The sequence below is a fragment of the Manis javanica genome, chromosome 17 (genome assembly GCF_040802235.1).
Source record: "Manis javanica isolate MJ-LG chromosome 17, MJ_LKY, whole genome shotgun sequence".
NCBI classification, from domain to species: domain Eukaryota; kingdom Metazoa; phylum Chordata; class Mammalia; order Pholidota; family Manidae; genus Manis; species Manis javanica.
Window position 1 is genome coordinate 4,143,161 of NC_133172.1, and position 112,421 is coordinate 4,255,581.

Here is a 112,421-nt window from a genome sequence, read left to right on the forward strand (position 1 = left end):
TGATTTTGAGGGTTGGTCCCCATGTCTGCACCAATCCCCAACTAATCCCGCTGAGAGGAGCACCCAGCGTCCCATGTGCGCCAAGTCAGGGGAGATGTCCTGGGAGCCTGGGTGAGGGATGCCTCCCCGACTACAGGGCCATGGATGGGCCGGATGCCTGCAGAGGGTGGGCCGAATGCCCAGGGGCCGGGTGCCCCACTCTGGACGTAGCTACGATTTCTAATGGGCCAGGTGAAATGGAGTTAGGGAGGGAAACAGACTGGGGGAAACTGAGGGACTCACCGGAAAATAGTCCACGCAGCGGAGAGCGGGCTGAGGTCCCGGTTTGGGGAAGGAAGGGTCGGGGGCCACCAGTGGCCAGTCGGGGCCCGCGCTCATGCTCCTTCCCAGGATTTCGGCACCAAATGTAAGATAAATTCTAGCCAAAATAAGTGAGGAGAGGCAACAAAGGGCCAGGGAGTTTATTTGAGTGCAATTCCCAGGTGATATTCCCCGTCTGGCTATCACAGGCCGGGGAAGTCACACTCAGCAGGGCAGGCAGCGAGTTTTTAAGGAAGGCAGGGGGAGGCAGAGCTTAGATTTACAGCGGCGCCAGGATCGTGTAGCCTAAGGCACATTTTTTCAGGTTGGGAGGGGGCAGCAGCCGGGGACTTTCGCAGGTCATCAGTGTCTGACGTGCTCCCCCTCCCCTCAGTGCCTTCAACCCTACACCCTCCTCATGTCGGCTCTTTAGCTCATATATTACTAACAGGAGCGTAGAAAGTACATTAATTTTAGAGGATTTTCGGCATTTAATTATAAAATTCAATATTTTGGAAAATGAGCAAAATCTGTCAGCCAAAATATGTCCCTTTGGCATAAGGATTACTTCATGCTGTTTATTTTTATGAAACAGCAGATGTACCCGGGATGAGCTCTGAAAATCAAGCAGGAGTTTCCTTTTTGTAAGAGACAAGGTGTATTTAGAAGGGAAATCTCCAACTGTAAGGGTGTCCCCCTCTGTACCTGGGGTAGGGGTGGGTTTAACCCTCCGGAAACTCTTATGAATGGGGAGTTGAATCTGCGTAAGAACCGCATTCCTGACCCAAGTGCTAATTCTGATAACCGCCCCAAACCGACCCCATCCGCAGCGTCTGTGGCCTTCAGGTAGAGATGGGATTGGAGGGCGGGACTGAGGCCGTTTCAGGGGCCTGGTCAGTGTGCCTGGGTCTTAGGCTGTATCTGTGTTAACAAGATTATGGTTTCCTTTCTCCTGTTAATCTCCCTCTGATGGGAGAAGAGAAGACAGGGAGGGTCCGAGTGGGAGGGGTTCCCAGGACAGGGAACAGCGTGAGGGGTTAGGAATCGGTGAGGGTGTCAACACAGGGAAGCAAAGGAGTCGGAGAGTCCCGCTGAGACCGACACACCTTGGTTGCCTGGGGTTTAACGCCCGGGGAGGCCGTGTCAGCCCCCCTGGGGTCACCGCTACACACCCCTGGCCCCGGACAGCGTCAGTCTCTGACGGACCCGAGCCTCCCCTGCGCCCCACACTTCCTCAAACCTCAGGGGGCGGAGCCCCAGGCCGCTTCCGGGGCCGCGGGTGCGCGAAGAGACGCCGGCCCTGCTGCGCCTGCGCCCTGGCCCCTCAGCGCTGGGAGGGCGGGTCCCGCTCATGCTTCCGGGCGGCGCGGCGGCGGGAGTCGGGTGTTTCGCGGTTGGGGCCGTGCTGCCGTGGAGCCTCTTCCCGGGGCTCCCCTTCCGCGTGTCCGGTGAGCTCGCCTGTCCCCGCGGGCCCCCGCCGGGTGCCGAGCCTGTGCGCAGTCCAGCCCCCTGCGGGGCGGAGCCGGTGCCCGCGGTCCCTGAGCCCCGCGTCCCCGCATCCGTCCTGAGACCCGGGCCCGAAGGGCTGCCTGGGCCCCGTGTCAGGGTGCTGCCCGCGGACGGCGCGGAGCCGGGGGAGGCCCTGCCGCCGCTGTCCGCGCCTCTTCTCCGGGGCCGTGAGCCGTGTCCGCACAGCGCCCGGTGGGGGAGGAGCCCGAGCAGCCCGAGGCCGAGGCGGAGATGGCGGCCGCCCAGGTGAGGGTGCGTCCGGCCGGGGCTGGGCCCGCGTTTCCCCCTGAGCTGCTCTGCGTTTAGAACTGGCGCTCGGTTCCTTCTCTGCTTCCGCCGTCCTGCCTTCCCAGTGTGCTCACCTGCTCTGAAACCTCTTAAAAAATACAGCTCAGGCTTTGCTGTGTGGGGACCGAGGGTCGGCCACCCCACGATGTGCCACTGGGACATGCAGAGAATTTTCAGTTGCAAAACCATCAGGGCACGAAAGACTCAGGAAGAATCTTTGACCTCCCACCCCAGAACTGCGTGAAGAGTTTAGCTGGAGGCGGCACTCCGGGGGTGTGTGTGCACTGTCACCTAAGACGGCTGTACGTAGTGTAATCTGGGAGGGATGCTGGTGAGTCTGATGTTGAACCAGATAATTTGGGTAAAGCCTCATTGCTGGTGTTTATGTTTGGCAAAATAATTTCATAAAAGAAGAGTATATACTTATAGGTAATTTTTGTGGGGTTTTTGGCATAAATTTATGAAAAGCTTTTAGAATGATGTTTAGTAACATGATTGTTTACATTCTTGATGTTGTTTTAAAACCTAAAATTGTCAGAAAACAGTCCTCCAAAGCATCTTAACCTAGATTTCTGTTAGGAGGGCGTTTTCTGTTTTCTTCAGTTCTTGTCCACACCGTAACAAAGAGACACAGTAGTGAAGCAGAGTAAAAGTTTTTTATTAATTTTTAATTTTTTAATTAAGGTGTCACTGATACGCACTGTTATTAAGGTGTCATATGAAAAACATTGTGGTTACTACATTCACCCTCATTATCGGGTCCTCCACCCCCATACCCAATTGCATTCACTGCCCATCAGCGTGTAAGGTGCCAGAGTCACTACTTGCCTTCTCTGTGATATAGTGCCTATCTTGTGGTCCCCCCTACAGCAAGTGTACTAATCACTATACACCTTCACCCTACCTCCCCACCCACTGCCTTTGGTTACTGCTTGGCCCTTCTTGGAGTCTGAGTCGCCTGCTGCTTTGTTCCTTCAGTTTTGCTTCATTGTTACCCTACACAAAGTAGGGAAATAATTTGGTACTTGTCTTTCTACGCCTGGCTTATTTCACTGAGCATAATACCCTCTAGCTCCATCCATGTTGTTGCAAATGGTGGGATTTGTTTTCTTATGGCTGAATAATATTCCATTGTGTATATGTACCACATCTTTATCCATTCGTCTACTGATGGACACTTAGGTTGCTTCCATTTCTTGGCTATTGTAAATAGTGCTGCGATAGGGGTGCATCTGTCTTTTTCAAACTGGGCTGCTGCATTCTTAGGCAGGCTGTCATTTCCCCATTGTATATCCATGGTTCCTTTAGTGTATATTAATTAACCATATATCTGTGGGTGTATATCTGAGCTCTCTGTTCTGTTCCATTTATCTATGGGTCTGTTCTGTGTCAGTACCAAGTTGTCTTGATTACTGTGGCTTTGTAGTAGAGCTTGAAGTCGGGGAGCATTAACCCCCAGCTTTATTCTTCATTCTCAGGATTGCTTTGGCTATTTGGGGTCTTTTGTGGTTCTGTATGAATTTTAGAACTATTTGCTCTAGTTTGTTGAAGAATGATGTTGGTATTTTGATAGGGATCGCATTGAATCTGTAGATTGCTTTAGGCCGGATGGCCGTTTTGACAATATTAGTTCTTCATTTCCATGAGCATGTGATGTATTTCCATTTATTGGTGTTTTCTTTAATTTCTGTCTTGAGTGTCTTGTAGTTTTCAGGGTACAGGTCTTCCATCTCCTTGGTTAGGTTTATATTTCTAGGTTTTTTATTCTTTTTGACGCAATTGTGCATGGAATTGTTTTTCTGATTTCTCTTTCTGCTAGTTAATCATTAGTATATAGGAATGCAACAGATTTCTGTGTATTAATTTCGTATCCTGCAACTTTGCTAAATTCAGCTATTAGTTCTAATAGTTTTGGGGTGGGTTATTTAAGGTATTTTATGTACAATATCATTCATCTGCAAACAGTGACAGTTTAACTTTTTCTTACCTATCTGGATGCCTTTTATTTCTTTGTGTTGTCTATTGCTGTGGTTAGAACCCCCAGAAGTATGTTGAATAAAAGTGGGAAGACTGGGCATCCTTGTCTTCTTCCCGATATTAAAGGGAAAGCTTGCAGCTTATCACTGCTAAGTATAATATTGGCTGTGGGTTTGTCATATACGGCCTTTATTATGTTGAGGTACTTGCCCTCTATACCCATTTTGTTGAGAGTTTTTATCATGAATGGATGTTGAATTTTGTCACATGCTTTTTCAGCATCTATGGAGATAATCATGTAGTTTTTGTCCTTTTTGATGATGTGGTTTATGATGTTGATGAATTTTTAAATATTGTACCATCCTTGCATTCCTGGAATAAATCCTACTTGATCATGATGGATGAACTTTTTGATGTATTTTGGAATTATATTTGCTTATATTTTGTGGAGTATTTTTGCATCTATGTTCATAAGGGATACTGGTCTGTAATTTCCTTTTATTGTTGTGTCTTTGACTGGTTTTGGTAGTAGAGTGATGCTGGCCTCATAGAATGACTTTGGAAGTATTCCCTCTGCTTCTACTTTTTAGAAAACTTTAAGGAGGATGGGTATTATGTCTTCACTAAATGTTTGATAAAATTCAGCAGTGAAGCCATCTGGTCCAGAGGTTTTGTTCTTAGATAGTTTTTTTTATTACCAATATAATTTCATTGCTGGAATTGGTCTGTTCAGATTTTCTGTTTCTTCCTTTGTCAGCCTTGGAAGGTTGTACTTTTCTTGAAAGTTGTCCATTTCTTCTGTGTTATCCAGTTTGTTAGCATATAATTTTTCATAGTATTCTCTAATAATTCTTTGTATTTCTGTGGTGTATGTAGTGATTTTTCCTTTCTCATTTCTGATTCTGTTTATATGTGCAGACTCTTTTATTCTTGATCAGTCTGGCTAGGGGGTTATCTATTTTGTATATTTTCTCAAAGAATCAGCTCTTGCTTACTTTGATTCTTTCTATTGTTTTATTCCTCTCGATTTTATTTATTTCTGCCCTAACCTTTATTATGTCCCTCTTTCTACTGACTTTTGGCCTCATTTGTTCTTGTTTTTCTAGTTTTGTTAATTGTGAGTTTAGACTGTTCATATGGGATTGTTCTTCTTTCCTGAGGTAGGCCTGTGCTGCAATGTACTTCCCTCTTAGCATGGCCCTCTCTGCATTCAACAGATTTTGCAGTGTTGAATTATTGTTGTCATTTGTCTCCATATATTGCTTGATTTCTGTTTTTGTTTGGTCATTGATCCATTGATTATTTAGGAGCATGTTGTTAAACCTCCATGTGTTTGTGTTTTTTTTTGTTTTCTTTGTGTAAATTATTTCTAGTTTCATACCTTTGTGGTCTGAGAAGCTGGTTGGTACAATTTCAATCTTTTTGAATTTACTGAGGCTCTTTTTGTGGCCTAGTATATGATCTGTTCTTGAAAATATTCCATGTGTATCCTGTTGCTTTTGGATAGAGTGTTCTGTAAATGTCTGTTAAGTCCATCTGTTCTGATGTGTTGTTCAGTGCCTCTGTATCCTTACTTAATTTTCTGTCTGGTTGATCTGTCCTTTAGAGTGAGTGGAGTGTTGAAGTGTCCTAAAATGAATGCATTACATTCTATTTCCCTCTTCAATTCTGTTAGTATTTGTTACATATATGTTCGTGCTCCTGTGTTGGTTGCATATATGTTTATAATGGTTATATCCTCTTGTTGGACTGACTTTTCCAACTCCTGCTTTTTCTCCCTGTTAGTTCCATGAAATACCTTTTTCCATCCCTTCACTTTTAGTCTGTGTATGTCTTTGGGTTTAAAGTGAGTCTCTTGTAGGCAGCATATAGATGGGTCTTGTTTTTTTATCCATTCAGTGACTCTGTGTCTTTTGATTGGTGCATTTAGACTATTTACATTTAGGGTAATTATCAATAGATATGTACTTATTGACATTGCTATTGCTGACTTTAGATTTGTGGTTTCCAAAGGTACAAGGTAAGTTCTTTGCTATCTAACAGTGTAACTTAACTCACTTAGTGCACTATTTCAAACACAATTTAAAGGGTTTTATTTTTGGTTCCTTTTTCTTCCTTCTCCATTCTTTATATATTAGCTGTCATATTCTGTACTCTGTCCATCCCTTGACTGACTTTGGGGGTAGTTGATTTAATTTTGCATTTGCTTAGTAATTAATTTGTCTTCTTTCTTTACTGTGGTTTTATTTTCTCTGCTGACAGCTATTTAGTCTCAGGAACACTTCCATCTATAATCAGTCCCTCCAATATACACTGTAGAGATGGTTTCTAGGATGTAAATTCTTTCAGCTTTTGCTCATCTGCAAATGGTTTAGTCCCTGATTCAAATTTAAATGATAATCTTGCCAGGTAGAATATTCCTAGTTTGAGGCCCTTCTGTTTCATTGCATTAAATACATACATCATGCCACTTCCTTCTGGCCTGTAAGGTTTCTGTTTAGAAGTCTGATGATCGCCTGATGAGTTTTCCTTTGTATACAAGTGATCTTTTCTCTCTCTTTAGCTGCTTTTAATACTCTTTCCTTATCCTTGATCTTTACCATTTTAATTATTATATGTGTTGGTATTGTCTTCCTTGGGTCCCTTGTGTTTGGATATCTGTGCACCTCCGTGGCCTGAGAGGCTATCTTCTTCCCCAGATTGGGGAAGTTTTCAGCAATTACCTTCTCAAAGACAGTTTCTGTCCCTTTTTCTCTCTCTTCTGTTACCCTATAATAGAAATATTGTTGCATTTTTATTGGTCCCACAATTCTCTCAATATTCTTTCATTCCTAGAGATACTTTTTTCTCTCTGTGTCTCGGCGTCTTTGTATTCCCGTTCTCTAATTTCTATTTCATTTACCATCTTGTCTACTTCATCTAATCTGCTTTTAAATCCCTCCATTGTATGTTTTATTTGAGATACTGTATTCTTGAATGTTTTTATCTTATTCCTGAATTCCTTCCTGAGGTCTTGATTGTTTTTCTGTAACTCTGGCATGTTTATTATTTTTATTTTGAAATCTCTTTCAGGAAGATTGGTGAGTTCAGTTTCCCCTGGCCCTCTTTCTGGTGTTTGTGGGATTTTGGTTTGAACCAGGTTCCTTTGACGTTTCATATTTATATGTGGCACTCTGTAGTGCCTGCAAGTTCTACTTTCTGGAGCTGCTCAGCCCCTGGAGCTATGGCCGGGGTCACAGGTGAGTGGCAGTGGTGCCTGTCATGAGGAAAGATCTCTTTCTTGCTTCCCGGCTGCAGTGCCTGCCTGCCTCCACTGCCAGGGCCAGTGGGCCAGTCATGCAGGGAGGAGGCTCTATGCTGTTGTAGCTCCCGTAAGCAGGGCCGCCCTGTGGTTGGCATGGCGCAGTTGTGGGGGCAGCCAGCTTGCGAGCCAGTGCCAGCAAGGATGAAGGAGCAGCAGTCTGCATATTGCATTGCGGGTCCTCACAGCTGCATTTCCAGCCAGGGGAGTGGAGTGCCTGAAGCTCCTGAAAGTTCCCAACATGCTGGGCTGTGTGTGCCAGGACAACTTAGTCCACCTGTCCTTTCTCCTGAGCAGCAAGCCCCATGCAATCCTTGCCTCTTTAACAGCCGTCTTGCTGTTGGGAAGTCTCTCAGAGTGCCTGCCTTCCTTTTATTCCAGAGCAGCCAGTTGTGGGTACCTGTTCTCCCCAAGCATCTGGAATCTCAGTCTTTCCAAGTATTCTGCCTGTCTTGGCTTTCCAACCACTCCAGTCTCCAGAGCCGCATGCAGTCCAGGTTTGTGCTCCCAGAGCAGCTCTCCAGGGCTGGGTGTGCAGCAGTCCTAGGCCTCCACCCCCTCCCTGCTGTGTTTCTGTTCCTCCCTCTGGTGAGCTGGGGTGGGGGAGGGGCTTGGGTCCCACTGGATCATGGCTTTGGTACTTCATCCTTTTCCGTGATGTCTAATCTGTTCTCCAGGTGTAGGCAGCCTTCTTTCCTGTTGCTCTTTCAGGGTTAGTATATGCTGTATTTTCACATTATATGTGTTTTGGGGAGGAAATTTCTGTCTCACCTCTCTTGTTGCCATCTTTAAGCCTCATTAAAAGTTTTATTTAAAGTTATGCACTTAGAGAGAAGGTGTAGGTGAACTCAGGAGGTGACTCCTGAAAGGTTTGGGGTTCCCTCTTTTAAGGATTTTTCAGGACTGTGATAAAGGGCTAGGGGTATGAACTTATTAAGTGGTCTCAATGTTTATCTTTGATGAGAGACATTATATCTCTTCTGTTATCAGTCCTCCAGGTAATTCCGCAAAATTAACTTTACACAAATTTACTGATATGGTTCCTCCTCAGGATTGCAGCTGCCCTCTGGGAGCATATCAATCAAGATTGCCTGCCCTGCCTCCAAGGTGGGCTGAATTGTTTTCTGTTTGTTAAAGAATATATTAGGAATCTTCCTACCTCCCTGGGTTTTAAAATGCAATCTTAGCTTTAAGATGGATTCTGTCCTGTTTTTACTGTTCTGTTTATATCTGGGCTTGTTTGGAAAATGAATCATGATGGTTGTCTGCTGTCAAGGTTGCAGATGACTTGATTAGAGGCTGGAGGAGGAGGAAAACACAGCATATAGTTTAAGTTAAAGAATAAGCTGGGCCTTTTAGCTGGCTACAATAAATCTTACAATGCATGATCTAATTCACAGAGTGAAGACATGGGCTGTGCTCAGATAATTTTCTTTCTCTGGGGAATATCTGGACATTCCCAGTTGCTTCTGGCCTTTGGAGCTTCAATTGATTAGCTCATTAACTCTGAGTCTTTTCTGGCATTCTAGTTTTCACTGGTTAACTCTCGGAGGCCCTTTAGTGGTCTTTACTGGCCTTATTCTCTCTATTTTTCACTCATATCTATTTTTCTGCCTAACAGTTCTACATTTTTGTTATTCAAAAATGGACCCATGATCCTGGGCCAGGGCCTTGTTGGAAGTGCAGACTCAGCCCAACCCTGAGCCCCCGAATGAGTGGCTGCATCTTAACAAGATCTCCAATTCCTTGTACTCTAAATTCTGATTCACTTTCGAATGTTAGTAGTACATTTCTAACTCATCAAAACTCTCCATATAAGACATATACACAAGTAAATCTGTAGGCTGTAAACGCAGCACTCAGAACTGTATGTGCCTGTGTCCCTACCTGTAATGCATGATTGATCTTGAGGAAACAGCTTTTTCAGTGGTTCTGTGGGTCATAGGTCATCTTCCCTCAGAATCAGACAACACACTCAGGGCATCTTACTGTGCTGGGGGGGTGGTCTTTGGATAAATCTATAGATTACCCGCAGTTAGAGTCAATTCTACTAACTGTGTTTTCTCACTTTAGGAAAGATTATGACCTCTGCTGAAGGCCAACCTGTAAGTGCTATTTATTTCAGGGACTGCTCACCTTCAGGGTTGTGGCCACAGAATTCTCTCAGTGCCTGGACCCTGCTCAGCAGGAATTGCAACCAGGGCTTATTGCTCAGAATTCAGGAAAAATAATAGATTTGAAGAACTATGGTCATCATTCAGTGCTTATGAATTAAGTTTTACCAGATTCTCTGACAGTTAAACATGGAGCAAAATCTGCCTCTTATGTGACCCTCGTGGTTTTATTTGTGATCTTCCCCCTCTGGATGCTGTTCTGTTCCTACTGCTGGTCATGACTGGGTGTCAGTATTTACTTATGTTTACTTTTCTACAGAATCATCTGTACCTGTTGGCATTGAATTGTGCAGGTGTGTCAAATTTAAGTGAAGCCTGGGTTGTGTAAATCAGTCCAGTGAACTAGTATAAAATTTTGGCAGCATTTTCTTCCTCTTACATGCATCTCTGAAAATCCTGCTCAGGAGATTTAGGTCTTTGCTTGTTAGAGTAGGCAGTTAGTAAGATACAAGCAGCAGAAAGGAAGGGAGAGGTGAAAGCCAGTAGCCATTCTAGGTAGGTTTACACCCTCTCTTTGCCTAAAAAGAAATGAAAGACAGCTGGGAAATACCCAAGGATGACTCCTGCTCAAAGGACACTGAGACTTAGTTTGAGAATGACCTTTCCTCATTCTCAGATCATTAAAATCTGCCCTGCCCCCGACGGTGGGTTTTCCTGTCTGCCTTGTGAGTCGGAGCCTGCACGGAGCCCGAGCAGTGAGCTGATCTGAACCTGCTAACCCCGCCCTCCCACTTCCTATAAAACCGAGCGTTCGGATAAGCAGGGCTGGGCCTGGCCCCCCCCCCCCCTGCGCTCTCTGCACAGCACACTGTCCCCTTGCTCAGTGACTCTCTCTCCTGCCCCTCCTTGCTTTGTGTCCTTGACCGAGGGTGTGGAGGAGGGGGAGAAAGACCCCTCCTGGGACCTTGGGCATAACTTAAATGTAGGAGTAGCTATAAGTCCAGGGAGAGGAAATCCCGGGGCGAAATACCTCTAAAAACCGAAATCAGTCAAAGGGAGAAATAAAGTTTAAAATCGGTTTATTGCTCACAAACTGTAGCCCTGGGCTGTCTTTCTCCTCTGTTTTGGAAGAAGCCAGCAAGCAGGCAAGCCAGCCCCCTCCCCTTAACCTCTCATGTTCAGACACACCCTCGGTTGCCCAGGTGATTACCCACTGACATGGAGATGAACTTCTCTCCACCCTGGAGGATATGTAGGTGTAGTAAAGCCAGGTAAGATATTTTGGAAATGTTACAATTTTACCCACAGCAGCTCAGAAGCCTGAAGGTGAGGAAGCCCCACTTTGCTCGGTCACGTGACTCCTCCTGGAGGTTCTGGGCGGAGCCGTGAGACCCGCCTGCTGCGCTCCCGCCCGTCCGCCCAGCGCTCACTGTGCTGCTCACTTTGTGGCAGGGTTGCCACGACTGTCCTCACACGTGTCACTTTCAGGAGTGTCCGCCTCCAGGGTCATGAAGAAAGTGTCACAAACCTTCCAGAGGGCCCCAGGAGAAGCTCCCTAGAATCTTGTGATGGCTGTTAATTTCTTTGTAATTACCAACCGAAAAAAGCTGTCAGAGGGTGTCCCCCCCAAGCCCGCGCTCCCTTAGCTTCTGTAGGGGAAGGGGCGGTGCAGCCCCCGGGGGGGGGGTGCGGTGAGGTCACAGAATCGCCCAGGCCTGTCTCTGCATTCGCCCTGGGCGCCTGCCCTTCCCAGGAGCTGGGCGTCCCCACAGCAGGGAGGAGGGGCTGTTCTGTATTTCTGCTGGAGAGGCGGGGTCTGTGATGAGAGCAGGGCTGTCAGGAGTCTGGATCAGTGATCCTGTTGGAAAAAAGTGGTGTTTCTAGGAGTGAACACAAATATCATAGCTACGCAGGAAGGAGGAATAATTGCAGAGGTGTGAGCTGAGCGAAGAAAAAAAGGCAGGTGGGGTCCCACACCTCACACCCATTGAGATGGCTCCTAATGTGATTTCATATCACTGATGCTGACAGTTTGGTGTTTAATCAATGTGATAATGAAACCTGATTTTTAAGGGACTCAGAAAGGACTGTAGTTCTGAGATGAATCTGCTTGTCCAGTTACCTTAATAAAACTAAATTTCAGGATTCCTAACTTTGTGCTTACAACCTGTTCATGCTTATGATAAAGAGCAGGATGAATTTGTTTGGACCATATTGTCTGAATAGAATCAGTGCATTTGGGTTATAACTGCCAGACTAGAAAAGTTTTCTCTGATTGGACATGAGATGCAATTAATGAAGACATTTATTGTGGTCATATTGATTACACTTGTGGTCTGTAGATTTTTGTTTGACTTTTCCCTCCTGAATTTAGGGAAACAGCATTTATGGAAAAGGTAACTTTCTGAGTTTTATACAGTAGGTGTCAGGATTGAATGGTTTTGTGATCATCTATTTGATTGAAAAGTAGCTTAATATCAATTCAGAAAAATGTTAATGAAATATACAAGAATTTATGCCTTGGAGATTCAGTTTTGTGCATATGTCACTAATACTTTAATATCTTTCAAGAACCATGCATCATTGCTTATAATTTTATATATATGTGTATTAGGAAGCATGTGGTATACAATCTGAGAATAGTCATAATTTAATTTCTACCCTACACTATTTTATCATGCTATATTCTTTCAGGTCTGTAACTTGGGACATGGCATGAGTTTATTCAATAGTTGCTATGATGGTTTCCAGTTCAAGTTTTTTCCTGGCGTCAATGCAAGTCCATCTTTTTCCCCCCTTCTCAGGTCAAGCCATTCTTCCCTTCATCAAGTTCAACTCAGTCTGGGGCAGGTTCCTGTAGTATTAAACTTTCAAACCATGCATCTGCATTTATTAAGGTTTCTAATTCTTCATCCATCATTTATTTTGATCTATAGAACAAACCTATGCATATACATGGAACCTTGTTAAGATCAAATTGTAAAATTATCACCAATCTAAAACCAAACAACAAAGCTATGACAAAATGTCAACAGTAAATGCACATGTGTATCTGACAAGCTAGTGTAGGGACCAAGGGCAGGCTGCCCCAAGATGTGCCGTTGTGACGTGCAGAGTATTTTGAGTTGAAAACCGTCAAGGCACAAAAGAATCTACAAGATACCTTGACCTCCCTCCCTGTCCCCCAACAACTGCATAAAAAATGAGGTGGAGGAGGTGCCCCAGGAGACGAGCTCACACCATGGACAGCTGCATTAGAATGTGAACTGGGCGGGTGGGCTGGGAAGCGTGTGCCTGAATCTGGTTCTTAAAATTTCTCTCAGTACTCCACTAGTTCTGTGTGGCCTGTCAAGTATTTTGTTTACCAAATCTTTACTCTCTTCATAGTCCTGTGAATTGCTTCCCTTTTCCCTTGATGTCTCAGGCCCCTACCCGCTTCTGGGGTCAGGATGACATACACCCCTCATTCTCCCTGACTGCAGTGGGACCCCTGTCTGTGGCTTCCCCAGACATAGGAAGCTAAACTTTGGCTCTTTTCCCCTGTTAATCTGTCTCAGTTTCATTCCTAGACCAGCTAGAATAACCTCAGGGGTAGAGGAAATTTCTTCCTCCCCAGCAGTGGCTAACAGGCTCCACTGTGTAGCTCACGGTCTCATGCACTGGTTTTGTACCAGCCAGGCATTTTCACATGCCATGTGCTGCCCTAGCCAGCACCGGAATTCAGGCAAATGTTTTAACCCATCTGTGTCTAAGTTCCCTTTATATTTATAATGTGATGGTAGTTTGGGTGTCTAATTTATGAAGAATAAATAAGACACCACACATACAGTCTTCATAGCACTGATCGATACATTGTAAGTTCTCTCTGAAGGCTATGTATTCAACTTTTGAAAGTCTCTTAATAAACACAAAAAATTTAAAAACTGAACAAATGGAGAATATTGGAATTCAGTTGGCACTCTGCATGGAGCCTGTGTCTCTTTTTTCCATGCAGGATCCCTTGGCTTTGAGGACAAATATCAGTCACTGAGAGCTGACGGGATGGCTGTCCTGCCATGGGTGTGGCACTAGGAATGATCTTATTGACCCAGCCTCTACTTGGAATCATGAGGAATTTCTCTCTTTACCAAGATCTCTTCTGGCACCTCACTGGGGGCATGGGCAGATTAAGATGTCATTCTCTCCAAATCTGAATTCTGCAGACAATGCCAGCTTTTACGTTGAGACATTTCCCCAAAGACATTAGATACAGACTTCATTTCTGTGATGATCGTAGTGTGGCCAGGGCTGTGTCCATCGAAAGCACCTGCCTCCTGAGTGTCTCCGAGGCCATCACCCATCAGCCCCGGGACCCCCAGGTGAACAGAGCTGAAGGGGAATGCCCCGGGGTGCATGGGCCCCTCCAGCATCCTGTGCTGGATTCTGTCCGTGCTGATCCACGCCATTTTCCCTGTTGGCGTGACCGGCAAGTGGATCAGCACGAGCATCACCAGGAAACGAGAGTGTGGGCGCTGCTCTGTTGGACTGAAGGGCAAGATCGGAGTCTCCCTGTTTACAGCATTGCTGCCACACTAGACGTTGTGTGTGTGGGGCTCGTGCTCTGGGCCAGAGGCTCCGTTGTTCTCACCCTGTACAGAGGCTGCCACACGTTCACAGGACAAATATCCCCTGCAGATCTTCCCCCGAGTCCAGAGCCACCGGGAGCATCCTTGCTCTGCCGAGGAAATCTGTAGCTTTTTACTCTAATTCTGTCATCGCTCACATACGCTGGGCTCTATTTAGTCATCCCGTCGGGTGATGGTGAACATGTCTGCACTCTTTGCTCTGTTTTTTCCATGTCAGCCCCTTTGTGCTCGTGACCTGCAACTCTGGTGCATCCTGGTTCCGCTTTACCTGAATAAGGAATAAAAAAACACTCTCATCTTATCAGAAACATGAATATTGCATGTGTTTTCACAATATCCAGTTGTTGACTCATTATGAGGCAGGGCTGGGATGTGGGACAAGCATCAGGATTAATTTTTCCTGTGTGTTGATGAAAAATGCTGGGATACAAACAGTATAGTAAGAACAGGAGAGACTCCATCCTAAGGCTAAGATTCCACTTTAAAAACCAAGAAGTTAGGAAGTGAGATTCCTAACACATTTTATGGTCATCAGCCGATAACTGACCTCAGGCAGGGTGGACATTCCTAACTGATCTGTCCCCACTGCTTGAGGGGAGCCACCGTCTTGGGGAAGAACAGGATCAAGAAATCCCTGTGTTAAGTTTATCTTAGAGTATCTAGAGGACAGGCTGTGGCTGGTGACATAAGTCTCTCACTGGAGAGAGACATCGTGAGACCACATGTCAAAAATGTTTAAAATTACATGGAATGAATTTTTAACTTCCTACTTTAACTCTTACATTTTATTGTGTGTCTTGAGAGTCTAATTGAATGTAGTCAAAACAATTGATTTTCACAGGAATGTTCAAGTTTATGTGTGTCTAGAATAACAATAAATATTTGGGATTGGATGTATTAACTCACTGTGTGCTCTTCACAACACTGTTCTATTTCCTCATTTTGTTTTCTGTGTTAAGTTTTTAGATTATTGTTCAATCTATTTTTGGATGTTGTATTTTCTGTACCTCAAAGGTCTTAACCTAGATGCTGCTGCATACTTTGAGAAACTGATCACAGTGTGGAGTTATTTAGTACTTTTCACGATGCCTTGATAATATAAGAGAATAATTACATCTATTCACATCCCTCCAAATATTTTTTTAATTGCTGACGTGTATTTAAAAAATGAATTTTTATGCATCAGTGGTCATCCGTGGAGGACTAGGCAATTCCACAGACCGAACTGCCTCTACACAATTCCTTTTCAAATAATGGGAGAGTGCTGGGCAGACAGCTCCTCCCAGTCACTGTCCTTAGGGTGGCTGATGTTGTGACCCGGAACATCTAAATCTCTTACCCCTTTTCCAGTTCATATAAATGGAATCATAACATGAACCCTGCTATTTTGATTTCTGTCATGTATTGTTTGTGATTTATTGGTGGTGGTGGTGGTGGTTGAATCTCACTGTGAAGTCATGCAGTTGAGTCACGCTGATGAAGCACATGTGAGTGATTTTCTGTTTGGCCCTGTTGGGAGCAGCGCTGGTTTGCAAGTGCTGCAATGTGTGTCGACTTGGTAGCACTTTCCCTTTGATCTATGCCCAGTCGTGGTGATGTTGGTTCTGAGGTTTACATCTGTTCAGCTTTAAGAGACAATTTTCCAAAAATGTGTGTGTTCGTTTCACACCCGGCAGCAGGTGATGATATTCTTGGTTTACTTGCCTCCTCGTCCCCCGGTGATGTTCTCTGTCATTCCTGTTGTAGCATCGGGTGACGGTGCAGGGGTCCCTGGTGGTGGCTTTATTTGCATTTGCTTGATGAGTAAGGAACGTGAGCAGCCTTTCCCATGTCTATTAACCACTGGGTAAACCCTTCTTCTGAAGTGTCTGTTCATTTATTTTACCATTTTTTCCCAGTTGTGCTGCCTGTCTTCCCCTTGTGATTTACAGGAGACACTCACACATGCAGACTGTGAGTCTATTCCTGGTGCCCGTTCCACCGCTCCGCCATCTGTCCAGCTAATACCTGTCTAGGTGCCTTTTGCTGAGCACCAACTCTTAATTCAAATAGGATCAATTTGTCATTTCTTCCTTATGGTTAAGGTGTTTTGTTCTTTTGAAGAAGTCTTTTCCCATGTTAAGGTGACCCCGTGTCCTCGCCTGGCCGGCTCCTGCCGGAGACCCTCAGCCTGCCCGTCAGGGGCCGGAGCAAGAGCCCTCTAAGCTTTCACAGTTCTCTCGGGGTTATTTCCTAAAGTTTTTCAGGGAAGAAAGTGACGATGTTTTCTTCACACCTTTGGTTGAAACTCAAGTGAAAATAGTCTAAACACATAGTAGAAGTGGAGTGATTCTGGTGAGGAAGACAGAAGCCTTGAAGAGGGAATCCGTAATACAGGTTCACAGGTTTGACTTATAATGGAAGTAGTTTTCGATCTACCAAAGAAAAAGGCAGGCATTAATAAAACAAGTAGAGATCATTAGGTTTGTTTGAGCATTGTATGCATAATGATGCATTTGCATTGAAACTAATGTGGGATGGAATCTGTCCACACCAGGGTGGTGGGAGTGGCTTTCCACAAGGTGTGGTCTCCGCAGGGCCTTTTTCCCATTTATTTATATTTCCTTATCTTTTACAAGTACATGATTTAAGGTACATATTTAAAAGTTAAGCATGACTGCGTCCCATGTTCTGACATTTACTTTTTTTCAAGCATCACATCATATTGACTGTAGTCCCTGCATCTTTGTAGGTAATCAACTAATTGCTTTTTCCCCTGATGCTTATATTTCAAATTTTTCCATCTAAGCAATATTTAGAAATGCTTAGATATTCAGAAATCTAAGAGGTTAGATGAGTTTTCTTTTATAAACTCTGTTTTTAATCTGTTCTGTACTTCACATTAGTTTCATATTCACATAAAAGTTTCTGTATCGTTTTATAAATAGCAGTAACTAAGAATGGATTTGAAAATCAGGGACTAGAAATAAAATAACAAAGCCAAGCCCCCTCCCTGACCCCTTACGCTCCGCTCTTCAGGAGACCCCACTCCGGTGCGACGCTCTGAGCTTTGTGTCCTCGTGGGCGTCACTGGAGGTGGCCTGGCGTGGAGGCCGCAGAAGCTCCGGGGGCGGGGGTCCGGGTCGGCGCCCCCGCAGTCCCCTCTCGTGTGGCTTCCGCCACGTGGTTTATCTGTGCGTCTGTTTGTGCATCTGTTCCCCTGTCTGTAAAATGGGTATTGTATTTAGAGTCCCCACCACAGGATCACGGTGTGTTAAATTGTCCTTTTAGGTTTGCTTAACGTAAATATTGTTTCCTGTATCGTTGCGTGTTGCAGGCTAATTTGGAGATGTTTCCACAGGAGGACTTACTGAGCCATCTGTGTGGTACCAGTGTTTAGTACTGTTAAAGTACGGGAATGTACTAAAGTTTCTGGAATTTGCTCCCTAATTTTTGGTCATTAGTACTTTTCATGGTATTTGCGATCCGAACCCACCTGGAGGGAACAGTAGTCAGCTTATGTCTATGCCTGTTAATGTGAGTCTCGATGGAGATGTCCTTCCGTGACTATGCAGTCAAGTCCTGGCTGAAGAGCCTGCTCTGTAAATGAGAAAAATCTGACTGGACAATAAATCCAGTGTGACAGTATGGTTGTAAATATTGATACAAGTGCCTTCTTGGATAAATTCTAGGTTAGGTAAACTGGGTTAAAACCCAGGCTCTACCATTTACTGGATGCTTAACAAAATATTCTCATAAATGAGGGAGATTAATATTTTTTTCATGGATTATTCTTATGTATTATGCATCAGTTCATGAAAAGCTGTTAGAGCGCCATCTAGCATATAGTAAATTCTAAAAAGGTTATGGTTGCCTTTCTTGTTGTGATACTAGAGACTGCATTTGCCATAAAGCTTCTAGTTCAAAGCCCCATGAATATTTTCCCATGCTTTGTAACTCAAAAATGTGGCCCTTAGCATCATTGGTGAGCCTGCTGGAAATGCAGAAACTCAGGACCCAGACCAGAATACCTGACTCATCATCTCAGTTTAAAGATCTCCAGTGCATTGTCGTATTGTATTAAATTTGAGAGGTACACTTTAATGCACCATGACTTTGCCATTGAGAAATAAAACAGGTCAGCTATAAATTTAGTACATAAAAATATATATGCTTGTATTGATTCCTCAATTATATATGTCATCCCCCATATAATCATAGGATCTAATCATAGGATCTACAGTGGTTTTGTGTATTTACATCATCCGTTTTGCTCAGCATTAAGGGAAGATCATATAGATGAGTGCTTGTGTAAGGTGATGCAGGTCACCCCCCCAGGTCCTAATCAGTGCCCTTACCCTTCTCTGTGCACTTTGGGTTAAATTATGAACTCTCTTCATAGCCACTGTGTAAACTTGGTCGTTCTTTTCTTTGTTCTTTACACATCAGGGACTGTTGACCTTCAGGGACGTGGCCGTCAGGTTCTCCCAGGAGGAGTGGGAATGCCTGGACCCCGCCCAGCGGGCCTTGTACCGGGACGTGATGCAGGAGAACTACAGGAACATGGTCTTTGTGGGTGAGGATAAGAGCTGCTTTCCAGAATTCCTAATCTGCTCTCAAAACTTTTATTCCCTTAGTTTGAAGAATGTCTCCTGGAGGCTTCTGCTTTGTAGGACAGTGTGTCAGATCCCTGAGTTAAGGAAAAGATCAGGGGTTTTCTGGTCTAGAAACAATCTTTGTGATGTTGTATTTTGACTTTAACCTCCGCTTTCTGCAGTGATCTGCATCTTTCACCCTAGATTCGTGGTACTTTCAGAAATTCAGTGGCGTCAGATAGTGTTCACCCCATCTTAAATTCTGAAATCCACACTATAGACAGAGAAAGAGCAGGAAAAACTGAAAAAGAAAACAAGGCCTTTATTTGGGGGTCTTAGAATTGCAATTTGGGGACTGCAGAGCAGCCACCAGAAAAAAATGTCTCACCTGTGCAGGGAAGCAAGGACTTTTTATGAGAAAGGAGTGGTGGAGGGCCGTTTCATGACCTGGATGACGTGAAGATGAAGAATTGCACCGGCACTAACAGGCTGAGCCGCCTCAGCAGTGCCTTGTTGATGGCCCACTGGCGCCTCCAGGGGAAACGGCTCATGGTCCCTCATAACTGCCCATCTTTGTTAAGTGTCTTCTGACAGTTTGTTATTTTCATGGTCCCTGTTTGGGTGACAGTTGCCCTGTTAATTTTATGAGCAGTAACTTGTAAAAACTCTGTTTCTGGCCCATTTCAAAGGGTTGTGTTAAACATTTTATGTCCCCAGAAGTTAATTCATATTGTACTTGGGAGTTGGTACAGTTTTCATGTCCCCCTTCCTCCCACCCCCCACCCCCCGCAACCACCTGTCTGCTTTGTGCCTTTGGTTTTTTTTTTTTTAATATTCTACATACAAGTCCAATCATGTAGTATTTGTGTTTCTCTGGCTTATTTCACTTAGCTTAAAGACCTCAGGATTTATCCACTGGTTACAAATGACAGGCCTCCCTCCTTGATGACTAAATAGGATTCCATTGTATGTGTGCATGTGTGTTTAAAGATATAGCGCACATTTCATGCATCCATTGATGGATGCTTGAATTTTTTCCATGTCTTAATAGTTTATGTAAACAACAGTGCAGTGGATACACAGACTGCATACATTGCTTTGCAATCCTGATTTCATCACCTTCAGATACACACCCAGAAGTGGAATTGCTGAATTACATGGTAGTTGTGGTTTTAATTTGTGAAGAGTCCTCATAACTTTTCCAGAGTGACCATAACAGTTGACATTCCTGTGACACTACACAGGATCCTTTTTTTTTTCCTGCACCCTCACCAGCCCTTGTACCTCCCTTTGATAGTAGCCATTCTAACAGGTATGAAGAGAGAGTTTACTGTGGTTTCTGTGGGCATTTCCCTGATGAGCAGCAGTGTTGAACATCTTTTCATGTGTTTGTTGGTCATTCAAAATCTGTCTTGGGAAAAGGACTATTTGGGTCTTCTGCCCATTTTTTAATCAGATTTTTTTTGCTATCATCTTACGTGAAATCGTATATGTTGGATATTAACCCCTTATCAGATCCATGTTCTGCCAGTACTTTCTGACATGCTGTAGGTTGCCTGTTCACTTTATTGGTTGTTTCTTTAGCTATTGGGTAGCTTTTAATTTTTTACCAGTTTGATGTGGTCCTACTTGTCTCTTTTTACTTGCGTAGCTTCTGGTCTTGCTGCCGTATCTGACATTGCCAAGACCAGTGTCAAAGAACTTTTCTCCAGATGTTTACTTCTAGGAGTTTTCTGGTTTCAAGTCTTAAGTTGAAGTCTTCAATACATCTCCAGATAAATTTTTAGTGAGTGGGGTAAAATAGGGCTCCAGTTGCATCTTTTGCATATGAATATCCAGATTTCTCTTTGGCATTTATTGAAGAGGCTGCTTTTCCTTCATTGAGTATTCTGCATCCCTTGTCAAATGTTGGTTGACTGTGCACAGGCGCACCTTAGGGCCTTCGGTCTGGTCCCGTGGATGTGTGCTTCCCAGTTCTCTTGCGCAGTGAGTGACGTGCATCAGCGTATTTGATCCTGATGTACAGGAGGATGGTTTTATGGACATACATTGTGAAATGATCAGCACGTGTTCAGCTAACATCCATATTCAGTAGATAGAGTAAAAAGAAAAGAAAAAGAAGAAAAGGGATTTCTGCCGGTGCTGACGCCTCTCAGGACCGACCCCCTGAGCTCCCCTGCCTCCTTCAGCCGGGTGAGCTGCCCCCCTGTGTTCACGGTTCCTCCCCACCCCCGTTCTCATGTACCTTACGCTGGATGTTTGTACCCTTTGACCGCCTTCCCCAGTTCCCTCTGCGCCTACACCTTGTCTCCATTCACCACGAGTCTGATACCTTTTTCTGTGAGTTTTTTTTTAATTCCACAGGTAAGTGACATCACGAAGTATCTGTGTTTGTCTGACTTCTTCCACTTAGCATGATCTTTTCAAGGTCCATCCACATTATTGCAAATGCTGGGATTTCCTTTTTCTTTTAAATGGCTGAAAAAATACATACATGGCATGAGCAACATTATGGTTACTAGACTCCCTCTGTTATCAAGTCCCCACCACATACCCCATTACAGTCACTGTCCGTCAGCGTAGTGAGATGCTATGGAGTCACTACGTGTCTTCTCTGCTGTACTGCCTTCCCCGTGCCCACCCCCCTACATTATGTGTGCTGATCGTAATGCCCCTTATTCCCCTTTTCCCTCCCTTCCCACCCACCCTCCCCAGTCCCTTTCCCTTTGGTAACTTAGTCCATTCTTGGGTTCGGTGAGTCTGCTGCTGTTTTGTTCCTTCAGTTTTTTCTTTGTTCTTACACTCCACAGATGAGTGAAATCATTTGTCTTTCTCCGCCTGGCTTATTTCACTGAGCACACTACCCTCTAGCTCCATCCATGTTGTTGCAAAGAAGTGGGATTATTGGATCATATCACAATTCTGTTTTTAATTTTCCTGGGCCCTCCATACCATTTTCCATAGTGACTGAACCATTTTGTATCACCACCAATCCTATATAAATGCTTCAGTTTCTGTACATCATCGCAAAACATCGGTCATTTTCTGATTTATAAAAGTGAGTGTAACAGATAAGAGCTAACTCATTTTGGTTTTGACTTGCATTTATCTAATTATTGATACAGTAATTATCTTATTGGTGTATCTTTTCTTGTGCTGGTTTCCTATTCAGATGTTTTCCTTGGCATGTCTGTTCAGTCCTATGCCCATCATTTAAATTGCGGCTTTTAGGTTTTGAGGTTTATCATTACACACACTTGATAGGAACATCTTAACAGGTCTGTGGTTTGAACATATGTCCTCTCTTTCTGTAGGTGTCCTCTTCACTGTCAATTGTTTTCTTTGACGTGCAGGTATTTTTCAGTTGTATGTAGTTCATTCATGTACTTTGGTTTTATTCTCTTTCATTTTGATATTACATGCAAGAAATTGGTGCTAAATGCAGTGTTGTAAACCTTTCCCCCATAATTTCTGCTACTAGGTTTATTTACTGTTACAAGTGTTGCATATTTACTTTTAATCCACAGTGAGTTAGTTGATTTTTGTGTTAGGAAATGATATAAGCAAACTGTCCTACTTCATTCTTTTGCATGTGTATATTCCATTTTCCCTGCACCATTGTTGATTAAAAAAAAGCAGCTCCTTTCCATTATATACACTTGGCACTCTGTCAAAGCTCATTTGATCAGGATGTGGGGGTTTCTTTCTGGCATCTGTTTTGTTCAGATACTCTGTGTGTCTCTGTTTATGCAAGTCCTGGTCTCTGGTTTACTGTCACCTTGTTATGTATTTGGAATCGAGTCGAAGCCTTACTTCCTTCGAAGTTTGTTTTCACTGTGCTTGGTCTCCAGATTTTCATGCACTTTAGGATTTGTTCTGTATTTCTGGGGGAAAAAGTGATTGAGATGATATGGATTGCGTTGCATCCGGTCGCCACTTTTGCTAATATGGGCATCTTTGTATTAATTCATGAATATGGGATGTCTTTCCTTTTATTCTTATCATCTTTAGTTTTAGAAATTTTACTCATTTTCATTAAAACAGATTTTCATATAATTGGTTGAGTTTATTCCTAAGTGACTTACCATTTGGATTCTCTTGTAAATGGAACTGTCTAATTCCCTTTTGGACAAATGATACTTTGTTTATGGATTTTTCATTTCCTTTGCTGAATGTGTTTAAACAGATCTGACAGTGATTGTGTATGTGTGTAAATATTAGAGGTTTCTATATATAATGTCATGTCATCTGCAAACAGATACTTTTATTTCCTGTACATAAACTTGAGTGTATTTTGTTTGTTTTTATTACCCAGTTGTTCTGCTCTGGGCTTCCCGCAGTAAGTTGAGTAGATGAGGTGAAGGTCAGCCCTTGCCTGCCCCCGTGTGGACACGGAAATCTTTGGTTTGGCAGTTGAGCATGTTTGCCTTGGGCTTTACATACAACTTTTACGATGTTGAGGTAGTTTACTTCTGTTCCTTTTTTTTTTTTTGAGGATTTTTATTTTAAAAGAATGTTGAACTTCTTAAAAGCCTTGTCTGTGTTAGTTGAGATAATCATGTATTTTTCTTCTTGTGTTCTTATGTGGTGTAGTGTAGTGGTTGAATTTTTTCCTATGTTGAAACATTCTCAGTGTCAGGAATGACTCCTGCTTCATGTTACATAATCCTGCACTGTTATTGTTTACTTTTATTTCTTGAGGGTTTTACATCCATAGTCTTCAGATGTGTATCTCTGACTTTGAGAGAAATTCTCCCCAAAAGCTCCTTGGGGAATTTAGGGAGTGCTGTTTTTACTCTCCATTCTAGTATGTTCATACTTTCATGTCTTCAAGATTCAATCTTGGTCCATTGTATGTTTTTTGGAATTTACTTATGTGTTCTAAGTATCCAGTATTTTACATCAGTTATATTGTCTCATCTTTAACCTCTGATTTTTGTTTAGTCTTCATTTTATTTTTGTTAATTTATATAAGGTTTCTCAGTATTGATCTTTTCAGGAAACCACTACTAGATTTGGTGGTTCCTTTTTACCTTCCTACTAATTTTCTGTTTTCCATTTCATTTATATCTGCCCCGATTTTATTATTTCCTGGTGGTGAATTTGGACTTAGGTGTTACTATTTTTGTAGTTCCCTGATCTGTAAAATTAGGTGGTTGATTTGAGATGCTTCTCATTTTTTAATAAAAGCACTTACTTGCTATGAATTTCTCTTTTTAATATTGGTTTCTCTGCATCCGATGTGTTTTGGTGTCTGCTTTTTTGTGTCTTTGTTTTCAATGGTCTTGATGTATTTTAAATTTCTTTGCCTATGTCATCTCTGAAAATTGGTGTAAGAGTGTGTAGTTTAATTCCTGCAGTTTTTTGGACTTCACTAATCTTCTTCTGTTATTGTTTCTAGATTCAATCCATTGTGGTAAAAAATGATATTGTGTTTTCTAATTTTAAGTTTGTACTTCTTTATCCCCCTCCAATATTTCACCCATACACCCCATCCCAATGCCCCCACAAAGGATACCAACAGTCCATGGTCTCTGTCTACTTCTGCTTTGTTTCTTATATTCCACATATATTCCACATATAAATCCTGAGGTAATTGTTTTTGTCTGGCTTCCTGCAGTTAGCATAATGCCCTCTAAGTACATCATGTTGTTGCAAATGGCAAGATTTATTTATTTTTCATGGCCAAGTAATATTCCATTATAAATACATACCACATTTTATCCATTTATTGATGGACATAAGTTGCTACAATAGGCTGATTATTGTAAATAATGCTGCAATAAATTGATGGGACATGTATCTTTTCAAATTGGTGATTGGTTCTGTGGAGTCCCAGTAGTGGAATTGATGTTCATTATTTTCTTCAGTTACTAAGAAATCTCAATCCTGCTTTCTGCAGTGGCTCTACCAATTTGCAATTCCACCAGAAGTATATGAGGGTTCCCTTATCTCCGTATCCTCACCAACACTTATTAATTTTTTTATCTTTGATACTAGCCATTCTCACTGGTGTGAGGTGATATCTTTTTGTGGTTTTGGTGTGCTTTTCAATGATTGGTGAGGGTGAGCATCTTTTCATGTGTCTCTGGCTATGTGCATGTCTTCTCTGGAAAAAAGTCTGTTCAGGTCCACTGTTCTTGGTTTTGTATGAGTTCATTATGTATTTTGGATATTAGCTCCATAGGAGATAAATCATTTGCAAATACATAAACCAACTGTCTACATTTTTTTTTCAATTTTGCTCACTTTTTTCCCTTTTGCTCTTCAGATCTTTTAGGAGTCCCACCTTTTTAGTTCTGCTTTCGTTTCCGTTTCCTGGAGAGCACATATAAAAAAAAATTAGTAATGCTTATGTTGAAGACTTTTAACTGCTCTGTTCTCTTCTAGGAGTTTTCTGGTTTTAAGTAATATATTTGAGTCTTCTAATCCACTTTGATTATATTTTTTGTATGACATAAAACAGTGATCTAGGTTTGTTCTTTTTCATGTAGCTGTCCAGCAACTGATTGAAGAGGCTGTCTCTTTCCATTGCATATTCTTCCTTCTGTATATTAACCGGCCAGTTAAGCATCAGTTAGTTACAGGATGGAAGTACAGCATAGGAAATGCAGCCAATAGGTGCTGTATTATCTTGGCTTGGTGACTGATGGGAACCACACTCTCATGGTGAGCAGTTAGTAATCCATATAATTGTCAAATAACTCTGCTGTACATGTGAAACCAGTGTAATATATCAACTGTACTTCAATAAAAAATATCTAAAAAAGGGAAAGTATTTTGTAAGATGTAAATGTTCCTACAATTGCTTAGGCTTGTTTTGTGGGCTGATGTGTCATCTGTCCTCTATCATGTTCCATTTGACCTTGAGAAGATTGTTTTTTTTGCTGTTTGGTGAGTGTTCTGCATATTTGTTATGTCCAGTTGGTGTCTTGTGTGTCCCAAGTTGTCTGCTTCCTTACTGATCTCCCGTTCTGGTATTCTATCCATTATTGAAAATGAGATATTGGATTTTCCTATTATTATTTTGTTCCTATTTGTTTAATTATGTCAGCATTTGTTTTCTTTATGTGCAAGCTCTGATACTGGATGCAGAAATACAGATAACTTGGATATTTTCCTGTGTCTCATTGATCATTACATTGCAACTATCTTCGTGTCCTGTGAGTTTTTCACAAAGTCTATTTTAACTGAAATGGCCTCTCCTACCATGTCATGGTTACCTTTTGTACTGAATATCATTTTCCAACCTTTTCACTGTCTGCTTCTATGTGTTTCTAGAGCTGGAGTTAGTCTCCTGTAGACATCCTGCAGTTGGACTTTATCTTTTTAATCCACTCAGCCACTCTCCTTTTCCATGGGTATTTTAGTCCCTTTACACCTAATTGCTGAAGTGGAAGTTAAGGATTGTCAATTGACTTTCTAAAATCTTTCTCTGTGTGTCTTCTAGGCGTCTTTTCCATGTGTTCATCTGTGCCATCCTTTCTGTTGAGTGATTTTTCTGTGGTCGTGCTTTTTTTTCTTTCTTGTTCCCTTTAAGTGTCTTCCATGTATATTTTCTTTGATATTGTGTAGAATACGTTAAATTTTTAACAATCTGCCTAAAGCTGGGAACAACTTCCTGTAGCAAAACTACTCCTTAATATATGCTGCTCATCACTTAGTGTTATTGGAGGCACATTGTATCTTGTAAATCCATTGATTCATAATTATTTGTATACTTTGCATTTTAAATTCTTGCCAGTATAAAAGTAGTTTCCTCACAATATAACAATATTACAAGCTTCTATATCTGTGTATATATTTACTATTGGCAGTGTCTTTTAAATTGAACTACAGTTGATATACAATGTTATTGTTTTCAGGTATACAACATAGTGATTTGACAACTGATTACTAAATGTTCACCACAATACATGTACAGACTTGTACAGTATTAAGTTTAACATAGGTTTTTAAAGTATACGTACCTGATTCTTGTAGGATAATTTATTCATTTTATGTATTTCAGTGGTGTCTTCTCATTACCAAAAAGACTTGTTACCCCTCAGGAAGACATAAAAGACTCATTCCAAAAACTGTTATTGGGAAGATCTGGGAGCTGTGTCCATGGGGATTTGCACTTAAGGACACACAGGGACAGTGAGGCTGAGCGTGGAGGGCAGGACGGCTGTCACGAAGGAGTGCAGAGCCACGGGAGGAGCCCCCGGGACAAGCCCCTCCCCGTCCGTGGGGACCCGCAGCATAAAGAGTGTTGGAACAAAACCCAGTTTAAGTCAGTTACTGCTGCAGAAAACAGTGTTACTGTGAGTAAATGTCATCATCCAGTTTGGAAACATAACTTTTCTCAGAAATAAAACTTGGAAAATCTTAAAATTGAGGCGGGCCATCGTGCTAATGATAATTTCAATCATTTTAAATATAGCAATGCATAGATATTCAGTCATATAATTCTGAGAACCAAAGCTATAATGGAGAAAAAAATGTGTCAGTATGTTGAAATTGAAATTTTCCTGATGAAAGGTTCATTATTCTTCCATGAGCAGGTGGTAATTCCCACTCATGCTAACACCTACAGTTTTGATAACAGACTCTTTCCACCCAATATTGCTTAATTAATGTCAGTGTATAGACAATGAGGAAGAACCTTGCATGTATAATAAAAGTAAGCAGGCCTTTAGGAAGGGCTCTCTATTCAATAATTTCTAAGGTATTAACATTCAGGAGAGAACATTTCAATCTATGGAACCTGGAATAAATGATAACAGAGAACCACTCCATAGAGAACATCAGAGAGCTCAGAGTCCAGAAAACCATTCCCCACGTAATAAATGAGGACAAGTCTTCAAGGAATGGTCAGCTTAATTATGCATCAGGGTGTCCACATTGGAGAGAAGCCTCCCAAATATAAGGAAAGTGGCAAAATTTTTAAACATTTCTCAGAAGTTATTAATTCACACTGGTGAGACAGCTTGCAAATGTAAAGAATATGGGAAAGTCTTTAGTCAGTCTTCCTATCTAAATAATTATGAGAGAATCTGTACTGGAAAGCAACCATACAAATGTAAAGAATGCAGCATATCCTTTACTTATTCCTCAGGTCTTACTGTGCGCAAGAGAATTCATAAGGAAGAGAAGCCTTACAAGTGTAAAGAATGTGGCAAAGCCTTTAAGTGGGACTCACACTTTACTGAACATCTGAGAATTCATTCTGGAGAGAAACCTTTCAAGTGTGAGGAATGTGGCAAAGCCTTTAAACGGGGCTCACACCTTACTCAACATCAGATAATTCATTCTGGACAGAAACCTTACAGATGTAAACAATGCAGCAGGTCCTTTGCTCGTTCCTCAAGTCTTACTTTGCACCAGAGAATTCATTCGGAAGAGAAGCCTTACAAGTGTAAAGAATGTGACAAAGCCTTTAAGTGGGGCTCACAACTTACTGAACATCTGAGAGTTCATTCTGGGCAGACACCTTACAGATGTAAAGAGTGCAGCAAGCCCTTCACTTCTTCTTCAAGTCTTACTGTGCATGAGAGAATTCATACAGGAGAGAAGCCTTACAAGTGTAAAGAATGTGACAAAGCCTTTAAGTGGGGCTCACAATTTACTCAACATCAGAGAATTCATTCTGGGCAGAAACCTTATAAATGCAAAAAATGTGGCAAATCCTTTAAGCTGTGCTCAAGCCTTGCTGCACACCAGAAAACTCACACTAGAGAGAAACTTGATCTACCCACTGATGTAGGAAAGAGTTTAGTGTGAAGTATAAAATGTAGAGAGCATGAAAGTTTTCAGATGGGAGAAAATTGTACAGATTGAAAGACAAAGTGGCAAAGCTGTCACCCAGCCCTCACATATCATTGAACATAAGAAAATGCATAGTGGATAGAAAACACCAATATGACTAATGTGGAAAGACCATTGCCCATTAAAAACATGAGTCTTCATCATGGAAGGAAACTTTACAGATGCAATAATGTGGGAAAATACTTGAATGAAAAGTTAAACCTCAAAAGAGTCACTCAAGAAAGTACTAAGACACAAAATTTTTTTCAGTGGTTACTATCCAAGTGTTTGTTTAAAATCAGATAATTTGGTAATTTGTATCAGCAATGGGATGGATTTTTAGGTAGTATCCTTAACGCCGAACATATTTTCTGTTTTGACGTTATCTGACACTTTTTGAAAAGCCGATTCATGGGTGTCGATCACTCAGGCCGCCTGGCACTGCGCGTCCTCTGCTAGGTTTATGTAGCCCGCTGCTGCTCTGTCTGGGGCTCCCGGCTGCTCATGCGGGGAGCGCATTTCTGTTGTTTAGAAACTACCCGGCTCTGGTAGTTTGTTTTCGTAGACTAAACAGGCTAAGAGAAAAGTCAGGCTTCAGAAGTTAGAGCGACCCTTTTAGCAAAATAAAGCCCAGAAATGTGGAAGCAGCATTGGAATTCTTTAATGGATGGAGGCCGGGGCGGGGGTCGGAAGTGCATCCTGGAGGAAGCCTGCGCACCGTGAAAAGGAGAGCCAGCCGGGGGCGCCCAGGGGACTAAGGAGAGCTGCCCAGAAGCCCAGTCTTCTTGGAAAGTGCTGGTCCTCATGAGAAGAGTGTTGATAGAAATATAGACATGGAAGGTCATTTTGATGAGGTCTCAGACTGAAATGAGGACCGTGTTTATGGAAACAGTGGGAAATGTGCTCATTGTCATAACGGCAGACGGTTGCCTGAATTGTGCTGCTGTCCTAGTGACGTGGGCAGGCAGACCCTCTGAGCAGTGAAGCCGCGCCCCCAGCTGAGGATATGTCTAAGTAACGTGTCGGTGGAGAGGCCGAATTTCTGTTGAATGTTGCACGTGCCCCTGCGCCAGGCCCCAGGCCCCACGTGGGGAGAAGCTCCTTTGTCTGGGACCATGTCCTGTGCATCTCTTCATCTGGGTGTTAACTTGTAGATTTTACAGTGCCCTCTATTAAACTGGTCGGTATGTTTTCCTGAGCTCTGTGAGCCGTTGTAGCAAATTAATTGAACCTGAGGGGGAGGTCGTGGGAGTTCCCATCTGTGGCCGGTAGGTCGGAGGCACAGGGAGCTGCCTGGGGCGTGTGACTGGCGTCTGTGAGTTGGGGGAGGCCTTCTAGGATGCAGCCCTTCATCTGGGGAATCGGGGGCTGTCTCTGGGCAGACAGCGTCACAATAGAGTTGACACCATAGCAGTCTTCAAGAACTGCTTGTTATCGTGTGTGTGGAAAGACTCCCCCCGCCCACACACACACGCTGGAAAAGGAGTGCTGTTACTGCTTGTACAACAAACTTATTGCTGTTGTGTGTGGAAAAAACATGCAACAGCTAGATAATCAGAAATGCACTTTGCCATGCAGTAACAATGAATAGAATTTTACCTGACTCAGCCACCTCCCTCCCAGTCTGTCACCCCTATTTTACATTATAATAGCTAAGGGTATATAGATCCTTCTGGGAGCACATGATCTAAATTCTTTCATGCAGTTGTGGGGTGGGAGGCCAAAGATTCTTCCTGAGGCTTTTATGCCTTGATGTTTTTGCGACTTAAAACAGCTTGCATGTCACAATGGCACATTTTAGGATGGCCTAACCCTTAGTCCCTATAGACTAGGCTTTAGTTTCTTTCTTCTTTTTTTTAAGTTTTCAAAGCAGGTGAGCACACTTGGAAGGCAGGACATCAGAAGCAGACAAGTAGCCGTGTGCGAGTTCTAAACGCAGAGCAGCGCAGGGGGAAACGCCGGCCCAGCCCTGGCCTGACGCACCCTCACCTGGGCGGCCGCCATCTCCGCCTCGGCCTCGGGCTGCTCGGGCTCCTCCCTCACCGGGCGCTGTGCGGACACGGCTCACGGCCCCGGAGAAGATGCGCGGCCGGCTGGTGGCAGGGCCTCTGCAGCAGGACCTTGAAATGCAGAAAAGGCCACCTTCCAGGCCCTGGATCTCAGGACAGACGCAGGAACAAGCAGCTCAGTTACCACAGCCAATGGCTTCACACGTTAATGAGCATTAACTGCAAAGGCCCGATACCAAGTAAGGGCCGGCTAGGACAAGCTTTCTTACTGGGCACAAGTAATGGGAGCCCTGGAAATAGTTCCCAAAGCAGAGTGTTTCCAAAGGCAGGCATCCCGGCTTCCTGTGCAGCTCTGCCTGGGAAGCAGGATCAGGGCCAGCCCTCCACCCCACTGCCCCAGAGCAGGACCAGCCACGCAGGCGCCCCTGGGCTAGCTGCTTTGTGTGCAGCCACCGTCCAGGAAGCAGCCTGGAGCTCCTCCCGGCAAGATTAGAGGAAGAAGTTTTGCTTTGGACAGCTCGGGTCTCCTTAGAAACTGGCTCTGTGCTCACCCAGCCGTGTGCAAGCACCTGGTGCTCTGCTGTGTCCTGCTGCTCCCCAACACAGGGTTCAGTCTCCTGTCCCAGCACTGGGGCTCTGTGCCTTCCTTTCCTTGCTTCCTGCGCCTGCCCCGACCGCCCTGCACCCCCAGTCTCTGTTTAAGCTCTCTCCCTGCTGCTGCTCAGCAGAACCAGGGCGCTGGGCTTCCCTCTGCTCACATCGGTGTCTCCCGGCTCTCCCTCTAGGATTCCCTCTTCTGCCCCTCACTTCCCTGCCCCGAGCCCCAGAAGGCGCTCTCTGTGTGGGTCCCTAGTGACTGGCAGACACCTGACAAATTACAAACCAGGAACTGATGAGAGAATGGGTATTTCCCCTCCGCCACTCCCCTGGACCAGCACTCCTGTGACTGGCCAGCTGCTCTGTCAGTCCTGCTGCCCGTAGATATGCAGACAAGTTCTTTCAGGTCTACAATGGGGGCAATATTAGAATCATGCAATGCAAGAATCCTGGCCATAATTTCTATTTTCTCTACACCTCACCCCTCCAGGATTCTTGCCTCAGAGTTCACACACCCGTAATCTTACATGATGGTCGCTGTGCAAGAAAGCTGAGACGCTGTAACCAGATTTCACAACAGCAACAGGGATTAACAACATATAAATAACAACAGAACAACAAAACAATGACAGTCCTCAAGCCTGAGGATCCAGCCATATTCACACCAGTCCTATTTAAATGAGTCCGTGACTCACTCAGAGGGAGAACAGCTGAACCAGCCAGCAGCCCCTCGCACACCCAGCCAGCAGCAGCTATTGGTAGGGGGCATGCCTGGTCCACAAACACTAGATTAACCTTACGGGAGGTCAGACTCATGTTTTAATGACACCAACACGGCAAATTCGTCTGTCAGGATGCATGCAAGGAGTGGTCCTGTGCTGGGACCATGGCAGGAAGGGGGTCCCGCCTGGTTCTGTTTACCAGACCTTCACCCCTCTCCCTGTGGGGGTGATTGAGGGTCTGTATGTAGGGCTGTGGGAGGGACATGCAATGATAAGACAGAACTCCGGTAAGATGCTCTCACCTTCTGGCCATTTTGGGTACGCTGATCTTTGGAGACCACTGTGCTGTTACTGCAGGAACACACAGGAGGCCAGCTTCCAGGCCTCGTCCCCAGGGTGCCAGCAGGGCCAGTGTGTGTCAGAATGTCCAGGGCCACATCCACTCAAGTCTCCAGGGTTTAGTACAGTTGGTGCTGGCAGCAAGATGTTATTCTGGTGGCCAAACCCTGCCTTCCACAACTCCTTGGTTTGTACAGGCAGTTTCACAGGGGAGGCAGCAACGTGTGTGAGCGTATCCACAGCGCTTCGCGCCCCCTCCTGGGCTTCTCCTTCACACGCTGCAGCACTGCCCGTAGTGGCCTGACCAGACCCACAGACTATTGGTCTCTGACTCCAGGCCAGATTTTAGCAACCCACTGTGTCTATCATGCCTGCCCTGACAGGGTTATATGGTGTATGAAACTTCAAGCTTACACCTACTTGTTGCACCCGTCCTGTAATCCACGTCCAGTAAAGTGGGAGTGTCACTCCCATTGCTGTGTTTAGCTGCCGTAGGCTGCAGAGACACTCTACACCTCGTTTGGTCATTTGCTGATCTGTGCAACATGTAGGCAAAGCAACCAGAGGTCCAGTACCTGTGTCCACACGAGTCATGGCACACCGATATCCTTCTGATGTGGGCAGAGGCCCAGTATAGTCTATTTGCCACCTGACAAGGGGTATTGGCCCCCTTACTATTGTCCAGTGTTACTGTGGGACTCAGTGTAAGTCCCTCTTAGAGCACACAAGGCACTCCTTCCGGGCTCTGCTGACTTCTTCAAAGGTCAACGGCAAGCCCCACCGACGGGCTGCAGCCCACATTGTCATGCCCTGGGTGCAGCAAACGCTGGTGTAGCCATTGGGCCACATCAGAGGCAGGCTTTCCTTCTAGCCAGCACACCTGGGCCAGTGTGTCTGCTTCATCATTCCCTGGGGATGCCAAAGGCAGGTGGCCTGTCACATGATATACGGTAACTGTCTTGGTCTGACTAGAGGCCCATATATTTTGCCAGAACCCTTACCCTCAGATGGGTCAGGGATCAACCAACCAGTTGGCATGGTACTACGTCGGTAGCCCCAGAGTCAAGCCTTGATCTGGCCCAGTTGTCAGTGCAACTATTTGGAAGGGCTGCTGGTTTACCATAAGCCACACTGCCCACAACTGTGCCCACTGACTGCTCTTCTACTCACCATCTTCCGTCCATACTGTCCCAGTCTTAGGATGGAAAGCCACAGCCCTCCATTTTGGGGGCTGCATGTGGCTGGAGCATTCTCTTTACCATGCATCTTCGGGTATAGGGGCTCTTGTCTCCTGATAAGGGCTCTCTGCTACTAATGACTTCAAGTTCTTCCTGCCTGTCATGGGCCCCAGTAACCATTAGAGTTCTCCACTAAGGGGCAAGTAGGGTGCTGCGCTGCTGCAGGTATGTGCCCTACTTGGCGAGTGTAGGCTTCTGTGTCACACCACTCTGTGGCTTTTGGGTTCAGTCTTGTACCCACACCACGATGGGGTAGGTGGTTATTACCTTTGTTGGGGCTGTTCCGGCAGTGGACTCCGCAGCCAGCAAGGCGTGATACATGGCAGCGAATTCCTTCTCTGTTAAAGTGTACCGAACCTCTGCTCCTTTCTGGAGCTGTGACCAGAATCTAACAGCATGGCAAGTTCATTCAGACCACTGCCAGAATCCCATCCCTAACCATCTTCAGTTACATGAACATCCAGCCCACGGGGCCTTGAGGAGTCCATCACATTCAAGGTCGGCACGACCTTGACTGCCCACTTGGCAGCAGCAAAGGCAGATGCACATTTTTCATCCCAGTCCCACCCGATGCCCTTTCATATCAAACAGTATAAAGTCCTCAGAATTTGTGCCAAGTATGGGATAAACACTCTCCAGTAACCCGAAAGACCCCAAAACTCTTGTAATACTGCCAGTTTCAGGGGAAGGGAAAGCCTGGACCTTGTCTGTGACTGCTTCTGGGATAACTTTAGTCTTACCTGACCAGACAACACCCCCAGGGACATTACTGACAAGCCAGGTCCCTGAACCTGGGTGCTGGTCACAGCCCATCCTTTCTCCTGTAGGAGCTGCAGCAGCCTGGCGCTGCCCCTGCTAAGCATGCAGGGGAATCAGATGTGAGCATCTCATCAGTGTATTGATACAGCCTCACCATTGGTAGTTTCTCACATGCTGACGAGTGCTGGGCTACGAGGCTGACATGGTGGGACTGTGGAGGTGTCCCTGTGGGAGGACAGTGAACGTCCACTGCCAGCCTTCTCACGTGAAGGCAAACTGTTCCTGGCTTTCCTGTGCTATGTCAGTAGAGAAGAAAGCATTCACAAGGTCCATAGCATAATGATACGTCCCTAGTTGGTGACTGAGGGTGTCCATATGGGCTGCTCTAGAGGGGACAGCAGCGTGCAGAGGGGCTGTGATTTTATTCAATTCCCTGTAATCCATGGTCATATGTGAGGAGCTATCCAGCTTTTTCACTGGTCACACCAGGGAATTAAAAGGGTTATGAGTGGGCTTTATAATGCCCACCTTCTCCAGTTCCTGGAGAGTGCCTCCGAATTCTTTTTGGCCCCCAGGCTATTTGTATTTCTTTGTGTTAATCACCCACAGAGGCACAGGCAAAGCAATAGGTGGGTGCTTAACATGTCCCCTGAGAGCTGCCTTTACTGCATGTGTACTCAGTCTGAAGTCTCCTGTGGTGTCTGCAGGATACCATTCCTCAAAATACACTCAGACGGGAGGGAGAGACACAGTATACCCCTTTGGGGGCCTGTGCCCTACTCTCAGGGTTCCCAGGCGTCTTTCTTTGTAGGAGACTTACCCCAGTGCCCATCTGGAATAGCAGGGGTCCCCAGAAGCACTCAGCATTGCCACATATCACAGAACATTCTGCCCCTGGGTCCGCCAGAGCCAGGAAATGTTGTACCGTCACTGGGGGCCAGTGAATTGACAGTTCAGCACGTGGCCTTGTTCCCTCACCTCTGTCCCCCATGGTGGGGCCGTGACCCTCCACTCAGTCAAACACCCACTCATCTTGTGAGGGCCCAAGTGGGGTTGGTTCACGCTCCAACAGGAAGTCTGCAGGCACATGGGCTGGGCTTGTGGCTTTGTCTCCAGCTTCCGTTTATTGGTTGCCAGCAGCTAGAACGACTGCCCTGGCTTTCATTGTTGCCACAGCTCCAGCAGGATCTTACTTGACTTCCCACCAATTTCTTTTCATCTGCCCCTGCTTTTAATCAACTCACCTCTGGCCTTTCATGACCCCCATGCGGCCCTTTAAACCTTCCCACAGACCGCACTGTCTCTCCCAGATCTGCTGAAAGATCTAACCTCATTTATGGGCTGCCCTGAGTGAGGGGCAAGACCAGCCACCAGGGACCCGATGAGGGAGATGTTCGAAGCACCAGATTCCTCATCCCCATTGGGAATAAAACACCTCTTCTGGGCCATGGTCTTTTGGCTTATAAATGACATTTTTCATGCCCAACTCCCATAACACCTGTTGGAGCTCAGCATACATCTGCCATATACTGGACAAAGATGGCCAGTCACCTTGATTAGGCCACACATCACAAAGCACAGCCAGCAGCCAGTCAAGTAAGGAGGGGTTCCCCAGAGTTTTTTACACATCTTGTGATCACTGTTGCAGGGTGGTGTGAGGCATCAGGCAAGCCAGCTTTCCCATTTCTCACCCAGACAGAACAATTCCATCAACTCCTAAATCCCAGACAAGCAGAAGTTCATTGGATATCAGCTCTGAGGGCTTCTGCCGAAACTGAGAGCCCAGCCCCACAAGCTGTGGCTGAGCACCGGAGAACACGGAGCGCCCCGTGACCTGGGGAGGGGGCTGCGTCTCTCCCGGGAACCCGCTGCTGCTGCATCTTTACTCTCCTGACTGCACCCGGTGGAGCTTTCAACTAGCTTCCAGCGGGAGGGACTGGTGCCTCCACCACCGGCAGCAGCACTGCCCTCCCCTCCCCTGGCCCCTCTTCATCCGATGCGCCTTCTACCATTTCCAGTGCTGAAGGCACCCCTACTGCTAGTCCTCACTTCCCCCATGGCGTCTCACAGGCTGCATTCCGCAGCCCTTCCCGTGACACTAGTGCGTCCTTCACCTGCAGTGGCTCTCGGCAAAGCTGTCTCAGTCTTCCGTGACTTTCTGTCGTCCCGATAGAATCCCACACCTTGTGCTCTTGTTCTGCCGCTTCTCACAGAGGCACAGCTCTCTCCCCGGTAGCCCTTTTCAGCACTGAGAAACATCGCACATTTCCTGCTGCCTTCTGGACCCTCAGTTCCCCTGAGGAATCTCCTGTTTTGCAGAGGGTCAGCTCCCCTGCCTTAGGGGTCATGACCTCCCCCCAGTCCTGGGGTGGAGGCCAGTCCTCTAGAGGCAAGCCACCTCAGAGCACACCCCCATTAGGTGACAGACAGGTGTCTCCCTATTCACAGGGGCCACAAATGGAAGTTTCCCTCCCATTTGGTCGGTCCCTTTGACTCAATGAATCCTGCCAACTACACCAATAATGTTGCTCGGGAAGGAGGAAGTTCCCCACCTCTGGAACGTTCATTGTGAATCTGATTAGACCAAATTGGAGGGGGGCTGTTAAAAGTGGTTCATGCCACGTTCATTCTCTCAGCAGCCACCCAGCCACGTACAGGTCACAGAGACAGCCCTGTCTCTCCAGGCTCTGGCCCTGCCCCCTCTGGCCCCCAGCACAGCCTCAATCCTCCCCTAGCACCGGGGCTCCAGGGCTCCCCGTTGCCAGCCCTGGTTCCCTCCTGGTTCTCCGCTCAGGCTCCCTTCCTCCGCTGGCACGGTCCTCCCCAGCCCCCCCCTCTTCCTCCTCCCTCCCCTGCTCCCAGCAGTGGGGGACCTCTCTGGGCGGGCCTGTATGCTGACAAGATGCCTGACAAATTATGTGCCAGGAACTGAGGAGAGGAGAATGGGTGCTTCCCCTGCTGCCCATAGATATGTGGACAGGCTCTCGGTACACAGTGGGCGATATCCTGGTCAGGAATGTCCATTTTCTCTATAGTAGATAAGGAAGGAATTTACATTAAAGAGAGTAGCAGTGAATGGAAGCTGCAGGTAGCAGGAAGCAGGGAGGAACAGAGGAAAATGGAGCTTACCGTGCTTGCATCGGGCAGATGCCCTGCCAACTCCTGAAGCCAGGGCCACCTGGCTTCCAGTGTCTGTTTGGATCTGCAGCATGTGAACAAAGCCCCAACCACGCCAGGACTCGGGGGGAGCTGCAGAGCTCTGGAGGGAGGTGACGTTCTGGTAACTTCCCAGAGGCAAAGCAGATACTCAGACAGGGTATTAAAGAGCACGATCATACAGCTGCCATCCTGTCCAGGTCACCCAGGTGATCCGAATTTGCAAGCCCAGATCAGAGATCTCAGGAGCCCCTCCCTACCTGTCTGAAGTAGGACAGAGAGAGAGAGAGGAGACTTGTGCTTAAGTCGAGAATTGAATGAAATAGCAAACTAACAAAGATGCTAACACTGGAAGACCACAGAGACAAAGCACAGTTGCGCAGTGAGAAGACAGGCAAAAAGTACACACTCGAAGGGGAGTACATGCAGCCTCAGAGAGCAGGCACTCGGAGTCTATCTTCTAAGGCTTTCAGGAATGGGACAGAATGTGGTGGGGGGCGGGGGGCATAGGCTTGACGTGTGGACTCCTGAGGTCTGTCTCCAGTGAGAGGCTGTGTCACCATCCGTAGTCAGCCCTCTAGGGAATTTTGTAAGATAAACTTAACACAAGGAATGTATCGATCCTGTTCTCCAGGACAGAGGTTACCCTCAGGCACTGGGAGCATGCCGGTGAGGTGCGCTTGCCCTGCCTTAAGGCAGGTCGTTGGAATATATGTTAGGAATCTTACCGCCTAACTTACCGGTTTTTAAAATGTTAATTTAGCCTTAAGGTGGAGCCCCTCCTGTTCTTACTATACTGTTTATATCCTGGCATTTTTCATCATAGGCAGGAAAAGATCATCATGCTTGTCCCATGTCCCTGGTCTACCTTGAAGTGGTACAACGATTATAGAAAAGAGGATAGAGGTGGGGTTGCTAATAAAATTGCAAACAGAACACCATATGATCCAGGAAATCCTGCTCCTTGGTACTTAGTCAAGAGAAATTGAATCAGGATCTCAGAAGATGTCTGCAGTCCCATGTTCATGGCAGAATTATTCACAGTAGTCAAGATACAGAAATAACCTAACTGTCCATCTCCAGATAAGTGGATAAAGAAGATGTGGTCCAAATACACAATGGGATATTGTTCAGCTGGGGAAAGAAGATCCAGACACTTGTGCTACCATGGATGAACCTAGAAAGCATTATGCTAAGTGAAATAAGCCAAAGATGAATATTGTATGGAATCACTTATATGTGGAATCTGATTTTTTTTTTTTAGCAAGCTGGTCTCTTAGAAACAGTCGAATGGTGGTGGTGGTGGTTGCAGGGGGACGGGTGTGGGGGTGCTGGGGGGGTGGGTCAGAGGGAACACATTTTCAGTTATAGAATAAAAAAGTTCTGAGGATCTGATGTACAGCTTGGTAACTATAGTTAATACTATCTTATTGTATACTCAGAATTTGCTAATAGATCTTAAGCATTCTGACAAAAAAAGAAAAAGGTAACTGCAGTGATGAATGTGTCAATATATCACTTCACAATGTATATGTCTATCAAATCATCACATTGTATATTTTATATTACAATTTTCTGTTTCTGCTTTATCTCAATAAAACTGGGGAAAATAAAATTACATTCTTCATGGACATGACAGCATTAGAAAGTGACATACATCTGTAGTTGAAAAACATCACAAAAATCCAACTTGCCCAAAATTCAAATGTAATTCAATTAATTTCAGTCTAAATCTTAACAGATTTTTCTTTTTTTTTTTTTTTAAGTGTAGTGTTGTTATTTTATGGAGTTATAATTGACATATAACATTCTATTAGTTCCAGGTATACAATATGATTATCTGATATTTGTATAATTGCAAAATGATAACCACAGTAAGTTAGTTAACATCTGTCACTGTGCATAGTTACAAAACTGTTTTTCTTGTGATGAGAACTTTAAGATCTTTTCTCTTAGCAACTTTCAAATATGCACCACAGTGTTACTAACTGCAGTCATCGTGCTGTACATCATATCCGCTCATGACTTATTTATTTTACAAGCAGAAGTCTGTGCCTTTTGACCCCCATCACCCACCCAAGTGTATACAGTCTGAATAGCAATGATGTCCCCACCAGTTCTTTTGCTGGCTTCTGTGATTGGTGCAGGGCTGGGCACTAGGCCTGTTTTGGAACAGTAAGAGTCTGACCTAGGACTTCTGTTAGGAGAGTTGTGGAGGGAAGAAGCTCTTTCTACTGATTTTACTCTCAGGATAGACTGTATACATGGAACTCTAGGCAGTCATCTTGTTACCACAACATAGGATCCTGTCTGGGAATGGAGGAATGTAAGAAAAGTAGACCTAAAGATGCAAAGAGACAGCTCCCTGAAGACATCGCCTGCACTCCTGGATCCAGCCATGCCTGAAGCCAGTGCCTTTGGATTTTACAATTACATGAGCCCATAAATTCCCCTTTCTACTTAAGACAGTTTGAGTTGGGTTTCCTGCCTATTACAACTAAGATTCCTGACTGATACATCCACCTCTTCTTCAAATGCTAGTCCTCACTGACCCTACTTTCTTCTGCATTCTCATGGCCATTATTGTTTAAACCATGAGACTCAAAAGTCCATATTTACCTGATCATGACCACACATGCCCTCATTAATAGTTACTCTTTATGGAGCACTTGCGATGTACCAGGTACCACATGAAGCACTTTATATCTAATATTTTAATCTACACAACCATGATGTAGGTATTTAACCCCCATTCTACAGATAAGGAAACTAAAACTCAGAGTGGTTAAGCTCTCATAGCCAACAGTGACAGGGCTAGGATTCGAACATAGCTCCGTTGGACCCCAGAGGCCATATTCTGGACTACTGTGCCACCCTGCCTCTCGGGACGCAGCATGTGTGAGCGTGAGGTGGGAGAAGAGGCCGCTGAGATCCGCAGCCTCCTGAGCCCACACTCTCTGTGCTCCGCCTCTTTCAGGGCTCTTGCCATCGCCCTGTGCTGCCCGCAGAGGCAGGAGAAAGGCGGAAACAGCGAGAACCAGAAGAGTTCTAAGGGTCAAGCTGATGGGGTCGCGGAGACCAGAGACAGGCTCCTGAATAGTCACGGAATAAAATGCCTTGATGTGCCCATTAAACTCCCTCGGTGATTCATGCTGTGTTTTCCCTGGTGACTCAGGCTTCTGAGACTCTTGGAAGATACCATCCATGCTCACCCTACCTCCCAACCCTTCTCTCCCACTTACTAGACAGACATTATTTTACATCCTGGGTATTCTTTGTAAAAAAGACACAGCAGGTCTGTGTCCTCATTGTGCTTATAGCCAAATGGGAAAGGCAGACCCCATATTAGTACACAGGTAAATGGAAGACTGGGTTGAGTTCCATAAAGAAAACAACCAGGGAACCGATGGACGATAGTTCCCTTTACCAAGAGACTGAGGGGAGCCAGGGAAAGATGTCACGAGTTCCAGCCACACGTGTCATCCAAAGAGATGATGTTAGCTACCATTGGACAACAGGCAGGGAAGGGAGTCAGGGAGGGCAGGAGAAGGGAGGGGGTAGGATGTGTAAATAGGATGGCTAGGGAAGGCCCTGCCAAGAAGGTGGCACTTAAGCACTTAAGACTTGAAAGAGGGCTATCTCTAAATGAGTCTACATGAGTCTTTGACCCCTTCAGGCAGCCCACGCCTCACCTTCCCTGTATGTCAGAGCCTTGGCCCTGACTGCTTTGGACTGCAGAGTTCCCTGAGGGTCCTTCATAGGCTATGGTCTCCCCAAGTCAGGAATTCTGTTTCATCCTTCCTTGTCTCATGTAACAATAGAAGCTGCCGTTTACTAAGCACATGTATCACACTGGGCCCACCTCTTGGCATGTGGCACACATATTGGGTCACCTAAGCCACACAGCAAGGGCCGCCATCTTGGCTCCGCCCTTAACAGATTTTTCTTAGACTATAAAAAGGCAATTCAAAACAACAAACAACTACACAGGGACAAATAGAGCAATCTTGAACAACCACACTGAGGAGTTCCCCCCCATAAACCATCATTTATGTTAATAAATAGCAGTAAACAAAAGGTGAGAGTGTCATAATAAGAAACCTGGAGTTCCTGCTGGCCCACTTCCCTTTCCCACAGCCCGGGCTCTGCACCCACCTCCTGAGTCACCCTCCCCCTGTGCTCGCACCCTTCCCTGCTGTGTCACATGCCTGTGCACGGTCACGCCCCCAGCACCGTGTTCCTTGTGCCTTACCTGCGGTGATCATGCACCCATCACCTGGTAACTATGGACACTGTAATGTCACCCTCCTGAGTTGGGGCAGAGTTGGGAGGAAACTAGAGGGCAGATGGATAAAAGACATCTGGAAATACAATTCTTTTGTTCATGTACAAACATGGCATCAACATACAAGCATATGTTATATGATTTTGATTTTTTAAGAAAACATGGCTAAGTTTGCACAGATATATGTGACACTGAATGTGTATTGCGGTGACTGTCCTATGTAGTCAAGTCTGTGGGGGAGCTGCTGGTAGTGGAATGTGTGTGTGAGGTACAAACAAAAGGATATGAGGGTATGTGACTGAATATTTGCATGTGCACGCACATGTGTCTGCATCCGTGAGTCACTGTGTGTGTGCCGGGCTGGGTGGGTGCATTTTGGGCCGCCCACCATGTTGGCTTTAATGCCTGAGTTGGAAATTGAGAGAAATTAGATAATTGTCTTGAATCAAATGTAGATTTGTTTGTAGGAAAACAAAAGATTGGATTTGAATTCATGTTGTGTATTTCTTTTTACGAAAGCATTCAGTGTTTGATACTGAAAATGCACCAATAAACAAGTGTAAGGGACGGGGCAGTTCAGAGGGGCGACCTACAGCATCGCGTGCTTCTGTTTGCGCAGCTCTCGCATTTCCATGGTTCATTGTTCTACATAGGCTCCTCCCACTACTGTATGTTCAACATCAGTACAGTATATTTTGTACAAAATTTCCCTATCTAGAGTTCCAAACTAATTATCAATATATCCTTGAGTTCATGTTTTTTCCATGTATTGCATCTCCTTGAAATCTTTCCCAGGTGTTCTGTGTGACTGTTTCTCGGCTCACGCCGTACACCATGCTGTGCCTTAGTGGGTGGAAGGTTATGGGGGGACACGTTCTCGGGGGCAGGATTTCCCAGGGAAGCAGAGCACCCAGTGGGACCCATGCCTCCTGCCCGTCCTTCCCACGTCAAACCTCAGCACGCGGGCTCCTCCACGTGAGCCCTTTCCTGTCCCTGAATTAAGGAGAAGTAAGGGCCTTTCCCACACATTTCAGTGGCTCCCCGGAGATTATAAACTTTTATAGTGGCTAATTATAAACTTTTAATTTGTTTTGGTAATTAGCAACTGGGGAAAGTTTCCCAGAAATGTTCTTAGCTCCCCAGGCCTATACTGTCAGTGCCACTACAGATGACATGATAATTGGGTTTCTATGGGGAGGTGGGGTCACAGAAGCACACGCCTGTTACCTCAGGGTCTGCCCCTGCCCCCTACGGAGTACTGCCCGTCACGGCCTCCACAGGGAGCTCACCGTCCAGACGGATGGAGTCTGGGGAGTATATTCTGTGTCAGTGTGACAGGCAGAGTCTGTCAGGGGAGTCGGTGGACCAGAAGTCTGAGGGGGTGATCACAGTGGAAATGAATTCTTTTGGGTTTGAAACTGATCCAGTGTGAAAACCCTGCAGGGGGCAGAAATCATTCCTGGGGCATTGGCTACACTGGAAAGAGAAGTGGGGGCTCCAGCCCCCCTGAAGCATTCACGGGCTGCAGATGTGACAATGTAATCTTCCCTGAGTGACCGCTGATCTCTAATACAAATGATAATAAAACCTGGTTTGTAATGGGCTGCCGGACTGTGGGAGTCCTTACAGGACCCATACCTGGGGAATGACTAGAGGGACACCTTGTAACACCTCCGTGCTTACAGTAAAGTGTATGCTGAATCCACGTTTCTTATCCAATGAAGAACAGTGGATCTGAACAGAAATTGCTGGAACACAAATGTTTTCAACTCTGGGAGTATGAAGTGCTTAATGGAGGCAATAATTGTATCTCCACTGAAAACATCCCTTGTCTATTGATGTTTGTGAGACTGTTCTCTCTTTGAATCAAGGAAACAGCATTTAAAGAAAACAGTATGTGTATGTCTGCATTTCCTATCTTGTGATCTATATTCTGGTCTATAAATATTCCAATATAATTCTAAAATTTAAATTTTTTAAATGAAAAACTGCCATCCCTTACAAATTCCATTTTGTATGTGTCTTGTGTTTTATTTATTTCTTGCCTCATGGCTAATAGTTTTACTTAATCAGATATAATGAATAGATAATTATATGCTCTGAAATTAATAGTTTCTAATCCAAAATAATTTTCTCCAGGATTAATGTTTATAGCTCATAGCTGAAAGCAAGATATGAGACTGACCTGTAACTCCTGTGACAGGTGTCACTGCACATTTCTCCCTGGTGTGAAGGCAAACACATCTTTCTCTTGCCATCGTAACACTGAGCAATACTTTTAATTCGTTAAGTCCAGCATGTCATGGGGCAGGTCCTGCTGTATTGCACTATGACCCATGCCTCTACATTTTCCTAAGATCTCTAAATCTTCATGCATAATTGATATTGTCCACAGAATAAGTCTTTACACATAAATAGAAACTTCTTATAATCAAAATTGAAAAATAACATACCAGCAATATAAGATAAAATGACAAGATATAAAAACAAAATAAATATCTTTGGATTATTCAAAGAATGGCTGAATGTGGTTTTCTCATTATAACATGATGGCTAAATGCTCTGTCTTTGCAATCAGCATAGCCAGGGGAAATTCCCTATTTTTCCCTAAACGACATGTGAATTAAAAACAAAAATATTTAACCTCTATGTGTCTATGTTCTCCTCATCTGTATAATGAAAGTAATAATAGTGCGTGCTGCACAGATTTATAAGGACAAGAAAGAGTTACTACGTGTGTGGAGCTTTGCAAGCTGCAGGGCCTGGGCATCCAGGACTGCCCCTCCTGTGCTGGGAAGATGCTGCGGCCCTTCTCCCCTCTGTCAGCCCCACACCCAAGAAAGAAGGAAAAGCTCGTGAATGAGCAAAGAAGTGAGATAATCTGGAAAAATATGGGCTCCCATCTCCTTCACCTGAAAGGGGGAATGTATTCAAACCTACAGCACCCAGAAGTGATGGCAACCTCAAAGGCAGTGCTAACTCTGGCCCCAGCATCAGGACTTCCAAATGATGATTTGGCACCCTTTTGGTCTGTGCATGGAAGCAGTGGGACAGCATCTGGAGTGTGAGCCCAGAAACATGGAGACCATCGCAGGCCTACAGGTGACTGCGGCCAACCGCTGGGCCCCATGGTGAGGAGTCTTCCGTCTTGCCTGAGAGCTGTCACTGCCTTTGCAGCATTATGTCAGGTTATAGAAGAAACGAAGTCACCAGTTTTCCTTGCCCCACCCACAGAGCCTTGCTGAATTCACAAAACACTCCGCACAGTCCAGCTAGCGGGCTAGCCACCTGTGAAGTTACCTTGTTCTCTCCTAACATAACCTTGCTGTGTTGTAACAGGTTGAATCCAGCCACTTAGCTTCTGGAGGAAACAACAGAAATAGAAGGTGGCTGTGTGACTGATCAGCTCCTCACTCCTCACAGTGACCCCCAGGAAACCACACTGGCTGTGATGCAGAACTTGTTTTATTTACAGATGGTTCCACCTTAAAGGACCCAAGGGAAATACCAGGCTGGCTATGCAGTAACTTCACTGGTCTCTGTCCTTGAAAGTGCCCGTCACTTGAGATTCATTCTGCCCAGCAGGCTGAACTTAAGAGCTTTAACGAAAACTTGCCAACCAGCCAAAGGAACAACAGCAAACATTTATACCAACAGTCACTGTGCGTTTGGTGTGGCACACGATTTTGGAATGTTCTGGAAACAGAGGTTTCTTAACTTCAATTGGACAACCTATTAAAAATGGAAAACAGGTGGCAGCCTTGTTGGAAATTATTCCCCTCCCACACACACAGACACACAAAAAACTGGCCGTAATAAGATACATGGACACTCCAGGGCAGACACCACTGAAGCTGAAGGAAATCACCTGGCTCTTCAAGCTGCAAAAAGCAGCTTAACAGCCAATAACTTGCCCAACAAAAAACCTGTGTTTTCTTACCCACTAATTTAACTGAACCTCGCTTGATTTTCAAAAAGATCTAATAGAAAAGGAAAAACAGTTAAGGATGCAATAGGGAGAATATTGGACTCTCTTGGAAATGTATGGGTTGGGCCAAATCAGTGGCCAACGCTCACCTCTGAGGCCCAGTTAACCTTTCTTACAATATATACCTGATGCGACTCCCTGGGGTCCTGTCAGATGATACTGCGGGGAAAACAATATTTTTGGATGTCTCTGTTTCCAGTAGTAAGAAAGGAATATGCTAAGTGTCTGATTTGCCCTAAACATAATACTGGGAGACCCTTACATGGTCCTAAAGGAATTCATCCTTCACCAGTTGGACTTTTCCAGTCTGACGATTGGATTTTACACAAATGGAGGTTATCAGTACATACTGATATGTTTTGTTAGTGGGTTGAAGCATTTCCTTGTGGAAGAGCAACAGCCCAAATAGTAAGCAAATTATTACGGCCATGAATCATTCCAGTATGGGGAATTCCTGCTGAACAACATGGTGATTGAGGAACTCGTTTCACAGGGCAATTTATCACAGAAATTTGTAAAATTTAGCCTATTATTCAATATTTCCACTGTGCCACTCACCCACAGTCATCACGCCTAGTGGAAAGGACAAATGGTACAATTAAAACCCAGCCAGTGGCCTCCTCTCTGAGGTTGCCCACACGTGCCTTTCTTCGAGTGTGTCACACTATCTCATTTCAGGTTAGTAGGGAGGGGCTGCTGAGAGCTCTGATTTGGACTTGTAAGTCCCCATTAGCGGGGTGACCTGGACAGAACTGCAGCTATACAATCACTCTCTTTAGTTTCCTGCCTGAAAAATACCTTTTCTTTGCCTTTAGGGACTTCTCAGAACATAATCCCCTCCATCCAGTGCTCTGTGGCCCCCCCAGTCCTCACGAGGTGGGGACTTGGTTCCCATGCTGTGCAGATCCAAGCAGACACTGGATGCCAGGTGACCCTGGCTTTAGGAGTTGGCAAGGGATTATGCCCTATGCCACGCCTGCTTCCCTTTCCTCCATCTGCTTTTCCTTCTCTGTTTTATTTCAAGTAAATCTGCCTTTCTCTTCCTTGAATCTAGTCCATTCCTCCCTTAGAGTATATTCAAATAAAACTTATTTTCTGCTTCAAAAAGAAAAAAAAAAAAACCCAACTGGCAAAATTGATACTTTCTCATTGCCGTGGCCAAAAGTTCTCCCCTTGATACTGCTCAACCTACGATCAATAACTTCTGGTAAACATAAACCATCACCTTTTCAAATTAGTATGTGCAGGTCCATGAGAATGAACGAAGGGCTGTGTGAGCCCACATCGCTAAAGGGGAGGCACTGCATTACTGTAAACAGCTACCTAAACTACTGAAGGAACATTCAAAATTGGTTACTGATGTCTATCACAAATTTACCTACAGAGGAGGAAATTCAGACTCCTGACTGTCAATCAGGTGACTATATACTGTGAACACCACTAGTTAAAAAAAAATCCTTGAAGCCCAAATGAAAAGGAACTTCCCAGGTCCTTCTAATACTTGTGCAGAAAAACTACAGAGAGTTAACTCCTGGATCTGTGCCTCTCACTTAAGGGCACCTACTCTGGAGAGGTCTGCAGAAAGAATATGAGATCTGAGGCTGAAACAGCAGGAACAGGACCAGGCTGAGAAGTAGAGAGCTGATGTGGACGGCTTTCCCAGAAGTGGGACTTGAGTTACTGCTGCTTTTCATTTCCCTATGCACCACCCATATGCCTCCCCGAACCCCCTCTTTTGCTGGCCCCTGCAGAAACTCAAATGTTATCTTGGTAAAAGCCGCTGTATGGGATCCCCAAAGGGAAAACACATTCGTGACACTGAGTCAAGTTTTCCTGTATGATGCCAGGACTCGGAGCTTGGGGTCTACTTTATATGAACCCATACATAGCCTTCCTGTCAGTCCTAACATCATGGGATGGATTTATCACACAGAGTTCCCCAGGAGAGGGCTCCGTAGAAGTCTTGCCAGGAAACAGGACTGGAAGGACAACCACCTGGACTGAACAGACTGCTGTCAGACATACTGTGTGGCTATACAAATTGATGACAAACCGCCTGAAACTTTACTGGGGTATGCTGATGTAAATCCTGTAACTACACTGTGTTTCCTGTCACAGCGCCATGTGTCCCCACTCCCTTTCACCCTGTTTTTGTGGGTGATCTCCGACCTTCACTAAAGAGAAAAGGCCACAAGATTCAATAAAACCTGTTAGAGTGATGTAGTGGACAATCATAGACACTCATCTCCCCAGATTCACACAGGACGACTTTTGGAAGCCCTTTGGTCAACATAAACTTCTATTTAGGCGTTGCAACAACCCATTTGGATCTAGTGTGGGGAAGTCAGTCCTTTTGGGTCAACGCCTTGTATCCAAATTGCAGCCAGATGGAAAGATGGCAAAATAGGAAGGCAAGAAGGAAACCTCCTCCAAAAACAACATAAAAGAAGAAAATACAGCAAATGCAACTAGACCTGAAAATGACCTGAAGACTACAGAACAGACCCCCAACACCTGAGGATGAAGAGGACCACACAGAAAAGGGTGAGGCGGCAAAGCTGAGACGGAGTGGGACCCAAGGCCTCTTCCCGCCCCAGCCTACAGATGGGAGAAGGTGGAGTGGAGCAGGGAGGGGGTACGAGCCCAGGAGAGCTGCACACCTGGCTGTGGAGATCTGCTCTGGGAGCATGAGCCCACATTACATGGGGTTCTGGTGATTACCGGGGCTGGACACGAGGGGCAGGTGGAACCCTCTGGGAGAATGACACTCCAGCCACTGTGGAGGGCAGGCATGCTCTGGCAGTCCTGAGACCCAAGGCAGAGGCGGCAGCTTGAAAGAGTTGCCAGTAGTGGAAGGGGTACCAGAGGGGACGAGGGTTGGACAGAACTCTGTCCTCAGGAGAAAGGGCAGCAAGTGGAGGATACGTCCTTGGCCCTTGCTCGGCCCAAGAGATCAGGAACTCTCGGGAGCTTGTGATGCTCCATCTCCTTTGCTGGCAGTGCAGCCCCAAGGCTCCTCCCTGTGCTTGCTGACAGACAGTCCACTCGGCCCAGGGACAGCAGCAGATTTTGCTGCCTGGCAGGCAGAGGGAGACTCCCAGCTTGCTTGGCTCCATTTCAGCCCAAGTAGAAAAGTGCCTGGAGGGGCCAGCCCCAAGGGCTCCTTCCTCTCTGTGGGTATCCAGAGCCGGTGCTGCACGTCCAGCCAGGGCACATAGATCTGCCAATTCCATTAACCCTGCAATCCCACCATTGCTGCAGGCCAGGCAGAGGGTGGCCCTGCCTGCAGCAAGGTCGACAGAGATTCCTGAGTTTATTACAAAGGCAGCGCCTCAAGCAAACTACCCACCAAGACTGAGACCATTACAGATGCCAGACAGAAAGGTGTCTAATCACAGCATGACAACAACGGGGACCCCTGAAAAATAGAACCAGGCACTGGAGAGTACAGAATCAGAAGCTTCTGGGCACCACTGAACGCCTTCTTCATAAAGCTATTACTCTTTAGACCAGAAAGCATAGCAGAGACATCTAATACAAAGGAAGAAACACAGAATCCCTGACAAAATGAGCAGGCAGAGGAATTTGACCCAAACAAAACTACAAGACAGAACCCCAGAAACAGGCTAAATGAAACAGAAATCACGTCTTCTTAGTAAAGATTTCAAAATAAAGGTCATAAACATGCTCACAGATTTACAGAAACATATTCAAGATCTCAGGGAGGACTTCAACAAAGATACAGAAAACCTGAAAAAGAGCCACTCAGAGCTGAAGAATACAGTAGCTGAAATGAAACACATGATGGAGGGATTTAAAAGTAGATTGCAAAACCAATTGTACAATAAGTACAAAAATTAAAACATTCAATTACAACATTAAAGAAAATCATCAATAACAAGAGAAGAGTATGAGAGGAAGAAATGAACAGAGAGGAGACCAATAATCATCTTAAATGTAAATGGGTTGAATGCACCAATCAGAAGACAGAGTGGCAGAATACATAAGGAAATAGACACATCTATATGTTGCCTACAAGAGACTAATTTCAAATCCAAATACATACCCATAAAAGTTAAGGGATGGAAAAAGATATTCCATGCCAATAATAGGGAGAAAAAAGCAGGATTAGCATTACTTAAATCAGACAAAATTGATTTCAAAACAAAGAAAGTAACAAGACACAAAGAAGAACATTACATAATGATAAAGGGGTCAGCCCGAGAAGAGGATATAATCACTATAAATATCTATGTTCCCAACATAGGAGCACCTAAATATGTAAAGTACATACATAGAGAAAGCGGAAATAGACTGCAACACATCTATTTTAGGAGATTTTAACACACCATTCACACCAGTAGATTAACTAGCAAAAAATAAATAAGGGAACACAGGCACTGAACAACATACTATATCAGATGGACTTAACAGATATCTACAGAACACTCCACCCAAAGGCAACAGGATCTACATTTTTCTCATGTACATGGAATGTTCTCCAAAATAGATCACATACTAGGCCACAAGAAAAGTCTCAGTAAACTTAGAAAGACTGAAATTGTATCAAGCAGCTTCTCAAACCACAATGGTATGAAACTAGAAATAAATTACACAAAGAAAACAAAAAGACCTACAAACACATAGAGGCCAAACAACATGCTTCTGAATAATCAATAGATCAATGAACAAATTAAATCAAGCAATAATGGAGACAATTGAAAACAAAAACACAGTAGCCCCAAATCCGTGGGAGGCAACAAAGGCAGTTCTAAGAGGAAAGTACATGGCAATATAGGCTTACCTCAAAAATTGCAATTAAAGATGCTAGAAAATGAAGAACAAATGAGGCCCAAAGTCAGTAAGAAGGAGGGACACAATAAAGATCAGAGCAGAAATAAAATAGTGAAGAATGAAACAATAGAAAAAAAATCACTGAAACCAGGAGCTAGTTCTTTGAGAAAATAAAATAGATAAACCCCTAGCCAGACTTACTAAGAAAAAAAAAAGTGTACACAGACAAACAGAAATGAAGAAGGAATAATCACAAAGGATACTACAAAAAAAAATACAAAGAGTTGTTAGGGAATACTGTGAAAAAGTACATTCCAAAAAACTGGACAAAATAGAAGAAATGGACAACTTTCTAGAAAAATCCATCTTCCAAGACTGACCAAAGAAGAAACAGAAAATTTGAACAGACCAATTACCAACAATGAAATTGAACTGGTAATCAAAACACTCCATGTCCAGACGGCTTCGCAGCTGAATTCTACCAAACATTTATTTAAAGAAGAGGTGGTCTCCATTCTCAAAGTTTTCCAAAACTAGAAGCAGAGGGAATACTTCCAAATTCATTCTATGAGGCCAGCATCACTCTAATTATCAAGATCAAAGACACCGCAAAAAAAACTATAGATTATCATGATAAATATAGATGCAAAAATCCTCAACAAAATATTACCAAACTGAATGCAAAAATACCTTAAGAAGATCATCCAACTTGACCAAGTGGGATTTATTCCAGGGACGCAAGGATGGTATAATATTTGTATATCGGTTAGTATCATACACCACATTAACAAGAAGTATAAAAACCACAGTCCTTTCAATATGTGCTGAAAAAGCATTTGACAAAACTCAACATCCACTCATGATCAGAAAAAAACAAAATGGGTACAGAGGGTCTGTACCTTAACATTATAACATTATAAAATTTGACACTATGACAAACCCACAGACAATATCATACTTTCAGCTTTTCATCTATGATAGGGAACAAGACAAGGATGTCCACTCTCACCACTTTTATTCAACATAGGACTGGAGGTCCTAGCCATAGCAGTCAGACACAAAAAAAGATAAAAGGCACCCAAATTGGTAAGGAAGAAGTTAAACTCTATTTGCAGATGACATGATATTATACATAGAAAACCCTGGATAATCCACCAAAAAACTACTAGAATTAATAATTGGATTCATCAAAGTTGCAGGATACTAAATACACAGAAATCTGTTGCATTCCTATATACTAACAATGAACTAGCAGAAAGAGAAATCAGGAAAACAACTCCATTGACAATTGCATCAAAAAGAATAAAATACCTAGGAATAAACCTAACCAAGGAAGTGAAAGCCCTATACCCTGAAAACTGCAAGACACTCATGAGAGAAATGAAAGAAGATACCAATAAATGGAAACATATCCTGTGCTCAGGGATAGGAAGAATTAGTATTGTCAAAATGGCTATCCTGCCCAAAGCAATTTAGAGTCAATGCAATCCCTATCAAAATACCAACAGCATTCTTCAAGGAACTAGAACAAATAGTTCTAAAATTTATATGGAACCACAAAAGACCCTGAATAGCCAAAGCAATCCTGAGAAAGAACAAAGCTGGGGGGATTATGCTCCCTGACTTAAAGCTCTGCTACAAAACTACAGTCATCAAAACAATTTGGTACTGCCATAAGAAGAGACCCCTAGATCAATGGAATAGAATAGAGAGCTCAGAAATAAACCCACACATATATGGCCAATTAATATATGATAAAGGAGCCATTAATATGCAATGGGGAAGAGACTGCCTCTTCAACAATTGGTGTTGGCAAAACTGGACAGCTACATGTAAGAGAATGAAACAATTATTGTCTAACTCCATACACAAAAGTAAACTCAAAATGGATCAATGACCTGAATGTAAGTCATGAAGCCATAAAATTCTTAGAAGAAAACATAAACAAAAATCTCTTGAATATAAACATGAGCAACTTTTTACTGAACACAACTCCTTGGGCAACAGAAACAAAAAACAAGTGGGACTCCATCAAACTAAAAAGCTCCTATATAACAAAGGGCACCATCAGTAAAACAAAAAGGCATCCTACAGTACGGGAGAATATATTCATAAACAATTCATCTGATAAGGGGCTAACATCCAAAATATGTAAAGAATTCATATGCCTAAACACCCAAAAACAACCTGATTAAGAAATGGGTGGAGGACCTGAGCAGACACTTCTCCGAAGAAATACAAACAGCCAGCAGGCACATGAAAAGATGCCCCACATCAGCGATCACCAGGGAAATGTGAGCCAGAAGCACCATGAGCCATCACCTCGCACTGGTCAGAATGGCCACTTTCTACATCCCACTGTTGGTGGGAATGCAAATTGGTGCGATTGCTGTGGAAAGCAGTATGGAGGTTCCTCAGAAACCTAACAACAGAAATACCATTTGACCCAGAAATTCCACTCCTAGGAATTTACCCAAGGAAAACAAAATCCCTGATTTGAAAAGATATATGCACCCCTGTTTATCACTGCACTGTTTGCAATAGCCAAGGTATGGAAGCAACCTAAATGTCCATAAATAGATGACTAAAGATGTGGTACATATACACAATGGGATTTTATTCATTCATAGAAAGAAAAGAAAAATCCTGACATTTCCAACAACATGGATGGATCTAAAGGGTATTATGCTCAGTGAAATAAGCCAGGCGGAAAAAGACAAGTACCATGTGGTTTCCCTTTTTTATGTAAAATAACAAAGCAAAAGAGAATTAGACTCATAGACACTGAGAAGTGACTAGTATTTACCAAGGAGGAAGGTAGTAAGCAGGGTAGGGGAACTGTTGGACCACTGTGATGTGCATTTGATTAAATAAATAAATGGAAAAGCCTTTCCATCCCTTTGGTCTCCCTCTTCTCCTTCTGGTACCCCTATTATGTGAATATTGTTCTGTGTGGATTGGTCACACAGATGTCTTATTATTTCAGTCCTAGAGATCTTTTGTGTGTGTGTTCTACAGCTCCCCTGTTTTCCTGTGCCGTGATTTCCATTTTGTTTACAGCTTCTTCAATCTGAAGTAATGTCCTCTTAAATCCCTCCACTGAATGTCTCTTTTCAGACGCTGTATTCTTCAGCTCTGAGTGGCTTTTTTTTAAGTCTCTTTGTTGTAGTCCTCCCCGAGATCTTGAATATTTTTCTGAGATCTCATTTTGTCAGGGTTTCTGTGTTTCTTCCTTTGTATTAGATGTATCTGCTGCTTCTTGACCTATGGAGTAATACTTTATGAAGGAGGTGTCCTCTGGTGCCCAGAAGCTCAACTCTTTACTGTCCAGTGCAGGAGCCCCTGCTGTTGGCACATGGGCGATGCTGCCTTTCTGTCTGGCTTGTAGTAGTCTCAGTCTGGGCAGGGAGTTTGCCCCAGCTGCACCTTTGTGATCACTGCGGAAGTCTCTGCTGGGTGGGCGGCACCACCCTCTGCCTGGCCTGCAAGGTTAATGGGGTGGGTGGGCTGATGGGTGGCTCTATCCTGTCCTACCACACAGCACCAGGATTGGACACCCACAGGGAGGAAGGAGCTCTTGGGGCTGGCTCCTGCTGGCACCTTCCCAGTTGGGCTGAAATGGAGCTGAGAAAATTGGGAGAGTCTCCCTCTACCAAGCAGCAAAATCTGACACTCCTGGGGGGCCAAGTGGGTTGTCTGCCAGCGGTGCACGCAGGGGAGAGCCTCGGGTCTGCATTGCCAGCAAGGAGATGGAACGTCTCAAGCTCCCAAGAGTTCCCAACCTGTTGGGCTGGGGCGGGCTAGGGAGAGTCTGTCCAGCACTTGCCCCTCTGGTACCCCTCCCACTGCTCAGAATTCTTTCAAAGTGCTTGCTTTGCTTTTGTCTCAGGTGGCCTGTCCTCCCCAGCAGCTGGGGTCTCAGCCTCCCGGGTGTTCTTCCTGTGCCCAGTATCCAGCTACGCTGATCAGCAGAGCCCCATACCTGCGGGCTTGTGTTCCTGAAGCAGCTGTCCAGTCCTGGGCGTTCAGCGGTCCTGGGCCCCTGCCCACCCTGCTCCATTCCTCTTCACCCCATCTGTGGGCTGGTGGGGGGGGGACTTGGGGCCCGCTGGATCGCGGCGTTGCCACTCTATCCTTTTCTGTGAGGTCTTCTTCCCTAGATATGGGTGGTCTGTTTTGTAATCTTCAGGTTGTTTTCTGGTTTATATTTGCTGTATTTTCATGTTTCATACGTTTTGGGGAGATTTCTGCCTTGCCTTCATACTCCACCATCTTTTTTGAAAATTACGCACCTCTGCTTTTTCAATCGCTTGTTAAGAAGTCGTCTTGACTCTCTGATTCCTGTTCTTAAGGGAAAGATAGAAGCTTTGTTGAATCATAAATTTAAAAAACTACAATGGAGCCTCAGAATTTGTCGTTCCCTCTCTTTGGATGACTTACTCCATTTCATGAAGGATGAGTGGCAGTTCAGCTGAGAATCCACCAATCTGTCACACACTTTAAACACCCAGTTCTCTGGTTCTACCCATGTGCCCCTGAATCAGTTCTCAGAAGTAGAGTAGATGCATATTTCTAGGGATGTGGGCATATCCTATTTACAATGCGCTTTAAAGATTTAGGAGGTGATGAGTAGATAGTTTTAAGTTTTAGATTCATTTATAATGTTCTTTATTCTTACATGCACAAAAAGCCAGGCTCAGTTTTGTAAAAGTCACAGCATACCATGTTGCCTTGAACTTTTTACTCTGAAGTAGTCATAGGTGCATGGGAAGGTGCAAATGGGCCCGGGAGAGTCCTTTGTGACCTTCATCCAGTGACCTCTGAGTGGTCTTCCATGAACGGAGTACAGCATCACTATGTGAACACAGTACTTAAATCTGCATCCAGAATCACCTGAGAAAATGTCTCTACCCAAAAGCTGTCATTGTTTTAGTGATTCCACTGAAGATGATGACTAAGGAGTTGGCTGCAAACAGGTGCTTGACACTCAAATCTGTGGACCTGAACCTTCACCTGGTTAAGAAGAGGAGAAGAGAAATCCCCAGGATTCTTAATCAGTTTGTGTTAAGATCACTCCTACTGCCAAAAACCCAGGGGTCACATTGTCACTTTTCAATGACTGAAGTGACTTCTGTGGGATGCTGTGTGGGAACCAGAACCAGGGGCTACCTTTATCATTCCAGCTGAGACACAGTGCTCTCCATTCACTTCCACTGAGAAATAGTCACTTAGATCTTACCTTCATTAAGTCACAAGAGCTGAATGTGTAACATTCAAAGAAAACGTACAATGCAAGAAGCACTGCTATGAAGGCTGGAAACATCTTTATTCTTCACAAATCTGGAGGTGGGAACTACTATTTCCATTCTAAAGAGAACTTAGGCACAGAGAGTTAAGTGATTTCACTAAATTCACACCTTGGTTAGTAGCAGATTCAGGACTTAGTAGAGACAGTAACAAAGTATATGGTACTACACAGTCATGATATACTGAAAAGGCTGGTTAGCTACGTTCTTCCAAAAATCTAGAACTATATATAGTTTTCAAAATTTGTCATCATATTGTAGATTAGTGGCATGTTATTCTATAATTTTGCGACAAATATCCATTTATGTGCAAAGATTTATTCTATATGCCAATACTAACTTACATATAGCTTTTGAAATCTTAGTAAAATGCAAATATTCTGATTAAAACACAGGACAACAGGAACCTGGCCCAAGACCAAGCTAGACTTAATGACTGTGAGACTGGCCTGATATTAGTGTGGTATAAGAGACTCATTTATTTTTATGTCAGAACAAAAAGAGTAGAACCTAACACAAGAATTATTGAACAATCTCCTATGATGCCCTAAAGTATGATACATAAAACACCAATATGCAGTTATAGCATGGTTGCAGGACACAAGGTAAATGTGCAAAACTAAACTGATTTTATATATACCAGCAACAAGTAGAATTGAAAATTAAAAGAAAAATTCCTTACATTAGACCCAAAAATAAGGTTCCTTCACAGATACCATCATGACAATGCAAGAAAGGTCTATGATGACAACACAACATCAAGAGATTTTGAACCTTAAGTTGAAAGTCAATAATGTAGCCTTATCATGAGACCTTAAAGAATAAAAGTAACTTTTAAACTGAAGAGGCCTTTTCCACAGTTGTCCTTGCACTTTTGATACCCTTCACCTCATGAATTATGAATGATTTTGAATTTCAGTTTTCTGGTAAGTACATTTGATTTGATTAATCTTCAAGAGAGACTAGACTTAGTTCTTCCAAGTACGAATTCTGTGAAGCCTAGTACACTGTGAAGCCTGCTTGAACAATTTGCCATACTGACATTTCTGAGGGTCTCCTCCAGGAGGGCACCTTCGGTGCGTCCTCAGGCCGGGCCATGGCGTGAAGGCCTTGCTGCATTCTGCTGTCCGGTTCCTTTCCAGGGCAAGATCTCTTGTGACTCCCAAACTGTGAGCACTTATAAAAGCCTTCCCACATCTTACGTCTTCACTCCATGTGTATCCTGGTGTCTGCTGAGGCTTGAGGAATGCTTAAAGGCTTTGCCACATTCCTGACATTTGTAAGGTTTCTCCCCAGTATGAATTCTTTGATGAACTGTAACGCCTGAATTCTGACTAAAGGCCTTGCCACATATGTTACATTTATATGGTTTCTCTCCAGTATGAGTTTTCCTATGTTGACTAAGGTTCGAGCTCCTGGCAAAGGCTCTGCCACACTCATCACATCTGTACGGTTTCTCTCCAGTATGGATTCTTTCATGACCCCAAAGGTGTGAACGTGTGGTGAAATCCTTACCACATTCATTACATTTGTAAGGTTTCTCTCCAGTATGGATTCTCTTATGTTGAGAAAGATTTGAACACGCAGAAAAAGATTTACCACACTCATTACATTTGTAAGGTTTCTCTCCAGTATGAATTCGCTTGTGACGCCAAAGATGAGAACGTATCATAAAATCCTTACCACACACATCGCATTTATATGGTTTCTCTCCAGTATGGATTAGCTGATGTCTTGTGAGACTTGAGAACCTGTTGAAGGCCTTGCCACACTCATTACATTTGTAAGGTCTCTGCTCAGAATGAATTCTTTGGTGACTAGCTAAGGCTGAGCAATGGCTAAATGCTTTTCCACACTTGCTACATTTGTAAGCTTTTTCTCTAATGTGTGTTTTCTGGTGTTGTATAAGCAATGAAGGATGCCTAAGAACCTTTCCATTTTTATCACAAAAGTTGGTTTTGACACTAGAAGAAATCCTGTGAAGTGGTGAAATTGTAGAACGATTTTTGATAGAATTCTCAACTTGATTACATTTATAAGCTTTCTTTTCAGTTTGAAATCTCTGCAGTTCAGCCAAATGTGAATGAAGGCTTAATTCAAGCCTATTTTCCAAATATCCCATAGACTTGTTTCCTGAACAGCCTTCGTTATTTGTTTGTTCCTTATTCCTCATGTATAATGTGTCATATTTGTAATATTGAGATGTATTTCTTCTTATAGAAACATTGTGCTCTACAGGGAAATTATTGCAGCATTTATGATGGTGTTGATCTCTTCTACCGGTGGGATTTTTGTAAAGGGTTGTAGTCACTCCTTTGTGGTATTTTCCTTCATATACGCACTGGCTCTCAAATGTGTGCATACTTCGCTGGACTTCCCTGAAATCAAAATCATCAGAATCATGACTTAGGTGTCTTTCCAAAACCAGTATTTGGAGTAATTCTCCATTATTAACGTGCTCTTTTGGTGATGATTCTTTGGTCACACATCTAGTAGAAACATCTGTAAGGTACAAATAATCACAGGTTTCCCATTAACCACTTGGAATAATTATTTTATATTGAAAATTATTATACCAAAACTCATAATTAACAGTAATCAAGAGCCTCAACCATTGGGGGCGGAGAGCAAATGTTTACAAAAGCAAAGGAAGTAAGATTCTTCAATAAAGGAAGGGTGATTACATGTACTTCAAATTATTTTCAGGGAGGCCTGTTTTCAAATGCTCTGTGATCAAAAGATAGGACAGCTCTGAAAGAAGAGGGATATTGCAGAGGCACCGCAAACACGAAACTCACAGGAGACATACAGGTGTCCCACACTTGAGAAAACATAGATCTTAGAGCTAATTACTAAACACTACTGAATACAACATCAAAACAACACTTTTATTCTTCTGTATACTTGTTACAAAACTATCCATGCAAACTATGCATACTGCAATATTTACTGCACTGTGGTTATATTAATAATTATGTTGTAATCATAATAAAAAGTAATAAACATTTTAATAACCTGACACAAATGCAGTAGTAAGAAGAAATATTGTTTATACATGTACACACACACAAAGACAGACACACCGACTGGGATCTAAAGAACTTACCCATAAGTACAAGAGGAAGGACTTATATTTCAGAAGGAATATGTAAGATAAAAACTGGAAAATGTGTTGAAAATTACTGACTTTGAAATAAGAGGTTCATATAGATATGTAAAATTATAGATATCGATAAAGGGAAATGTGAAAAAGCCGGTAACCCCAAAATGTATCTCCTACAGTAGCAGGAAATGAACTATCAAAACTGTCAGACTCAAATTCATAAAACGCTCAAAGTTAATGAGAAAGGATTCCAGCAACGAGGCACACTCAAGAGACAAGCAACTGTTTAAACTTGTCCTGACCCAATTCCTGTTCTTCAGCTTGGCAGTGGCCTTGAAGACAGCAGCCCACAAGCTGGTACAGGCTTCTAGGACTAGAGGAGACAGAACAGACCTTATAAAGGTTTGTGGCATTTTGTTTTTAATCTGCCTATGGTCCTACTGAAGGACTGGTTCAGAGTGCTTGCATTTGTTCGCTCTACCTTAGAACTCCTATCTACATGATGCTGCAAACATGGGACATTTGTCAAAAACACTTAATGGCAAATGTATCAGCCACTACCACCTAGGGCAAGAGATAACTAGAGCAAACAACATACAAACCAAAGACCTTGAGAAAAAACTGGGGAGAAAGGGTTTTGAAAATCCTCAACATAGTCCGGAGATTTCAGGAGGTTACCAGTATGCCCAGGACTGGACATATAAGAAAAGACCTGAGACGTCCCTAAACTTACCTCTGGAACCATCAGATTCTGAGCAAGCAGGAATTGAATGCTAAGGCAGAGCTGTAAACTTCCTGCCTGACTGCACAGGACGTCTCCAGGACACACACACAGGCCAGCTATAAACAATGACGTAAGGTGGTTTTGATTTTACCTCCAGGTGTTTAAGGAAATTTGTCCAATCGTTAGCTGACCAATAAGCAAACCAAAGACTTCAGTAGCGATGCAAATAAAACACACCAAACAGAAGTAGTTGAGATAAATTTAAAAACACAGAACACAAAAAAACAATAATGTAATTTCCAAAGCTTCAACATAATTTGAAGTTCCTGCTTTTTTTTTTCCCCAAAAAGCTACAAATCAGGCAAACCAAAAATAAAGTATGCCCCATACAGAATAAACACACATACACAAATAAGTAACAGAAACTGTCCCTAAGGAAATCCAAGCTTGGGGCTTGTTGAACAAGCACTGTACCTATTCAAGGTAAAGGGAATGATGGACAAAGAATTGAAGTCAGGAAAATAGCATTAAAACAAATACAGAATGTCAACACAGAGATAGAGGTTATAAAAAGAAATCGGATTCTGGAACTGAAATGTAAAACAACCGAAATGAAAAGTTTCCTAGAGAGAGACAATATCAAATTTGACCAGGCAGAAGAAAGGCCTATCAATCAAACTTGTAGACACATCAGTTGAAATGACCCTGTCTGAGGGGCATAAAGAAAAAGACTAGATGGATATGAAAAGAATTTGAGAGACCTGTAGGATACCACCAAGTGGACCAATAGGTGCGTATTGTGAGTCACAAAAAGACAGGAGAAAGAAAGATTATTAGAAATATAGTAAAAAATTTCTTAAAGGTGAATAAAGACATGTTCTACAAATCGCAGAACTCAATGAACTGCAAGTAGGATAACTCAAAGAGATCCACACCTTGACAAATTATAATCAAACTGTTGAAAGTCAAAGGCAGAGAGAATCTTGAAAGCAGCAAGGGAGAAGGTACTCATCATATACGGGGGAGCAACAGGTTGAAGGGCTGATTTCTCAGCCAAAATCACAGAGTCCAGACACAGTGGGATGATGTATTTCAAATGCTGGTACAGAAAAAAACTGTCAACCAATTCCATTAGTGAAATTCTTTTAAAAATGAGGCAGAAATGAAGACTGCCAAGAACAAAAGGGGAGAGACTTCCTTATAACTAGACTTCCCTTCAATAAAAAGAGGGAACACTTCTTAATTGATTCTGAGGCCAACATTACAATACCAAAGCCAAATAAAGGCATCTGAAGAAAACTACAGACCAATTTCCCTGCTGAATATAGATGCAAAAAATCCTTGACAGAATACTGGCCAAATGAATATAAAGCATATTAAGATTACATACCATAAGGAAAGTGACTTACTCCAAGAGTTCAAAGTGGTTCACCAAAGAAATCTACCAATGTAAAAACCCACACTAATAGTAAGAAAAGAGAAAAAAAAAAAGTAAAGGAAAAAAGCCCTACACAATCATCTCTTTGCATACAGAATTGCTATTTGACTATTTTCATGATAAAAACACTTAGCATACTAAAATAGAAGTAAAATTCCTCAACACCATACAGATCATTTTTGAAAACCCACAGCTAATATCATAGTCAATGGTGAAAGAATAAAGGCTTCCGCCCTAAATAAGGAAAAAGACAGGGGTGTCAACTTCCATCACTGCTACCTAATGCTGTACTGGAAATTCTACATTATTAGGCAAGAAAAGGAAATTAAAGTATACAAACTAGAGAAGAAAAAGGCAGATTATCTCTGTATGTATAGAAAGCTCCGCAAAACACACACACACAACCATTTAGCATGATAAATGTCAGAAAAGTTGCAGGATACAGTATCAACACATGAAAATCAGATGTATTTCATACTCCAAAAAGAACTGAAAAGGAAATTCAAAAAGTAATTCCATGAATAATGTTAACATTCAGATAATAAAATACTAGGAATAGTTTCACCAAGGAGATGAAAGACATGTAGATGGATGACTACACAGTATTTTTGAGAATTAAAGAATACCTAAATAAATGGAAAGATAGTCTGTATTTGTGGATTAGAAGATTTCATATTTTTGAAGATGGTAATATTCACAACTTTGGTGGCCTACAGATTCTACATAGACACTATCAGAATTCCAAGAATGATTTTGGAGAAATGGAAAAGATGACCAAATTCATGTGGAACTGCTTGGGCCCTGAAGAATCAAGACAACACTGGAAAGGTATCTACAGAACAGAGAGACAGGATGTAGACCGGGAGTTTCCAGGGACTGGGGACAGAAGGAAATGTGCAGAACGCTTAATGGGTGATGGATGCTACCCTGGAGTGATGGAAACGCTGTGGAACCAGTAGAGGTGGCAGCTGTACAATTGATAAATGCACATTTTAAATGCCCCCAAATAGTTGACTTTAAAACGCTTAATTTTATGTTACATGAATTCACTTTAATAACTGTTTTTTTCAAAATAACATAAGTGATTACTTTCACAATGTCTTTTTAAAATTGATATTTGCCAATAATGACATGTTGAAAGTTTGAAGCCAAGTCTCTTTATTATTATAAAAAATGATAGTTTCTCTTAGAATTTCAGATAATGGGAGGAGGCCAGCCTATCCCTGGCTCTCACATGAAAAAGACCTGACGGATGTACTCCTACTGTATGAACTAGTAAACAGAACTATCACAAATAAAATTTAATGTGCACAAGCCCAAAATGAATGACCGACTTCACAAAGATCATCAGGATGTAGTCCCTTTACGGGCCATACGACCAGGAGCGCGAATGACTTCTAGCGGAGGCAGAACCACTAACAGCGGCAATGAATCGCCAAAACAGGTTTTGACAGTTCAGGAGATGCATGGAGGAGATGGGCTGTGCAGAGGGGACCAGTGACATAAGCGGCCGGTGACACCTGACCAGAGAGCGACAGGAGAGCGGTGGGATATGGGTCAACAAGGACAAGGTGACCTTCACACAGAATTCAGGTCAAGTGGAAGGATGGGAACAAAACAGTCCTCATGGGTTAATGTCCAAAACTTAAAAGCAGTTTCCAGCATGTTAGAAATGCTGTGGGGAAAACTACTGTAAGTAATGGTGATGAGTAAGTACATGTAGTCCGAGAAATTGGCTATGTTTCCCATAAAATAAAATCAGATATTTAAGTATTAGTTTAGAATACCCCAAGTTTAGGTGGTGAGTCTAGACAGGGATTTGATTTATTACATTACAGCAGTTGGGCCAAAATACAAAAAGTCCATAATATTCACACAAAACCCAACGGTATGTTTAGAAAACTTCAAAGATACCAAAGGAAAACTTGGTTTTTCCTGTAACACATCACCACCAATCAATGTAATCGCGCATTTCTGGGATGAAGATAGTACCTTAACGACAAAGTATATTCTCAAATAGCCAGTATTTGCCATTTTAAAATTCCAAGTTGATTCAAACAAAGTATTTGTTAATAGTAGGTATCAAGTTGAGCAAAACAGATGTAAAAGAAATAACTTTGATATTTTAGTAAACTAGAGATATGTGTGTTTGGGGGAAACTACTGCTGAGCCGTAACCCTCAACACTCAAGAAGGGAATTTTGTAAAATACATTCATTCCTTGATCTAACAGTCCCACAAATTACAGACACAAAACAAATAATACTATGAATGTCATCGAGTATATGTGATGAATGATGAAATAAAGAGATGACAAATTCACGTGTAATACATGGAAATGTGGACTTAGAACTGAGCCCAGACTGAGAGGCCAAGGAAGGAAGAGGTCCCCTTGTGGAGGCCCTTCCTGTGCCCCCCCGGGCCGACCCGGAGGAGGGCAGCAGGGCGGCAGGGGGATGCTGCGGGTCGGGGTGGAGACCCGCCTCTGTCCTCGCCCGGGCTGGACGGAGGGCCCCTGCGGGGAGGGCGGGCACTTCACGCATGAAGACAGTGCCGGTACCCGGGGAAGAAGTGGTTCCTCTGGCAGCTCACAGGAAATAAACTTGCAGTTTCTAACAGACCTCTCACTTTGGGGAAGAATCCCCCAAGGAGTGCTGATGGGGCCCCTTCCTCTCTGCCACCTGGGCCCTCGCGTCCACACCTTTGATCCATTCCCACCCACCGGGGTTTGCCCACCATTTTCACCTCCCTCTTCACAGTCTGGGCCTCCCCTTGCTCTAAAGTGGAGCTACGTGCGCTCGGAAGGGGCCTCCTGCCTGTGCGGGAAGAGGCAGAGGCGGGCGGCCTTCCTGTGACGGAGTCCCAGCCCTGGGCTCCCCGGGACGCAGGGACATGGCGGACGGGCGTAAAGCGACTGCGCTAGCTTTCCAGAGTGTCTCCTCCCACGAACACTCTGAGTGCACAGAGTCGGCTCTTTTCCCAGAACCGTGACCCCAAAGGAGGGGCGGAACCGGGCAGTCAGACGTCGGACCGTTTTCCGACAGGGCTTCCTGCCGCCTCGGCTTCTAGAACCACCAGCCCAGCCCCTGACGGGGGAAGTTCTGAGTCCGGATCCTGCATTGTGAGGCTTTCATTCCTAAATTGACCCGGCTTCACCCCGGGCGAGCGAGCGGGCCCCCAAGACACAAGACAACGCAGACGCCCAGGGGCAGCCCCCAGCTTCTGGAACGAAGCCCATCCTCACCCAGGAAGACCAGGTTGCTGTAGGTCTCCTGCATCACGTCCCGGTACAAGGCCCGCTGGGCGGGCGCCAGGCATTCCCACTCCTCCTCGGAGAATTCGATGGCCACGTCCCTGAAGGTCAGCAGCCCCTGGAACGGAAACACATTTCCAAGGGGCCATTAGGAGAGGACTTACAGGGAAGGGAAGCGGGACCGCGGTCATTTAGAAAGGAGTGTTCTGACAGCTCCACCAAGGATTGTTTTGAGTGAGTCCTAGATCCCTAATTCTCCTTTATTCTTACACTTTTCCATTAGAGGATGACATCACCTGAATTACCAGGATCTTAGAATTTTGTGCAATACAAAACATACACGTGAAAAAAATTCAGCAGTGGGCACACAAGTTGTAGACATTACTCTCCCTACACCAAACGGCGGCTAATTTCTAGGCGAGCTAGGCCGTGAGCGCCTTCACGAGAGCAAGTCCACCGCAGCTTCAGGTCCGAACTGAAAAGATGGGGTGATGGGAGGGGTACCGAGTAAGCAGCAGGTGTTATGAGCACTCCCCACACCAGAAGCGTCACTCCTGACACTTCACAAGTATTAACTCTTACAAAGCAGCTCACCAGAGATTTCTTCTCACTTTAAAGACAACCCGCAGGACCCGCTCTGTCAAAGGCACTCTAAGAAACTTGCCTTGGGTCAACTAGCGAATAAACGGCCGTCAGCACCTGAACCCGGGGCTCACCCCAGAACCAGCCCTGCGGCATCACACAGTCGGGCAAGACGGACGGCTTCCTCACTGAGAAGGCCCCAAACAAGCTGGAGGCAGAAAACGGGGGCCTGGCACCGGGGCAGCACATCCGCACGCACATTCACACAGCGAGCTACCATTCATACTGCTGTTGACTCGTTATGCAGAAGAAACTCGAGGCCATGGAAGACACGTAAGACATAGTTCCAAACTTAAAACGTACTTGTGAGATGATGCGATGACATGCCATGGGTTCCTGGTCACAGACACAAACACGTACACTGAAATACCCGAAATAAATGTAGCTGCCACCAGGTGAAGCTTCACCACATTTTCGGTACAATGAGCATATATACATGGTACTGAATGTAAATAAGACTGTCTACATTATTCTGTATTAGCCTAGCTATAAAAACAACGCTGCAAAAATAAAATAAAATAAAACAAGAGCCCCTACCTTCAATCTTCCTTAAATGCACACATGCGAAGATGCCAGGCGGCAGCTGCGCGGCGCTGTGCGGTGCGGGGGGCAGGCCCGGGGCGAGCGCGAGCCCACCGCAGGGCAGGAGCGAGAGCGCCCCGGCCCGAGTGGCCGTTCGGGACCCAGAAGACGAGCGGCGGCCCGAGAACATGCCTCACCTGGGAGAGAGCCATTCCTGACTCCTGTCCTTCCTCGCCTCCTCTGGGCCGCCTTCTCAGGCCAGCTGAGTCTTGACAGGCCAGTCTTGAGTGTCAAAGATGCGCTGGTCAATGCTTCTGACCAACACAGTCCTCCTGTTCCGCAACCGCGCGCAGGGAGGACCTCACCATGTGGGGAAAAGGGCCGCCCGCTGCCCGCTGCTCAGGCTCGGACACGGGCGCCGCCGGCCGAGGCTTGGCTGCAGAACCTGCTCCCCTCCTCGGCGCCCTCGCACCGGCCACAGCGGTGGGGAACTGCGCCGGACCGACCCTCGAAGCCACAGCCCCGGCCCTGGTCACCCCCTGCGGAGGGCAGCCGCCTTCTCTCCCGATTAGGGGCCGCCTCCCGTCCTCAGATGGAGGACCGAGAGCCTGGGGGACAGACAGCGGAGTCGCCTAGACACTTGAAGCGTCATGAGGCTCGCCCGTCTCCCCGGACCCTGGGGGGAAGCCTGGGGACTGGGCACAGGGGTGTCTGCAGAAGCGTCTCAGCCATCCAGTCAAGTCCCGGCTGAGCGCCCCCAGAGGAGGCAAGCCCGGCACACTTCCACCTGCGGGCTCTGCCCTCTGCTGGGGCCCCGTCCCGTCTCCGGACAGCGGAGGAGAAGGGGCGGAAACACGCAGAGTAGGCGCTGCGGACCCGGCGGGGGCAGGGCGTGGCTGGAGTGGGAGGTGATCGCGTGGAGAAGGTACCGGAACGGGGGCTGGGGGAGGAAGGTCAGCGGAGCTCCAGGCACAGGGGCCCGTGGGGAAGCCCCGAGGCGGTGCGGCCGCGGCCCCGGGAAGGGCAGACGCTGGGGCTCCGCCCCAGCCGAGGGGAGGAGACGAGCAGGAGGTGAGGTCACAGGGGCTTTGGGGGGCGCCGAGCAGGACTCGGGCGGCTGCGGGCGCGGGGCAGCAGGAGGGCGGCGGGGCCTGCGAGCCCCAGGGCCACCCGCCCGGCCGGCCCGGCGCGGGGAGCAGGAGGCGGCCTGCCCAGAGGACGAGCCCCAGGCGCCAACGGCCTCAGGGGTTCTCCGGAAACGAAAGCGCGGGTGCGGGGTGTTCACGTCCGCGGCGACCCCCAGACCGCAGGCGCGAAAGGCCGCGAACTCACACGCTCGGGTTTAAAGCGGAAAGACCGACACTTCCAGGCGCCGGCCGGGCCCTCACTCCGCGAGAGCCGCTTCCGCGTCTGCCAGAAACTGCGCGTGCGCGCCGCTGGGGCGTCGGGCCCGGCGGGGCGTGTGCGGCCGCGGGAGGGCGGGGCGGGGCGGGGCGCTCCGCGGCCGCTGGGTCCCAGGGCCTCCCGCTCCCGCAATTTGCTACCGTTAGACTTTGTTTCGCGTCCCGTGGAACAGGGCTGCCCCCTGCTTATTCTAACTCAAGGTTTCAAACTGTTTCAGGTGAAAGCTTAGAGCTGTGCCAGCCGCCCAGTGGAAAGCATCCCAGCTTACGTTTAACATTTGGAAAACGGCTGTTAAGCTAAAGCTTTTTGCGAACGGGTGAGGCTCGCGTCTCGGGAGAGGCCAGCGGGACTCGGCGGGCTGGGAGCGCGGACCTCCGTGCGGTTGCAGCGGGGACAATCAACTCGGATGCTTTCACCCAGGAACGTCTCCTGCAATTAGAATTGCACTTGTCCGTGCAGGGATGCAAACTTGAATGTGAGAAGCAAAACTGCCTGAGCGAATGTGCCGACATCCGTCAGAGCATCTTCACGCTTGTTCCCCATCCGCTCACCCTGTGCCCAGTTCCAGAGCAAGACCTGGGCTGAGGGAGTTGGAGGATGACGCAGGTAATAATTTCGGCCTCTGGTCATTGCTTTTTAAAGAGAAAAAGCAGTAACTTAAAAAAAATAGATGTTAAGTTTGCATCGTTCTTTATACTTACCACTATTACACACTAGGTGAGTGGCACTCAAATACGTTTGAGGTAAACCTTTGTGACAATTCATTTATCAATAATTTCTAAATACAATTTCAAAGTCCTTACACATGTATTCAACAAGACAATTATATTTGTTCATCTAAGGAATAGTTTTGTAATGTTTCCAGGGACATTCGATGGGGATATGTTTTCTTTTATATGAACTCTAAAGAATGAAAAGCTAGATTATCAAATTTCCCATGGTTTCATACATAACCATCAACAATGTTTAAGGCAAGACCATGAGTTTATACCATGAAATATATGTTTGTTTTCAAATCCATGCATATGGGAGATTTCTCTTCAGGAAGAATTTTTTGACAAGCTTACTTAAGGCATTTCTGGATTAAAAAAAAAACCTTTTTAACATACCTTAAGTTTATAAGGAACTTGATGTACACATCTTTTAATGACATTGAAGGGTCCCCCGTCTTATTTATGGCTATGTTGTGTCTGTTCCTGTCATATATACAAGACATCATTGTATTTTGGAAGATGCTGCCTAAATTACCCAAGGTCTATGTAACTGTTATGTTGAACCAGGAGAACTCAGAGGCTAAAAAAAACCCTTTTTCCCTTTGCCATTTTTCTGAAGCTCATGGAAAAACCCAGCAGCCAACATCACAAATTTTTATGATCATGACCAGACAATTATAACTAATTAAAATGTCAGAGCCAGATAACATTCAAAACTGTGTATTATCCTGGCATTCTCTCTTCTACCAATTGAGCTCCAGACAGGGGACGTTCTTTTCCCCCCATAGTCCCTTCCTCTTTCTCATTCCAAGGTTTCTACTGGATGACTTGATAGCTTCATGACTCTGTTCTAAAGTCAAAAAATAAAAAAGGAAAAATAGAGGAAATAACCTCTCCTGATGTTTGCATAGTAGCATGAGTTGTGACACTCCCTGAATACCTAGCCAGGCCACTTACCACTCTGCCTTCACCTTCACTTTGTGCAAAGCCGGAGGAAATCAGTCACGGTTTTCTCAGGTACTTTATTCCCCAGTACATGTGGACAACTTGAAAAGCCCTTCTTCCACACACACCTTTTTTTCTGTCATTCCCCATGCTTTTGGCATTTCTGTGGTTTATCCCATTCTCCCTTGCCCTAGTCCACTGAGACTCATACTTATGCTTTTAAATGCTGTATGATTCTCACTGAAGTCTGCCAGTAAGTAAAACCTATATAGAATTTGGAAAGCAGAAGTAAAGCAGAGAATGTCAATCTCAGAAGAATCCAGTGACCAGGTTAAAAGACTTTGATAAAACCTCCCCACCATCTCTGACGACACATCTAAGGCAGTCAGAAGCAGTAACTTCTTAGATATATCCATGATCGTCGGCTTCCACCCATCCTAGGATTTCAGTATGTAGTTGCCAGTGAGTATCTCTATGATCCACCATTCTTCCATACATTTCATTGCTCATACTCCTTCCAAATCCTTTCCTTTGTATAATAATGCTTACTCTCAAATAATTGTAGTTTTCCCGACCAAAGAGTGTTACAATCATTCAAATAATACCATTCCTGTTTCCAAAGTTAACCAGCATGACCATAATTTGTCTCATAGTCCTTTGGTCTTCCTACCATTACAACTCAATCAAAGAGTGTTTCTCATGTTATTTTAAAATCTAGTAAAGCAACTCTGATGCTTAAAAATAGATGGGACAACTGAGTATCTACACGGAAAAGAATGAAGTTGGACCCCTGTATCACACCACATACAAAAGTCATTCAAATCGAATCAAAGAACTTAATGAAATAACTATAACTATGAAATACTTGGAAGAAAACATAGATATAAATTTTCCAACATCGGAAGTGTATCTAAGAACCAAAACTCAGGCAACCCCTCCCCCAAATTTAAAACTTGTGTCAAAGGACATTACCAATAAAGTGCAAAGACAATCCACAAAACAGGAGAAAAGATTTTCAAATCATATAGCCAATAAAGGGTATAAAAATTCTTAAACAAGAACAAAAGAACTCAATTTAAAAACAAAGCACGGCATTTGAACTTCTTCAAGGTATATCAATGGCCAAGAAACACATGAAAAGATACTCAACATCAGTCACTAGAGAATACTGATCAAAACGATACCCCTTTATCTGCTGGGATAGCTATAATCTAAAAGATGGAAAATAACTATTAATGAGGAAGTGAAGAAACTGAAACCTTTGTGCATCACTGGTGGGAATGGAAAATCATGCAGTTGCTTTAGAAAAGTTTGGCAGTTCCTCAAAAAGATGAAACTGAGTTCTTATTCTTGTGACACAGCAATTCCATCCCTATTTATAGACCCGAGAACTGAAAATGTTCACCAGAAACAAACACAGAAAACTTTGTAAATGACATAGCCAAGAAGTGGAAGGAGCCCAACGAATTTTCCACAATGAAATATTATTCAGCCATAAAAGGGAATGAAGTATCACCCATGACATGGATGAGCTTTGAAAACGTATCTCACTGAAAGCAGGTAGGCATGAGAGGCAATAATAGACTGCATGGCTTCACGTACATGAAATGTTCAGAACAGGGACAGATTCTGACAGGGGGCTGGGACAGGAGTGCGAAAGGGTGGGCTTTCCTTTTGAGTGATGGAAATGTTCTGAAGTTAGTGCTGATGCTTTTACAAAATTATGAAACCCATTTAATTGTACATTGTCAAGGGGTCAACTTTATGGCATAGGAGTTATAAACTAAAATCTAATGTTTAGGTTGAATTCAAGAAAGTATTCTGATCTACTGACTCATGCCTGCAAGACCTCGGAGATCCGGGGACCTGTACCCACGGCAACAATGCAAGAGACAATAATAATCTGGCAAGGAAAAGAATTTGAGATAATTTTAATGTAAAGTAAGCGTATTTTTAACAAAAATCCAGTTAGCAATAGGTCTCCTGCCTCCACAATATATGAGATTTCAGTTCACCATTTTGTGTCATCCCAGTTCTTTCACTGAACTGAAAATATAAAGGGCCCTCTTTTCTTAATTCTTTAAACAACTAGTTTGTACCTGTCATTGTTCTATTAGCATTTTTTGTTACATTTCAAAACCACCCCTATGTATGCTCCAAATTTCTTTGCTGACTGCAGAAATGAAATGTAAATAAAATATAGTTGATTTAAAAGCTGTGTGTGTGTGTGGGGAAGTGGCAGGGAAAAATTTGTATAATATAAAGATGAATTTTAACATAGTTGAAAAAGGAACATGAACCATAAAGCTTACTACATAACTCCATCATCTCAGACTGGGATTTGTACAGCCTCTGAATTGCTATCCTAGTAAAATTACCAAATCATAATTTGTCTGATAAGCATTTCTACACATTTTCATGAAACTACCATAAAAATATCAATTTATCTAGACAGTATTTCACACTTTCAACAGCCACATTGTATAAAGGATTCTGTATGCGGTATTAAAGGACACGGAACAGTTACCAGCATGAGAAAAACCGATCTTCCTCAACCAAGGAGGGAGAAACTTCAACAAACATTCAGTGCTCGATCAGTCTGACTTCATTCTTTGCTCTTTGACTGGTAACAGCTTCTCGGTCTCCCCTCTTCCCATTCTACCTCACATCCTGGTGACCTGATGAGAAAGCCAGAGGGCTCCTTCCTTAGGCACTGGTGGAAAGTGTCAATCACAGCTCTGGTACCCTTCAGGCTCTGCCCCTTAACCACTGTAGAAACCCCATACCAGCAAATCCGGAGAGGAGGGCCTTCACGACCAGTTGCATCACAGTTCTACATCCATTATATACCACTCAGGCATCACTGCGATTCATACCATATTGTATCATAAATCCAGCACTCCTGGTCTTTGAGAAAATGCACCTAATGAACCTCACCTAGTAAACCCTTCCTAGACACCTTCATAGTGACGTATGACAGGACTGTCATCAAGGCGTAACAGATTTCAACCCTCAGGTTGAAAATCATCAGTAGGAACATAGCCTTTTCAAAAGCCTCAAATAAATATTAAGATGAAGGTTACAAGTCCTTTCCACGGGTATCCTTGTAACTTTGACAGCTATTAGGACTTTTTTGATTTCTGATTACTATGCAGAATTTAACTTGAATAATCTGAAAAGAATTTAAGAGACTTAGTTTTCTCTAGTATGAATTATCTGCATGTGGCCTGTTGTAATGATTAAACAACTTTTCACATTATTACATTTTTAAGATTTCTCTACAACATAAAATTCTTTGATGAATCCTGAAGTCAGACCTTTGTCTCACAGCCTTCACACACTCAGTGCATGTGTTTTCTCTCCAATGGAATTCTCTCATGACTCCAAAGGTATAAACATCTGATGAAAGCTTAGCACATTTGTTACACTTACAAGGTTTCTCTCCGGCAGGAATTCTAATATCACATAATGCTTTGACCTATGGCTAAAAGCCTTGCCAAACCAATTACATTTACATTGTTTCTTTCAAAGATCTATGTTCTGATGGGTAGTTCTGTGTGACCCTGGGTACAGGCTTTACCAAATACATGACCTTTATACAGGTTCTGTTGAGTATGGACTCTGATGTTGAGTAAGGCTAGAATACATATTAATGGTTTTGCCACATACATTTGCGAGGTTTCTCTGTACTGTGAATTCTCTGATGACCCCTAATGCTTGATCTTTGGATAAAAACATTCACATATATTAGGTTTACAATGTTTTTTTTTTCAGTATGCATTTTCTGACATCTAGTAAGGTCTGCAAATTGGGTAAAGGGCTTGCCACACTCATTACATTTGTAAGGCTTCCCCAGTATGGGCTCTTTTATGTTGGATGAGTCTTGAACACACAATGAAGGCTCTGCCACACTCATTACACTTCTAAGGCTTCTCTCCAGTACGAATGATCTGATGTATGACAAGGATGGAGGACTCGTTAAAGGCTTTGTCACATTCTTTACATTTGTAAGGCCTTTCTCCACTCTGGAGGCTCTTACATGGAACAAGGCTTGACTGTTCCATAAAGGCTCTGCCACACTCGTTACATGTGTAAGGCTTCTCTCCCGTATGAACTCTCTGATGAACTACAAGATACGAATGTTGACTATGGACCTTGCCACATATATTGTTTATATGACTTCTCTCCAGTATGGATTCTCTGGTGTGTAGTGAGGTATGACATGCGGTTGAAGGATTTGTCACTCATTACATGTGTAAGGTCTCAGCCCAGAATGAACTCTCTGATGAGAAGTGAGATTCCCCTTTCCTCTAAAAGCCTTTCCACACTCATTACATTTGTAAGATTTCTCTTTAGTATGGATTTTCTTATGTTTAATCAAGTTTGAATGCACAGAAAAGGCTCTGCCACACTCGTTACATTTGTAAGGCTTCTCTCCTGTATGAACTCTCTGATGAACTACAAGATTTGCACGTTGAGTAAAGCCCTTGCCACATACGTAACATTTATACGGCTTATCTCCAGTATGGATTCTCCGGTGTGTGGTGAGGTGTGACATGAGGTTAAAAGCTCTGCCACACTCGTTACATTTGTAAGGCTTCTCTCCCGTATGAACTCTCTGATGAACTACAAGATTTGCACGTTGAGTACAGCCCTTGCCACATACATAACATTTATACGGCTTCTCTCCAGTATGGATTCTCCGGTGTGTAGTGAGGTGTGACATGAGGTTAAAAGCTCTGCCACACTCGTTACATTTGTAAGGCTTCTCTCCCGTATGAACTCTCTGATGAACTACAAGATTTGCACGTTGAGTAAACCCCTTGTCACATACATTACATTTATATGGCTTCTCTCCAGTATGGATTATCTGGTGTCTAGTGAGGTGTGACATGCGGTTAAAAGCTCTGCCACACTCATTACATCTGTGAGCCTTCTCATGTTCTATATGAATTATCTGACGATTCACAAGATAAGAATTCTGGCTATAGCCCTTGCCATATATTTTACATTTATATGGCTTCTCTCTGGTATGGATTCTCTGATGTCTGGTAAGGTCTGAAAATTGGGTAAAGGATTTGTCACACTCACTACAAGGTCTCTGCCCAGAGTAAATTCTCTGATGACTAGTGTGGTTTGAGCTTTCTCTAAAAGCCTTCCCACAATCTTTATATTTGTGAGGCTTTTCACTGAAACATGTTTTCTGATGTTGTGTACGTAATGAAGAATGCATAAAGTTTTCCCCAGATTTATTATAAATGTTGATGTTGACATTACGAGGAATTCTCTGAAGTGGTAAAGCAGGACTATTGGTGACCAACTTCTTAACTTTGTTACAATCATAAATTTTCTCTTCAGCTTGAAACTTGTGGAGTTCAGCCCTGTGTAACTGAAACCTTAATCCAATCCCATTTTCAGAACATTTCATATACCTGTTTCCTCCATAGGTTATGTCACTTTTTAGTTTCAACAAATACATTATATACGACGCCTCATGTTTATCATATTGATCAGCACTTTTTCTTACAGAAACACTCTGCCTTAGAGGAACATTATTCCAAGATTTGTTATGCTGTTGGTCTCTTCTGCCAAAGAGACTGCTGTTTGGGGTGACTGTCATTCCTTCGTAACCTGTTTCGTCGTCTCCACACTGACTCTCAAGCTCATGCATGTTTTGCCAGACTTCCCTGAAATCAAAATCCTTGATGTCATTGCTTTTGTGTCGTTGCAACATCAAAGTCTGGCATGATTCCCCTTTGCTGGCATCCTCTTTTGATAAGTCCTTGAGCACACATCTAGCAGAGTTCTCTAAAAGATACAAAGAACCACAGCTATGCAATTAGCAACAGTTGTAAACAAACTGTTTTATATTGAAAACATAGTATTAGAGCAAAAGTAACACTAATAGTTGTGAAACTTCTCAACCATAGTATGCAAATACTTAGGAATTTAAATATTTAGGAAGTCAAAGGGAATATATTATTCCTCAATAAGGAAAGGGTGATTACATGGAGATGGATATTATTTTCAGGACAGCCTAGTTCTAACACCCTGTGACCATATCCCTCAGTATTTATGTAGGCCCTGAAACAAGGGGTACCTTTCTGCAAAGTACACACCAATTGGCAGTAGACATATTTGAAGAAAAGCAGCATTCTATCAATGAATATTTACTGTATAATTATTATATTCAAATATAGCAGAACACTGTATACTACAATGGTAAATAACCTCAAACAGACTGACCTAATAAGACAAATAAATGGCAGTTCACAACTACAAAATAAAAACAGCACTGACAAAATAATTTAACAGAATACTGTTGTAAGAATACCAAAATAATATTCTGAATTCCTATAATAAAAAATACCTATACTCCCTCATGCTGAATAGGCATTTTGCAACATTAACCACTGGCAAATGACAGTCATAATATATCAGATATTGAAAAACCATTATCTGTAAATTGTAATAAAAAGGAATCAAATATTTTAGAAACTCATGATAAATGCAAAAGGTAAATAAGTAAACACAATTATACAATCATTATTGGCAGCATTCTAAAGGCTTCTTCCTTCAGAACAAAGGAAAAGATCTCTGCTCCATGAGCCCAAAATGAGATTTGGGAAGCATGTTAAGAACTGCTGACTTTTGAAATATCTGCTTCAGGCAAATAGAGAGTACTTTAAAGACTGATAACTGGGGAAGACAATCAGAAATCAGAATTATGATTTCATGCCCGCAGTAAAGTAACCACAATAAATAGAGCAATTTCCTAACTTTACAACAGTCTTTAATTATGTGATTCTGCAGTTACAACGTACATGTACCGCAGAGTGTGTGCTTTGGAAATGTATTAAGTAATGTCAGGGCGGAGCCAAGATGGCGGCGTGAGTAGAGCAGTGGAAATCTCCTCCCAAAAACACATAGAGCTATGAAAATATAACAAAGAAAAATCTTCCTAAAATAGAGACCACAGCACACAGGACAACATCCAGACCACATCCACACCTGCAAGAACCCAGCGCCTTGCGAAGGGGGTAAGATACAAGCCCCGGCCTGGCGGGACCCGAGCGCCCCTCCACCCGGCTCCAGGCGGGTGGAAAGAAACCGGAGCGGTTTTTTTTTTTTTGGCGAGTGCTTTTTGGAAGCCTTAAAGGGACAGACAGGGACCCCGTTGCTAGGGAGGCAGGGTGGCGGGACCGGTGAGCAGGTGCCTGAAGACAAAGAATATCGCGCGTTTTTCCCGGCGGGACCAGTGGGCGGATGCTTTTTGGAAGCCTTGAAGGGACAGGGACCCTGGAGCTAGGGAGGCAGGGCAGCAGTTCCAGTGAGCGGATGCCTGGGATCGGCGCATGAGGACAAAAAAAAAATTGTGTGTTTCTTCCTTTTTTTTTTTTTTTCTGTTCCCTCTCTCATTGTTGCTGTTGTTGTTTTGGTTTGGAGAGTGCTTTTTGGAAGTCTTAAAGGGGCAGGACAGGTCACTTAGACCAGAGGCAGGGAATTGGGGATCTGTGGGCACTCTAACCCACTGGGCAGCAGGGAGAACAGAGGCCCTTACGGAGATAAATAGCCTCCCGGCTGCTCCCCCTCCAACGGGGCTCCACCATTTTGGAGGAACAGCCCCAGCCAGGCCAAGCCCACAGCAACAGCGGAGATAAACCCCAAAGCAACTGGGCAGGAAGCAGAAGCCCTGTCTGCACAGCTGCCCAGCACAAGCCACTAGAGGTCGCTGTTCTCCCAGGAAAAGGCCACAAACCAACAAGAAGGGAAGCTCTCCCAGCCGTCACTCGTACCAGCTCTGCAAACTATCTATCACCATGAAAAGGCAAAACTACAGGCAGACAAAGATCACAGAGACAACACCTGAGAAGGAGACAGACCTAACTAGTCCTCCTGAAAAAGAATTGAAAATAAAAATCATGAACATGCTGACGGAGATGCAGAGAAAAATGCAAGAGCAATGGGATGAGATGCAGAGAAAAATGCAAGAGCAGTGGGATGAGATGCAGAGAAAAATGCAAGAGCAGTGGGATGAAGTCCGGAGGGAGATCACAGATGTCAGGAAGGAGATCACAGAAGTGAAACAATCCCTGGAAGGATTTATAAGCAGAATGGATAAGATGCAAGAGGCCATTGAAGGAATAGAAGCCAGAGAACAGGAACGTATAGAAGCTGACATAGAGAGAGATAAAAGGATCTCCAGGAATGAAACAATACTAAGAGAACTATGTGACCAAGCCAAAAGAAATAATATTCGTATTATAGGGGTACCAGAAGAAGAAGAAAGAGGAAAAGGGATAGAAAGTGTCTTTGAAAAAATAATTGCTGAAAACTTCCCCAAACTGGGGGAGGAAATAATCGAACAGACCATGGAATTACACAGAACCCCCAACAGAAAGGATCCAAGGAAGACAACACCAAGACACATAGTAATTAAAATGGCAAGGATAAAGGACAAGGAAAGAGTTTTAAAGGCAGCTAGAGAGAAAAAGGTCACCTATAAAGGAAAACCCATCAGGCTAACATCAGACTTCTCGACAGAAACCCTACAGGCCAGAAGAGAATGGCATGATATACTTAATGCAATGAAACAGAAGGGCCTTAAACCAAGGATACTGTATCCAGCACGACTATCATTTAAATATGATGGCGGGATTAAACAATTCCCAGACAAGCAAAAGCTGAGGGAATTTGCTTCCCACAAACCACCTCTACAGGGCATCCTACAGGGACTGCTCTAGATGGGAGCACCCCTAAAAAGAGCACAGAACAAAACACACAACATATGAAGAATGGAGGAGGAGAAATAAAAAGGGAGAGAAGAAAAGAATCTCCAGACAGTGTATATAACAGCTCAATAAGCGAGCCAAGTTAGGCAGTAAGATACTAAAGAAGCTAACCTTGAACCTTTGGTAACCACGAATCTAAAGCCTGCAATGGCAATAAGTACATATCTCTCAATAGTCACCCTAAATGTAAATGGACTTAATGCACCAATCAAAAGACACAGAGTAATAGAATGGATAAAAAAGCAAGACCCATCTATATGCTGCTTACAAGAAACTCACCTTAAACCCAAAGATAAGCATAGACTAAAAGTCAAGGGATGGAAAAACATATTTCAGGCAAACAACAGTGAGAAGAAAGCAGGGGTTGCAGTACTAATATCAGACAAAATAGACTTCAAAACAAAGAAAGTAACAAGAGATAAAGAAGGATACTACATAATGATAAAGGGCTCAGTCCAACAAGAGGATATAACCATTCTAAATATATATGCACCCAATACAGGAGCACCAGCATATGTGAAGCAAATACTAACAGAACTAAAGAGGGAAATAGACTGCAATGCATTCATTGTAGGAGACTTCAACACACCACTCACTCCAAAGGATAGATCCACCGGGCAGAAAATAAGTAAAGACACACAGGCACTGAACAACACACTAGGACAGATGGACCTAATAGACATCTATAGAACTCTACATCCAAAAGCAACAGGATATACATTCTTCTCAAGTGCACATGGAACATTCTCCAGAATAGACCACATACTATCTCACAAAAAGAGCCTCAGTAAATTCCAAAATATTGAAATTCTACCAACCAATTTTTCAGACCACAAGGGTATGAAAGTAGAAATAAATTCTACAAAGAAAACAAAAAGGCTCACAAACACATGGAGGCTTAACAACATGCTACTAAATAATCAATGGATCAATGAACAAATCAAAATAGAGATCAAGGAATATATAGAAACAAATGACAACAACAACACTAAGCCCCAACTTCTGTGGGACGCAGCGAAAGCAGTCTTAAGAGGAAAGTATATAGCGATCCAGGCACACTTGGAGAAGGAAGAACAATCCCAAATGAATAGTCTAACATCACAATTATCAAAACTGGAAAAAGAAGAACAAATGAGGCCTAAAGTCAGCAGAAGGAGGGACATAATAAAGATTAGAGAAGAAAGAAACACAATTGAGAAGAATAAAACAATAGCAAAAATCAACGAAACCAAGAGCTGGTTCTTCGAGAAAATAAACAAAATAGATAAGCCTCTAGCCCAACTTATTAAGAGAAAAAGAGAACACAAATCAACATAATCAGAAATGAGAATGGAAAAATCACGACAGACTCCACAGAAATACAAAGAATTATTAAAGACTACTATGAAAACCTATATGCCAACAAGCTGGAAAACCTAGAAGAAATGGACAACTTCCTAGAAAAATACAACCTCCCAAGACTGACCAAGGAAGAAACACAAAAGTTAAACAAACCAATTACAAGCAAAGAAATTGAAACAGTAATCAAAAAACTACCCAAGAACAAAACCCCGGGGCTGGACGGATTTACCTTGGAATTTTATCAGACACACAGAGAAGACATAATACCCATTCTCCTTAAAGTGTTCCAAAAAATAGAAAAAGAGGGAACACTCCAAAACTCATTCTATGAAGCCAACATCACCCTAATACCAAAACCAGGCAAAGACCCCACCAAAAAAGAAAATTACAGACCAATATCCCTGATGAATGTAGATGCAAAAATACTCAATAAAATATTAGCAAACAGAATTCAACAGTGTATCAAAAGGATCATACACCATGACCAAGTGGGATTCATCCCAGGGATGCAAGGATGGTACAACATTCGAAAATCCATCAACATCATCCACCACATCAACAAAAAGAAAGACAAAAACCACATGATCATCTCCATAGATGCTGAAAAAGCATTTGACAAAATTCAACATCCATTCATGATAAAAACTCTCAGCAAAATGGGAATAGAGGGCAAGTACCTCAAAATAATATAGGCCATATATGATAAACCCACAGCCAGCATTATACTGAACAGCAAGAAGCTGAAAGCATTTCCTCTGAGATCGGGAACCAGACAGGGATGCCCACTCTCCCCACTGTTATTTAACATAGTACTGGAGGTCCTAGCCATGGCAATAAGACAAAACAAAGAAATACAAGGAATCCAGATTGGTAAAGAAGAAGTTAAACTGTCACTATTTGCAGATGATATGATACTGTACATAAAAAACCCTAAAGACTCCACTCCAAAACTACTAGAACTGATATCCGAATACAGCAAAGTTGCAGGATACAAAATTAACACACAGAAATCTGTAGCTTTCCTATACACTAACAATGAACCAATAGAAAGAGAAATCAGGGAAACAATTCCATTCACCATTGCATCAAAAAGAATAAAATACCTAGGAATAAACCTAACCAAAGAAGTGAAAGACTTATACTCTGAAAACTACAAGTCACTCTTAAGAGAAATTAAAGGGGACACTAATAAATGGAAACTCATCCCATGCTCATGGCTAGGAAGAATTAATATCGTCAAAATGGCCATCCTGCCCAAAGCAATATACAGATTTGATGCATTCCCTCTCAAATTACCAGCAACATTCTTCAATGAATTGGAACAAATAATTCAAAAATTCATATGGAAACACCAAAGACCCCGAATAGCCAAAGCAATCCTGAAAAAGAAGAATAAAGTAGGGGGTATCTCACTCCCCAACTTCAAGCTCTACTACAAAGCCATAGTAATCAAGACAATTTGGTACTGGCACAAGAACAGAGCCACAGACCAGTGGAACAGACTAGAGACTCCAAACATTAAGCCAAACATATATGGTCAATTAATATACGATAAAGGAGCCAAGGACATACAATGGCAAAATGACAGTCTCTTCAACAGATGGTGTTGGCAAAACTGGACAGCTACATGTAGGAGAATGAAACTGGACCATTGTCTAACCCCATATACAAAGGTAAACTCAAAATGGATCAAAGACCTGAATGTAAGTCATGAAACCATTAAACTCTTGGAAAAAAACATTGGCAAAAACCTCTTAGACATAAACATGAGTGACCTCTTCTTGCCCGGGCAAGGAAAACAACAGCAAAAATGAGCAAGTGGGACTACATTAAGCTGAAAAGCTTCTGTACAGCGAAAGACACCATCAATAGAACAAAAAGGAACCCTACAGTATGGGAGAATATATTTGAAAATGACAGATCCGATAAAGGCTTGACGTCCAGAATATATAAAAAGCTCACACGCCTCAACAAACAAAAAACAAATAACCCAATTAAAAAATGGGCAGAGGAACTGAACAGACAGTTCTCTAAAAAAGAAATACAGATGGCCAACAGACACATGAAAAGATGCTCCACATCGCTAATTATCAGAGAAATGCAAATTAAAACTACAATGAGGTATCACCTCACACCAGTAAGGATAGCTGCCATCCAAAAGATAAACAATAACAAATGTTGGCGAGGCTGTGGAGAAAGGTGAACAAACCCTCCTACACTGCTGGTGGGAATGTAAATTAGTTCAACCATTGTGGAAAGCAGTATGGAGGTTCATCAAAATGCTCAAAACAGACCTACCATTTGACCCAGGAATTCCACTCCTAGGAATTTACCCTAAGAACGCAGCAATCAAGTTTGAGAAAGACAGATGCACCCCTGTGTTTATTGCAGCACTATTTACAATAGCCAAGAATTGGAAGCAACCTAAATGTCCATCGGTAGATGAATGGATAAAGAAGATGTGGCACATATACACAATGGAATGCTACTCAGCCATAAGAAGTGAAAAAATCCAACCATTTGCAGCAACATGGATGGAGCTGGAGAGTATTATGCTCAGTGAAATAAGCCAAGCGGAGAAAGAGAAATACCAAATGATTTCACTCATCTGAGTATAGGAACAAAGGAAAAACTGAAGGAACAAAACAGCAGCGGAATTACAGAACCCAAAAATGGACTAACAGGTACCAAAGGGGAAGGAACTGGGGAGGATGGGTGGGCAGGGAGGGATAAGGGGGGGGGGAGAAGAAGGGGGGTATTAAGATTAGCATGCATGGGGGGGAGGGAGAAAGGGGAAGGTGGGCTGCACAACACAGAGAGGACAAGTAGTGACTCTACAACATTTTTCTAAGCTGATGGACAGTAACCGTAATGTGGTTGTTAGGGGGGACCTGATATAGGGGAGAGCATAGTAAACATAGTATTCTTCATGTAAGTGTAGATTAAAAATTAAAAAAAAAAAAAGAAAGAAAGAAAGAAAGAAAAGGGGCATTACTCCTTGATAGGATAAAACTATTGGTAAATCAAAGATCAACGCATGCTTTAAATATCCTTAATGTTGATCATTTAAAGGGTGTCAGATGATCAGCTATGGAGGTACTCTTTTCTGATAATATTCCTTTCTCTTAAAAAAAAAAAAGCAGTTACTGTGTGCTGACCTCCAATGAGTTCTGCACAGTGGTATAGAGGGCATGTCAAAGTGTGGGCAAAGGGTCTGTTTGTTTCTATGCAGAAGATCAAGGCCTAGCTTGGATACCCAGAAAATGAACTAAGATACGATATGAGGAGGAGCTTCCGGCATCAGCACTCTCTGGAGGACTTGTGCCGGGGGATGATCATCAAAAAGCCTCCACAGGGATCCGGACGATGCTGCGGTTGTGGCTGCATCCAGCCCACCGTCTCCTGGACTTGCCATAGGAATGAGGAGGGAGATGTCTAGGCTGGCATGTGCATACAGTGAGACAACGAATTTGACCGGATCTGTACCGTTGGAACTCAACCAGGAGTTGGGAGGGGTGCAAGTTGTAGCACTCCAAAATCTCATGACTATAGACTATCTACGGTTAAAAGAACATATGGGATGTGAACAGATCCCAGAAATGGGCTGCTTTAATTGTCTGATTTCTCTCAGACTGTTCAAGAACAGTTGGACAATATCCACCATATCATAGACAAATTTTCACAAATGCCTAGGGTGCCTAACTGGGTTTCTTGGCTTCACTGGAGATGGATGGTAATTATAGATTTGCTTTGTTTATGTCACCGTATTCCTATTATGTTAATATGTGTGTGCAAATTAGTTAGTAGTTTAAAACCTACACATACTTAAGGTACTCTACAAGAAGATATGTCAAAGAAATAATCAATCCTCCCATGTTTCCTTCCATATGCTACATCTGTAGCTTTTCTTCTTTCTTCCTAATTACAACCCTTAAATAGAATTCGTGCCTCATATCGAATTTACTGAGTATCATAATTCCTCCAGGTGGTAAAGATACCTTGAGACAAGTGCTGGGCATAGAAGCCACAGGGTATAAATCTGCAAAGAAGTAAAAAGCTAACCTTTTCAAACAATATGGCTTCTCTCTCACTTACCAACTTTAGATTTCCCTGTATGGCCCCGGAAGATGACTGGTTAGCCAGAGACAGGTAAGATTCCTCAAGGGAGGAACAACCTAAGACAGGCACAGTCGCAGGGGGGCCATCAGGTGAGAATTTGGGGATCAACAGAGGTGAGGCTCAGAACCTCACCCCCCCTGCTTTGAGAGAAATCTTCTGCATCCGTGGATGTTTTGCTGCCCTTGTCTAGCCTGGATTAATACTTAGTTCATAGGCACACACCTGATCATCTGATCATCTACATTTGCCCTCTTACAGCACTAAACTATGTTTTCTACCTTTATCTTGCATCTACCTACCACTTCAGCATTTTATTAAAAATAAAAATAATAATAATAATAAAGGGAGAAATGTGGGATCAACATATAAATCAAGTACAAAAATCAAACGAATATTCATATTTGACCTGATTGTTTATAGGTCATAATGCGTGATCAAAACCAAAAGTTTCTGTGATGAATGCCCTTGTACTGTTCACCATGTAAGAATTTATTCACTATGTAAGAATTCGTTCACCATGTAAGAACTTGTTCGTTATGCTTCAGAAGATTGGAGACTGATGAGAATTAGACTTGAGATGGATTAATGATTGTACATTGAGCATTGACCCCCCTATACTGAATTTTATTGTTGTTAACAACCATTTGATCAATAAATATGAGAGATGCCCTCTCAAAAAAAAAAAAAAAAATACCTTGCCAGTTTGTCCACAGACTGCCTTCTTGGATGTTTAAGGAGTATTTTACAGAGATATAGATATCTAGCTCTCTTCTGAGAACTACTAAGTTTTGAGCACAGGGGTAAAACCAGGTAAAATCAGTTATTTTAAATTTTGTTACAAGGTTTTAAGATGCCTCAGACAGTGGAGGCACCACTAATCTAGCGTGGAGAGGGCAGATCATCTCAAGACAGAGAAGAAGAGAGCCGAGGTTAGGGAGTGCGCCCCGTCTGCACCCACATGGCTTCCATCCCTCCCCGAAAGACAAGGACCTGAACCTCAGTCAGGAAAGCAGGGGTCCCGAGAGATTATCAGGGGAAAATGCACAGAGGCACAGGGCGGACCCCAGTTCAAAGGAGACGCCATCCTCACCCAGGGACACCAGGTTCCTGTAGTTCTCCTGCATCACGTCCCGGTACAAGGCCCGCTGGGCAGGCGCCAGGCATTCCCACTCCTCCTGGGAGAACCTGACGGCCACGTCCCCAAAGGTCAGCAGCCCCTAAAACAGAAACACTTTTCGTGAAGGGGCTGTGGGGAGTGTTCTTATCTTCACACAAAAAGACAGGAGAGGAATAAGGAGTGTTTCAACAGATTACTTTAAGATAATTTTGGGCAAGTCATATATCCTTAATTTTGTCTTATGCTTTTCACCCAGAGGACAAAATCATTGTGCACTGCACAATTTTGTGAAGAAAATGCATTAATAAATAAATTCATCACAAGGTGGTCTATACAGAAGTGCTAGATAATATGTTCCATATGCTGATATTTAATTTCTCTTACAAGTTAGTACATGAGTCATGCCTTTAGGGATTACAAAGTTGACAGTGCCCTTAAAAGAAAATTTAGAATCTTAAAACTGTGAGAATGATTATAATGGCAGACAAAAAGGTTTCGATCATTTACCATGTGCTACGCGTTATTCTAAATATGTATTATTTTGTTGAATATCATTAGAGATACATCGGTTACCACCTTAGAGAGGAGATAACTTGTCACAGACTCTAAGAAGCTTGCCTTGGGCCAAACAGCTAAGAAATGGCAGAGCGAGCCAACCCCTCAACCAGGCGGTCAGAGTTTAGAATCACAACTGAAGACCACACAGCTAAGTAACAGACAGGATCAGAAGCACTTTGACTGTGGGTTTCCTAAGTCAGAAAACCTGAAACAACTTCCGGGGTAACAAGAAACTGCATGAAAGGTCATTATACAGTACACATCATATACATGCCTGCACGCAATTCCTGACTGTCCTCGCTACTATCAATTCACCAGTGCAACAGTGTAGGGAAAAAACCCAAGGCCATGGAAAACATATAAGAACAATTTGCCAGGATAGAAATATAAATTTGTTATGTATGAAATGACGATGTATCTTTTATACACACCATAGGTTTCTGCTTGCATCCACACACATCCACACACACTTTCAATAAAAAGTCACCTCTGACTAAATGGAACATTTTGTAACCATGCAATAGGTATGGTATTCCAAAACAAGATAAAAAAATCACAGGGCATGCATTAAAATTCTAGGTTCCTATGCTGTGTAATAAAGAATCTGGCAGGCCTTGGTCCTCAGCTGCTGGAAGTTAACCTCTGAACTCCGAGAATTTCTTTAGTGATTGGAGTGTCTATTACTCATGATGGGTTCTGATGATTTATGCTAATAAGGTGACTTACGGTGGGCCCCTAGCACATGATAATGGGGTGACTCAGGCTGCGGGTTTGGCCATTTCAGAAAGACCAACCATGTGATGAGAGGGTGGGGTCTTTGAGTCAGGTGGTATCAGCCTGGTATCAGGGAGGAGAGACTGCTGGAGATTCAGTCATGTGGCCAATGGGTCAATCAATCATGCCTGTAGTAAGACCCCAATAAAAACTCCGGATTTCACCGTCTGAGTGAGCTTCGCCTGGCAACATGATATTTCTTGTCACACAACAATGTGCCAGGAGAGTTATGTGTCTCTTAGGATGATGGAAGCTTCCTATTTGGAATCCTCTCGGACCTCAAGCTGTTTCTCTCCCCTTGGCTGGTTTAGATTTGCATCCTTTAGCCATAATAAAGCTGTAATCCTAGGTATAAGTACTTCCTGAGTGTTGTGAGTCTTTCTAGCAAATTATTGAATCAGAGGGTAGTGGAAACCCCTGATTTTGTAGCCAATTGGTAGTAAATGAGAGTGGCTGGGGGACTCCAGAACTTGTGGCTGGTGTCCAAAGTGAACGCATTCCTGTGGAGGACTTGCTTTAACCTCTGGAGTGTGGCCCTGTTAGGGGGGCATTGTTTATCTTCCTCGGTTCTTATCTCCACCACAACAAAGAATAGAAGGGCAGAGACACAGTACTGAAGCAAAGTAAAAAGTTTTATTAAAAGTTACTTTCTTAAAGAGAGAAGAAGTATGGGCAACCTCAGGGAGGAGAGGTGCCCTGAAAGGTTTAAGATGTATTTAAGGCAAAAAGGTGCACACTTAGAGAAAAGTAAGTGTGCACTATCTCGGAGGAGAGGTGCTGGAAGGTCTAAGTTTTATTTAAGGTTACCGGCAACCTGAGAGAGGTGTGCCATGAAAGGTTGGGGGTTCCCCCTTATGGGTAAAATTGTAACATTTCCAGGGTATCTAGCCTGGCTTTAGTGCATTTGCATATCCTCTGGAGTGAAGTTCATCTCCATGGCAATGGGTAATTGCCTGGGTAACTGAGGGCATGTCTGAACCTAAGGGTTTAAAGGGAGGGGCTTGCTTGCTTGCTTGCTTCTACCAGAGCAGAGGAGAGAGATGGCCCTGAACTACACTTTGTAAGCAATAAACAGGTTTTAAACTTTATTTTTCCCTTTGACTGATTCGGTTTTTAGAGGTATTTTGCCCCGGGATTTCCTCTCCCGGGACTTACATCTGGCGTAGTCAGCAGGGTTCGTCTGAACCCGAAATCTGTCGTAATGGGTGGAACCTTTGGGAGGGGCACCCCTAGAATTGATGGGGAGAAGTGGCACTCACGCTGAGGAACATGTGTCTACACTCATGTAGTCATGGAGGCACCACCACCGCTGCTGGCCACACCGACCCCGCCCGTGACCCGAGCCTGAGGCTGCTGCTTCTGCCACTGCTGCTGCTCCTGCTGCCGGGCGGAGCCTGGTCACTGCTACGGAAAGGGGCAGAGGTCCGGGTCACCTTGATAGAGGAGCAACTGGCTGCTGTGTACCAGGCCTTGCTGGCTATGGAGCCCACTGCCAGAAAAGCTCCCACCAAGGTAATAACCACCTAACTGATTAACTTACTAACTGTGAGTCTTTTCTGGTTCTCTATAGTTTTACCTGGTTAACTCTTTGAGTCCCTTCTAGTGGGTTTTACTGGTCTTACTCTCTTTCCACCCCACTCATATTTATTTTCCTGCCTAACATCCCAACTATGGGGAACTACTAACTATAAAAGAATATAAGCTATATAAAGAACTAAACTACAGGATATAAAACTTCCCAAAATAGATCAAAGAAAAACCACAAAATATGAAAATAATCCCTTTTGCATTTCCACAAAATAATGACATTTACTCAGATTCACAAGTAGCAGGGAAATGGAAAGAGTTGCCATTTTTCTCAGATTTCCAAAGTAAAAAAGGTGTACAGTGCTCCAAGTTTTGCTTAAATCTTGAGAAAACTCACATGTTGGCTGGAAGGATGTCTGTAACTCTGGAGAAGCGTATCTTCCACAAATCTATCAATACATGAAAGGCATCGTCCTTGACCCAGCAATCAAGCTTCAATTTGCCCAGCCCAGAACCCTCAGGCATCTGCAGAGAGGTCAGCCAGCTTAGAGGCAGTCATGCGGCATTTGTCACCACAGCAAAAAAGGGCAGAGGACCCACATGTCTTCATCCAGAGAAGGTGTGAACAAGGAGCTAAAAGAACAAGCTATATCTATGTTTACTGTACTGTGTTTAGCATGAGAAGAACTCTGAGATCCATGTGCAGAATAAACGATCACAGTATAACATTCGCTGAAAAATTTTAACTAAAATCACTTAACAGTCAGTAATTGCATTTTTAAGATGTACTCTTAATCTTGCTCAGAGCTGACAAGAGTGATTCCGAACAAAGACAGTGAGTGATGATGAGACGGAGGACAGCATAGGAAAGGAGATGTTTAACTTCTTCGCCTCTAACCTGCATCGTTTGTGGAGTTTCACCTCAACACAAAGACGTATGTTGTATGTTAGGCGATGTTCAAGACAGATGAAAACATCATATTTAGTAACAACTGGAGCCAGAATTTGGCTCCAGTCACTGTGATCACGAGGGTGAAGTTCTGTGCTTCAACGCTATGGCTGAATTATAAACATTTTTACCTACAACAATGCTGCACAAAAGTCTCCATGGATGGATATGCTGTGAATGATTTTTAAAGAACCTCTTACTGTTAAAAGCAAATTATGCAATAAAACATCTTCACCACTGATACCTGTTTTCAGAGTGTTCCATTCTAATCCAAATAACCAACATTTTAGAGTCCGAAACACAGATTCACTTGTTAGCTTCGAATGCCTTGCAAAAAGCCAGGGAGAAGAGATTCCCCCTTATCAGTCTTATTTTCCAGCTGTTTCTGCACATCAATGGTGCACAGAAATGTGCGGTTGTTTTTAATGCTGTCTACAAGCTGATGGTGCCTTCCTGCACAACCCCTCTGCCAAGCTCACTCACACCACAGGGCCCACTTCCAGCCTGCTCCGTGCCAGAGCAGGGCACCCCCCCTCTTGACAATCCCCCAGAAGAATCTCTTCACAGTTACATGTCACTGGATCAAAGTGAGAAGGAATGAATCCAAGTGGAGATGACCTGGAGTGGGGGAAGGCCAGGCGTGTGTCGGAGCAACAAGAGTCTGACATCATCAAACCCAAATAACAGCATTTCAGGGAAGAAACAGTAGACAACCCGGAAGATGACTTTACCTGGAAACGAGTCATTTCTGATTCCTTTCTTTCCTCTTCCTCTGGGCTTCTGCCCAGGTAAGGTGAGTCCTGAGAAGCGAATCCTGTGTTGAAAAGAGGCCGTTTAATGGTGAGAATCAACACAAGCCCTTCCTGTGCCGCCACCCCACACGGAGGGAAGACCTCAACCCGTGGAAAAGTCGGGCCTCCGCTGCCCACTGCCACGGGAGGGATCGGGAACGGGAGACGAACAAGCGAGGGGCCTTCCCCTTCCCCCCTTTCTTCAGCACTCGCCGCTCGCCCGGAGACCCCACAGGCTCTGCCGCCGCCGTAGGTCTCGGGGTGGGGGGGGGCCTGACCCTCCCCTTCAGGCCACAGCCCCGGCCCCGATCAAACCCCACACAAAACCGAGCGCCCTCACCTCTTCCCGGGTCAGGGACCAGGAGCCGGGGCCGTTTAGTATTTTAGGCGGAGGTCTGTGCAGGGTCGCAGGCAGAACTGCCGGCGGAGGGTCCGGACCTCAGAGCGACTTGTAACCGGAAGCGGACACGGACCCCGGGATCCGGCAGAGGGGCTACCGGCTCGGAACCTCTCACGGCGACGCGGGGACTCTCCGTGGGCAGGAAGGTGGGCACAGCAGTTTCGGCGGCTGGAGAAGCACCCGAATCCCAGGAGCAGAGGACAGGCGTCTGCGGCGCCGTGAAGCGCGGGTCAGAAACAGGAAATCCAAGACTATCACCCGCACGCGTCCTTCCCTCAGCTCGATTCACTTCCGGGTCTGCAGGAAACTGCACGTGCGCAGGCGGGGGGAGTTCAGGGAGGCGGGGCTTGGGCGGGGCTTGGCCAGCCAGAGGCGAGCTGTGGAGGGTTGGGACTGGGCGGGAAGCGTTCGGGGGGGCGGAGCCGGTGTGGGGGCGTGGCTTGGTCTTGTCTGGCTCCGCCCCTGGCTGTACATCGTGGGGTCCCGCTGTTTTTCTCTGCTCTTTGATTCTTTCAAATCTCTTTGGTTTCCTGTGGAGCGGAGCTGCTTCTGAGACAGGGGCCGTGGGTTTAGACAGAGTAGAGGGAGGGCCTCCGGAAAAAGCAAGGCAAGATAATTGTCAGAGCAGTGTTAACAACATGCAGAGAAACCCCCTACCACAACTCCCTGTTAAACATGAAGCTCTAGAGTCACTCTTCAGTGAGATCAGTTAATATTCCCCAGATAAAGGGAAGTACCTCAGCACAGCCCATGTTTTTATTATGTTACTCACTTGTAATCACGTGTAAGATTCACTTTAGCATGCTAAAAGGCCCAGGCCTACATGCTGTTTTTCCTCCTTCAGACCTAATCAAGTAATTTGCAACCTGGGCAATTGATAACATCAAGCATAGTAAAAGCAAGAAAGATTTCATCCTAGATTGCCTTTTAAAACCCAGGAAGTTAAGAAGTATGGATCTTAACAAACTCTTTGGCAAACAGACAATAACTCAGCCCACCTTGAGGACAGGGCTGGCAGTCTTGATCGATATGCTCCCTAACCAAGAAGCTGCTATTCTGGGAAGGAATCTGCTGTAAATTTCTTATGTTAATTTTGCAGAATTATCTGGAAGACAGATGAGAATGTCCACTTAACAGGTCCACACCCCTAGCCCTTTATCACATTCCTGAAAATCCTCAACTGCCTATAAAACCCCTAGACAGTGCACAACCACGGACTCTCTTGTCCCCTCCTGGTGTGAACCAGGAGCTCTGTCCTCTCACTTTATCTCTAAATAAAAGCTTCTTCCTTGCTCTCCTACCTTGAGTTTGCAAAGTTCATTCTTCAACTCCGTGAACAAGAATCCCGGCATCACTTCCTACCTATTCCAAGTTAATGTTTCTAACAATTTTAGATTAAAGAGTAGAAGCGTGAGTACCACTTTTATTGGAGCTGAGGTGTTTTCTTCTGACGTTAAAAATGGCCAAACTCAAAAGTGCTTTGTGCGAGTGCATGGAGATGCACATCTTGTAACTGATGGCAACAGGGGCGGTGATCGCCCAGGGGATCCGCTGGCAGGCGCCTCGGGGACGGTTCCCTCCGTGGGCCTGCTTACATCGGGGCAGCTGGCTTCCCCAGAGCGAGTGATGCCCGGAAGAGAGCAAGACCAAGATGGAATCCACGGTGTCCTATGACCTAACCTCAGAATGACTTGTCACCTGCCATATTCTGTTGGTCACACCGACTATTGCAGGTAATTTCCACTGCCCCTGCTGCTGCTCAGGCAACCAACTGTCCTGCTGTTCCTGGAAATGAACAGTTCCCAAGAAGCAGGACTTTTTGCGCTAAAGTTGGGGAAGTCCTGGGCAAACTGGGAAAGCTGATCACGTTAGCTGCTGTGCCGCTCACCTTCCCAGCCCCGCTCCTCCTTCTAGCCCTTTCCTGTTTCTCCAGCCCTTCTTATTTCTCTCCCCTCCACTCCCCACCATTGCTTTCTTGCCCATTCTTGCCTCCTCTCCTCTTCTCTCTCACCTTCTCCAGTTTCCCACCTCCACATGTTGTTTTCTGTCCACTCCCTTTCCTCCTCTCCTTGTCCTATTTCTTCACTTCCATGTGAGGAGAGAAGATGGAAAAACATTCCTGAACTAACCTGGTGGGAACTGTGGCCAAGAAGGAAGGGGGGGGGTGTTACCCTAGAGTGTGAAGCTTGTCAGGCACCATTGCAGGAAATGAAAGCTGAAGATGAGAAACCAAGCCCTCAAGAGCTTTTCTATCAGACACACCAGGTAAGGGTAGACAACCCCTCTCCCCTCAGGCCATCCTAGTGTCTCCAACCCTGGTGGTTGGTGTCTCCCTGGACTGTTCACAGACATTAGCTGCCGGTGTGTATGGGGCGGGTGGCTGGTTACTCCAATACCAGGCAACTCATCAACTGATGGAATCAATGAAGCAACATAAGGTGTTTCCCTGAGGTCCCCGAACAGAGTAGGGTGTTACCTGCCGTGATAAAGGCTTTGCTTACTGAAGCAGCCTCCACGGACAGAAATTCATGGAGGCTCAGACTGTAGGCTCTGAGACCAGGTTACAACATCTGTTTGGCCAGCAGAAATTTCATCCATTAGACAAAAGCCAAAACCATGCTTATTTAGGCACTAAATTTGATCCCCCATGTATGGGAAACCTAGCCTAACAGGAAGCAAACAAGCAGAAAGAAAGGTGATGGCACTGAGGGGCAGCTGCAATTATAGGCCATCTTCCTGTGGAGAAAGAAAGTTAAGGGAGTGGGTGTCAGAGGTGGTATTTGTAGCTGCAGAATTCAGTTATACCCGGTCTATTTCTAACCTGAGCATGGTGGAGGAATGTGGAAAGGTGATGAGGCCAGATGGCTTTGAGACACGCATGGGGTCACTGTGGACTTCATCCTTGGGAGCAGTTAACCCACAAGCAGGAAATCAAGATGACAATGAGACAAGTGACCTTGAGTCACCAGGGACCATGGTCCGCTGTATTAATCAGGGTGACGGCTGAAGCGATGTAGGCTATGCTGGTGACATGTTGGAACTGGAGCGCGGGAACTGATAAGTTCTCTGTACAGTAGCTTTGAGGAACGTGGATGGCTCGTGGAGACCAGCAGCAGACTATTAAATGAAGCAACACTGAGCATATTGTCAGTGGTTCCCACGTGATTCAGCCGGGCAATAAGTGCAGCAGGCCGTAGGAGACTGGGCTTCAGTGATTGTGCAAATGCTTCTTTTCTCAGTCTTGACCTCAGAAAAGAACTCTAGTGGATCTTTGGGTGAGAAGGATCATAATTTACATTTACTCCGTTGCTATTGCTAGTTATTTGAATTGACCAGTTGATTGTCACAGGTTGGTTAGAAGGGTTTGGGATTAGATAGAGGTCCTGAGCGTAACAGTACTCTATGTTGATTATATCATAATAATGTCAGAAACTGAGAAACAGACTAGGGACATTTAGGTAGGATTTAATGTTGATGGTGATGCTAAAAGAAACTGGTTGCCAAATCTAGCCAAGGTCCAAGGACTTGCCCAAATGGTAAAATTCTTAGGCATAATCCAGGCAGGAGCCACCCGTGACACCCCACAAGTGACTATAAAGAAACCACTCTCCTTACTTAACCCTAGAACTCAGTAAGAAGCCCGGTACTTGGTTGGTGAATTTGGATTTTGGGGGATGCATATTCTCCATTTGGGAGTTTTGCGAACTCCTATCCTTAAAACTATCCCAAAGAAGGCCATGTTTGAATTAGGGCCTGAACAAAGACAAGTCACGTCTAGTTTGCAGAAAGTGGCCTGTCTCTCTCGGATGCCTGTGGATGCCCATACTCCACAGACTTGATTTTGCAGTGGCTGCAATGGAGTTATGCAGACCAGAGCTTGTGGCCAAAGCTTTGGAGCACCACCTAGGGCGACTGCGAGGATTTTGGACCAGAAAATGTCTGGATGCTGCGGCATGATATACACCTTCTGAGATACAACTATTAGCTTGCTGAGCCTGCCCTTAGGACTGAAGGACACAACATAATACTAAGACATGAAATAGCCATAATGTTTTGGGTGACATCAGAGAAACACCCTATGAAGGAATGTGGTAGAGTCCCATAACAAAACGGAGACCATTTATTCAGGTGCCTGCTGCTGGGGGGATGCAAGGAGAGAGCTCTTATATCCACAAACTGGCTGCTGCTTCTCTTCCAGAAGCGACTTTGGAACCACCTGAGGAACTGCCAGCCCCTGTTGCCATTTTTTCTGCAGGTGGAACGCTGTCAAGCAGAATAGAAAGAAGCAGTGGTTTCTGATGGGCAGTAGGCATCCTCTGTGGGTCTGAACTCCCCTGGGAAACCGCCTCACCCTGCGATAAGGAAGGCAGTGGGTGGCCTAATGGCATCCCCAAACCAAACCGCACCTTCGGTATAGCCAATCCGGTTGACTGGCCGGCTCTTGAACACCTCGGCTCCAATAACTTCATTTTTCCCAGCACTGAATTATTCATTCACTTCTAGGAGGGGGCACCCACGTTTGGGAACAGAACATGTATCACCGACACACACATATGCCAAATTCTGTGGCCCTTTATTAGTGTTGCACTGAGTGTGTAGATAACTTGCTAAGAATTTACGTATTCAGGCCATGATGCCTTCCCACCCGTGAAGATGCTCTTTCTTCAAGGATTTTTCATATCCCGTCACTCTGATGCTGACTCTTGACATTTGGCCCGTGCAGATACTCCAAGAGAATCGCTTCTCCAAATCTTTAATCTGATCACCTCTGCAAAGTCCTGTTTGCCATTTGAGGTAACATATTCACAGGTTCCAGAAATTAGAATACAGGTATCCTGGGGGGCTGCGTGGGCAGGAGACCATCAACCATTATTCTATCTACCGCAGATGCTCAACTTCTCTATTACGACAATTAATCACATGGAAAATGTGTGAGCACTGAGCACAATATTTTGGTCAGCACCTGCTGTCCCCACTAAATTATGAATCTCAAGTGGGCAGAGGCTCAGCCTGTTGTTCACAGTCTCCCCATCACGTGACGGCTCACTGTGAAGTGTAAAACTCTGAGACGGATGAATGAATAAATGACTGCAATTGTAAGGAGAAACGCAATTAGATCTTTCATGTAAGATTAAGAGATTTTACTGTGGCATCTTACTACACCAATCGACACTGCCTGCGTTGGGGTGTGGGTGGGGACTTGATAATATGGGTGAATGTAGTAACCACATTGTTTTTTCATGTGAAACCTTCATAAGAGTGAATATCAATAATCCCTTAATAGAAAAAAAAGATTAAGAGATTTTATATTACCTCCATAGGTAAAGAAGACACAACAGAGCCAGGATAAATGGGCGTGCCAGCTCAGGACAAAGGGGCGGACGGAGACTTGGGAAAACATGAAGTCCTGGAGCTGAGGTGTCCAAAGGTCAGCAACTGGGATTCTCCAGTCACCACCTACACTGAAGAGAGCAAAGAGATGATGCAAAAATTGAAAGGAGGGGAGAGAGGAGGCTCTGCTGTCACTGGAGGACTTGGTGCGGAAAGTCGGTCCTACGTACTTGTCTGTGTCTGTACAGACTGGAAATCGTGGAGCACTTCCTGCGTTCCAAACACGCAACATCAGGGGAGGATGACAGTTGTGCCTGTGCTAACTGTTCCAGAAAAGTGCACCAAATCCTTCCTCTTTGTGACGTTTTTGCTGTCCCGTGGTCAGACACGTAAACCGCAGTTCGGACATTCACCAGCATTTGCAGAGCCTCGCCGAGGGTAAAGCAACGTGCCCAGCAGCGTTCACTTTAGGCTCGGTCTGCCCCACGTTCCCCAGGCTGAGGGTGACGGCCGGGAACACACTCAGCAAGCAAGTGGTGCCCGTGGACACACCCCTGGCCGCTGTCAACAGGCTGACCAAGTTTACACCCAAAACTACGGAAGAAATGTTTTAATCCCAAAGCTCTGTTGTATGGAGGACTCCTTAGAGAGTTTCAACAAGGAGTTGGCTAAAGTCAGCGCTTGAGAATCACATCTACAGACCTTAATAATATGCGTCCTGTGAAGCGAAGGTACCTGCAGTGGTAAAGAAGGAAGAAATTTCCCAGGATTCCAACTCCAAATAAGAGGCCTGCCAAATTCCTGGTGGCCATTCTGTCATTTCCCAGTGAATAATATTTATATTCAGAGTCCTTTATGGAAATTGGAGGTTTGGGTTATTATAATAATAGCAACTGAAACTCAATATTCTCCATGTACAATTTTTTTCCCACTCATGAAGCCTTACTAAGATATATTTCCATTGGTATGAGACTTTCTAACTAAATACATGTTAACCAAAAGGAACCCCTTTTACATGTGTGAGCAATGGATTCTTGATAAGCCTCCTTCGCTTCCAGACTCTGTCCCTCAGACCAAAACAGAACGTGCTCACCCGACCCCTTCCTGTTGTCATGGCCTCCCCGCCAGGCTCAGTCTCTGGTGATCCTCCACCCAAGTGTCCCAGCAGAGCCAGCAGACAATTACATTTTTAAGACACTTTCAGCTGTTTGGATGCTGTATCAGGACGAGGTTATTTGCTTCTGGAGGAGGCGATTCAGAAAGACAAATATCATAACACCCCCTTCCTCCCCTGTACATCCCAGGGCTAAGGTGTTCCCAAACCAGGTGCCAGTTTTTTCTTCCTTTGGCTTCAAAGAATCAGTGTGCCCCATTGCAAGATCTACAGTTTCTCTTTTTTCTCACTCAACCCTTATTTCCACCTGGACATTTCATCCCACAGAGCCAGGGGTAAGAGGGACAAGTTCTTTTCTATAAAACTTAACTAGACTTCCCTTGGGGTCCCCAAAGCCTGCTTTTGGCTAGGCTGCATCTCAAAGGATGTACAAACTGGGCTGGCCTAGGGTGGCTCCTCAGGGGAGGAAAAACATGTTCTGCCCAGGAATGGTCCATGCGGAATGCAAATTGGGAAAATAGATCCATGCCATCTCCATTCCTCTCCTCCTTTTCCTGGAAGCAGCTGAGAAAAGATAATCCTTTTTGAAGGACAGCCAGATCCAGTCCCCAAATTACCTACCCAGGATGCTAGACCACCAGGACATAGTCAAATCAGACTGTCAGCTCATTTTTTAGTTGTTGTGATAAAAGGCACAACACGGCCAAGGTGCACATGGACTGCAAACTCTAAAAGGTGACACAGATTGATGTCAAGGGCAACAGAGGGGTGGCTGGAATCAACCTCTCTGAAGGTGTCAGTAGTGGGGAGGCTTGACCAACACCCTGGAGAGGCAGGTGAGATGTCCCATAGTTCTGCCAGAGTGGCCGGGGACCTCCCTGACCAGAGGCAAACAGGCCAACTTCCTCCTGAAACCTCGAGCCTGGCAGGGAGTGATGGCTCTGCAGAGGCCAGGGCTGGGCTCGATCAGCTCCTTGGACGCAGCCAGTCTCTTCAGAGAACAGGCCCTTACCCCGGGCTTCCAGATGAGTGAACCAGAAGCTGATTGATTTCCAGGCTGCAGCCCCAGAGAGGGTGTCCTTAACCAGACAGTCTAAAATTGTCAACATGGACGATCAAAATAGAAGACGAGCAGTAACCCCAAACCCGGAGTTCTGATGGCTGAGCAGAGTGATAACACCTGCTCTCAGTCTGCGTGGCTGGCGGCCCAGTGGACGTTAGGTGTCAGCTCGTGTGTGACCTGTCAGCGAACCAGGGTCAGGCATTTAGTAAGCGCTTGGTGAATGATGGACCCCACTAGAACCGCTTTGCTTCAGGCGGTGGAGAGAGGGCATAAAATTCCCGCTACAGACAGTGCCCAGTCTTTCCTGTAGAGCTGAGAACTTGCTGGGTAAGTCAGGTCCCCTTTTAAATAAAGCACATCCATTTGGCAAACAAAGGTTTAGGCCTTCCCTACCTCAGAGTCGGGGAGCCCAAGTCTACCTACTGGCCAATGGGACTATTGGGCTGGAGGTCCAACACCTCTACAGGTCAGGCTTCAGTGGTGAACAGAGCTTTGCAGCGACCGAACAGCCCTCTTCACAAATCCTTCCAACTCGGAGCTGTGTCAGGATGGCTACGAGTCCAAGACATTCAGGGGGTTCCCTGACGGGGGCTGCCTCCCCCGCCAGAGGCTCCAAATGACAAAATCAGGTTATCTCTGACTGCTGGAAAAACTGAGTGTGGTAAGTCTGCCCACATAGTTCTGAGAAACTTCCATTGGAAAACAGGACTCTAGTTATTCTGGGGTTTTAAAAACTGAGTGTGGTAAGTCTGCCCACATAGTTCTGAGAAACTTCCATTGGAAAACAGGACTCTAGTTATTCTGGGGTTTTATCAGATTCTCTTGGAAACCAATAATTTACACAGTTTTCAGGAAGAGAACCTAAGTTTCATGACTATCAGCAAAGATCCATCTCCACCTTCTCCCAAGAATTATTTCACAGCATTATGCCGTGCCCTAAAGAATGAGACACAAAACACTAACATGTGATTCATTAAATGCTGATTCCCTAACTACAAGAGGGAAAACAGTCCCACCATCATCAGCAGACACAGGTGTTTTCAGCAGAGACACATTCACTGTCTCCTGAAGCACTTCCTATGCCCAGACTTGGAGAAAGTTTTCATATTCTAGCAACTGCCATTCAGATACACTGTTTCTGCACAGAATTAAATGATGCCTATAGATTCCTCCTACTTTTAATTATGTCACAGGTATGTTTCCAGCAATTCCTGAAAATACAGTCTACGATTCCTGTAAAGTTACACTGAACAACAGGTTTTGGAACTACAGCCTTAAGCATAAAATCTGTAAGCATAAAGTCAGATTTCATATCATTTGGATTAAATTCCAACAATCAATGTCACTGTGGGTTACTCCTAATTAGTTAAGAGGTCATCAGAGATCAGCATAGGGTCTTGGACTCCCATTTGTGGCTCAGCTCATACGTCAGAAATTACACTTCCCTTCTTTGTGTCTTTGGCACTGAATCAGTTTCAAACCCAGAAGAATCGCTTTCCTTGCTGTAGTAATTTGCCCAGACTCCTGCTACACCTTCTTCCCTTATAGACTCTGCCTCCGATATTGACATAAGACAGACTCACCTGATTCCTTCCATGGCCAGGACTCTGGCCTCGGTATGACGGTCATGACATCCAGTGCGCACATGGGAGAGAGAAAATCAGCCCCTGAGATAGGGCTTTTGATTGTGTGTCCTCTCTTCCCCAGGGAACATGATTATCATGTCACCGTGGCAGCAATGGGAGTACAGTTTTAGGGAGATGAGAATATTCCTGAAAACCTTTTCCAGGTTACCAATTATTGAAAACAGTGACAAGTTTGTAGTTAGCATCTCCCAGGAGGCCATCAGAGGGCTTGGACAAGGCTCTTCCCTTTCTGTCAACCCCAGATTCCAAACACATCTCACAGAGAGGAAGCAAATGAGGGGCTGACAGCAAGGAAGGTGTCTCACAAGATTCTCTACTTCCCTGAGAGAACCTTCTACCCCAAATTTACTTCTTCCTCATCTTCAGACCACTTAGCAGCACCATCATTTATGAGCAGATACAGAATCAGCCAAAATACTAGAGAAGGATTTTCAAAGAGCTACAGAGAAAAGGAAGAACATAATACCAATAATTTACGTTAGAAACCAATGGATTCCTTTGCACAACTCAGTGACAGTTACTTTGAACATGTAGACCATATGGAAATTTGGTAGGAAAATTATTTGTTTTTACATATTATTACATTTGTTTTATATTTTTTGTATATTATCATTTTCTGTTTGAACTTTCCACTAATATTTTGGACTCTCTATTCATAAATAATTATATAATGTATAGCTATATGCATAATGTGTGTATGTTTATGAAGTAAAAATAAAATAGATTTGTTTCCTATTGACCCCAGCATTTGCCCTGATTGACTTATTACATAATGAACTATTATTATTCTTCTTCTAGTTTTTATATTATCATTTTTATATTATCAATAATTGTGTATTTCATCCACATAGACTTCAGTTTACTGGAAGTGTGAGGTAAAGAGCAGCTCTCTCCACACCTGGCTTCATCTTCAGCCCTTGCTCCCTGGACCCCAATATTGTAGATATGGCAAAGCCATTTATCATTCCAGTGGACAGAGTCAGTTCCTCAAAGACATAATACAAATCTGTTTAAACCCATGCCATGACTTCAAATCACACTAAGCAAAAATGGACAGAGTTAAAGTGAGAAACAAACTCACAGCAGCAGTGTGAGGATATAACGCCCCTAAATCATGAACTGATATAACAAATAGTTTTTTTTTTAATCTATAGGAATGCAGGAGATATGAACAACCCTATTAACCTCCTTGGCCAATGGACAAAAAGACATCTCTGTCCCCCAAAATGAAAGTATCTACTTTTTTCCTCCAATGGGCATGTATGACAATTACTGAAATTGACTTCAGGTGGGGCCATCAAAAAAAGTCAACAGATTCTGACAGATTGAAATAATCGAGAGTACTTTTTCTAACTACAATAAAATTGGACTATAAATCAATAAAAGAGGTAAGAAAATTCCCAACTGCTCAGATACTTTAAAACAACCTTCCTCTAACCCATCCACCAAACAATACATCACAAGACAAACTAGAAGAGATTTGAACTGAATTATATTAAAAACACAAAAAAGCAAAATGTTTAGGATCCAAATAAAACACTATTTAAGAGGGAAAGAGCAGAGAAGGCTTAAAGATGGCTCTGTGAGAGGTGAGACAGAAACCTCCTCCCAAAACCACATATAATATGAAAATACAGGAAATACATCTAATCCTAAAAGAGCATCAGGAAAGAAGGCTACAGCAGACTGCACATGTCTGTACTGGGAAAAGAGCAGACCTCAAGCAAAAGGGTAAAGTACCAAAGCCAAGATCCACAGGGACCCAAGCCCTACCACCACCCCCGCTCACTGGAGGGAGGAAGAGAAACGGAGCAGGGGGAGCGGGAGGGGTGCTGCCGAACACCCAGCCCTGGAGAGCTGCTCTGGGAGCACGAACCCACATTACATGGTGCTCTGGAGATAGTGGGGTTGAAAGCTAAGACAGGCAGCATACTTGCAGAGACTGAGATTCCAGCCACTTGTGGAAAACATATCCACAACCGGCCGCTCTGGAACAAAAGAAAGGTGGGCAGTCTGAGAGACTTCCTAACAGCAAAAGGGCTGCTAAAAGAGCAAGGACTGTGCAGAACTGGCTGCTCAGGAGAAAGGACAGGTGGACAAAATTGTCCGGGCACACTCAGCCCAGCAAGTTGGGAACTTTCAGGAGCTTCAGTTGCTCCATCCCTCTGGCTGGCTATGCAGTTACAAGGCACCCCACCATGATATGCAGCCTGCTGCGCCTTCTTCCCAGCCAGCACCAGCTCTCACAATGGCTGCCCCCACCATTGAACCAGGCCAGCCAGAGGGCACCCCCGCCTACCGCACCTACAAGCGCAAACCATAGAGGCTTCTCTCTGCACACTCAGCCTACAGGCACTGGCAGTGGAGGCAGGCACTGAAGCCGGGGAGCAGGAAAGAGCTCTTTCCTCCTGACAGGCACCAGTGCTGCTTGCCTGTGACCCCCGCCATCGCTCCAGGGGCTGAGCAGCTCCAGAGAGTAGAGCTTCTGAGCACTAGTGGGTGCCACCTAAAAATATGAAATGTCAAAGGAACCTGGTTGAAACCATAATCCCACAAACACCAGAAAGAGGACCAAGTGAAATGGAACTCACCAATCTTTGTGAAAGAGATTTCAAAATAAAAATCATAAACATGCATATGGAGCTATAGAAAAATATTCAAGACCTCAGGGAGGAATTCAAGTATGAGATACAAACATTGAAAAGTACACTATCTGAAATGAAACATACAATGGAGGGATTTAAAAGCAGATTAGATGAAGTAGAGGAGATGGTAAATGAAACAGAAATTATAGAATAGGAATAGAAGCTGAGGCAGAGAGTAAAAACTATCTTTAGGAATGAACTGTATGACCAGTCCAAATGGAACAATATTTGCATCATACGGGTACCAGAAGAAGAAGAGAGACAAAAAAGGGACATAAAGTGTGGAGGTAATCGATGAGAGCTTCCCCAATCTGGGGAAGGATATGACCTCCCAGGCCATGGAGGTGCACAGATCTCCCAACACAAGGGACCAAAGGAGGACAACACCAAGACACATAGTAATTAAAATGTTAAAGATCAAGGATAAAGACAGAGTACTAAAAGCAGCCAGAGAGAGAAAAAAGATCACCTACAAAGGAAAACCCATCAGGCTATCATCAGACTTCTCAACAGAAACCTTACAGGCCAGAAGGGAGTGGCATGATGTATTTAATGCCATGAAACAGAAGGGCCTGGAACCAATAATCTCCACCCAGTAAGATTATCATTTAAATTTAAAGAAAGGATTAAACAATTTCCAGATAAGCAAAAGCTGAGAGAATTTACCTCCCACAAACCATCTTTACAGTGTATTTTGGAGGGACTGCTATAGATGGAAGTGTTCCTAAGGTTTAATAGCGGTCAGCAGAGAAAATTAAACCACAGTAAAGAAAGTAAGCCAATTAATTACTAAGCAAGTGCAAAATCAAATCAACTACCCCCAACGTCAGTCAAGAGGTAGATGAAGAGTACAGAATAAGATACTTAATATATAAAGAATGGAGGAGGAGGAAAAAAGAACCTATAGATTGTGCTTGTAATAGCATACTAAGTGAGTTAAATTAGACTGTTAGATAGTAAGGAAGTTGCTCTTGAACCTTTGGTAACCATGAATCTAAAGCCTGCAATGACAATAAGTACATACCTATCAATAATCACCCTAAATGTAAATGGTCTGAATGTACCAATGAAAAGACATAGAGTCCCTAAATGGATAAAAAGCAAGACCTGTCTATATACTGCCGACAAGAGACTCACGTCAAACCCAAAGACATATACAGATTAAAAGAGAAGGGATGGAAAAACATATTTCATACAAAGAAAACAGAGAAAAAAGCAGGAGTCATAATACTTGTATCAGACAAAATAGACTTCAAAACAAAGAAAGTAATGAGACAAAGAAGGACATTACATAATGATAAAGGGGTCAGTCTCACAAAAGGATGTAACAGTTCTAATAACTATGCACCCAACATAGGAGCACCCAAATATGTGCAACAAATACTAACAGAATTAAAGGGGGAAATAGAATGCAATGCATTCATTTTAGGAGACTTCAACACACCACTCACTCCAAAGGACAGATTAACCAGACAGAAAATAAGTAAAGAGACAGAAACACTGAACAATACATTAGAACAGATGGACCTAATGGACATCTACAGAACACTCTACCCAAAAGCAACAGGATATACATTCTTCTCAAGTGCACATGGAACATTTTCAAGAATAGATCATATACTAGGCCACAAAAAGAGCCTCAGTAAATTAAAAAAGATTGAAATTGTACCAACCAGCTTCTGAGACCACAAAGGTATGAAACTAGAAATAAATTACACAGATAATACAAAAAATCCCACAAACACATGGAGGCTTAACAACATGCTCCTAAATAATCGATGGATCAATGACCAAATAAAAACAGAGATCAAGCAATATAAGGAGACAAATGACAACAATAACTCCACACCACAAAAAAATCTGTGGGATGCAGTGAAGGCTGTGCTAAGAGGGAAGTATACTGCAATACAGGCTTACCTCAGGAAAGAACAATTCCATATGAACAGTCTAAATTCACAATTAACAAAACTAGAAAGAGAAAAACAAATGAGGCCCAAAGTCAGCAGAAGGAGGGTCATAGTAAAAAATAGATCATAAATAAATAAAATCAAGAAGAATAAAACAATAGAAAGAATGCATGAAACCAGAAGTGGGCTCTTGGAGAATATAAACAAAATAGATAAACCCCTAGCCAGACTGATCAAGAAAAAAAAGAGAGTCTATACACATAAACAGAATCAGAAATGAGAAAGTAAAAATCACTACAGACACCAGAGAAATACAAAGAATTATTAGAGAATTCTATGAAAACTATATGCTAACAAACTGGATAACCTAGAAGAAAGAGACAACTTTCTAGAAAAATACAACCTTACAAGGCTTACAGGAAGAAACAGAAAATCAGAACAGACCAATTACCAGCAATTAAATTGAACTGGTAATCAAAAAACTACCTAAGAACAAAACCCCTGGACCAGATGGCTTCACCACTGAAGGTTATCAAACATTTAGTGAAGGCCTAATGCCCATCCTCCTTAAACTTTTCCAAAAAGTAGAAGCGGAGGAAATACCTTCAAACTCATTCTATGAGGCCAGAATCAGGCTGATACCAAAACCAGACAAACACCACAAAAAAAGGAAATTACAGACCAATATCCCTGATGAACATAGATGCAAAAATACTCAATAAAATATTAGCAAATAGAACTCAAAATACATAAAAAATGTCCACCATCATGATCAAGTAGGATTTATTCCAGGCATGCAAGAATGGCACAATATTTGAAAATCCATTAACGTCATCCACCACAACAACAAAAAGGACAAAAACCACCTGATCATCTCCATAGATGCTGAAAAAGCATTTGACAAAATTCAATACCCATTCATTGTAAAAACTCTCGACAAAATGTATATAGAGGACAAGTACCTCAACATAATAAAGGCCATAAATGACAAACCCATGGCCAAAATTATATCTAACAGTGAAAAGCTTTCAGCTTTTCCTCTAAGATCAGGAACAAGACAAGGATGCCCACTCTCCCTACTTTTATTCAACATAGTTCTGGAGGTCCTAGCCATGGCAATCAAACAATATAAAGAAATAAAATGCATCCAGATTGGTAAGGAAGAAGTTAAACAGTCATTGTTTATAAATGACATGATATTATACATAAAAAACCCTAAAGAATCCACCCCAAAACTACTAGAACTAATAACTGAATTCAGTAAAGTTGTAGGATACAAAGTCAATACACAGAAATCTGTTGCATTCCTATATACTAACAATGAACTAGCAGAAAGAGAAATCAGGAAAACCATTTCAACCACAACTGCATCAAAAAGAATAAACCTAACCAAGGAGGTGAAAGACCGATACCCTGAAAACTTCAAGACACTCATGAAAGAAATTAAAGAAGACAACAATAAATGGAAACACATCCTGTGTTCATGGATAGAAAGAATTAATATTGTCAAAATGGCCATCCTGCCTAATGCAATGTACATATTCAATGCACTCCCTATCAAAATACCAATGGCATTCTTCAACGAACTAGAACAAATAGTTCTAAAATTCATATGGAACCACAAAAGACCCCTAATAGCCAAAGCAATCCTGAGAAGGAAGAATAAAGTGGGGAGTATTGTGCTCCCTGACTGCAAGCTCTACTACAAAGTCACAGTAATTAAGACAATTTGGTATTGGCACAAGAACAGACATACCCATAGATCAATGGAATAGAATAGAGAGCCCAGATATAAACCCAAGCATATCCGGTCAATTAATATACGATGAAGGAGCCATGGATATACAGTGGGGAAATGACAGCCTCTTCAACAACTGGTGTTGGCAAAACTGGACAGCTACATGTAAGAGAATGAAACTGGAGTGTTGTCTAACCCCATACACAAAAGTAAACTCGAAATGGATCAAAGACCTGAACATAGGTCATGAAACTATAAAACTCTTAGAAGAAAACATAGGCAATACTCTCTTGAATATAAACATGAACCTTTTCCTGAACGCATCTCCTCAGGCAAGGGAAACAAGAGCAAAAATGAACAAAAGAAACTACATCAAATTAAAAAGCTTCTGTACAGCAAAGGACACCATCAGTAGAACAAAAAGGCATCCTACAGTATGGGAGAATATATTTGTAAATGACATATCCGACAAGGGGTTAACATCCAAAATATATAAAGAACTCACACGCCTCAACACCCAAAAAGCAAAGAACCCTATTAAAAAATGGGTGGAAGATATGAACAGACAATTCTCCAAAGAAGAAATTCATATGGCCAACAGGCACCTGAAAAGATGCTCCACATCACTAATTTACAGGGAAATGCAAATTAAAACCACAGTGAGATATCACCTCACACCAGTTAGTACGTCTAACATTGAAAAGACTAGGAACAAATGCTGATGAGAATGAAGAGAAAGAGGAATGCTCCTACACTGCTGGTGGGAATGTAAATTAGTTCAGCCATTGTGGAAAGCAATATGGAGGTTCCTCAAAAAACTAAAAATAGAAATACCATTTGACCCAGAAATTCCACTCCTAGGAATTTACTCAAAAAAAGCAAGATCTCAGATTCAAAAAGAGATATGCACCCATATGTTTATTGCAACACTATTTACAATAGCCAAGATATGGAAGAAACCTAAGTGTCCATCAGTAGATGAATGGATAAAGAAGATGTGGTACATATACACCATGGAATACTATTCAGCCATAATAAAGAAATAAATCCTACCATTTTCAACAACGTGGATGGAGCTGGAGGGTACTATGCTCAGTGAAATAAGCCAGGAGGAGAAAGACAAGTACCAAATGATTTCCCTCATTTGTGGAGTATAACAATGAAGCAAAACTGAAAGAACAAAACAGCAGCAGACTCACAGACTCCAAGAAGGAACTATGGGTCACCAAAATGGTGGGGTGGCGGAGGGTGCGGGGGGAGGGAGGGAGAAGGGGATTGAGGGGTATTATGATTAGTACACATGGTGTGGGGGGGTCACAGGGAGGACAGTGTAGCACAGAGAACAAGTAGTGACTGCGGCATCTTACCACACTGATGGGCAGTGACTGCAATGGGGCATGAGGGGGGGGACTCGATAATATGGGTGAATGTAGTAACCACAAAGTTTTTCATGTGAAACCTTCATAATAGTGTATATCAATGATACCTTAATTTAAAAAATCTAAAATATAGAAGAGGGAAAGAGCAAAAGGAATCTGTTACTGGCATGGGATAGTTCATGATAAAAATGTCACCCATTCACTACCCAGAGGACTCTGAGCCTTCCACCTGATACAGTGTTCAGGGCTCATGGTCTGGGCCCATGTTTCCATGGATTTTATTCTACACAGACACAAGCAGCAGTTCCAATATATTCATGGAAACAGCATCACCTTCTGATCCTTCCCAGAAACCAGAGCCTCCCAATGCTTCCTTGTACCTGGGAGCATCTTCATATCTCTTAACACCCTCTCCTTCCTCTTTTCAACTTTTTGATAATCCCAGTTGGTGGTTAGTGAACACGTACCCTAATGGATTGATGGTTTCCAAATGTCAACCTTTTTGTGTCCATAAGCTACAGATACCAGAGTATCTTTGTTCTGTTGCATTTACATTGCCAGGGGAAGAAATACAAAATACCCTACTCTTGTCAGAAATATGTAATGTTTTCCCCCACAATGTACATTTATCTATTTATTCATTCATTGCAGAGGTTTAAGCACTAAAAATTTTCATTATCCAAGGCAGCATGAAAAGCCACGTGAATCTCTGCTGTCATGGAATTTATAATGCGTAGGGATAGTTGATACTTAACCAAATCTTATTCTTAATGATATATAATTTTCATGATACTAATTATTGCAATGGAGAAGTTTTAAGTCTATGAATAAGTACAAGAAATTGGTGATATCTGAAATTATGAATATGTAAGTTTCAACCTGATAAATTAAATATTCCCTGGATTTAATAGAGCAGAAGAGTAAGGAGAGTTTAATTAAAAGGAAAAGTAAGTGTAATAATAAGTCAAGGACCTGAGAAGGAAAAGCAGGGACACGTCCACAAGTGGCATGGGATGGAGCTGGTGGGTTAGTATCAGAAATTGCAGGACTTTTAAAGCCAGATCATACAAATCTATGCCCACAAATTTGATAACCTAGATTAAACGGATCAAGTTCTTAAAAGACACAACCACACAGGGAGAAATAAGTCATCTGAATATGCTTATATATATTAAATAAATTGAATCAATAATTAATAACCTTCCAAACAGAAAGCACCAGGCCATAGGCTAAAGAAGAAAAAATCAAATGATCTTATCAATGGATGCATAAAAAACATTTGAAAAAAGCTAACACACATTCATGATAAAAATTCTCAGCAAAGTGGGAATAGAAAGGAACTTCCTCAACTTGATAAAGAACATCTTCAAAAAACTTTCAGCTAACATCATACTTGATGGTCAGAAACAAGAAAGCGTTCCTTCTAAAAAGAGGGAAAAGACAAGAATGCCCCATCTCACCACTTGTCTTCAACATTGTAATGGAAGTCCTAACTAATCCAAAAAACACAAGAAAAGGAAATTTTAAAATACATATAAGGAAAGAGGAAATTAAACTACCTTGGTTTGCACATGACATGGTTGTTTACATAGAAAATCCCAAAGAATCATCATCAACAACAAAACCTCCTGGAGCTTAAGAGGGATTGTCGTAAGGTTGCAGGATATAAGGTTAATATACAAATGTTAATTGCTTTCCTATAGGCTAGAAATTAACAACTGGATTTTGAAATTAGAAACCTAACACCATTTACATTAACACTCCAAAATGAAATACTTAAGTATAAATCTAACAGATACGTACAGGACCCATGTGAGGAAAACTATAAAAGTCTGATGAAAGAAATCAAAGATGTAAATCAATGGAAGGATAATCTATGACCACGGAGAGGACAGTTCAATATCGTCAAGGTGTTCATTCTTCCCAACTTAATCCATAGATTCACCACAGTTCCCATTAAAATTCTAGCTATTTTGGATATCAACTAATGGAGTCTGAAGTTTACAGGGAAAGGCAAAAGACCCAGAATAGCAAGCACAGTAATGAAGGAGAACAAAGTCAGAGAACTGGTAATACCCAAATTCAAGACTATAAAGCTATAGTACTTGAGACAGCTGTGGTATTGGTGATGCAACAGTCAAATAGTTCAGTGGAACAGAAGAGACAGTCCAGAAATAAACCCACAGAAACATATTCAACTGATCCATGACAAAAGAGCAAAGGCAACTCGACAGAGAAAGGATGGTTTTTTCAAAAACAGTTGAAAAGATGTAAAGCAACTGGACATCCACAAGCAAAAAAATTAAAAAGCTAGGCACAGACCTTACACCTCTCTCCAAATTAATTCAAAATGGATCACAAACCTAAGTGCAAAATGCAAATGCAAAATTATAAAACTTCTGGAAGATAACTTAGGAGTACACTTCAGTGATGAGTTCTTGGATTCAATAACAAAGGACAGTCTGTGAAAGAAAGAATGGTAAGTCGGACTTCATCAAAATTAAAAATTTCTGCTCTGTGAAAGACACTGTTAAGAGGATAAATAGGCAAGGCACAGACCGAGAGAAAATGTTAGCAAAACAGATCTGATAAAGGCTGGTACATCAAAATATTCAAACAACAGTTAAATCTCAACCATATGAAGACAAATGACCCAATTAAAAATGAGCAAGAAATCTAGACACCAAAGATGATATAGACAGACAAATAAATATATTTGAAGATGTTAAATATCAAATGCTACTATGGAATTGCAAATCAAACAAGTTACCAGTACACACCGATTAGAGTGGTTAGTATCCACAACACTGACAACACTGAATGTTGGTGAGCATGTGGAGCCACAGGAACTCTCATTCATTGCTAACAGGGATGCAAAATGGTTCAGCCACTTTGACAGTGTTTTATAGAACTAACCACAGTCTTGTCATATGATATATCAACCACACTTCCTGGTGGTATCCCAAAGGGGTTGAAATTTTATGTCCACACAAAAATTGCACATGAATATTTATGGCAGCTTTACTCATAATTATCAAAAATAGGAGCCAACCAAGATGTCCTTCAATAGGTAATAAACAAACTGTGGTACATCTACACAGTGGAATATTACTAGGTGACAAAAATAAATGAGCTATCAAGCTGCAAAAAAGACATGGAACAACCTTAAATACACATTGACCAGTGGGAAAAGCCAGTCTGAAAAGGCAACATACTATACAATTCCAACCATATGACATTCTGGAAAAAGCAGATTTATAGAGATAGTACCAGAATTACTAGTGACTAGGCTTTCAGGGGTAGGGAGACGTGGATGAATAGATGGACACAGGGGTTTTAGGGTAGTCAAACTACGCTGTATGATACAGTAATGGCAGATGTATGATAAACACTTGTCAAAACCCATAGGCATGTATAACACAGTAATTCTTAATGTAAACTGTGGACCTTTGGACTTTAGTTAGTAATAAATAATGTACCAGAATTGCATCATCAGTTGTAACAAATACGCTACATTAATGAAACATATTAATAATTGGGGAAGTTGTAAACAGGGAGGGAGGAGGGGAGAGAGGTGTATGGGAAATCTGTGCTTTCTGCCCAAATTTTCTGGAAACCTAAAATTGCTCTAAAAATAGTCTATTAATCTAAAGATGTGGCAATAATTCTAGGTAATTGAAATAAAGAGAGTAGACGACCAAGTGCAATCCATGAATTTTGAGTGCCAGCTTCATGAGATAAAAAAAAAAAGAGAATAGCTGCACTGCTGAGGAAATCTGGTTATGAGAATGTGACATCAGTGTTAGTTCATTGACGGTGATAATGGTGTTTCACTTATTCAGAAGGATGACCTTGAGCTTAAGGGATAAATGCTCAAATACTGGGGAACGGAGCATCCAGATGTCTGCAAGGGATAAACAGCAAGTACATGTACGCAGGGCAAGAACACTTGCTGAATCGAGATGAAGAATACCCCATTGTTCTCTCTTATCCTTGCACACTTCCTGTAGTTCTGTTTTCAAAATGAAAAGTGACCCCAAAAATGAAAAGAGGGATTTTTAGGTATACAATTAATGAGATAATTATATTTCACAGTCATTTTCAGGGGAAATTTGGGAATTACCAGAACAGCTCCCCCCACACACATACATACACAGTGAAATTGCATTCAAAAGGGTGCATAATCTCACCTCTCAGAACCTAGATAATACATTTGGAAAGATCCATTTGTTCAACAATCTACATTTTATGATGTGCATGATACCAGGAAACAGATCGACTCAATATTGCGGCTCTAACCCGGTTCTTCAACCCACAGGTGTCCAGAGGCAGAGGCATGCTGCAGAAGCCGCAGCGTCCTGAACTCAGGCCCGTGCAGGCCCAGGGTGGCGGACCTGCCCTCCTCGACGTCGGAGAAGCGCAGCTTAGCTCAGCGGTCTTCCACTCCGGTTTCAGTTAGAATCACCTGGACAAGAACTATCACCTCTTCTGGTGTCACCTCCCAACCCGTATTCTGTCCATTGATGTGGAGTGGGGCCCAGCATCAGTTTTGTGAACAGTTGTATTGAGGTATAATTTGATACCATACAATTCACCTACGTAAATTGTACGACTCGATGGTTTTCCATATGTTTACAGATATGGGCAACCATCATCACAGTCAATTTAGAATATTTTTGTCACCTCAAGAAAAAGCCTGTATCCTTACCTACCCACCCACAGTCCCAAGCAGCCGTCAGGATGGCTCCCACCCAACTCTGTGCATATCTTGAACCTTTGTACCCCAAATCTGACACAATAAAAATATTTTCTTTTATTGTAATATTTCCAAAATATAATAACTGAGTTTATCAAAAAAATAAATATAAGGCAGAGTTTAAATTCTAACTGCTATTTTATTCTTGCTTTTCCCTTATCAGAAACCATTCCAAAAGGTAAAAGTGATATTTTTCTAATTACATTAACAATTGTTTTTATTAAGTATAGTTGACATAATATAATAGATTCAGAGTGTACAACATAGTGATTTGACATTTACATACATTACAAAATGCTCACTATGGTGAGTGTGGTTACCATCTGTCACCATGTCAAATTATTACAATATTATTGACTATATTCCCTATGCTATACCTTTTACTCTGTGACTTTAAGCGGAAGTTTATACCTCTGAATACCCTTGACCTGTTTTGCTCATCTCCACATCCTTCCAGTTTGTTCTCTGTATTTATGAGTCTGTTTCTGAGTTTATTTGCTTGTTTGTTTTGTTTGTAGATTTCACATAGAAGTGAAATGATACAGCATTTGTCTTTCTCTGTCTGACATAATTCATTTAACATAATGCCCTCTAGGTCCATCCATGTTGTCTCAAAGTCAAGATTTCGTTCTTTTTTGTGGCTGAATAATATTCTACTGTGTATGTGTATCACATCTTCTTTATCCATTCTTCTATTGATGGACATTTAGGACACATCTTGGCTATTGTAATAATGCTGCAATAAACATAGGGGTGCATGTGTCTTTCCAATCTGTATTTTGTTTTCCTCAGGTAAATACCCAGAAGTAGATATTAACAATTTTTGAAAAAATTTTTTTCTTCACACAAAAAATTTATTAGTCATAGGCATATTTCTAACCATGGGTCTGAGCTCAGAGTTCAGGCCTACCTAAGACGAGAATCCAGCCCAAACCGCTTCTCCCATTAAACCCTGCTGCCCCATCCAGGGGTTCTTGCTTGCCCCTTAGCAATTTCATCCTCTTCCAGCCAATCCGTGGCACCTATGCACACAGGGCATCCAAGGTAGCTTCTCAGGGCCCAGAATCCAGCATCTCCTTCAATCCACAACCCCCCATATCCACCATCAAGGCCCCAGGGCTGGACACCCAGAACCATCCTGCAAGGAAGCATGTAGAACACCCATCAGGCCCCATTCCAAAGAGGAAATGATAAATTAGATTATATGGTAATTAAGAGCTGATCCTCACCAAAAATGAGAGGAAACCAAGAAAGGACGTGTATCCAACATACATAAAGAAATGACTCTTACAAAGAAACAAGAATAAAACAGACAAAACAGTAGGAAAAAATGGAAAATATAAGCCAGAAAATACTTTAAAAAAAAGATCATCCTAAGTTATTTAAGATGTGAAAAGATGATCCCAATTCATTGCTCATTAAGGAAATGTGAATAAGATCACCGCCTAGACCCTAAAGACAGCAAAAAGAAGAGTAAAATGAAATGACAGAATTACAGATGTTGACAGGATGTGGATAAACCAGGAATCTCGCACAGTGCTGGCGGGTGGGGATATTAGTATGAAAAATACATTTTGGAAAATATTTCAAAGTATCTAATAATGTTGAACAGAAGTAAACCATATGGCTCAACAATTCCACTACCATGTACATACTCAACAGACATCTGTATATTTATCACCAAAGAAAAGTTCTAGAATTTACATTCCAGTACTCCTCCTGACAATTAGCCCCAAACTGAAAAACACAAACATGAACATCAACAAATAAACAAGTGGAATGCTCAGACTAGCCCTTCGATAGTCACACAATGACTGTTATACAGCAATGTCAATGAACGAAACCCACAACATTATGCAACAATACAGGTAAATTTACAACTAACATAAGGAAAGAAATGGCCCCAGACCAAATAATACTGTATTAGTTCATTTACAAAAAATAAAAAAGCAGATCAAATATTATCTATTCTCTTAGATGTCAGAACAGTGGTTCGTTCACCTTTCGAGTAGTTACTAGGAGGGACAAATGTGACTTTTCATGGGGCTGACGATACTGTGT

General features: G+C 43.4%; 4 protein-coding genes and 3 long non-coding RNA genes across 24 annotated transcripts; 1 reads left to right on the forward strand and 6 right to left on the reverse strand.

Moving 5' to 3' along the window:
- Positions 1-1,610: 1,610 nt before the first annotated feature.
- On the forward strand, positions 1,611-87,089 carry LOC108387222 (zinc finger protein 525-like). Of its 16 annotated transcripts, none has more exons than XR_012126840.1 (5): positions 1,611-2,055; positions 59,094-59,175; positions 61,652-61,763; positions 66,973-67,361; positions 86,404-87,089. XR_012126840.1 is itself a non-coding variant. In XM_073226448.1 (5 exons), the coding sequence occupies exons 1-4, from the start codon at positions 1,652-1,654 to the stop codon at positions 67,053-67,055; spliced, it is 681 nt and encodes a 226-aa protein (XP_073082549.1). In that variant the 5' UTR covers positions 1,611-1,651; the 3' UTR covers positions 67,056-67,071; positions 67,176-70,172. The 16 variants fall into 16 exon arrangements, 8 of the variants coding, with proteins under 8 accessions (XP_073082549.1, XP_073082550.1, XP_073082548.1 ...); XR_012126839.1 differs by lacking the exon at positions 86,404-87,089 and adding an exon at positions 81,779-82,306; XR_012126838.1 differs by lacking the exon at positions 86,404-87,089 and adding an exon at positions 70,215-70,353.
- On the reverse strand, positions 14,245-18,536 carry LOC118973825 (uncharacterized). Of its 3 annotated transcripts, none has more exons than XR_012126844.1 (3): positions 17,119-18,536; positions 15,819-16,528; positions 14,245-14,382 (listed from the first exon to the last, which is right to left on the reverse strand). It is a non-coding gene; the product is annotated as an uncharacterized lncRNA (long non-coding RNA). The 3 variants fall into 3 exon arrangements; XR_012126843.1 differs by having other exon boundaries at positions 14,291-14,382; positions 15,454-16,528; XR_005063338.2 differs by lacking the exon at positions 14,245-14,382 and having other exon boundaries at positions 14,391-16,528; positions 17,119-17,317; positions 17,590-18,536.
- On the reverse strand, positions 18,686-19,242 carry LOC140847160 (uncharacterized). The gene is made up of 2 exons (XR_012126846.1): positions 19,077-19,242; positions 18,686-19,008 (listed from the first exon to the last, which is right to left on the reverse strand). It is a non-coding gene; the product is annotated as an uncharacterized lncRNA (long non-coding RNA).
- Positions 20,939-31,842, reverse strand: LOC140847159 (uncharacterized). The gene is made up of 3 exons (XR_012126845.1): positions 30,467-31,842; positions 24,938-25,006; positions 20,939-21,166 (listed from the first exon to the last, which is right to left on the reverse strand). It is a non-coding gene; the product is annotated as an uncharacterized lncRNA (long non-coding RNA).
- LOC140843012 (uncharacterized) lies at positions 55,660-59,041 on the reverse strand. Its single transcript, XM_073226438.1, has one exon. It carries the CDS (start codon positions 58,030-58,032, stop codon positions 56,869-56,871), a length of 1,164 nt encoding a protein of 387 aa, XP_073082539.1. The 5' UTR covers positions 58,033-59,041; the 3' UTR covers positions 55,660-56,868.
- On the reverse strand, positions 61,759-66,809 carry LOC118973823 (zinc finger protein 534-like; the record flags this gene model as incomplete). Its single annotated transcript, XM_073226319.1, has 2 exons — positions 61,759-64,305; positions 66,684-66,809. Coding segments are annotated over 2 exons (345 nt in total), but the record flags the coding sequence as incomplete, so codon positions are not given.
- On the reverse strand, positions 70,329-89,074 carry LOC108387201 (uncharacterized). The gene is made up of 4 exons (XM_073226435.1): positions 88,722-89,074; positions 88,322-88,404; positions 83,756-83,882; positions 70,329-74,221 (listed from the first exon to the last, which is right to left on the reverse strand). The coding sequence occupies exons 2-4, from the start codon at positions 88,334-88,336 to the stop codon at positions 72,654-72,656; spliced, it is 1,710 nt and encodes a 569-aa protein (XP_073082536.1). The 5' UTR covers positions 88,337-88,404; positions 88,722-89,074; the 3' UTR covers positions 70,329-72,653.
- Positions 89,075-112,421: the final 23,347 nt, after the last annotated feature.

Coding starts and splice junctions, on each gene's coding strand:
- LOC108387222 (XM_073226447.1), top strand. CDS start 1,652: ATGCTTCCGGGCGGCGCGGCGGCGGGAGTCGGGTGTTTCGCGGTTGGG. Junction 2,056..59,093: donor CGGAGATGGCGGCCGCCCAG/GTGAGGGTGCGT, acceptor CCTGTTCTTCAG/CTTGGCAGTGGCCTTGAAGA. Junction 61,764..66,972: donor ATCAAGACAACACTGGAAAG/GTATCTACAGAA, acceptor AAACTGTTTCAG/GTGAAAGCTTAGAGCTGTGC.
- LOC108387201 (XM_073226435.1), bottom strand. Junction 74,222..83,755: donor CAGGAACCTGGTGTCCCTGG/GTGAGGATGGCG, acceptor TGTATCTTTTAG/AGAACTCTGCTAGATGTGTG.
- LOC140843012 (XM_073226438.1), bottom strand. CDS start 58,032: ATGCACACATTTGAGAGCCAGTGCGTATATGAAGGAAAATACCACAAA.